Genomic DNA, 144,179 nt, shown 5'->3' with positions numbered 1-144,179 from the left:
TCCCTACCTCTCTCTCCCACACACTCTCTCCCTACCTCTCTCTCCCACACACTCTCTCCCTACCTCTCTCTCCCACACACTCTCTCCCTACCTCTCTCTCCCACACACTCTCTCCCACACACTCTCTCCCTACCTCTCTCTCCCACACACTCTCTCCCACACACTCTCTCCCTACCTCTCTCTCCCACACACTCTCTCCCTACCTCTCTCTCTCTCCCACACACTCTCTCCCTACCTCTCTCCCTACCTCTCTCTCCCACACTCTCTCCCTACCTCTCTCTCCCACACTCTCTCCCTACCTCTCTCTCCCACACTCTCTCCCTACCTCTCTCCCACACACTCTCTCCCTACCTCTCTCTCCCTACCTCTCTCCCACACACTCTCTCCCTACCTCTCTCTCCCAAAAACTCTCTCCCACACACTCTCTCCCTACCTCTCTCTCCCTACCTCTCTCTCCCACACACTCTCACCATACCTCTCTCTCCCACACACTCTCTCTTCCATACACTCCCTCCCTACCTCTCTCTCCCACACACTCTCTCTTCCATACACTCCCTCCCTACCTCTCCCACACACCCTCTCCCTACCTCTCTTTCACACACAATCTCCCTACTTCTCTTTCTCTTCCTTGCTTTCTCTGTCTTTGTTTCTCTTTTTTTCTTTGTCTCTCTCTCTGTCTATGTCACGCCCGGACCTTAGAGATCCTTTATTCTCTATTTTGGTTAAGTCGGGGTGTGACTAGGGTGGGCATTCTAGTTTCTTTATTTCTAGGTTGGCTTGGTATGGTTCCCAATCAGAGGCAGCTGTCTATCGTTGTCTCTGATTGGGGATCATATTTAGGCAGCCTTTTCCCACCTGTTTGTTGTGGGATCTTGTTTATGTATAGTTGCCTTGAGCACTGCATAGCTTCACGTTCGTTTAGTTCTTTATTGTTTTTTTGCCGGTTCACGTAATAAAGATGATGAACCCAAACCACGCTGCATTTTGGTCCGATTCATACAACAACGTTTGTGATAGTCTATCTGTCTGTCTGTCTGTCTCTCACCCTACTTCTCTCTTTCTCTATCACTCTCTCTTTCTCTTCCTTGCTTTCTCTCTCTACCTCGCTCTTTCTTTCTTTCCTTCTATAGCCCTTGTTTGCTCCCTCTCTCTCTCTCTCTCTCACACACACGCACACACACACAGAGCCAGGAAGGTGTGTGTTACCTGTAACTTTTAAAGGTTATATATGGTGATGTGTGATGCAGCAGCCAGCACAGCTCATCTTCTTGTCAATTCCCCCTTTCCTCTCCTATAACTAATGAACGGAGACCCTGCTGCTCTCAAGCTGGGGCTCCTCCATACTGAGCACATACCAAACACGTTACCCTGCAGAGTTCATAGGCTCAGTGTTGATTTATTACTAAGCACCAGACCTGGGGTGAGTTTCCTGAAAGCTTCACAGCTAATGTGGCACGTTACTTCTCTCGACGACAGCTCAGATGTAGAGTGACGAGAGCGTAAAATCGATGTACGACGGGCAATCCTGTGTGTGGATGACTTGTTTTCAAAGGAAGCACTATGAGTGGAACTGTTAGGCTGCATCTGAAATGACACCCTATCCCAGATATATTATCCGATGGGCCTTGGTCAAAAGTAGTGCACTACATAGTGAATAGGGCGTCTTTGGGGAACACACCCTTAGTGTACAGCTGTACAGTGTTTCTGATTTGGAATGTCAACATGTTATGCTGTCACAATGAGTGACCTGTGCTGCTAATCCTAGTGCAAGATACATTCAATGCTATTATACACTATAGGGCTAGTTGAAGATATGCTGCAGCTGATGCATAATGCTAGCTGGTTTCCCAGGGTCAAACCAAGAGCAATTATCTCAATCCGACATGGAATCTTACGGTTTCCACTAAACATTAGCACAGATGTGTGAGTGTACACATCTCTTCTCTACTCCTGACACAAAGACACTGCGGAACCAAGACACACACACACAGTCAGTGTGGGAACAGTGGAAGGGAAGAGAGAAAGAGGGGTTCAGGAGTGGCCAGTGAGGGGCTATTGAGGGCTCTCTTCTCTCTCCAGTCTAAACACTCATGAATTAGAGAAGGATCGGTCTCTGCATACTGAAGTATTCCTGGCTCATCCATGGATCCACTATAGGCTATCCCTTTCATACTGACATTTCCCAGCCAACTTTACCATACCACCGCCTTTTCCTTATATGTGAAAGGTATTGCCTGTAGAAAAGCCAACGCTTTTATTTCAGCCAAACGACCTAGTAGCCTAGTGCCTAAACATGTCGGTGAAGTTCTGCCTACAACTGATATGACACGTAGCCATAATGCTGAGGCGACATTGCACACACTTCCCTGTTTAACTCTTGATGGGCCTCCTGGCAGTTCTAAAGTCACTCCGTCCGTCTCTTAGCACAGCCCACCACTGAGCATGCACTGTTTTCTAAACCACAACTGGATGGATCCACAAAGAATGAATTAGTTTGTGATGAAAATATTGGAATAAAGTAGGCTAATGCAATTGTATCAAATTGTTGCTGACTGAAACTCCCCAAATCATACAACCCTTTTGATGCAATAAGACCTGCGTGTGGTCAACTAGATGATCATTTCAGCCCCATTTTGATCGGGACATCGCCATCGTGCTGCTTTGAGACAAGCTTGGGGACTAGTCTTGATAAATCAATAAATGTCTGATTTCAGTGAATCTCCGTTTGGATATTGGCTAGGCTACAATTAGGCCGGGAAAATGTTAGTTCCTGATCATCTTGTCTAGTTGGCTCATTTATTAGAATATTTTGCCATGTTATGTAGTTTAGCAATTGGATGACTTTACTCGCAGCCACTTAGTAGCCTAGGCCTCAGGACCTGACTTCACTGACTTCTCTGATAATCAATCAATGTCATTTTGTTTCACTTAATCTTCATCTGTATAGGCTATTTGGTTAAATGGTTTCTGGCTGGGCAAATAAGTGGAGGTGGTATAGCTCATCTATTTGCTTGATCATCTATGACCAATCAGAACCATTTAGCATGCCACAATGTAGCCTACAACAAGTTTAGGCCTATTATGTTGCCAGATCGCTACTCCAAAAGCCCATGGAGGTTGTGAAATATGAAGGAGAATCACGTTTTTTATATAGGATTGCTATTATTTTCTATCAGTATCATGATGAAGGTAAGACCCTATGCCTGCTCCCTAATGAAGCGGATAGACGTGTATTAGTGGATGCCAAAACATTTACCAAGAAACAAAATAATGCATCTTTCGTCTCTGTGTTTCATAAACGTCCTTCAATTCGCAAGAGGCTAAATGTATCTCACTGGAGAAAGCATCCAAGCGAAGGAAACAGCGCCCCCTGTGTCTCAGTAGCCTATGTGTAGCCCATCTATCTGATCCTGTGGTCAAAAAGAGTATGACATTGTTGCCGCCCGTAGCATTGAATGCAAGGGAAGCCAGCGAGCATTTGGCCTCCTTTGAATTTTCCCCCCCTATAATAGCCAATCAGTGTTGAGCTAAACTGAGTGAGCTCAGCTGGAAATGCTCTTGGCATACCAAAAAATAGCCTGTTTGGATTTGGCTTCACACCAATCACATTTATCAGAAGCCAAACGTCATTGAACATTTGTTGAATTTGTTGCATCTCTTGTGTCTTTGTCCTCTGGTGGCTAGCTAGCTAAAATCAACCCTCTTCTAAATTAGCCACGAACAGAGATAAGGGTTTGTACTTGTGGTTTAACTTAATTCTCTGTACTGGCCAATGATAATAATTGCGTGTCTGATCCAACCATAAATTCATACATTGTGCCCCTGGCCTGCGAGGATGGAAGTTCAACATGTAGCTAGTAGGTTAATGTTAACTAGCTGGCCTGGCGCATCATTGCCCATGAAAGGAAGTCAGGATAGCGAGCAAGCATTTTAGCCAGGTAGGCTAGAACAACTAAAAATAAAAGTGTGTACTGTATGACAGAGTCACAGACCATTTAAGAAACATGAAAGAAGAGGATAGTTTGGCATTTCTCTACAAGTAGGGTGAGTCAACATGTTTTTATACTTGCACGCACGCACGCACACACACACACACACACACACACACACACACACACACACACACACACACACACACACACACACACACACACACACACACACACACACACACACACACACACACACACACACACACACACACACACACACACACACACACACACACACACAGAATTCACTAGGCTACCATGGGCAGCTACATCATATTTAGCTTACGTTCATTGGACTAAATAGTTTTTGGTATCTTTTAGTTGTCACTATATTAGACTAAGCAGAGGTGAGGATGTTGAAATGTTGAAGTTGAAATGGTGCTGGAATAGAGCAGCGCCTGTTTTCTTTGTGGTAACTCTCTGTGGGTCTAAATCAATGGTTGTTCAGTAGTCCGAAAATGTCGGAAACATTAACTTGCTTGACCATGCTGTAGGTGATGTAACTGTTTGTGGCAGGCAATATGTTTTGTGGACTTCATCTGACACATGTTGTTCTCCGGTTTTGTGGTGAAACAAAGGTGTGGCTGAATTTATTCTGCTACTGTGTCTTCTTATTGTCTCGGCCTTGAGCCTATATATCACGGTCACAAGGCATATAAACTAACAGGTTATAGAGCCAACAATGCAATTAACACATATGGCTTTTTCCCCCTGTGATTTTACCCACACACTGCTACTGTTCCCCAGTGATTTTACCCACACCCCACTACTGTTCCCCAGTGATTTTACCCACACACTTCTACTGTTCCCCAGTGATTTTACCCACACACTGCTACTGTTCCCCAGTGATTTTACCCACACATTGCTACTGTTCCCCAGTGATTTTACCCACACACTGCTACTGTTCCCCAGTGATTTTACCCACACACTGCTACTGTTCCCCAGTGATTTTACCCACACCCCACTACTGTTCCCCAGTGATTTTACCCACACACTTCTACTGTTCCCCAGTGATTTTACCCACACACTGCTATTGTTCCCCAGTGATTTTACCCACACACTGCTACTGTTCCCCAGTGATTTTACCCACACACTGCTATTGTTCCCCAGTGATTTTACCCACACCCCACTACTGTTCCCCAGTGATTTTACCCACACACTGCTATTGTTCCCCAGTGATTTTACCCACACACTGATACTGTTCACCAGTGATTTTACCCACACACTGCTACTGTTCCTCAGTGATTTTACCCACACACTGCTATTGTTCCCCAGTGATTTTACCCACACACTGCTATTGTTCCCCAGTGATTTTACCCACACACTGCAACTGTTCCCTAGTCATTTTACCCACACACTTCTACTGTTCCCCAGTGATTTTACCCACACACTGCTACTGTTCCCCAGTGATTTTACCCACACACTGCTAATGTTCCTCAGTGATTTTACCCACACACTGCTACTGTTCCCCAGTGATTTTACCCACGCTCTGCAACTGTTCCCCAGTGATTTTACCCACACACTGCTACTGTTCCCCAGTGATTTTACCCACGCTCTGCAACTGTTCCCCAGTGATTTTACCCACACACTGCTACTGTTCCTCAGTGATTTTACCCACACACTGCAACTGTTCCCCAGTGATTTTACCCACGCTCTGCAACTGTTCCTCAGTGATTTTACCCACACACTGCTACTGTTCCCCAGTGATTTTACCCACACACTGCTACTGTTCCCCAGTGATTTTACCCACACATTGCTACTGTTCCTCAGTGATTTTACCCACACACTGCTACTGTTCCCCAGTGATTTGCCCACGCTCTGCAACTGTTCCCCAGTCATTTTACCCACACACTGCTACTGTTCCCCAGTCATTTTACCCACACACTGCTACTGTTCCCCAGTGATTTTACCCACACACTGCAACTGTTCCCCAGTCATTTTACCCACACACTTCTACTGTTCCCCAGTGATTTTACCCACACACTGCTACTGTTCCCCAGTGATTTTACCCACACACTGCTACTGTTCCTCAGTGATTTTACCCACACACTGCTACTGTTCCTCAGTGATTTTACCCACACACTGCTACTGTTCCTCAGTTATTTTACCCACACACTGCTACTGTTCCCCAGTGATTTTACCCACACACTGCTACTGTTCCCCAGTGATTTTACCCACGCTCTGCAACTGTTCCCCAGTGATTTTACCCACACACTGCTACTGTTCCCCAGTGATATTACCCACGCTCTGCAACTGTTCCCCAGTGATTTTACCCACACACTGCTACTGTTCCTCAGTGATTTTACCCACACACTGCTACTGTTCCCCAGTGATTTTACCCACACACTGCTACTGTTCCTCAGTGATTTTACCCACACACTGCTACTGTTCCCCAGTGATTTTACCCACACACTGCTACTGTTCCCCAGTGATTTTACCCACGCTCTGCAACTGTTCCCCAGTGATTTTACCCACACACTGCTACTGTTCCCCAGTGATTTTACCCACGCTCTGCAACTGTTCCCCAGTGATTTTACCCACGCTCTGCAACTGTTCCCCAGTGATTTTACCCACACACTGCTACTGTTCCTCAGTGATTTTACCCACACACTGCTACTGTTCCCCAGTGATTTTACCCACACACTGCTACTGTTCCCCAGTGATTTTACCCACGCTCTGCAACTGTTCCCCAGTGATTTTACCCACACACTGCTACTGTTCCCCAGTGATTTTACCCACACACTGCTACTGTTCACCAGTGATTTTACCCACACACTGCTACTGTTCCTCAGTGATTTTACCCACACACTGCTATTGTTCCCCAGTGATTTTACCCACACACTGCTATTGTTCCCCAGTGATTTTACCCACACACTGCAACTGTTCCCTAGTCATTTTACCCACACACTTCTACTGTTCCCCAGTGATTTTACCCACACACTGCTACTGTTCCCCAGTGATTTTACCCACACACTGCTACTGTTCCTCAGTGATTTTACCCACACACTGCTACTGTTCCCCAGTGATTTTACCCACGCTCTGCAACTGTTCCCCAGTGATTTTACCCACACACTGCTACTGTTCCCCAGTGATTTTACCCACGCTCTGCAACTGTTCCCCAGTGATTTTACCCACTCACTGCTACTGTTCCTCAGTGATTTTACCCACACACTGCAACTGTTCCCCAGTGATTTTACCCACGCTCTGCAACTGTTCCCCAGTGATTTTACCCACGCTCTGCAACTGTTCCCCAGTGATTTTACCCACACACTGCTAATGTTCCTCAGTGATTTTACCCACACACTGCTACTGTTCCCCAGTGATTTTACCCACACACTGCTACTGTTCCTCAGTGATTTTACCCACACACTGCTACTGTTCCCCAGTGATTTTACCCACACACTGCTACTGTTCCCCAGTGATTTTACCCACACACTGCTACTGTTCCCCAGTGATTTTACCACGCTCTGCAACTGTTCCCCAGTGATTTTACCCACACACTGCTACTGTTCCCCAGTGATTTTACCCACACACTGCTACTTTTCATCAGTGATTTTACCCACACACTGCTACTGTTCCTCAGTGATTTTACCCACACACTGCTATTGTTCCCCAGTGATTTTACCCACACACTGCTATTGTTCCCCAGTGATTTTACCCACACACTGCTACTGTTCCCCAGTGATTTTACCCACACACTGCTACTGTTCCCCAGTGATTTTACCCACGCTCTGCAACTGTTCCCCAGTGATTTTACCCACACACTGCTACTGTTCCCCAGTGATTTTACCCACACACTGCTACTGTTCACCAGTGATTTTACCCACACACTGCTACTGTTCCTCAGTGATTTTACCCACACACTGCTATTGTTCCCCAGTGATTTTACCCACACACTGCTATTGTTCCCCAGTGATTTTACCCACACACTGCAACTGTTCCCTAGTCATTTTACCCACACACTTCTACTGTTCCCCAGTGATTTTACCCACACACTGCTACTGTTCCCCAGTGATTTTACCCACACACTGCTACTGTTCCTCAGTGATTTTACCCACACACTGCTACTGTTCCCCAGTGATTTTACCCACGCTCTGCAACTGTTCCCCAGTGATTTTACCCACACACTGCTACTGTTCCCCAGTGATTTTACCCACGCTCTGCAACTGTTCCCCAGTGATTTTACCCACACACTGCTACTGTTCCTCAGTGATTTTACCCACACACTGCAACTGTTCCCCAGTGATTTTACCCACGCTCTGCAACTGTTCCTCAGTGATTTTACCCACACACTGCTACTGTTCCCCAGTGATTTTACCCACACACTGCTACTGTTCCCCAGTGATTTTACCCACACATTGCTACTGTTCCTCAGTGATTTTACCCACACACTGCTACTGTTCCCCAGTGATTTGCCCACGCTCTGCAACTGTTCCCCAGTCATTTTACCCACACACTGCTACTGTTCCCCAGTCATTTTACCCACACACTGCTACTGTTCCCCAGTGATTTTACCCACACACTGCAACTGTTCCCCAGTCATTTTACCCACACACTTCTACTGTTCCCCAGTGATTTTACCCACACACTGCTACTGTTCCCCAGTGATTTTATCCACACACTGCTACTGTTCCTCAGTAATTTTACCCACACACTGCTACTGTTCCCCAGTGATTTTACCCACACACTGCTACTGTTCCCCAGTGATTTTACCCACACACTGCTACTGTTCCTCAGTCATTTTACCCACACACTGCTACTGTTCCCCAGTGATTTTACCCACACACTGCAACTGTTCCCCAGTCATTTTACCCACACACTGCTACTGTTCCTCAGTGATTTTACCCACACACTGCAACTGTTCCTCAGTGATTTTACCCACACACTGCTACTGTTCCTCAGTTATTTTACCCACACACTGCTACTGTTCCCCAGTGATTTTACCCACACACTGCTACTGTTCCCCAGTGATTTTACCCACGCTCTGCAACTGTTCCCCAGTGATTTTACCCACACACTGCTACTGTTCCCCAGTGATATTACCCACGCTCTGCAACTGTTCCCCAGTGATTTTACCCACACACTGCTACTGTTCCTCAGTGATTTTACCCACACACTGCTACTGTTCCTCAGTGATTTTACCCACACACTGCTACTGTTCCTCAGTGATTTTACCCACACACTGCTACTGTTCCCCAGTGATTTTACCCACACACTGCTACTGTTCCCCAGTGATTTTACCCACGCTCTGCAACTGTTCCCCAGTGATTTTACCCACACACTGCTACTGTTCCCCAGTGATTTTACCCACGCTCTGCAACTGTTCCCCAGTGATTTTACCCACACACTGCTACTGTTCCCCAGTGATTTTACCCACACACTGCTACTGTTCCCCAGTGATTTTACCCACACATTGCTACTGTTCCTCAGTGATTTTACCCACACACTGCTACTGTTCCCCAGTGATTTGCCCACGCTCTGCAACTGTTCCCCAGTCATTTTACCCACACACTGCTACTGTTCCCCAGTCATTTTACCCACACACTGCTACTGTTCCCCAGTGATTTTACCCACACACTGCAACTGTTCCCCAGTCATTTTACCCACACACTGCTACTGTTCCCCAGTGATTTGCCCACGCTCTGCAACTGTTCCCCAGTCATTTTACCCACACACTGCTACTGTTCCCCAGTCATTTTACCCACACATTGCTACTGTTCCCCAGTGATTTTACCCACACATTGCTACTGTTCCCCAGTCATTTTACCCACACACTGCAACTGTTCCCCAGTCATTTTACCCACACACTGCAACTGTTCCCCAGTCATTTTACCCACACATTGCTACTGTTCCCCAGTCATTTTACCCACACACTGCAACTGTTCCCCAGTCATTTTACCCACACACTGCAACTGTTCCCCAGTCATTTTACCCACACACTGCAACTGTTCCCCAGTCATTTTACCCACACATTGCTACTGTTCCCCAGTCATTTTACCCACACATTGCTACTGTTCCCCAGTCATTTTACCCACACATTGCTACTGTTCCCCAGTCATTTTACCCACACATTGCTACTGTTCCCCAGTCATTTTACCCACACATTGCTACTGTTCCCCAGTCATTTTACCCACACACTGCAACTGTTCCCCAGTCATTTTACCCACACATTGCTACTGTTCCCCAGTCATTTTACCCACACATTGCTACTGTTCCCCAGTCATTTTACCCACACACTGCAACTGTTCCCCAGTCATTTTACCCACACATTGCTACTGTTCCCCAGTGATTTTACTTTTTAAATGACAGCGGTTGTGAGCAAAAAAAAATGTTGAACCATTTCCCCCAGAAAAACATAGCTGATATGGCTGACTTTTGAAATGTACAGCGACAGAATTCAGAACATGGGCCGTTCTTACAGTATTCTCCCTGTACACCAAGTCAGAACCGTAGAATAAATAAAGGGGGCATATAAGCAGACAATGAAAGCTCTTACAATATTCAATGATGACAATTCTCTAAAACAGGCTATAGGCTACATGTGCACCACCAAGTCAGAACAGTAAGCTAAGTTGAGTAGGGTCGAATATTGTAAGAGCTTTTTTTATTTAATCCCAGTCCCCGTCTCCGCAGGAGGCCTTTTGGTAGGCCGTCATTGTAAATAGGAATTTGTTCTTAACTGACTTGCCTAGTTAAATAAAGGTGAAATAAATAAATAAAATAAAAAACAGTTCTGCATAATTCTATGTCAATCCCAATCAGTGTTTTGGGACTGAGGAGATCACCAGGTCAATGGGAGTCTCAGCCATCATCCAAACTACTTGTTGTAGTATTTTGTTTGGGATGTTTCAGTAGAAAGGGGTTATTTTTGTTTTCCTGTGACTGATGGTCCGGGTTGTTTACAGAAGCGCAATTATATGAGCAACTGAGCGGCCATATTAGTCCCCAATGGCCTCTCAATAACAACCCTATGGAAGTCAACGGGGGGCTAACTAGCTAGCGAGCTAGCTGTTAACTGTGTTACTGTTCAACAACACAGGAGACCCATGGCTCTTAGTCTGACAGGTTTTCCATGTTAGAGAGCAGGAATGAAAAGAGACAGAGACATTGTTAGTTGAGGGAGAACTTGGAAAATGAGGCGATGCCGGGATGTCGGATTTCACGAGCTTTCTAGTGAGTCTCTGACATTCTCATTTACGTTCCCATTGGGGTGTGTCATTAGGGACCTTTCCCCTCCCCTTCTAGTTTAGGTATGCACAGCTCTGCCAATAGAAATGTGGACTGAAGAGGAGAGAAAGAGAGAAAGAGAGAAAGAGAGAAAGAGAGACAGACAGACAGACAGACAGACAGACAGACAGACAGACAGAAAAAAAAGAGAGACAGATGGAAAGACAGTGAAAAGACAAAAGGTAGCCAGCTGGAAAATGAAAACGCTCACTCACCATGGTAACCTACAGTGGGGAGAACAAGTATTTGATACACTGCCGATTTTGCAGGTTTTCCTACTTACAAAGCATGTAGAGGTCTGTAATTTTTATCATAGGTACACTTCAACTATGAGAGACGGAATCTAAAACAAAAATCCAGAAAATCACATTGTATGATTTTTAAGTAATTAATTTGCATTTTATTGCATGACATAAGTATTTGATCACCTACCAACCAGTAAGAATTCCGGCTCTCACAGACCTGTTAGTTTTTCTTTAAGAAGCCCTCCTGTTCTCCACTCATTACCTGTATTAACTGCACCTGTTTGAACTCGTTACCTGTATAAAAGACACCTGTCCACACACAATCAAACAGATTCCAACCTCTCCACAATGGCCAAGACCAGAGAGCTGTGTAAGGACATCAGGGATACAATTGTAGACCTGCACAAGGCTGGGATGGGCTACAGGACAATAGGCAAGCAGCTTGGTGAGAAGGAAACAACTGTTGGCGCAATTATTAGAAAATGGAAGAAGTTCAAGATGACGGTCAATCACCCTCGGTCTGGGGCTCCATGCAAGATTTCACCTCGTGGGGCATCAATGATCATGAGGAAGGTGAGGGATCAGGCCAGAACTACACGGCAGGACCTGGTCAATGACCTGAAGAGAGCTGGGACCACAGTCTCAAAGAAAACCATTAGTAACACACTACGCCGTCATGGATTAAAATCCTGCAGCGCACGCAAGGTCCCCCTGCTTAAGCCAGTGCATGTCCAGGCCTGTCTGAAGTTTGCCAATGACCATCTGGATGATCCAGAGGAGGAATGGGAGAAGGTCATGTGGTCTGATGAGACAAAAATATAGCTTTTTGGTCTAACTCCACTCGCCGTGTTTGGAGGAAGAAGAAGTATGAGTACAACCCCAAGAACACCATCCCAACCGTGAAGCATGGAGGTGGAAACATCATTCTTTGGGGATGCTTTTCTGCAAAGGGGACAGGACGACTGCACCGTATTGAGGGGAGGATGGATGGGGCCATGTATCGCGAGATCTTGGCCAACAACCTCCTTCCCTCAGTAAGAGCATTGAAGATGGGTCGTGGCTGGGTCTTCCAGCATGACAACGACACGAAGCACACAGCCATGGCAACTAAGGAGTGGCTCCGTAAGAAGCATCTCAAGGTCCTGGAGTGGCCTAGCCAGTCTCCAGACCTGAACCCAATAGAAAATCTTTGGAGGGAGCTGAAAGTCCGTATTGCCCAGCGACAGCCCCGAAACCTGAAGGATCTGGAGAAGATCTGTAGGGAGGAGTGGGCCAAAATCCCTGCTGCAGTGTGTGCAAACCTAGTCAAGAACTACAGGAAACGTATGATCTCTGTAATTGCAAACAAAGGTTTCTGTACCAAATATTAAGTTCTGCTTTTCTGATGTATCAAATACTTATGTCATGCAATAAAATGCAAATTAATTACTTAAAAATCATACAATGTGATTTTCTGGATTTTTGTTTTAGATTCCGTCTCTCATAGTTGAAGTGTACCTATGATAAAAATTACAGACCTCTACATGCTTTGTAAGTAGGAAAACCTGCAAAATCGGCAGTGTATCAAATACTTGTTCTCCCCACTGTATGTGCGAGTTCGGCCATTTCCTTTTCAATGATAATACATTTGTTTGATTGCACCTTGACTCACATTGGTTGAGTGCCCTCCACTTCTTTCCATTATCAATAGGCTATTTCTTTACAGACACTGTAGTAAACTATAGTCTAATAATATTTTATTTTATTTACTTGGAAAGACAGGATTCTCCTCCCACCTGTATTTAACCAGGTAGGCTAGTTGAGAACAAGTTCTCATTTACAACTGCGACCTGGCCAAGATAAAGCAAAGCAGCATACACATACAACAACACAGAGTTACACATGGAATAAACAAACATACAGTCAATAATACAATATAAAAAGTCAATATACAGTGTGTGCAAATGAGGTAGGATAACGGAGGTAAGGCAATAAATAGGCCATGGTGGCGAAATAATTACAATATAGCAATTGATCACTGGAGTGATAGATGTGCAGAAGATGAGTGTACAAGTAGAGATAGTGGGGTGCAAAGGAGCAAAATAAATCAAATAGATAACAGTATGGGGATGAGGTAGTTGGATGAGCTAATTACAGATGGGCTATGTACAGGTGCAGTGATCTATTAGCTGCTCTGACAGCTGGTGCTTAAAGCTAGTGAGGGAGATATGAGTCTCCAGCTTCAGTGATTTTTGCAATTCGTTCCAGTCATTGGCAGCAGAGAACTGGAAGGAAAGGCAGCCGAAGGAGGAATTGGCTTTGGGGGTGACCAGTGAAATATACCTGCTGGAGCGCGTGCTACCAGTGGGTGCTGCTATGGTGACCAGTGAGCTGAGATAAGGCGGGGCTTTACCTAGCAATGACCTGGAGCCAGTGGGTTAGGCGACGAGTATGAAGCGAGGGCCAGCCAACGAGAGCATACAGGTCACAATGGTGGGTAGTATATGGGGCTTTGGTGACAAAACAGATGGCACTGTGATAGACTGCATCCAATTTGCGGAGTAGAGTGTTGGAGGCTATTTTGTAAATGACATCGTCGAAGTCAAGGATCGGTAGGATAGTCAGTTTTACGAGGGTATGTTTGGCAGCATGAGTGAAGGATGCTTTGTTGCGAAATAAGAAGCTGATTCTAGATTTAATTTTGGATTGGAGATGCTTAATGTGAGTCTGGAAGGAGAGTTTACAGTCTAACCAGACACCTAGGTATTTGTAGTTGTCCACATATTCTAAGTCAGAACCCGTCCAGAGTAGTGATGCTGGGCGGGCGGGCAGGTGTGGGCAGCGATCGGTTGAAGAGCATTTAGATGTACAGAACTGTAATGACTACTGAGTGGTTTACTGAAGTGACCTGGATGCCAGTCTGTTTGGATAAGCTAATGTTGTTAGCAGATGGTAAAACAAATAAGCTAAATCATTTTTTTTGTCAATATACACTTTTACAGTTTACATTTGTTGTTATTTAAATTTTAAACTAACAACAATTAGGCCTCAATTGCATTGTTCGATTGCAATGCCTCTCCAAGTAATCTGAACATGAAAGAGAGAAACGGCCTGATATAAACCTACGGTTAGGGTTACTTATTATCTTCCCAGAAAAGATTTTAAAAATAGTATCGTCTCTGGTTCTATTTGTGATCGTGTAGACAATGGGAGCAGAGAGAGGGACCGTCTGAAAAATGAGGAGTCAAACCAGGGTTGGGAAGATAATTTTTGCCCTGTGTGTGTGTGTGTGAGAGTGCGTGTACGTGTATGTGTGCTCGGTCACGTGTGGATATACTCATGAATATGATCATCATATCATGATACTATATACAAAATCATTGTATACGGTATAGGATTTTGGGGTGCACTGCAGAATGTGTGTTTACGTGAGACCATTTAAAGTGTGGTGTGTGATTATGGTACAGTGTTTCAGTCCCTGCGGACAGAAGAGGAAACCGTTGTAGACCATGTTGAGTACTGAGCAGTCAGGCTGTCCAACCACATACGTTCAACTCACCTCCCTGGCTTTCACTTTTCACTGCCGGGCAATTTAGTATCCTAGACGACAGCAGCTGTTTTGTATCTGCCGGTATGTTATGCAACACTATGCTGATGTAGACATGATACCCCATTGAATAAAGTCTGCTTCGAGTTGAGTCCAGTCGGCACTCCTCGCTAGCGAGAGGAAACAGAAACAGGACCCAGCTGGTAGTGCTTGTGACCTGAGAGGCTTTTTGCTAGCAGTCGAACAGTTGAAAAGGCAGACACACACACACACGCACAGATGCACACGGGGCACACATGCATACACAAATACACACACACAGAACCCCCCCCCCAACCCCACATACACCGCTCAGAGATGGAGATGTGGTTTGTGGGCTACATTACATATCCTGACACACAGAGAGAGAGAGATACACATCCTGACACACAGAGAGAGATACATATCCTGACACAGAGAGAGAGAGAGAGAGAGAGAGAGAGAGAGAGAGAGAGAGAGATATACATCCTGACACACAGAGAGAGATACACATCCTGACACACAGAGAGAGAGAGATATACATCCTGACACACAGAGAGAGATACACATCCTGACACACAAAGAGAGAGAGATACACATCCTGACACACAGAGAGAGATACACATCCTGACACACAGAGAGAGATACACATCCTGACACAGAGAGAGAGAGAGATACACATCCTGACACACAGAGAGAGATACACATCCTGACACACAGAGAGAGATACACATCCTGACACACAGAGAGAGATACACATCCTGACACACAGAGAGAGAGAGATACACATCCTGACACACAGAGAGAGAGAGAGATACACATCCTGACACACAGAGAGAGAGAGATACACATTCTGACACATAGAGAGAGAGAGATACACATCCTGACACAGAGAGAGAGAGACTTGACGTTGAGGAACCCAAGGAAAACATTACAGTTCAGTGTTGGGCTCACGTTTCCCCCGGCTCAGTCTGGCCCAACCCAGCATGGACTAATTGAATGGCTTCCAGAACCTGCTGGATGATGACACATTATATATCTCCGACTGCCACTCTGTGGACTTCATGAACAGTGATAGTCGTGTCGCCTCCCCACATGAAAAAACACTATTGTATACATTGGTATAAATACTTTACTGTAATATTCACTGTCGTTTTTTTTTCAGACTTTAGTCCTGTAGTATTTAATCTAGTATACCGTAGTTAGTTTACAGTTAACTATAGTATAAATAATGTAGTAAAATAAATGTAGTATATACTATAGTCAGTCATGTAGTGTTTTTGCAGATTGTAATATTTACTTTAGTGTTTTTGCGGACATTACTGTATTATTTACTATAGTGTTTGTTTTTATTATCTTTGAAATAGATGTGGAGGCTTTCTCCTTGAGGAAACCTACTGGGTAAATACTCAAAGAGCACATTTTCCATAACCACTAGGTAGGACCGGGGTCTGAATGGATACTCCTTGAGGAAACCTACTGGGTAAATACTCATAGAGCACATTTTCCATAACCACTAGGTAGGACCGGGGTCTGAATGGATACTCCTTGAGGAAACCTACTGGGTAAATACTCAAAGAGCACATTTTCCATAACCTCTAGGTAGGACCGGGGTCTGAATGGATACTCCTTGAGGAAACCTACTGGGTAAATACTCAAAGAGCACATTTTCCATAACCTCTAGGTAGGACCGGGGTCTGAATGGATACTCCTTGAGGAAACCTACTGGGTAAATACACAAAGAGCACATTTTCCATAACCTCTAGGTAGGACCGGGGTCTGAATGGATACTTCAGAGGAGATTCTGCACTTTTTGATAACCTGTATGGAACACAACGTGGTCTACACTTGGCATATACGTTTTTCACTTACGGGTGGCATAAATTGGGCCATGGGGGAGAGGGGAATGGACAGGGTATATTACATTTACATTACATTACATTTAAGTCATTTAGCAGACGCTCTTATCCAGAGCGACTTACAAATTGGTGCATTCACCTTATGATATCCAGTGGAACAACCACTTTACAATAGTGCATCTAACTCTTTTAAGGGGGGGGGGGGTTAGAAGGATTACTTTATCCTATCCTAGGTATTCCTTAAAGAGGTGGGGTTTCAGGTGTCTCCGGAAGGTGGTGATTGACTCCGCTGACCTGGCGTCGTGAGGGAGTTTGTTCCACCATTGGGGTGCCAGAGCAGCGAACAGTTTTGACTGGGCTGAGCGGGAACTGTACTTCCTCAGAGGTAGGGAGGCGAGCAGGCCAGAGGTGGATGAACGCAGTGCCCTTGTTTGGGTGTAGGGCCTGATCAGAGCCTGAAGGTACGGAGGTGCCGTTCCCCTCACAGCTCCGTAGGCAAGCACCATGGTCTTGTAGCGGATGCGAGCTTCAACTGGAAGCCAGTGGAGAGAGCGGAGGAGCGGGGTGACGTGAGAGAACTTGGGAAAGTTGAACACCAGACGGGCTGCGGCGTTCTGGATGAGTTGTAGGGGTTTAATGGCACAGGCAGGGAGCCCAGCCAACAGCGAGTTGCAGTAATCCAGACGGGAGATGACAAGTGCCTGGATTAGGACCTGCGCCGCTTCCTGCGTGAGGCAGGGTCGTACTCTGCGAATGTTGTAGAGCATGAACCTACAGGAACGGGTCACCGCCTTGATGTTAGTTGAGAACGACAGGGTGTTGTCCAGGATCACGCCAAGGTTCTTAGCACTCTGGGAGGAGGACACAATGGAGTTGTCAACCGTGATGGCTGGTATATGCAAAGTAAATACTGTAGTATTTTCTATAGTTAAATGATATGATTTTGCAGACTGTGGTGTTTTTAGGAAGTTTACTATACCATTTACTACAGGGTTTATTTGGTGTTGGGGGGATAATACTGTAGTATTTATTATAGTATTCTACTTTTACATTTCAGCAGATGCTCTTTTCCAGAGCGACTTACGCTAGTGAGTGCATACATGTTATACTTTTTCATACTGGTCCCCCGTGGGAATTGAACCCACAACCCTGGTGTTGCAAGCACCATGCTCAACCTACTGAGCCACATGGCCTCCTACAACATTCTATAGTAAGTACTACACATGATCGAGGGATACTACAGTGTGTAGTACAGTATTCTACAAGTATGCTACAGTTTACTATTCTATCGTAAGTACTGTAGTATTCTATAGTAAACATAATTGTTTTCCTGTGGGGCCATAGAGATTATTATAGAGCTCTATGGGTGACAGTCTGAGGAGATAGGACCATATCCAACTCAATCATAACAGTGAGGTTATGTCATGTATTTCCTTCTCATTATCAAATGGGCTCTAAATGATGTCTTACACGACTAAAGTTATGACTGAATGTATTGTGAGCATGAAGCTTGTTTGTGTGAAGACTCTATTTGGGTTGCTTGTTCTTAACTGATCGTCTTAACTGATCTTCTTAACTTATCTTATCTACACATCTTAACAGTACCTCAGCAACTCATTTAAATGCGGACACCTGGTTGCTAGGCATTCCCAGGATGATGTGACATATTACAGACATATTACAGGTTGAAATATTCACCGCTGCTTTAAAAAAAGATATTCTCGTAAAATGTAACAATCCAGCAGAGTACTGAATGAGAGAGGAGACTAAATGATTTATGGATAACACACATACGCCATCAGTTGAACGAGTTCCAAGAATGTTAACTCGCTTCAAATCAAGGACACATGTTGTAGTAACTCTTGTCGTAGAGGAACCCTCTTTTCTTTCATAGTAACTCTTGTTGAAGAACCATCTGTATTTGTTTTGCTCCCATCTTTCTTACTGATTCTCCCAAGTCTGAAATGTTCTGCTGCATAAACTTTGAATTAGCTTTCGTATTGTTGTTTCCCTACATTTACATTTTACTAGACATGCTCAAAACATCCCAAAAACCTCCCTCACAAGTATAGTACTATAGTGTTTAAGGGGTTCTACAGAGAATCCAATTGTTGAAGAAACCACTCATCTTCTGCCATGGGCATTTCTATCGAATCCTAGGAGAGTTAATGGTTTTTTGAGGGTTGGTCGGTTTGTTGAGTGATAAACCAAAGTTTGAGTTTCATGGTACATCATCATCAGCGTTCTTTTTGATATCTGTCATATTTCTTGAAGAGCCATCCAAACCTCAGCTAATGACCCTGGCGTGCTAGTGAAAAGCTCCAGAGCCCTGCTCGCTGCAGCCTGCCAGTCTCACACTCAAGTACAGCTAAAGTACTTGAAATATTGTTAAATACTATTTGAACCCAGGTCTGCCCGTGCTCTCACACTCTCACTCTATTGGGAACCTGACAAGAATATCACGACGACACCAGACCACCAATAGGAAGGAATGGAGTCAACGTTGTAACGCTGTCATCATCGCTTGGTCGCGTTTGAAAAAGGATTGGGGATGCGAGGAACTAATTTCCCTTCGCTCGAATCCCCCCTTTTTATATGGATATTGGAATTGGAAGGAACATGCTTTAAAGTACTTGAAAGGGATAAAAGGAAGTGAGAGGAACTCAGAATTCACTTCAAATCCTTTCCAGTCACGCTAACGTTTTAGCTCGCCTACATTTGCGTGTCTGGGGTTGTGCTCGGCCATACATATTGCCCATCCATCCGGAACTACAGCATATAAAGCACTTCTACTTCCTAAACAAAAGAGACTGGGGCGAAAGGAGAGTTTCAGGCTGGAGCATGTCTTGGCTTTCTGCTAGTTCAGCCTTTCACCTTATCGGTCTTCTTGGCTGCATGTTCAACCAATTAGCTCAGGATACAGGAGAAGACAAACACTGAGTCTGAGCACCAAATGGCAGCCTATTCCCTTTATAGTGCACTTATTTTGACCAGGGCGCATGGGGCTCTGGTCAAAAGTAGTGCACTATATATATAGGGAATAGGGTGCCATTTGGGATGCATTCTAGGTCTGAGTCTGGCTTTCATTTACATTCTTGCTGATTTCTAGTTTATTTTCAACTAAAAGGGGTAAAGAGAGATGGAATTCCATGGGGCTTTAGAAAGAGAAAATACCAGGAATTACTCTCAAGCAACACAATCCTCAAGAGTTGAGATCCACAGGGGATCAGGCCTGCACAGCTGTGTGGTGTTTTATTGTGTCGTCCTCTCATTTATTTTGATTACCAGCATGTGTCATTGAAACGGCGTCCATTGGGGCTCACTGTGTCAGAAGTTTTCGACTGACACCCACACAGGTCCCATAGGGGATGAGTGTGAAATCTGGCAACTGAGAGGAATGAGCGACTCATCAGGTGTCAATCTTGGAGATTGAGTGAGATTTAATGAGATGTGTCCACAGGAGGGGGCCTGAGGTGAACACAGTCGCAGCGTGCCCTGTGGAGACCTGTCTGCCTGTCTCTATGATGTGTTACACAGTCCAGTGGAGCCGAGAGGGTTGTAATGTATCACACACAAAACCCCAACGGCCCCTGGTCTGCTTCTCATTAAGACTGTGGTCTACCAGAGCTGGGCTGACTACATCCAAACTATATCCAGACTTTCATAAGTTCTCCCATGTCACCCCGCTCATCCGTACACTCCATTGGCTTCCAGTCGAAGGTGGAATCCACTACAAGGCTTGCCTACAGAGCAGCAAGGGAACTTCCCCTCCCTACCTTCAGGCTATGCTCAAACCCTACACCCCAACCCTGAAGCAACACTGAACCATGTGTGAGAACACCAGCTGTTCTGGACGACTGTGTGAACATGCTCTCCGTAGCCAATGTGAATAAGACCTTTAATCAAGTAGTAAATCAGGTGTTAATTGAGGTGAAAAGGAGACTGGAGGAGGACTTTAAAGATGTCCCGGCTGTTTCTCTCTCTTTCTGTCCAGGGTGTGATCTCCTTGTTATCTCTGTAATTGAGCCAGTAGGAGCCATTTTCTCTGGATAATTAGGGTTAGGCCTAATTGTGATGACTCACTGCTTGCGGATTCTTTCCTGCTATCCCCACAAAATCACTCTACCAATATCAGTAGTGGAAGACAAGACACTGACCGCACCCACTTTCTCTGAACTAATTTCTTAAAGTAACTGTCCAGTGAAAATCTCACTATTAAAAGTTCATATTCTGTTAACTCAAACCCAGATAATGTTGCTGACTCATCCTTTATTCATATTTGTGGCTAAAGCATAAATTGGAGGGGAAAAAAGAAAAAAGAACACTCCAAACTTGTATCTCAAAAAGACCGTTTAAAAAATACTTGTAATTCCCTCATAGTGGACGATGTCATCCTCCTGAGGAGAAGGAGCTGGCAAATCAGCAGTCTACTCGCATTCATGTTTTTTATGGTCGATATACACCTACACCATTATTTTGCTGGGGTATCCCCACACCATTCCAACACAGAAAATATGTTTTTAACATAACTACTATAACTACATAAACTATTTAACTTATATTGTAATTAATTATAGGTCATATTTTATAGAAATCTGGAAACACTAGACAGTTACTTTAACTCATCCTGCGAAAAGCCATTGTGCTTTCTCTGCGGCCACTTCAAATGAAATTGAACCTCATAAACCGAGGCTATTGTGGAACGCCAAACTTCTGCAAGTGGGGTGGAAAATCCAAACAAACAACATAATGACAGTCTCAGGTCATGTTACCTAACTCTAAACTAAACAACATAATGACAGTCTCAGGTCATGTTACCTAACTCCAAACTAAACAACATAATGAACTAAACTAGTGAGAGATCCAATACGTAAAGAGTAAACATCACGCACAACAATGTGGGCTTCCATTGGAACCTGGAAGGAGAGAGAGAGAGAGAGAGAGAGAGAGAGAGAGAGAGAGAGAGAGAGAGAGAGAGAGAGAGAGAGAGAGAGAGAGAGAGAGAGAGAGAGAGAGAGAGAGAGAGAGAGAGAGAGAGAGAGAGAGAGAGAGAGAGAGAGAGAGAAAATGGTGGACTGCCGTGTACCTGCTGGGGACCAAAACAGACTTCAATAGTATATCACTGTAGTGAGTGTTATTAGACTCGAACATTATCTCTCCCTCTCTGTCTGCCCCCTCTCTCTCGCCATCTCTTTCCCTCTCTCTCTCAGACTCCCTCAGAGGAGACTTTTGGCTACAAGGAGTTTGTGGAGGCAGCTAAGACTGTGAAGCATATCCCTGTGGCTCTGTGCAGCGATAAGGAGGCATGGGCCAAACTCAGCATCGTGTCTGACGCTATCGCCATCTTCAGAAAGGTAAACTACTACACCACACCTTTCACTTTCAAAGGAACCTGGAAGAAGGGAGAGAGAGAGAGAGAGAGAGAGAGAGAGAGAGAGAGAGAGAGAGAGAGAGAGAGAGAGAGAGAGAGAGAGAGAGAGAGAGAGAGAGAGAGAGACATGGAAAACACTCAGATGGTAACAGTTGAGGAAGGAATGCACTCTTATCATTGGTGACCTGGTCTGGGGTCTGTTGTTAGGCCTTATCAGTGCGTAAGGATTTAAGTGTGTGCGCGTGGAGGGGCGGGGTGGGAATGGGGGGGGTGACAAGCCGATAGCCTGAAGGAATGATAACCTGGTGAGTGGTGAAGAGGGGGACTGGATTCTGATAGTCCAATTTATAAAGGCTTTTTAAATTCTTTACCAAACATGGGGAGTGCCTTATTTTTTGTATAAAGGATACTGGATAGTATTTATTTAGTATTTAGTACTTTATTAGGATCCCCAACTAGCTGCTGCCAAGTCAGCGGCCACTCTTCCTGGGATCCAAACAGGAAACAAAACACAACATAGGACTGTTGGCCAATCAGTCTCTCTAAAGACATGGGCACCTGGTGGTTGTAGGCTGTGTAGCTATAGAGCTGGTGGTTGGAGCCAATAAGGCAGAGTAGCTATAGAGCTGGTGGTTGTAACCTATAAGGCTGTGTAGCTATAGAGCTGGTGGTTGGAGCCTATAAGGCTGTGTAGCTATAGAGCTGGTGGTTGGAGCCTATAAGTCTGTGTAACAATAGAGCTGTTGGTTGGAGCCAATAAGGCAGAGTAGCTATGGAGCTGTTGGTTGGAGCCTATAAGGCTGTGTAGCTATAGAGCTGGTGGTTGGAGCCTATAAGTCTGTGTAACAATAGAGCTGTTGGTTGGAGCCAATAAGGCAGAGTAGCTATAGAGCTGTTGGTTGGAGCCTATAAGGCTGTGTAGCTATAGAGCTGGTGGTTGGAGCCTATAAGTCTGTGTAACAATAGAGCTGTTGGTTGGAGCCAATAAGGCAGAGTAGCTATAGAGCTGTTGGTTGGAGCCTATAAGGCTGTGTAGCTATAGAGCTGGTGGTTGGAGCCTATAAGTCTGTGTAACAATAGAGCTGTTGGTTGGAGCCAATAAGGCAGAGTAGCTATAGAGCTGTTGGTTGGAGCCTATAAGGCTGTGTAGCTATAGAGCTGGTGGCTGTAACCTATAAGGCTGTGTAGCTATAGAGCTGATGGCTGTAACCTATAAGGCTGTGTAGCTATAGAGCTGATGGCTATAACCTATAAGGCTGTGTAGCTATAGAGCTGGTGGTTGGAGCCTATAAGGCTGTGTAGCTATAGAGCTGGTGGCTTTAACCTATAAGGCTGTTTTCTATACATGTAGAGCTGAAGTAGTGAAATAAATGGGCCTGACGTTTTATAGTTTTATAGGCCTGATTAAATGCCATGAGAGTTAAGGATTAAATGCCATGAGAGTTAAGGATTAAATGCCATGAGAGTTAAGGATTAAATGCCATGAGAGTTAAGGATTAAATGCCATGAGAGTTAAGGATTAAATACCATGAGAGTTAAGGATTAAATACCATGAGAGTTAAGGATTAAATGCCATGAGAGTTAAGGATTAAATGCCATGAGAGTTAAGGATTAAATGCCATGAGAGTTAAGGATTAAATGCCATGAGAGTTAAGGATTAAATGCCATGAGAGTTAAGGATTAAATGCCATGAGAGTTAAGGATTAAATGCCATGAGAGTTAAGGATTAAATGCCATGAGAGTTAAGGATTTTTGAGTGAGCAGTTACCGTGCGTTTTTGTCACCACCTGACCTTAGAGAGCCTTTTTATGTATCTAGTTGGTTTGGTCAGGGTATGATTTGGGGTGGGCATTCTATGTTTTATTTTCTATGTTTCTTTATTACCTATGTTTTGGCCGGGTATGGTTCTCAATCAGGGACAGCTGTCAATCATTGTCTCTGATTGGGAATCATTCTTAGGTAGCCCTTTTTCCAGTGGCGTGCCGTGGGCCTGGGGCCTGGGCCTTCAGTGAGGTACTACACAGTCCCACCCGAATTAATCCACCTCTTATTACCATCATTATGATGCCATGGCTCTAGACACTATACATTTAGACAGCAACGCAGTATAACCAGGCGTTGCGTCACCTTGAAATTGACAAATTGACATTTTTGGGTAAACAGTGTTTACCCAAAAACATGACACAATCAATGAGTCTTTTCAATATTTCCCTTCACCTTTTCATTGTGCAGCTCCGTTGCCCTGCGCGCTTGTTCGCTGAGCTGTAGATCCACTCCGGTGTCCCCAAAAGTTTTCAAAAGCACCATTGCTTGTAAGTGCCCAGCCGTACTTTGGTGTCTCGTTGCTGCCTTGGTTAGACAACTCAAGTTTGCAAAGCCAGTGTGGCTCCAAACACCAAATCGATCACTTGCAAATAATAGGCATTCCCAGCAGTACAGTTTGCAGTGCTTCTCGGAGCCTGTGAGCCATTGATAGCGCTCGTAGTTGAAACTTTGTAAGAGGCGGGCGACCTCTCCTTACAATGTCTAACTTTTCTTGAAAAGTTCATCTTGAGAATGGCGTTATAATTATATCCTCGACCAAATCGATATCTTCTCCTCCTTCCGCCATTGTGGGTTGAAAAAACAGCTTAGTAGTAAGCAAATTAATTTGTTTATCAAATTCAGTTTCCTAGATCTGCATAGACCTGCCCATAGGACCTGCCTCTCAATATTGGTAATCCAATCAAAAGACGTGCACGCACTACGCCTGCTAGCTGGCTCCTGTGTAACACTGGAGCCAGCCAGCTGGCGTACAATAGCCAACTCTAAAGCTGATTGGTTGACACAAAATTTTCATTTCCATTCCCTATAAGCTACAAGCGCCCGCACTGTTGATTCTGAAGGCCTGAGGGCAGATTTTAGACCCCTGGCAACACATGATGGCTGAATATGATTGGATAAAAGATCTAACATAAAGACATTACATTACATTTAAGTCATTTAGCAGACGCTCTTATCCAGAGCGACCTACAAATTGGAAAGTTCATACATATTCATCCTGGTCCCCCCGTGGGGAATGAACCCACAACCCTGGCGTTGCAAGCGCCATGCTCTACCAACTGAGCCACACGGGACCAGCCCTCCAAATCTCAACCTGGGGCTGGAAGCAGTGCAACCAAGAGGAAAGCTATGAAATGAAGAGTATAACTCTTACTCTGGGGAATAATTTAATACATATTTGTGGGAAAATATATTTAAAAATATATATATTCTGATGATGTTTAGGCCAGCAGAGAAGGCCTTGCTGGCCCTGACGGCCCACCACTGCCTTTTTCCCTATTTTCAGTGTGGGTAGTTAACTTTGTTTGTGGCACTATAGCCCTGTAAGCTTCACGGTTGTTTCTTTTGTTTGTTGTTTTGTTGGCGTCATTTTAAATAAAAAGGGAAATGTACGCTCACCACGCTGCACTTTGGTCTTCTTCCAACATCGGCCGTGACAGAACTACACACCACCAAGGGACCAAGCAGCGTGGCCGGGAGGAGCAGCGCTATCTGGAGGAATGGACATGGGAGGAGATATTGGAAGGCAAGGGAGCCTGAGCACAGGCTGGTGAATATCTTCTTCCAGCATCGGCAGTGACAGCTCTCCTCTTGACAACCATCTCCCTCTACGTAGACATTAAATATCAGGGCACAAAAAGTTTAAACGCACTTCTACTAGTGAGTGAGTCAAAATGTCTGGCCACTTACCTCTGCCAGTCCAGAGAAATCATAGAAACCTCACTATGACCTCACTTCCTGGATCTCATCATCGTCATGGCGACCTCCGTGTAGGGGAGAGACTGTGGTCAACCTAGAATAATCACCTCCTTCACCTCATAACTGCCCACAACGCCAGGGCTACCAAGGCCATGGCTACATCCAAATCCCAGCTCAGAGGGAAGAGAGAAGCTTGTTCAGCTGAAAGGGATCGGCATCATCCTAGTGTGTGTGTGGGCCAAAGGGCTGGAGAACTTATTATACTAGTACATGACTTCACAGTGTTGATGTATAAAATAAATACGAGAGGAAGAGAAAGTGGGTATGGGAGGGAGATAGAGGGAGGGAGAAAGAGAAAGTGGGTATGGGAGGGAGAGAGAGAAACTGAGCTGCACTTCCTAACCTCCTGCCCAATGTATGACCATATTAGAGAGACATATTTCCCTCAGATTACACAGATCCACAAAGAATTTGAAAACAAATCCAATTTTGATAAACTCCCATATCTACTGGGTGAAACACCACAGTGTGCCATCACAGCAGCAAGATTTGTGACCTGTTGCCACAAGAAAAGGACAACCAGTGAAGAACAAACACCATTGTAAATACAACCCATATTTATGCTTATTTATTTTAACTTGTGTGCTTTAACCATTTGTACATTGTTACAACACTGTATATATATAATATAACATTTGTAATGTCTTTATTGTTTTGAAACTTCTGTATGTGTAATGTTTACTGTTAATTTGTATTGTTTATTTCACTTTTGTATAATATCTAACTCACTTGCTTTGGCAATGTTAACACATGTTTCCCATGCCAATAAAGCCCCTTGAATTGAATTGAATTGAGAGAGAGAGAGAAAGTGGGTCTGGGAGGGAGAGAGAGGGAGAGAAAGAGGGTATGGGATGGAGAGAGAGGGAGAGAAAGTGGGTATGGGAGGGAGAGAGAGGGAGAGAAAGTGGGTATGGGAGGGAGGGAGAGAGAGGGAGGGAGAGAAAGAGGGAGAGGAGGACAACCAAATGAGAGTTAGTGAATAAGATGAGAAGACTGACAGTGAGAGAGAAAAAGAGAGGGAGAGAAACAGAAAAGGAGACTGCATTTCCTCAGCCCAACACTCACCAGCCCTGCCTGTCTGTTAGATCACTCATCCGCCCCACATGAGACAGACACCATCATCCCACGGAGGCCCTATGATGTTCAAGGCCTCTGTCTGCTTTCACTCACAGGACAGGCAATCACAGGGTATTAGTCTGTAATGACCCCCTGATAGGGACACACTCCCACACCACAGCAGCACAGGAAGTAATTTGGTGGTGATGACGCAGACAGACACACAAACACTAGAGAGACACACATGGGGACACACACAAGCATGCACGTAAACATGGACACACATACACACACATGAGCCATTTCGCTGCACCTTTTTTGTGTGTGTGCATGAGTGTCTGAGCGTGCAAACACACACATACACACACAATAGCGTGCAAACACACACATACACACAATAGCGAGGAAACACGCACGCAAGCAACCAGTTTAAAATGTGGCTCAAATACAGAACTCCCTAAACCACAAAATGACACAAATTAGCTTGAGTCACCATGCTTCTGTTGATGCATGTCTTTTGTGATGGCATCGCAATGGGGGGGATTATGTCTTAATTTCCCCAAGGTCTCGGAATAAGTTTGAAACGCTTAGTGTAAGTGAGGACTGGGAGACTGTATATTCTTCAGGTTAGGTTCTACTTTATGTGTTCTCTCCGGTGTGCTGGTACACAGATGACAGACAGATTCCAGTTGAGGTGGTTTAACAACGCTGAAGATAAACAGGCACAGAACAGCACAGCACAGTGTACGCTGTATAGATGGGATAAGGCACTGAATTGTCTGGCAACTTGCTTCAACCAAAGTGTGTGTGTGTGTGTGTGTGTGTGTGTGTGTGTGTGTGTGTGTGTGTGTGTGTGTGTGTGTGTGTGTGTGTGTGTGTGTGTGTGTGTGTGTGTGTGTGTGTGTGTGTGTGTGTGTGTGCAAAGAGAGAAATAAAGATACAATAGTGAGTGACAGGGTACAATCTCCAACACACATCTCTTCAAAACAATATGCATGACTATAACATAATGCGATACAGGACCATACAGTGCAATAGAATGTGACTGTACTAATTTGAGATCAAAGGGGTGCCCTGCACGTGTACTACAAAGCATAGCACTATCATCTCCAGTACTGGGCTACAACTGCACAATGAACTGGAATACTTCTAAACAGGGAAATACAATGTAATACCCATATAAATCAAATCAAAGTTTATTTGTCACGTGCGCCGAATACAACAGGTGTAGTAGACCTTACAGTGAAATGCCCTAAACAACAGTGCGATTTTTAATAAAAAAATTGGTATTAGGTAAACAATAGATAAGTAAAGAAATAAAAACAACAGTAAACAGACAGTGAAAAATAACAGTAGCGAGGCTATATACAGTAGCGAGGCTATATACAGTAGTGAGGCTATATACAGTAGTGAGGCTATATACAGTAGCGAGGCTATATACAGTAGTGAGGCTATATACAGTAGCGAGGCTATATAAAGTAGTGAGGCTATAACAGTAGCGAGGCTGTATACAGTAGCGAGGCTATATGCAGTAGCGAGGCTATATACAGTAGCGAGGCTATATACAGTAGCGAGGCTATATACAGGCACCGGTTGGTCGGGCTAATTGAGGTAGTATGTACATGTAGGTATGGTTAAAGTAACTATGCATATATGATAAACAGAGAGTAGCAGTAGCGTAAAAGAGGGGTTGGCGGGTGGTGGGTGGCGGGACACAATGCAGATAGTCCAGGTAGCCAATGTGCGGTAGCACTGGTTGGTCGGGCTAATTGAGGTAGTATGTACATGAATGTATAGTTAAAGTGACTACACATATATGAATAACAGAGACTAGCAGCGGCGTAAAAGAGGGGTTGGGGGGGGGGTGGACAATGCAAATAGTCCGGGTAGCCATTTGAATACTTGTTCAGGAGTCTTATGGCTTGGAGGTAAAAGCTGTTGAGAAGTCTTTTGGTCCTAGAGATGGTGCTACGGTACCGCCTGCCGTGCGGTAGTAGAGAGAACATTCTATGACTGGGGTGGCTGAGGTCTTTGACAGTTTTTAGGGCCTTCCTCTGACACCGCCTGGTGTAGAGGTCCTGGATGGCAGGCAGCTTAGCCCCAGTGATGTACTGGGCCGTACGCACTACCAACTGGCAGGTGTTTCACTGACATTTTCAATGTCCCTGATTGAGTCTGTAATACCACATGTTTCAAGCAGACCACCAGTCTCTGTTCCCAAGAACACTAATGCAACCTGTCTAAATGACTACAGACCCGTAGCACTCACATCCGTAACCATGAAGTGCTTTGAAATGCTGGTAATGGCTTACATTAACACCATTATCCCAGAAACAGTAGACCCACTCCAATTTGCATACCGCCCAAATAGATCCACAGATGATGCAGTCTCTATTGCACTCCACACTGCCCTTTCCCACTTGGACAAAAGGAACGCCTACGTGAGAATGCTATTAATTTATTACAGCTCAGCGTTCAACACCATAGTACCCTCAAAGCTCATCACTAAGCTAAGGATCCTGGCACTAAACACCTCCCTCTGGAACTGGATCCTGGACTTCCTGACGGGCCGTCCCCAGGTGGTGAGGGTAGGTAGCAACACATCTGCCACGCTGATCTTCAACACTGGAGCCCCTCAGGGGTGCGTGCTCAGTCCCCTCCTGTTCTCCCTGTTCACCCACAACTGCATGGCCAGGCACGACTCCAACACCATCATTAAGTTTGCAGACGACACAACAGTGGTAGGCCTAATCACCGACAACGACGAGACAGCCTATAGGGAGGAGGTCAGAGACCTGGCCGGGTGGTGCCAGAATAACAACCTATCCCTCAACATAATCAAGACAAAGGAGATGATTGTGGACTACAGGAAAAGGAGGACCGAGCATGCCCCCATTCTCATCGACGGGGCTGTAGTGTAGCAGGTTGAGAACTTCAAGTTCCTTGGTGTCCACATCACCAACAAACTAGAATCGTCCAAACACACCAAGACAATCGTGAACAGGGCACGACAAAGCCTATTCCCCCTCAGGAAACTAAAAAGATTTGTCATGGGTCCTCAGATCCTCAAAAGGTTCAACAGCTGTGTCGTGTCTTTGGCTTTGCCGGATTAATTGCTATGACATGCTATTCTATAAAATAATTTTCTCCGTAATTAATATTACCTGATTGAACTAATCATGTAAATGTAATTAACTAGAGAGGGACACCACGAAATAATATTTATAGAGCTGTTATCTTCCGAATAAACTCTTAAAGATTTAGTAATATTTTACATCAATAGCAGTCAACATTAATCGTCATCTTATTCAGTCTCATCTGAAAGTTGTAAATCCTTGGTTATCTGCAAGAATCCTGGCTAACAAGTTGAATCAGCAATACAAAATTGGGTTTAATTATTTATTTACTAAATACCTAACTAATCACACAGAATCACACATACACAATTAAATCATAACTTGATTACAAATTGCCGTCATAAAGAAAAACGTCCCTAGCGGGCGGAACAGATATGACAGCTTGTTACACAAAGGAAAGGGGGCTGGGTTTTAGTTAAAGAGCGGGAGACTGGAACAGAGGCGAAGCTGTGCTATCGTAAATACAGTATCTTATGCATTCTAAATTACCGCCCATTTGGAAAAGGAAAATGCAATAAATATTTACTCTGAGCTGCGCTTCAGTAGGTTGGTGGTAGATGGAAGACCGTGTTGCCAAACCGAGTCCTCTGTCCTTTGAAGAATGTCTCTGGTGGTCACTGGATACGTTGTAGTAACATCGTTGTGTAGTAGACGGGATACTCTGACTGTCCTTCCTAACCTGCGTTTGTAGCAGCTGTTGCTAACTCAACGGCTAGGAGGTATCACTTCTGTAGTGAATACGAGTTCAAAGTTCATACCATTCACAACCAAAGTTCATGCTGATGTTGGCTTAGTTCTGTAGTTATTATCTGAACCATTCTGACATGGGATCGTCACCCTCATCTCCTCGGAACAGAAGGTTATATTTTTGTCAATGGCTTTATATAGTGGAGGGAGAGGGGTGTGTCTGAAAAGTTTGTAACCCATGTCTCTTCACAGGGGCGGGCCCCTGGTTGAGCAGAGGCCCAAACTTATGAAAACCCAAATCTCTCATTTGGAAGCTAAAATTACATTTCATCTCTTCACAAATAATTTAATATTCAAACATTTCAATTAAACAACAATTCCATGTGAATCAGATACCTCTGATGTTTAGACTTTCCACAGTAGAGTTTATGTCATTCTATCATTGATGAGAATGTGTCAGAGGGAAACCGAACTGACATAATATACCTTAAGTACCACCGCATATGTTCAGTTGGTCGGATTACCAGAATATAGTTCATTTCCCCCCAACTTCTGATGTTCCCAGAATCTCTATGTTAACCAAAGGGGCTTTCTAATGTCACATCAGTAGGGAAGAGGAACGGGGGAGGGGGGAAAGAGGTATTTATGACTGTCATAAACCTACCCCCAGGCCAACGTCATGACAGCTGCAACATCGAGAGCATCCTGACTGGTTGCATCACTGCCTGGTACGGAAACTGCTCGGCCTCCGTGATGTACCATACACCCATACAATTACAGGGCATATAAACAACGCACAGGGGGACATTATCCTTTACAAATACAGGGTTACATGTCCCAAATGATATGACAACCAAAACAGAGCTAGCCATCTCAAGATAGCTGGCTCGCAGTAGAAACTACTAAATAGCATAACCATAAATATTACATAAACACCTGAAAGATACGAAATATGTACTTACATATCAACAAGGACGCACACTGGCCTTGTCTAACACAATGTAAGCGAACTGGTGGGAAAACACAAGGATGGCTGGAACTTTCTCTCACTTGACTTCTCTGCAGCTGATCTTCTTCTCTGAGCTGGAGATCGCCCAGCATGCCCTGCTCCAACTTCACCGGTGGGCGGAGCTACAGCTCCAATATGATGAACTACCATTACTGACATGATTAACTGCAAATACTTCACAGTCTTTTGGACACTTAGTGTGCATCCCAAATGACACTGTTTTGGGATGTAGACCTAGTCTTTGCTGCATTTTCTGTTATTCCTTGAAGACAAGCAGACTGGCCTTTTTCATGTTGGCTCAGCCTATGATAAATGTTTACTCTGTCGATCCTCTCATGTGTGTCAGTGTGTCAACGAGCCGTCCTTAACTGACATTATCAGACTAGGAGAAATGCAAGCACTTGACCCGTCTGTCCATACATGAGTGTGCGCACACACGCTGAGAAGACAATCACATGAGAACACACGCACACACACGCGCACCCACCCACACACACACACACACACACACACACACACACACACACACACACACACACACACACACACACACACACACACACACACACACACACACACACACACACACAGGAACCAGACTTAATCCCCCTGGGAGGGTGATCAGGGTAGCTCCCAGCTAACGCTAATCCCATAAACAAACAGTAGTTTGTGAGGAGGGGAAAGGCATTGTCTCTTGGGCTCACCTGGTTATATGTACTAGACCTGGGTTCAATTAGTAGTCGTTTTCTTACAATTACTTAAGCTGTGGTTGATTGAGATTGTCTGGCGCTGTGGAACCAACGGAGTACTTGCAAAAGTGCAAACCCTGCCCATCTAGCACTTCAGACAGGCTCTGACAAACGCTGAAAGTATTTGAAAGGACACATATATTATTTGAACTCAGGTGTGTTTATGTACGCTACAGGTAGAACGTTGGAACAGGCAACAGGATTAGAGCAGGATATCCATAACACAACTGTCGACAAATAGTTGCTGGAACCTCTCATTTGAATGATATGCGGATCAACGTTCAGGTGTCACATTCACCACCCACGTTTGAGTGGGAGACTGATTTATATGGATTGTGTGTGTGTGTGTGTGTGTGTGTGTGTGTGTGTGTGTGTGTGTGTGTGTGTGTGTGTGTGTGTGTGTGTGTGTGTGTGTGTGTGTGTGTGTGTGTGTGTGTGTGTACAGTGTGTGTACATTGTGTGTGTGTACAGTGTATTTGTACATGTTTTAGTATACTGTGATTACCAAAAGTCCTTACAAGAATAGTAAACCAACAAAAATTCAGAGAAGTGAGTAAGTCCTCACTTAAGTTAGGTTTAGAGTTAAGGTTAGAATTAGGGTTAGTGGTTAGGTTTAGGGGTTAAGGTTAGAGTTAGGGTTAGTGGTTAGGTTTAGGGGTTAAGGTTAGAGTTAGGTTTAGGGGTTAAGGTTAGAGTTAGGGTTAGTGGTTAGGTTTAGGGGTTAAGGTTAGAGTTAGGTTTAGGGGTTAAGGTTAGAGTTAGGTTTAGGGGTTAGAGTTAGAGTTAGGTTTAGGGGTTAAGGTTAGAGTTAGGGTTAGGTTTAGGGGTTAAGGTTAGAGTTAGGGTTAGGTTTAGGGGTTAGGGGAAAGGGTTAGGTTTAGTGGTTAGGTTTAGGGGTTAAGGTTAGAGTTATGTTTAGGGGTTAAGGTTAGAGTTAGGGTTAGTGGTTAGGTTTAGAGTTAGGTTTAGGGGTTAAGGTTAGAGTTAGAGTTAGGTTTAGGGGTTAAGGTTAGAGTTAGGTTTAGGGGTTAAGGTTAGAGTTAGGGTTAGGTTTAGGGGTTAGGGGAAAGGGTTAGGGATGCTGGTCTCCATAAAGTCCTCACAAGTATAGTAAGACATTGCTGATTCAGATGGGTTGGGTCTCTGTGGTTCTGTAAAGAATTTCCCATTAAATTAGCAATTTTCTCATTTTCTAATGTTGGGAAATTTCCCCTCCCCCGCTCCTCTGCCCCCATCCTCCTGCTGTTGCACAAGCAGAATCTACTGACACCTAGCGGTAGTATGAGTAATAGCACACTGGTTACGTTTTAAATTGTATGTCGTCTCACGGTCAGGGAAGGGTTCAATTAGACTGTTTCTCAAGTAGGCCTACAACGCTGATGTTAGCAGCAGAACAAACTCCAATCACAGGTAAAGAGTAGTTCAATAGTTACAACAGCATAGCTAACAGTTAGTTAACTAACTAGTTGGCTGAGTTAGCCTACATCCGCTATGCTCAGCTGATAGCCCATATACTGCCCTCTCTATGAGCAGTAGCCTAGGCTAGGTAGCTTGCTGACAGTGGGATGAGTGTCTTTGAGCACCTGCCTCTCCAAAGGTATGTGCACAGCCCTGTATCCAATATATGTAAGCACCCACACACACGTGAATGATATATGCTTTAAGCCAGACATCCCAATCATGGGACATTACATTACAGTGGTTGGCCGGGCACTCTCAGTGTTAACAGACCTGGTTCAATCTGTAGCCATGTTCTGTTCCAACAGACATGGTTCAATCTGTAGCCAATGCCTGGAGCGGTTTGGCAGGTGATAACACATAGCAGGTCTGAGCATGTTACTAGCACTACTGAATCTCTGGAATTAGGCTAGTCTATAACACTACATAAACATTGGGATTTTATTTACACTTCCAGATGATGTTAACAGCGACTACTTACTATAATCAAGCCATCGAGATACAACTGTTTCCTGTGTTCTGTCTCCATGAAACAAGCACCCTAATAAATTATCAAATGAGTATTAGACTATAGAATCCAGCCATATGTTCTCTGGGTAAATTCTATGAATCCTCTTTCTCTGGCCCAAAAAATTAAACGAACCACAATACCACGAATCTTCAACAATATGCTATTCTCTTGCCCCCTCACTTTTCCCTGCCTGTACTGCTTGCTCCCTGTATTTTTAAAGTTGAATTGAGTCCAAAAACATCCATGGATAATGTGGAGAGAGAGAGAGAGAGAGAGAGAGAGAGAGAGAGAGAGAGAGAGAGAGAGATATTGGGCTAAGACCAACCCCCCTGGATGTTTCATGTTAGGTTCTGCTGCGCCGGTGTCTTGCTTGTCAGTTCTCTTTTGTGCGGTGGTTAGTGTGGATTCTCTTCAGCGCATTGATAATATCTCTCCACATAATAATCAAGGTAGGTTTATTTCATATCTGTATTCACAGATGCAATGTCGAAGTGCTGCTCTATGTTAATAGAAAGTGTTTTACCAATACGCGGTCATTGGATGCGTTGCTTTTACGCGCTCGAATTGCGTCTTTATGTCTGTTGGAAAAGATAAGGGTGTCTGCAGTGTGCTGAATCTCTTCTCAGAACATGTTTTGAATTCGGTTTCATCCAATTTCACTTTCTGTTTATTAGATTTCGTTTGACATGTATGTAGCCTATGCCACTTTGTGTGGTATGCACAGGCCGTTAACTTATTTTTGGTCTGTGGACCGTGGGAACTTTACAGACCATGCACATTCCAATGAGACGTTATTGGGGTAATCAGCGTACGGCAATTAGGCTGAATTTAGACAGGCAGTCCAATCTTTTGACCAATTAGATCAGTTCTGAAAAAGATCTGATGTGATTGGGGTAATTACCGGTCAATGGGCTGAATTGGAAATGGAGGCATATGAGCACAATACGTTGAAAATACGTCTATGAACCTATTTTGCTTAGTGGGATGTGATTCCATGGCAATGTGCAGTGAGATACAACAACTGTCATATTTTTAAGAACAGTTACAGACTTATCTATATGTATCCTATTATATCCAGGCTATATTGTGGAATTTGTGTAGGCTAGGCATTTTTTTGTTGCTTGTTTGAAACACAGAAATCCTTTTAAATGTAGTATTCTAATTCCTAGCAATTCTATAGTTTGAACCTTGAAACTTCACGTTTGTTGCCCCAATTTCATTGGCTACAGATTAGATTTGAGTTAACGTTTCCAGACGAGACCATTTTTAAAATCTTAACATATGACTCAAGGCAGGAAAAAAATCAATTCTCAAAACACAAGACTCAAAGGAATGCGACCCTTGATCACGCTTAATGGTTTTCTTACATAAACATTATCTGATCAAAGACATTCTCCACTCTGGTTTCGATTTCTTTTGACAAGACATTATTTATGAAAGTATATGCATTCCAGATTAAATTCCATACATTTTACACTGATTTCGTTCTGGAAACATGAGCAACTCAAATTTTCTCCAACCTACTGACATTTCACCCCGACTGTGCTATGACGAAGTTGGCAGGTGAAAGTGTCCGCGTGTGCCAACTTTACGCACGCACTGTTATGAAGCTGAATGTCTAATATCGTTAACATGATTAACTTACTCTTTAAACATAATTAAGGTAGTTCAGGAAAGAGCTTGAAACATTTCACATGGCCTCTTTGGGTACTCGCTAACTCAGTCAAAACTTTTACACCAAGTGGTGTTGTCACTGTGTTTTAAACTAAGCGCATGTGTCGCTATCTCAATGTCGACTCTGCTCCACACTTCCCATAAGCCCAATGTTTTAATGAAAAATGAATCACTATAGCAAACGTTTTAGGGCAACGAATTAAAGAGTGCATTCAATAGACTAATTTAATTAAAATTAAAATGTAGATAAATGTTTAGAGTTATTTTTTATTTGTTTGTTTATTTGTTTTTCATTATGTATTTGTAATTAGTCATACTGTACTGTTCTCACCCTAATGTCCTCTGTATTATTTAATTTACAGGAGTTGGACAATAAGCGGCTCAGTCAAGACCCCTCCAAACAGAGCACACGAGCACCCCCTAGTGGCAGTGACAAGCATAACACCTGTGATCAGATACGTGGGGAAATAGAACCTGGCCCAGGTGCAACGAACATCTTCTTGTCTATTGGATTATTGTTCTGTCATTCTATGGAGCGAAACTCACAGAGAGCCCCCATACCAACTGGTATTGATCGGTAACTGAAGCATGACACGTTCAACGATGCGTTAATTAATAACTAGAATAAGGTATTAAAGAGTCAACCAAAGAGTTCACTAAAGAAGGCTTAACCAACTGTAGAGAAGCATGGAGATGGAAGCCTCCCGTGCTGCCTACGCTGGGGCCTTCCCCACTGAATCTATAGACTCTCTACCCATCAACACCTCCTCTCCAAGCCTGCTCCAATTCTTCTGGGATTACCAGAACAATGACGTCATTGTGACCCACTACAACTACACAGGCAAGCTCCAGACAGACCGGTATCGTGAGGGGTTAAAACCTGAAGCCATAGCCTTCCTGGTAGTGTGTCTTCTTATCATCCTGGAGAATGCTGTGGTTCTAATAGCCATCTGGACCAATAAGAAGTTCCACCTGCCCATGTACTATCTCCTAGGTAACCGTTGTTGTTTTTGTCCTACATCCACCCCCCTTTCTTCAGAGGACAACTTTATTACTATGACTATACTTTATATAACTTTAAAAAAAAATGTTATGATACAATATAATACCAAAAAAATCCACCATATGCAAATCCATTAATTTTCTATTTTTTCTTCCTAGGTAACCTGACTCTGTCGGACCTGCTGGCCGGTGTCACCTACATGGCCAACATCATCATGTCTGGTCCTAATACACTGAGACTAACTCCAATACTCTGGTTTCTGAGGGAAGGAGGCGTCTTTATCACATTAGCCGCCTCCGTCATCAGCCTATTGGCCATCGCTATAGAACGCCACGTTACCATGGTGACAATGAAACCATACCACGGGGCAAAGAAGGGTCGGATGCTGGCTCTGATCGGGGGGAGCTGGGCGTTAGCAGGGCTGCTGGGGGTGCTCCCCGTCCTGGGCTGGAACTGTATGGGTCGTCTGGACCGCTGTTCCACGGTTCTCCCGCTCTACGCCAAGTCTTACATCCTGTGCTGCGTGTCCGTGTTCAGCGGCGTGCTCCTCGCCATCGTCGTTCTCTACGCCCGCGTCTTCCGTATCGTGCGCACTAACACCCAGCGCCAACGCCTCGGAGGAGCAAAGGGAAGTCTTCGCAAAGGCCTCGCCAGGAAATCCCAGAAGTACATGGCGCTCCTCAAGACAGTCACTATTGTACTCGGCGTCTTCATCGCTTGTTGGTTGCCGCTCTTCCTCCTCCTCGGCCTAGACTCATTCTGCCCTGCCCGCCGCTGCCGACTGCTCCTCAAGGCGGACTACTTCCTGGGCGTTGCCATGGTGAACTCGCTCCTCAACCCCATAATATACACCCTGACCAGCAAAGACATGCGTCGCGCTATTCTAAAACTGCTCTGCCGCCCGTGTCTCATGACCAAGGACGGGCGGGTGAAGAGGATGGGGATGCCGTTCCTGGAGTGTAGCTTCAGTAAGACGGAGGTGGCAGCGCAGAAGCTGGAAGGCCTGGAGACGACGATCTCCTCTGGGAACATCATCACGGCTCAGTCACCCATAAAGACTCTCTACCCCAAGCTCTTCAAGGTCTAACGAGCCTAAAGTGGATAGCTCTGTGATGGACAGGGAACTTCCTATAGAACATGGACAACATAAGTGCTCCTGAAAAGCAGGCCTGAGGAACCCTTTGGGCAGCTCTGTGTTTGAGAGAGTAAACCACAGAATTAGGGGCTTTGTCCCTTCAAGTAATTGTATTTCTATGGAGTGAACTTCATATTGAAGTGGTGGACAACAGGAGTGTTCAATATGGCCACCTGAAAACTGCATCACTTCCTGTTTGGCAACTCCACTCCGATGGCCTCCGGCAGACTAGCCTATATCTATAGCTCTCTTCTGGCCAATGAACTAAGCCTAAGAGCAAACCCTCAAAAAGACAGGTGAATGATCTATGATTGCGACAGATATAGCTACAGGTGTTTTTGATGAGAGCATCAAGTTCAGACATATCTCTTTCTTCAGCAAGTCTGTAGTGGTGCACTTGCAGCAATATCACCACATCAAAAGACTGATGTTGTAAGAATAATGACTAAACATCAAGCCAGGTGGAAGAAATGAAAATGTGAATTAAGCAACTCTTCTTGTATTCCCAAAAACCTTCCAGAACTGATTTGCACTAAGTTAACTCTGCATTGAGAGACCATTGAAAGCCGTGGATTAAGATGGGACATTCTGTTCTAGAACTAAGACTGTAAACTGGACATTCCAACCATGTTGAGTTGTTGTGGCGAGTGTGCCTCGGTTTACTTCACCCAACGTTTTCTTTGTTGTTGTTTGAAATGCCATAAAGAAGGCATAATACGGACATAATAATAATATGCCTGTGGACACCTGGACTTCGCTGGCTCGAAAGTCCATGTTGTGCCTGTCTGTGTCCCAAATGGCACCCTATTCCCTATATAGTGCGCAACTTTTGACATTTGGGATACAGTCTGAGACGCCGGTTGTGATAACCCCATACAGCTACATACAGTGTGCCCAAACAGAAGCCTATACAGGAAGTGGATGCTGTGTTGTTCACCCACCAGTTGCTCTTTAAAACACAAACACACAATGGAAACCTACGCATGCACCTAAACATTGTGGTACCTGGATGTGGAGGGAGATGCCAAACAATATTAAGATCACAGGATGCTGGTGAGGGGAGGACGGCTCATAATAATGGCTGGAATGGAATAAATGGAATGGTGTTAAAAGTCATATAAACCAAGTGTTTTATACCGTTCCATTAACTCTGTTCCAGCCATTACTATAAGCCCCTCCTCCCCAATTAAGGTGCCACCAGCCACCTGTGACTAGGATTATAATTTGAGGAGAAAATCTCCACACTGTTTTAGTGGCATTGTAGCTGTAACTGTTGTTCTGAGCTTACTCAGTCAAGTGGAAACTACCTGTTGGTTCCTGATTGGAATTCATATTTTAAATGCCATCACACACACTACAATACAGAAACACTACTATAAGAATGTCACCATGAACCCAACTACCTGCAGCTCTAGTCGGTGATGGACTTCTTCACCAAGCAAAGGACTTCATGCAGTCCTTCATGTTCCTCTTGTGTTATTGTATCGATAAGAACCATCTGTTGCACTTGGGGGTCTCTGCTTTGAAGACCGTGTTATAACCGATAAAATAACAGATCACAAGGTTACAGGTTACAATCCTAACCTGCTAGTCGTCATCATCTAGCTGCATTGGCTGTTTGGTAACGTTAGACAAGAACGTACTTGTCAGCTATAAATCAAGATCAAAGTGGGAAGATACACAGATGTATACAGTGCAATTCTAAGTTACAAACCCATTGACACATATGTTATTACTGGCTTTAGAGAGGGTTTTCCTATACAGTCTATGACCTGAATGTATATTTTTCTACATTTAAACTGGCCATGTCATCTAGCAATTCAAAAATAAAACGTGTTCTGTATTCGGGTGGATGAATGAGATGGTACACCATACTTTTGTACTGTATGTTGTGTATTGAGCAATTTATTTTTGTATTTCTAAAGGAATTTGTTAGGGCTTGTACTTTGTACTGTAAAGTATATGCTTTTTGTACTACAGGAAAAAGGTTCTACCATTATTAAAACAACTGTTTTCTGACAAATCTAATTATAAGGTTGGTGTTCACTCTCCAGGATTATGCATGCACAGGTGTACAGTGTCTTCAGAGAGTATTCAAACTCCTTGACTTTTTCCACATTTTGTTGTTACAGCCTGAATTTAAAATGGATTAAATTGAGGTTTTGTGTCACTGGCCTAAACACTGGCCTCATAATGTCAAAGTAGAATTATGTTTTACTAATTAATTCCAAATTAAAAGCTGAAATGTCTTAAGTCAATAAGTATTTTACTCCTTTGTTATGGCAAGCCTAAATAGGTTCAGGAGTAAAATTGTGCTTAACAAGTCACATAATAAGTTGCTCTCCAATAAAAGTGTTTAACATGATTTTTGAATGATGACCTTATTTCTATACCCCACACATCAAGGTCCCTCAATCCAGCAGTGAATTTCAAACACAGATTCAACCACAAAGACCATGGAGGTTTTACAATACCTCGCAAAGAAGGGCACCTACTGATAGATGGGTCAAAATAAAAAAGCAGAGGAAAACCTGGTTGTCTGCTTTCCAACAGACACTGGGAGACAAATTCACCTTTCAGCAGGACAATAACCTAAAACACAAAGCCAAATCTACACTGGAGTTGCTTACTGAGAAGACAGGGAATGTTCCTGAGTGGCCTAGTTACGGTTTTGAATTAAATCAACTTAAAAATCTACGGCAAGACTTGAAAACGGTTGTCTAGCAGTGATCAACAACCAACGTGACAGAGCTTTTAAATGTTTAAAAAAATGTTAACCTTTATTTAACTAGACAAGTCAGTTAAGAAAAAAATCTTATTTATAATAACGGCCTACACCGGCCAAACCCGGACGACGCTGGGCCAATTTTGCGCCGACCTAGGGGACTCCCAATCACAGCCGGTTGTGATACAGCCGGCCGTAAAATATTGTACTATCCAGTTATTCAAAGCTCTTAGAGACTTACCGAGAATGACTCACAGCTGTAATCACTGCCAAATGTGATTCTAACAGGGGTGTGCTTATGTAACTGAGATATTTATGTATTTAATTTTCAATAAATTTGCTAAAATGTCTGAAAACATGTTTTCACTTTGTCCTTATGGGGTGTTGTGTGTAGATGGGTGAGAAAAACAACAATTTAATACATTTTGAATTCAGGCTGTAACACAACAAATCGTGGATAAGTCAAGGGGTATGAATAATTTCTGAAGGCACTATGTGTGTGTGTGTGTGTGTGTGTGCAAACCTGCGTGTACTTGTGCATACATGCTATGGCGTGCATGTCCTCCCATTGTGGAGGAGCTGAGTGAGTGAAATAGCATTTCATAGAGAACTGTGGCAGGAAACATTCTCAGACCCCCCTCTCCACCATCTGTTAATAACATTGGTCTGGATACTGTATAGCTTCTGACATGATTCAAATATTTCCGTCGTCCAGCTCCTGTCTGACTGACTGCGAACACACAAAGAGCCTATTCTTCAAAGCCAGGCCCCTGACACATGGCCTTCCTGTCTCTCTTAACCTGTTACACCAGGGTCGTATTAATACAGCATCAAACGGGAGGAAAAAAGACTGTAACAGGAAGGGATGACTACCTGAGCTTGCCCAATAAGAAAGGCTTGTTTTCATGATCCTTGGCAAAAAGTGCGGTGCACTAATGAATACATTAGTTACATGTAGACATAATGAGGGTTGTTTCACCAGGCTGACCCATAATCCCAGCTCGTAACTCATCCAAGGTACACTAGTCTTGTTCTCTGGCTGTGCGTGTCACACTCTGACCTTAGTTATCTATGTTTTCTTTACATTTTGGTTAGGTCAGGGTGTGACAAGGGTTGGTATGCTAGTTTTTGTATTGTCTAGGGTTTTTGTAGTTCATGGGGTTTTGTAGGTCTAGGTATTTGTATGTCTATGGTGGCCTAATATGGTTCCCAATCAGAGGCTGCTGTTTATCGTTGTCTCTGATTGGGGATCATATTTAGGTAGCCATTTTCCCTTTTGTGTTTGTGGGTTCTTATTCTATGTTTAGTTGCCTGTCTGTACTATTCATATAGCTTCACGTTTCGTTCGTTTTGTCTCTCTCCCTCTCTCCAGTTGCTACTATGGCTCTTAAAACACGAGAGAAGTATTGTGTGGTTGTAACCTGTGAGTTGATCTACGAACTTGGATACATATATCAAACATATAATCTGACATACCGGTTTTCCACGATATGATGACCACATAGAAGACCAACAGCAAACATTGGTAGCGTATATACTGTAGGCCTATAGGTTTCCCCACTTGTTAGCGCCACACTTTGCCTCTACCTCCATGAACATGACCATGTTCTGAAAGATGTCAAAGGTCGGTAAACCCTTACATTGGCTTCCTTCCCGGGGCACTCACCCCTGTGCTGCAGGACTGTAAAATCGATTCCCCGCAGCTGTTCTAAGGTTTCTTATGCACAACAAAGGAGCAAGTTGTACCCAGGGTAGATGGCGAGGTAGAGACTCCCATGTATCTGTCTCAGGAATACCCAAACACTGGTCCTGGGCCACCTTTCCTTCCTGCAGTGGAATGGCAGAACGGGCAATGGATAGACTGAATTCACACAGATGAGTTGCTAGTGTCACACAAATTAAAGCTGATTTAAGAATTGTCTCCCAAGGCTCAATATGATGTTATTGGAATGAAGGTTTATTGTTCATCACTAATGAAGTGTGAACATTCATTTTCCTTCAAGCATAGACATTAACATTTGGAATTTGGACATGAATGAGTTTCAATATGGTCTCTGCTGCAAGCTGGCTCTGGGCTACTCCTGCAATATTAAGTTTATTAAAGGTCCAATGCAGCCGTTTTTATCTCAATATCAAATCATTTCTGGGTAACAATAATGTGACTGTTTTCAATTCAAATGGTCTTTAAAGAAACAAAAATAGCTTCTTAGCAAAGAGCAATTTCTCTAGCAAGAATTTTGCTGGAACTGTCTGGGAGTGGTCTGAGTGGGGAGGGGAAAACTGAAAACTAGCTGTTATTGGCAGAGAGGTTTGGAAATCTTTCTTATTGGTCTATTAACTAATTTACCCCCTGGTGATGTTACCGGGCAGGAAAAAACTCCATCCCACCAAAACAGACTTTTCAAACAGCTTTTACACTAAAAGGGCATTTTCATAATTTTTACAACTTCAGAGTATTATTCCAACCTAATATTGTTTAATTATATATAACACAGGGAAATCATGTTTTTGACTGCACTGGGCCTTTAAATACCTTCTCTGCAAATAGTGGTTTCAATCATCTTAGCTCTGTGGTGGTTATTGCCAGTTAAGATGTTCTGTCTCTGAATGATCGACAGCATTGATGTGCAATTCATGTCTAAGACATGTTTTTCTCTCATAGATCCTGTTCCTAAAGGCCCCAGGTAATTGGAGAATAGAGATATGAGATAATTGGATGTTAGGGACATATCGCAATTTACTGGGGGGAGGGGTGGTTGAAAATAGGGGTGGGTTGTCAAACTTTTTGTTTTGCTTTGGGGAGGATTGTGTGTTGTTTTTTTGGGCCGGGGAAGGGTAGTGCGTTTTCTCCCTGGTTTATATTCGCTCTTTTGCAGGTTTTACTACATCATTTCTTCCATCCTAGCCAAATTTCATAATCTGCTTGCATGCACCTCCCCTATATCAAGGTGTTTTGGTACTTCCCTTATACACTACGCTTTTCCATGTGCTAACTTTTACTATACTACAGCTAAGTATAGTCTACCAGTCTATCGGTCTATCCTGCCCTCTATCCACCATCCATAGTGAGAATAGTGGTAGGTAGATTGTTTGTCCAGATATGCAATAGGCATCAATGCTCATGAAAGAACAGTGAAAACGTAACACACAGCTCAAAAATCTTCCCTATTGATCTTGTTTAGGGACAATACAATTATCCTACCTAAACTCCTGTTAAAAAAGGTGCTATCTGGACCCTAAAAGGGTTCTTCGGCTGTCCTCATAGAAGAACCATTTGAAGAAACCTTTTTGTTCCATGTAGAACCCTTTCCACAGAGGGTTCAACATGGAACCCAAAAAGGTTCTACCGGAAACCAAAAAGGGTTGTCCTATGGGGACAGCCAAAGAACCCTTTTGGAACCCCTTTGTTCTAAGAGTGTAGACTAGCCTATAACACCACAATGAATAATTGCATTATTCTTTTCAAGTGAGTACAACATTCTAGCCTACTCTACGCTGCAGTGAAAATGTCATTTGAATAACGGCGGGAAAACAAAAGTGAATTTGATTTGGATCAGTTGTGGGTCTACTCAGTTTAAAAGGTCTAGAAAGGCACAGTAGCAGGCCAGTCTGGCTGTATTTTTACTTCTGATTCTGAATACGCTGTCTGCTGCAGATCATCATTCTCCCAAGTTGTCCTATAATAATGTGGCCACATATGCTCCCGGCAGGCCCAGTTATCAGAGAATCTTAATAAGCTCTGCCTCCTCCCCAATCCGAGCGGCTATTCCTTGCGCACCTAGAACCTAACGCTTCAATATATTGTCAAGAATAGCAGGCTAAGGCCTAGTTTTCTTTGACATTTTAGTGACAGAGGGCATGGCTAGGAGGGCCCCAATAACACACACACACACACACTCATGAAGAAGTTTCACTTGCACCCACGCACGGAGCATAAAGAAGAATGAATATTGAAAGAAAATGGACAAGATATAACTGGAGTAATAAATTAGATTGGAGTAGGATTAGCATTGAGTGAAGTTAGAAGGGAATAAGAAAGGTTCATGTTTAAAAAATAAGGTTTTAAAAGGTCATGTTAAAGTATATTAAGGGTGGAAATCCCCAGGTTAGAGCAGCCAGGGGAGGCAAGGAGGGAGGTGGGGGGACATCCTGTGGTGGCGCACCTCTTGCCTAGGCGAGGATAAGGTGGGGGCTAGTGGGTGCTGAAAAAGCACCTTTTGAGAAATGGCCACATTAAGTATCAACCACTGAACGCGTCATCGGGGCAGGTGTTAGCCACGATGAGCTAGCAGAAGATGAGGAGTATGGTATAAAACAGGCAGGATTTTAGGGAGAGGTACGACTCTCTTTGAGCTTGCTAGAAGAACCTGTTGCCTGCTGGAAGAAGATTTTTCCTGTAGCTTTTTAGTTTAAGATAGATTTTGAGGTTAAGGTTACCTAATTGATAGAAGTGTTAAGAGTGTTTTAGACACCAACTGAGGGACTGATCATCCTGAGGGGGAGACAAAAAGCTGTTTATAAGTTGTAGAAGGTAAGAACACGTTTTTCTTGTTATTGAACACTGTGCTTCTCATAATAAAAGACTAAAATATGTATTGGCACTCCAATAAGGGTTTAGTTAAGGGCGCTGGAGGCATCTATCAATTTAATCCAAGATTAATTTTCGCTTGTCATTGATTGGTGATATTAATTTGGCATTTTTATGCCTGTTTCCGGAATTTTGAATAAAAAACTAAGTTATTATGAACTTCACAGGGTGGTGAAAGTGCACAGTGACGAGGTTGGTAGCCTACACCCCCAAATGTGCGCTTCAGCATCATTCTCTCACGCCTTGCTCGCAGGTGCGCCTGCTGCTGAGGAGAGAGAGCAGCAGAGGAGCCTTGGCCTAGGCTACTGTTGATTGTCAAGATGGAGGCATTTTTCATTGAAGTAAAACAAAAGTTAGAGGGAAAAGAGTATACCTATAGTGAAAAGCCTACAAGGGGAATTGAATATACGTTTTAATATTGTAGTGGGCTAAGATGAGACTAATACAGGCTACTGCACAACTCCCTATTCAGGTAGGATGACATTTTGGAAGTCACATTATTTATAATAATTTGTTTTATCATTATTATTTTATGTCATTGTTATTATAATAAAAACCTATGAAATAACACATATGGAATCATGTAGTAACCAAAAAAGGGTTAAACAAATCTAAATATATTTGAGATTTTTCAAAGTAGCCACCCTTTGCCTTGATGACAGCTTTGCACACTCTTGGCATTCTCTCAACCAGCTTCACCTGGAATGCTTTCCAACAGTCGTGAAGGAGCTCCTACATATGCTGAGCACTTGTTGACTGCATTTCCTTCACTCAGCGGTCCAACTCATCCCAAACCATCTCAATTGGGTTGAAGTCGGGTGATTGTGGAGTCAAGGTCATCTAATGCAGCACTCCATCACTCTCCTTCTTGGTCAAATTGCCCTTACACAGCCTGGAGGTGTGTTGGGTCATTGTCCTGTTGAAAAACAAATGGTAGTCCCACTAAGCACAAATCAGATGTGATCGTGTATCGCTGCAGAATACTGTGGTAGCCATGGTGGTTAAGTGTGCCTTGAATTCTAAATAAATCACTGACAATGTCACCAGCCAAGCACCCCCACACCATCACACCTCCTCCTCCATACTTCATGGTGGGAACCACACATGCAAAGATCATCCGTTCACCTACTCTGCTTCTCACAAAGACATGGCGGTTGGAACCAAAAATCTAAAATTTTGACTCATCAGACCAAAGGACAGATTTCCACCAGTCTAATGTCCATTACTTGTGTTTCTTGGCCCAAGCAAGTCTCTTCTTCTTATTGGTGTCCTTTAGTAGGGGTTTCCTTGCAGCAATTCCACCATGAAGGCCTGATTCACGCAGTCTCCTCTGAACAGTTGATGTTGAGATGTGTCTATTACTTGAACTCTGTGAAGCATTTTTTGGGGGCAAAAATGTCTGAGGCTGGTAACTCTAATGAACAGCAACCCTACTTCCCACTGCTATGCCTACAAGGCAGGGAGGGATGTGTTTGCTGTTTGTTGAAATTGACATAGTATATTTATTGTGGTGTTGAAAACGCAAAGCATGTCAGTATGTTTTGTTTATTGGTTGAATGGTGCATTGGCACAGAAACCTGTTGGTGGAACATGTGTTACAAATACACTATTATACACAAAAGTATGTGGACACCCCTTTAAATGAGTGGATCTGGCTATTTCAGTCACAACCGTTGCTGACAGGTGAATAAAATCAAACACACAGCCATGCAATCTCCATAGACAAACATTGGCAGGTAGCCTAGTGGTTAGAGCATTGGGCCAGTAACCGAAAGGTTGCTAGATCAAATCCCCAAGCTGACAAGGTAAAAATCTGTCGTTCTGCCCCTGAACAAGGCAGTTAACCCACTGTTCCTAGACCATCATTATAAATAAGAATTTGTTCTTTTAACTGACTTGCCTGATTAAATAAAAATAAAAATAAAATAAAAAAGGCCTTACTGAATAATGGCCTTTCAATGTGGCATCGTCATAGCATGCCACCTTTCCAACAAGTCAGTTCGTCAAATTTCTGCCCTGCTAGAGCTGCCTCGGTCAACTGTAAGTGCTGTTATTGGGAAGTGGACAACAGCAACAACAGCTCAGCAGCGAAGTGATAGGGCTCAAAGAAACGGGACCGCCGAGTGCTGAAGCTTGTATTACGTAAAAATTGTCTGTCCTCAATTGCAACACTCACTAACGAGTTCCAAACTGACTCTGGAAGAAACGTCAGCCCAATAACTGTTCGTCGGGAGCTTCATGAAATGGTTTTCCATGGCCGAGCAGCCGCACACAAGCCTAAGATCAGCATACGCAATGCCAAGCGTCGGCTGGAATGGTGTGAAGCTCGCCGCCATTGGACTCTGGAGCAGTGGAAACGCGTTCTCTGGAGTGATGAATCACGCTTCACCATCAGAGTCCGACAGATGAATCTGGGTTTCACGGATGCCAGGAAAACGCTACCTGCCCGATTGCATAGTGCCAACTGTACATTTTGGTGGAGGAAGAATAATGGTCTGGGGCTGTTTTTCAAAGTTCAAGCTAGGCCCCTTAGTTCCAGTGAAGGGAAATGTTATCGCTACAGCACACAATTACATTCTAGATGATTCTGCGCTTCCAATTTTGTGGCAACAGTTTGAGGAAGGCCCTTTCCTGTTACAGCATGACAATGCCCCTGTGCAAAGAGAGGTCCATACAGAAATGGTTTGTCGAGATCAGTGTGGAAGAACTTGACTGGCCTGCACAGAGCCCTGACCTCAACCCCATCGAACACCTTAATGATGAATTAGAACGCTGACTGGCAGCCAGGCCAGTCAGTAAACGGTAAACTGGAAACCACACACCCTGAGGCTGCATTCATCGTAGCTGGGGATTTTAACAAGGCTAATCTAAAAACAAAACTCCCTAAATTCTATCAGCATATCGATTGTGCTACCAGGGCTGGAAAAACACTAGACCATTGTTATACTAATTTCCGCGACGCTTATAAGGCCCTCCCCCGCCCCCCTTTCGGAAAAGCTGACCACGACTCCATTTTGTTGATTCCAGCCTACAAACAAAAACTCAAACAACAAGCTCCCGCGCTCAGGTCTGTTCAACGCTGGTCCGACCAATCTGAATCCACGCTTCAAGACTGCTTCGATCACGCAGATTGGAATATGTTCCGCATCGCGTCCAACAACAATATTGACGAATATGCTGATTCGGTGAGCGAGTTCATTAGGAAGTGCATTGACGATGTCGTACCCACAGCAACGATAAAAACATTCCCAAACCAGAAACCGTGGATTGACGGCAGCATTCGCGTGAAACTGAAAGCGCGAACCACTGCTTTTAACCAGGGCAAGGTGACCGGAAGCATGACCGAATACAAACAGTGTAGCTATTCTCTCCGCAAGGCAATCAAACAGGCCAAGTCTCAGTACAGAGACAAAATCGAGTCGAAATTCAACAGCTCAGACACAAGAGGTATGTGGCAGGGTCTACAGTCAATCACGGATTACAAAAAGAAAATCCGCCCCGTCGAGGACCAGGATGTCTTGCTCCCAGACAGGCTAAACAACTTTTTTGCCCGCTTTGAGGACAATACAGTGCCACTGACACGGCCCCCTACCAAAACCTGCGGGCTCTCCTTCACTGCAGCCGAGGTGAGTAAAACATTTAAACGTGTTAACCCTCGCAAGGCTGCAGGCCCAGACGGCATTCCCAGCCGCGTCCTCAGAGCATGCGCAGACCAGCTGGCTGGTGTGTTTACGGACATATTCAATCAATCCTTATCCCAGTCTGCTGTTCCCACATGCTTCAAGAGGGCCACCATTGTTCCTGTTCCCAAGAAAGCTAAGGTAACTGAGCTAAACGACTACCGCCCCGTAGCACTCACTTCCGTCATCATGAAGTGCTTTGAGAGACTAGTCAAGGACCATATCACCTCCACCCTACCGGACACCCTAGACCCACTCCAATTTGCTTACCGACCCAATAGGTCCACAGACGACGCAATCGCAACCACACTGCACACTGCCCTAACCCATCTGGACAAGAGGAATACCCATGTGAGAATGCTGTTCATCGATTACAGCTCAGCATTTAACACCATAGTACCCTCCAAACTCGTCATCAAGCTCGAGACCCTGGGTCTCGACCCCGCCCTGTGCAACTGGGTCCTGGACTTCCTGACGGGCCGCCCCCAGGTGGTGAGGGTAGGTAACAACATCTCCACCCCGCTGATCCTCAACACTGGGGCCCCACAAGGGTGCGTTCTGAGCCCTCTCCTGTACTCCCTGTTCACCCACGACTGCGTGGCCATGCACGCCTCCAACTCAATCATCAAGTTTGCGGATGACACTACAGTGGTAGGCTTGATCACCAACAACGACGAGACGGCCTACAGGGAGGAGGTGAGGGCCCTCGGAGTGTGGTGCCAGGAAAATAACCTCATACTCAACGTCAACAAAACAAAGGAGATGATTGTGGACTTCAGGAAACAGCAGAGGGAGCACCCCCCTATCCACATCGACGGGTCAGTAGTGGAGAAGGTGGAAAGTTTTAAGTTCCTCGGTGTACACATCACGGACAAACTGAACTGGTCCACCCACACAGACAGCGTTGTGAAGAAGGCGCAGCAGCGCCTCTTCAACCTCAGGAGGCTGAAGAAATTCGGCTTGTCACCAAAAGCACTCACAAACTTCTACAGATGCACAATCGAGAGCATCCTGTCGGGCTGTATCACCGCCTGGTACGGCAACTGCTCCGCCCACAACCGTAAGGCTCTCCAGAGGGTAGTGAGGTCTGCAGAACGCATCACCAGGGGCAAACTACCTGCCCTCCAGGACACCTACACCACCCGATGTCACAGGAAGGCCATAAAGATCATCAAGGACAACAACCACCCAAGCCACTGCCTGTTCACCCCGCTATCATCCAGAAGGCGAGGTCAGTACAGGTGCATCAAAGCAGGGACCGAGAGACTGAAAAACAGCTTCTATCTCAAGGCCATCAGACTGTTAAACAGCCACCACTAACATTTAGCGGCCGCTGCCAACATACTGACTCAACTCCAGCCACTTTAAAAATGGGAATTGATGGAAATTATGTAAAAATGTACCACTAGCCACTTTAAGCAATGCCACTTAATACAATGTTTACATACCCTACATTACCCATCTCATATGTATATATACTGTACTCTATATCATCTACTGCATCTTGCCATCTTTATGCAATACATGTACCACTAGCCACTTTAAACTATGCCACTTTATGTTTACATACCCTACAGTACTCATCTCATATGTATATACCGTACTCTATACCATCTACTGCATCTGCCATGCCGTTCTGTACCACCACTCATCCATATATCTTTATGTACATATTCTTTATCCCTTTACACTTGTGTGTGTGTGTAAGGTAGTAGTGTGGAATTGTTAGGTTAGATTACTGTTGGTTATTACTGCATTGTCGGAACTAGAAGCACAAGCATTTCGCTACACTCGCATTAACATCTGCTAACCATGTGTATGTGACTAATAAAATTTGATTTGATTTGATTTGAGGCCTAATTGCCCAACATCAGAGCTTGACCTCACTAATGCTCTTGTGTCTGAATGGAAGCAAGTCCCGCAGCAATGTTCCAACATCTAGTGGAAAGCCTTCCCTGAAGGGTGAAGGCAGTTATAGCAGTTAAGGGGGGGACCAACTCCATATTAATGCCAATGATTTTGGAATGAGATGTTTGACAAGCAAATGTCACGGTGTCCACATACTTTTGGTAATGTAGTGTATTTTATATAATTGTAAATATGGCATCAAAATGTTGGAAATCTGATTTTCCCTAGCTGATCATTCATTGTCTGCAACTGTAGTATGAGCATGTGCTACGACGCAATTGGACAATGATTACTGCCAATAGCCAATAAGCACTAAGCACATGATGGCGAAGAGGAAGGCAACAACAACACGCATGTTGTCACTAGTTACAACAGCCAGATAGTCAAAACTGGCTATATCATAAACATTTATGAAAAAAATAAAATAAATTGGTGGCGTTAATTAGGGTTAGCTATAAGTTTAGCGGTGTAGTTAAGTTTAGGTTTAAAATTATATTTTAAGAAGAGAAATTGAAGAAATAGTCGGGGTTTATTGGTGGAGCTGTGGAGAGGATGCAGTTGTCAATATTACGTTTTCACCTTCAATTCCATCTGTAGAACACCAGGCAGGATCAATTAGGAAATGATCGTGTAATGCGAGCACCCACGTCCTGGGGTTGAGGATGCGAGGAATAAAATATTTGGGACAAGGAAATGGGGTAAGTGTAGTGTGTGCCCAGCAAAACAAACTAAGCTTTCAGTGCCACCTTGTGGCTCTGTTCTGGAATTTACAGTACTTGCTGGAATTACGTATTTTCTCGAGGCAGAACACTGCCCAGGGGAGAACAATATGTATGTATTGGTGTGTCAGCACCTTCCGCACCTGGAACAAGCAGTATATATTACGTGTCCAGTTGTACAATAATCATATCGTGAAATTGAATGGAAAATGTATCCAAAGGTTCAAATCCATGGGAATATGAAGTGAGCTATATCAGGTGAGCCATATCATAATATGTTATTATGGGGTTGTTGAATGTAACTAAATGTATATTTTCATATAGGCCTATTCAACTGAACAGCTGTCTATTTCAGAATGACGTCATTCATTCAAAGAAAAATATGCATTGTCAGTGTAAAAGCTAGCTTCATTCATTCAATCTACTGTAGTTTATTGTTATGATTCATTCAGTTTTCCCTGTGCTTTGTTTCTGTGTGAACTTGTAACTCAGTTTTATTGAAAAGTGCATAGCCAGCACTTCATTCAAAGCTGTCTTCCTTATTTCTGTAAAGTGCACACACATTTATTTAACAGATTGTACAATCTCTTCGAATACGGCTTTCTAATATATATTTTGAGAAAATTGGGCTAATTTTGTCAATATTTGATTGTCAGAAACGCGTTTAGAACGTTGCAGAACTAGTCCCGCATCCTTTATTCTAAGAACTCCTCTTCCGTAAAAGTCCCCTCCCTCCGCTCATACTTGTCTATGGAGGCCAGCAGACTCGTATTGAGGCCCACTCTTATTTTGGCAGCGAGAATCAGTTTTGTACAATGCTTAGTCATGGTGAGTTACAGCTTTCCCCCGTTCCTATGTGGCGCACAGACAGCGATGGAACTATTCAGCTATGTGAGTCTATTTTACTATTAAGAAAGCCGATCACGATTGATTTTGAAGATATATAATATTAGTGATTTTGTCGCGAGAATGTTAATGTTCATGAATGATGTTTCCGATTCCAATCGGCAACCTTTTTTCCACGAATCGAGTCGACACCAATAATGCCAGGCAGTTACTGACAGCGAAGCTAATTTTGATTGTCTGACACTGTTTTTCACAGCGTTTGCTTTTAATAGCCGTGGTGTTTTGTTGTTATAGCCTAATAGTACATCGATTGGTTGCCTAATGGTCATATCTGTTGTGAACGAGTAGTGAAGTATTAACGTTAGTGCATGCCAACACTTCAATGTGTTTAGCTATAACTGTTACATGTGTGACTCACCAAGCAAGCTAAATGTATCACTGTAGCCTATTTGTTGGGAAATCGCCATCCCTTTGTCTGAAATCTGTAGCAAAATCATATTGTGCTATATAGTTGCGCGGTAAGCACTTTCTTTATGTCCGTTTACATAAGGACTCTTGACTTCTGGGTCATGTTTTGGTACACGCAGTTCCGTAATTTGCTCCCTCATCACAGTCAGCGCTAGTTACAGTCCACGATAAGATGAGTCACTGGCGAAGGCGCACTGCCAGTCTCTATCAATCTTGTTTGAAATAAGCCTTCGTTTTTAATACAGGTGGGCATTGTTTCAGATAGTTTAGGAACGGTTAGGCTACCGGTAGACGATCAGTTTGTCTTTCGTCTAGTGTCAAAATGTGCAATGTCTTTCTCAATTAATTATTTAAGAAGCGCGAGAAAGTTATGGGCTCGAGTTACTAGTGTAACTCCGATTAAGCAACAATACAGATTTTCCCAGACAATCCAGCAATTTTGTAGTCTACTTTGTTGCAAGTGCGTATCTCTCATGTCGCACATCAAATTGAAACATATTGTCGTTCTCTGCTAAGTAACGTTATCGTATTTGGCGCAGAGAAAGTGTCCACTTTAGGCCGGGGATTGTAGGCCTGTTGAGGGATAGCTCTAGTGTAAATCCCTGTAACAGGGATATCTTCCATACAGGGTTCCAGCGTGGTCTGCCCAGAAGAGTGTAGCCTATAGACAAATTGACTACGAGGGCAGTTTCTAATTTACAAAGCTGGTCCCATGAATTGCAAAGAGTTATGGGATATTAGAACCCCTTTGTCTTAACGTGTAGGTTGAAGATTATGTTAACTAGCTGGATAGATGTTTTTAGTCTTGCATTAGCTTCAATTACAATTTTTCACCAACCTTATGATCTGTTTCAGACCGCATGCGTTCTGCCTAAGCAGCGTAGCTACTATGCTTGAGCTGGTCCCATGGTTGATTCAGAGCGGTAGACCCTCTGCATTATTGCGACTCCATTGTCTGTCTTAACCTTCCTATCTTAAACCTAAGCATGGGTACACTCAAAATGTGACAGTTAGTGGAGGCTCCTCAGAGGAGTGAATTTCATAATAATAGCGAAACATTAAAGGTAACCATTTTAGATAACACTATACTAAATATATTCACGTAAATGGATTAAAACACATTGTTTTGCAATGAAGGTCTGCAGTATCCTCAACAGCACTCTGTAGAGTAGCGCCATGGTGTAACCGGAGGACAGCTAGTTTCCGTCCTCCTCTAGGTACATTGACTTCAATACAAAACCTAGGAGACTCATGGTTCTCACCCCCTTCCATAGACTTACTGTATGTGGCTGCTATGAAAGTGAACTGTGTTTGCATGTGGTCAGGGGAGTATTCATTCCGCCGATTCTGTTGATAAACGTTTCTTAAACAGAAACAAACTAAATGGGTTTAACACATGAATTTCTCCAATAGAAACTCTCATTTGCAACTGCTGGACTAATGATTACACCCTATATTCGGTATTCAATGTGTCAATGTCTGTAACCTTGATTACTCCAAATTTTCTCTCAACTTGTGCACCTACGTTGTAAACTTTCATTCATAGGCTAGGTTGTAGCAACCTCATGATGGGTATAGGGGAAATTTGAGTATCGTGTAGTAACCGAAACCTATCAATGTTACATTGAGCTGGGTGAATGGAATGGGAATGGCAGTCATCCAATATGCTGTAATAGAAATAAGGCTATGCTCATTAAAAAGAAATCGTCCTCCCTCATATTAAATAGCACCGACAGCCACTGCTGCCAGTCCACCCATTATGACTTGAATGGGGACGCCCGTTCTATTCATTCTATTTCTATGGTACCACCACAAGTCATGGGACCGATATTAGCTTTTTCTGCGCATAATGTTCAAATCATTTATAAGTGACTTTGTTGAGCTTCACAATCAATTTGAGATATTTTCCCAAGATGTGAATGGGATTTGTGCCACAAATACTGAAACGTTAGCATGTGGAACCAGTGCCAGGGAAACTAAACCGAAGCATGAATTGCTGTCATAACTTGTCCATAGACTGCTTACAGCATATATGTCAGAGTCAAGGCCCGCGGGCCACATCCGGCCCGCGAGAAGGTTTTTTACGGCCCCTGGGATGATCTTGATTTATTATTAGAACCGGCCCGCAGACCGCAGCAAGCCGGCAGCCCGCAGATCTTTTACACGCACCAATACTACATTTCCCACAATGCAACGGTGACGCACCGAGCAGTAGGCTGCTGTGTAAATGAGATGGAGCTGCCTTGGGAAAAACTCGTGGGTTTGACAACCGACGGAGCACCTGCGATGTGTGGACACAGGAGCGGACTGGTGGCGAAGATACGGGAAAAGATGCAAGAGGAAAACGCGACAGGTGAGCTGACAGCTTATCATTGTATCATACACCAGGAAGCGTTGTGCGGTAAAGCCTTGAAAATGGAGCATGTAATGAGCATCATCACGCGCACAGTTAACTTTATCAGAGCCAAAGGTTTGAATCACCGCCAGTTCAAGGCATTTCTGACGGAGTTAGAAACGGAGCATGGTGATTTGCCTTATCACACAGAGGTGCGATGGCTAAGCCAGGGAAAGGTGCTTCAAAGATGTTTCGAGCTTCGTGAGGAGATTTGTCTGTTCTTGGACAGCAAAGGGAAAGACACAACACAACTCCGAGACGAAATGTTTCTGTGTGAAATGGCTTTTCTGTGTGACATTACGAGTCATCTGAATGCAATGAACTTGCAGCTGCAGGGTCGGGATCATGTCATCTCTGATATGTACAGTACAGTGAAGGCATTTAAAACCAAACTGACTCTGTGGGAGACGCAGATGCGGAAAGAAAATTTGAGCCACTTTCCCAGCTGCCAGACCATGAAAGAGAAGCTCTCTACCAGTGCGTTCCCGAGCGCACAGTTGGCTGATAAAATAGGTATGCTTGCCGCTGACTTTCGACGCCGATTTGCTGACTTTGAAGCACAAAAAAGCAGGTTGGAACTGCTCGGTAACCCATTTGCTGTTGACGTGGAAAGCTCACCACCAAACCTCCAAATGGAGTTGATTGACCTCCAATGCAATGATGCACTGAGGGCAAAATATGCGGCAGTGGGTGCTGCGGAGTTCGCCCGTTTCCTCCCCGACACAATGCCCCAGCTGCGCATCCAGGCTGCTCAAACGTTGTCTATGTTTGGCAGCACATACCTGTGTGAACAACTGTTTTCTTTGATGAACCTGAACAAAACATCACACAGAAGTCGACTTACTGCTGAACACCTCCACTCAATTCTGAGGATTTCCTCAGCTCAGAGCCTTACCCCGAACATTGATGAACTTGTGGAAAAGATGGGACACCACCAAGTATCACCCTCAACCTCAAACAAGTGAACATTACTGTGCAATCACATATTTAGAGTTTTTACTCAGTTCAAGTTTAAAAGTTAAAGTTTAATATTTGTTTTCACTGCATGTTACTTCTCCTTAAACAAAGTGTTGTTTTTGATTAATAGATTTTTGCACTTTATTTTATTGTATTTCAATCCAATTATATTTTAAAAATATTTCAGTTGAGTGGATGATAGAAAATTGCTATTATTGTTTTTTTCTTTGAAGTAAATTTAGCCCACTTTTGCTAAAATAGAAAATATAGGCTACTGATGGTGCCTTGAATACCGGTTTCTTTCATTTAATGTTCATGTTATGGGGATTTTTATATAAAGGAAATTTGTCTTTTGTGTCTGTTGAAAATTAAAGATTACTGACAGAGCCATAAGAAAATATTGCTTTATTTATCTGATCATATTGGAATATATTTGTTAGGTTTTCAGTAGGTTCAATTAGGTTCACTAGACTATATGCGTCATTTAAAATTTTTTCAATGAACATTCGAACAGTCCGGCCCTCGGCTTGTAGCTAAATTTTTTATTTGGCCCTCCGTCCATTTGACTTTGACACCCCTGGCTTACAGGGTAAACTTGTACCTATTGCTGCATTCTTGTGCTAGTCGGATCAAAGAAACTGACATTTTCGACTTGTTAACTGCTTGAGCGCGGCACGTGTAGAACTACAACCAGTTAGCAAGTCAGAAATTGTGGAGTTTCCTAGTTCCGACTAGCACGTGAACGCGGCATATGTTTGTCCTTTGTAACTACAGGCTTTTCTTTGGGTGCTGAAATCTGTTGTTTTTTATTTAAAAACTTTAATTTTATGTGACGTCTGTCAAATTGTAATCCAGTTTTTCAATGGAGTAGGAAGTTACGACTTCAAGCATGCACCACCACACGATACTTTTATAAATATCCATTCTTTAACGCTAACTGTGTACCTGTGCTTGTCCTGATTGTAATAGAGTTGTCAGTTGAATTTAGAATGCATATTTTGATAAAATTGCATTCTCTACGCCCGCTTCCAAAACTGAAAGTCTGTCCTGCCATGATGGGCTGCTCCTTCTCAGTTAACAAATAGCTCCCTTGACAGGGTTCATGTAAAATGCTACTTTTATCAAAAAATACAGATTTTAGTAAACAAAGAAAAGCTTGCAGCTACACAGAACAAACATAGGTTCAAGGAAAGAATTAAAGAATTGACATTTTTACAAGTATCGACTGATGGTGGCTCGATGTAGTTGGAGGTAGCCTACAGTCCACCTACACTCGTCTCAACTCCATCGAGATGTACACTGAGTGTACAAAACATTAAGAGCACCTGCTCTTTCCACGACAGATGGACCAGGTGAAAACTATGATCCCATATTGATGTTGCTTGTTAAATCCACTTCAGTCAGTGTAGATGAAGGTTAAAGACCAGAAGCATTTTTAAGCTTTGAGACAATTGAGACATGGATTGTGTATGTGTGACATTCAGAGGGTGAATGGGCAAGACCAAAAGATTTAAGTGCCTTTGAACGGGGTATGGTAGTAGGTTTGTGTCAAGAACTGCAATGCTGTTGGGTTTTTCACGCTCAACAGTTTCCCGTGTGTATTAAGAATGGTCCACCACCCAAAGGACATCCAGCCAACTTGACTCCAATGCTTCTCACAGTTTTGTCAACATGGGCCAGCATCCTGTGGAACACTTTTGACACCTTGCTTCGACAAATTATGGCTGTTCTGAGGGCAAACGGGCAAATCAATATTAAGGTGTTCTTAATGTGTTGTGCACTCAGTGTATATATCATCGTTGAGTAAACTCCGCTAGTTGAGGGGGTGAGTTCTTCCATGATGAGTACACTATGTGAGTTGTCAAGAGTCAGTGAGCAACAGGCTACTATTAAACTGTGACATTTCCTTCCCAAGGAACTGTGAGGGATAGGCCTTCCATGAGATTTCACACAACAAAGACACAATATAGGTCTACTTACCACTAGGCCTACTACTGCTGCTGTGTAGCCTGCATCTAGGTATAACTCCTACATCTCCTCGTTAAGCTACAACTCCTACATCTCCTCGTTAAGCTACAACTCCTACATCTCCTCGTTAAGCTACAACTCCTACATCTCCTCGTTAAGCTACAACTCCTACATCTCCTCGTTAAGCTACAACTCCTACATCTCCTCGTTAAGCTACAACTCCTACATCTCCTCGTTAAGCTACAACTCCTACATCTCCTCGTTAAGCTCCAACTCCTACATCTCCTCGTTAAGCTACAACTCTCACATCTCCTCGTTAAGCTATATTTCCGAGTTAAGCTACAACTCCTACATCTCCTCGTTAAGCTATAATGGGTAACTATACATTCCTACAATGCAGTGCCTTTTCTTACCCCAGGAAATATCACTTCTTCTTTAGTGTAAAATGTGGAATCCAAAAAGGATTTAAACATAAGGTCAGGTGTCCTTTTACCTTAAACACAAAAATATGCATATTAAAACTGAATTGTAATGCATTTGGAACTGTTTTCTTAGTGGATGTAGGTGTTTTGTCATGTCTCTGGGTGTTATTCGTCAACTTCCACAATAAATATAAGCCATAAAATAATTAATATTTTTTTTAAATTATTTTATAGTCTTAGTTAAATTTTCTCTCAACAATGTTTTTTTCATGATTATTTTATTAAAGATTGTCTGTGTATCCCTGATATAGTTTGTTGTAATTCTCCATTTAAGAAAACAACCCCTTAATTTATTTGGTGAGAAAACAACAGTGCAAAGCTAAATAAATATAAACACCCAGTTGGATCTATTTGTCCATGTTTCATGTTAGTCTGTATGTCCAACTCATAAATGTCCACCCTGTTAGGCTAAATTATAGAGAGAATTTACCACATTTCAAAAGCTTAAAATATATTTGATAGAGAAGTAGAAGTCATTTAAGCTCAATCTTGCTCACTCACAGTGCGATGGCTAATTTAGGCTCAACATTTCCACCCGGTTAGGTTCCACCCTGTTAGGATTATGCGCCTAACCGGTTAAAAAATGATAATAATTAAGTGCCTGAGCTTGACCAATATGTTTATCTGAAAGTCAAAAGTCCTTTTTCTGAACTTTTTTCCAAAGTTACGAGGTCCAAAAGGCACTGCATTGTAGGAATGGCCCAACTTGACTTTAGTTAGGCCTACACACTGTAATAATATATCAGTGTCCAATGTAAGCATTGTCTTCTTTACAGAGAATGGTCCAACCACATAATATTAGTCTAATCTTGGTTTCACTTCAGAGAGTTGTACAGGATTTCATGTAATATAGAGAGAAGGAGGGTAATATAATTACCTAGATAGAACTGTAGGTAGGCAGACCATACAACTAAGGCTGTGCCCAAATGGCACCCTATTCCCTACACTTTTAGAAAAAAAAGAGTTCCAAAAGGGTTATTCGGCTGTCCCCATAAGATAACCTGTTTTTGGTTCCAGGTAGAACACTTTTGGTTCCAAGTATAACCGTTTTGGGTTTCATGTAGCTCTCTTTCCACAGAGAGCAATACATGGAACCCAACATGGTTATACATGGAACCAACAAGGGTTCTTCAAAGTGTTCTCTTATGCGGACAGTCGAAGAACCCTTTTAGGTTCTAGATGGCACCTTCTTTTCTAAGAGTTTACATAGTGCACTACTACTAGAGTCCTATAAGCCCTGGTCAAAAGTAGTGCATTATATAGGGAATAGGGTGCCATTTGGGAGGCATGTAGAACAGGTAGGCCATATAACTTGTCCTCCAGCCCTTCAGTTCAGCCAGTCAGTTCTCTTATCTACTTGTACAGGTAATCATTATGTACAAAACGTAACATTGCAGTTATGTTACCCACTCAGGCCAGAGCAGCTGCAATAACACGATAACAATTGTTGCTGAGTAACTATGACTCTTTATAGTGACTTTTGTATTGGCCTAGTTGTGAATGAACAGGCTTAACACCTGTATAGCCTGTAGCTTACTTATTCGAGTGTGTGTGTGAGAGAGGCTATTTTCCTACTCTCCACTGCTGTAGCCAGATTGGTCACAGGACAGTCCAGGGAGAAAAAAACACTCAGTCACGATGACTAATTCAATTCTGTCCTAATTTAAGTCACTCACTCTGTCTTCCTCAGTACATCACTGGGATCAGACTCTCGACTAGTGGTTGGGCTATCTTACCCACTCCCCGCCAGACCTGGGATCAGACTCTCGACTAGTGGTTGGGCTATCTTACCCACTCCCCGCCAGACCTGGGATCAGACTCTCGACTAGTGGTTGGGCTATCTTACCCACTCCCCGCCAGACCTGGGATCAGACTCTCGACTAGTGGTTGGGCTATCTTACCCACTCCCCGCCAGACCTGGGATCAGACTCTCGACTAGTGGTTGGGCTATCTTACCCACTCCCCGCCAGACCTGGGATCAGACTCTCGACTAGTGGTTGGGCTATCTTACCCACTCCCCGCCAGACCTGGGATCAGACTCTCGACTAGTGGTTGGGCTATCTTACCCACTCCCCGCCAGACCTGGGATCAGACTCTCGACTAGTGGTTGGGCTATCTTACCCACTCCCCGCCAGACCTGGGATCAGACTCTCGACTAGTGGTTGGGCTATCTTACCCACTCCCCGCCAGACCTGGGATCAGACTCTCGACTAGTGGTTGGGCTATCTTACCCACTCCCCGCCAGACCTGGGATCAGACTCTCGACTAGTGGTTGGGCTATCTTACCCACTCCCCGCCAGACCTGGGATCAGACTCTCGACTAGTGGTTGGGCTATCTTACCCACTCCCCGCCAGACCTGGGATCAGACTCTCGACTAGTGGTTGGGCTATCTTACCCACTCCCCGCCAGACCTGGGTTCAGACTCTTTTACAAATCTTTCAAATACGTTGAGCATTTGCGCTAGTCTGCCTGAAGAGCCAGATGGGTGGGGTTTGCACTTTTGAGACGTCTCTATTGGTTCCATTGCAGCAGGTACGCTCAATCAAGCACAGATGCAGTATTTGAAATGATTTCTAATGGTATTTGAACCCAGGCCTGATGGGAGGGGGGGACTCTGCATTCCCTTGTGTGGAATCTGTGGAGACACCCAAGTTCTCCTAGAGCTGTGATGTTGTCTAAAAGCACGTTGGCTCTAGTCACAGTGACTAAGAGAAACTGTGACCCCTCCCAAGAGGATTTATGGGTGTGACTGTAAACTCTTTGATTACCTTAAAGGTATATCTATCTACGTTGTATATCTCTTTCTGTTCTAGGACAGTCCTTTGTTCTGACTGGAGTGATTGAGGTTGGATGGCTTCGAGATGTTATTTAGCTGAGTCATTCGCTTGTCATATAACATGCTAAATCACTCTCGAAAATGAAAGTTCTAGCTCCAGACTGCTATCTGTTTTGATCAGACATGGAAATAAGTGCTAAAAACAAATTAAAGGAAGATGGTGAGCAAGCTATGAAGGGAAAATACGGACATTTTGGTGCAGGTACAGCCAACTAGCGCAAAAATAATATTTAAATATTGTCAGTATGATAAAGTATATCCCGATATGTAAATGTATTGATTTCTTTCCCCCATCACTATTAGATAAACCCTATCCACCCTAACACCCAACTGTCCTGTCTTTTCTCTCTTCTCTTCTAGTTGCCAACGGCGCCCAGACCTTCCCAGTAAATACAACAGTGCAATTTGAGATTCCAGAGCGGGGCGACTTCTGGGAAAGCTTCTAGAGTGGAGCAACTGATCAACTAAACTGAGCCCCCCCTCATTCCTGAATCCTCAGGGCTGCTAGCTTACGCTGACGACATTTTTGGCACCTGCTCTTTTTTTCTCTCTACAGAGTTTAGGAGTTTACACCCCTCTACTACCCTATCCTTGTCCCTCTTCTACCCAACTCCGGGCAGAAGTGGAGCTAGCTCCATGAGCTAAGTCCTGATTATAATTATGACCACCATTTAAGATGCAGTAGTATATCAGTGTCTGTTTTTTGGGCCTCAGAGCGAAAAATGAATAAGCAAGTTTTGACCTGCGATCGCTTATCTTCACAGGCAAAACATTTTTCGGTTGGAAATTGATTTCCTGTGGATGCTTGAAATAACTTCACTTAAAAAAAAGACAACTTCTGAACGGAGTAGTTGGACTTGAGAGAAGATGTCAGAGTACTAGACACATCTGTCTGTTTTTCTGACTGTTGCTGACTCTCTCCTTTGTTCAGAAAGTTCCCCTTTAGGAGAAAAACATATCAACAAGCGGACGTGAATAACAGTAATTTCCCGACTGCGTCTTTTCAGACTTGCTGCATACTTCCTGCCGTAAAGACCATACATCTTGCTGTTCCTTTAATTAAAAGACAAGAGAAGAGAAGTTTACTCAAGGGCAGGTGGGAGAGAATCTAGAACACTGGTTTGAATGATGCCATAAATCGTGGTGGATTGCGATTGGCCTGGTTATAACATACATAACCATGACTGGCAGTTCATGTAGAAGTATTTTTTTTAGTTTTACAATAGCACCTGAATGTGCACTATGGCTGGGCTTGTGGAATAAGTAAGACTGTACGAAAAACTCTTATAGACACAATGGCTGGAATTGAGGAGTAAGGGCTAAGAAACCGTCTTTTGAACCTTTTCTAAGAAAGCCGATTTGGTACTCTCTGAACTCTATAGTCACAGACATACATTCAACCAGAAAAACAACAAAGACCCTAGGAAAAGGGTCCTAGCCTTCTACAATCCCTCCCTAGCTCCTCCAGTTTTCAACATTTCCCTTGTCTCCTTGCCCCTCAGTGAGCAAGGATGTCTGGCAGTAGTCACTCCCAACACTGTTCTTAGTTGTTGTCACAGCTTCAACAGAAGCACCAGGAAGGATCCTTGGTCAGTCAGGATGTCTAATGAGTGCCCGACGGAGTGCAAGGCGGTGGTGACGCCGTCGACGCGCAACGGCCACCGCGTCTTCAGCTACACTCTGGAGAGCCACACGGCGGCCGCCTTCGCCATCATGAACGAGCTGCGGCTGGACGGCCAGCTGTGCGACGTGACGCTTCGCGTGTGCTACAACGACCTGGAGGCCGTGGACTTCGTGGCACACAAGGTGTGTAGCATTGTGTCAATAACGGTTATGCTATGGATGGAGTCTGGTGTAGCGGTAATGCTCCTGACTTCGGACTACTCGTGCCCCCTTGGCGACAGGGGGGTCTGTGCCCTTCTCTTCTAGTCCTCATGCTTTGTCTATCCCCAGATTTGTTTCTAACACGTTTCTCTCTGTGAAACACCCACCAAAAATGCAGGGGAAAAAATTATGTTTGGCACTCCGATCTTTAAAGCTCCAATGCAGCTGTTTTTATCTCAAATCGTTTCTGGGTAACAATTAAGGACCTTACTGTGATTGTTTTCAATTAAAATTGTAAAAAATAAACAATAATAGCTTCCTAGCAAAGAGCAATTTCTCAAGCAAGAATTTTGATAGGACTGTCTGGGAGTAATCTGAATGGGGAGGGGAAAACTGAAAATTAGCTGTTATTTGCAGAAAGGTTTGTAACTCTCTTTCTTATTGGTCTGTTAACGTGATGTCACCAGGCAGGCCAAAACTCCATCAAACAGCTCTTACACTAAAAGGGCATTATCATCATTTTCACAATTTTATTCCAACTTCAGTGTGGAAATGTATATAAAACACAGGAAAATTATGTTTTTGACAGCACTTGACCTTAAAAAACAAACAAAATATATATAAATAAAATGGTTATGCTAGTGATTTCAGGGGACCTTTAAAACCGTCTTGTGAATGAGGAGTGCATGGTGATCTCGGGGAATCTCATAACACATTGGAAAAGTTGATTAACAGATATATTGCTTCATTGAATTGTTAGTACACGGTAGGAGCCCTACTTTTCTATGTTTGAGATATCAAGCTGACAGTTCACGTCTACAGGTGGTGCTGGCATCGTCCTCTCCGGTCTTCAGAGCCATGTTCACCAACGGCCTGAAGGAGTGTGGGATGGAGGTGGTGCCCATCGAGGGGATACACCCCCGGGTGAGTGTTACAACACATTTTATAAGACTTGCCACAGGCATGTAATAAACCTTTCTAACTGTTGGCCTAACGTATAGTGTTAACCAATTCTATTGAAACCAACTGTATTTTCATGTGAGAATCGGTGAGTAATAGTAGTGAACACTGGATAGATGAGGGAGACCTGCGTAAGTAGGAGGGTGGGAAGACCGCCTTTCATCCAGACGTGTCAGTAGAGCTAGACTTTTAGAAATCCCAGTTGTAATTATCCACGTTGCATTCAGGATAGGAAGGCAGTCACTCCACGTTTTCCTACGAGGGACCAAAGATTGACTCCATAAGAAAGACAGTTGTATTTCAGTGGTAAAAATACGCGCTCGCACGCACACACCTGCTTTTATCGCTGGCTTCTTTATTCCACCTGGTGCGTACTGAGTTAGCCCCGAGAGATCGTAATCATGCCGCTGCCTTTAGGCACGCAGACACACCAAGCTTACAGAGAGTGCCGGATTAGACATGTTGACTAATGAGGGAACTGATAAACCAGCGGCTCTCTGACTGCTCTGTCATAGGCTAACTCAGAACTGTGCCACACTGCCACGGCTTTGATAGTATGTATTGTGTTACTGTTTTTGTTTGCGATTGTCTTACTTTTTAACTCTGCATTGTTGGGAAAGGGCTCGTAAACTAAGCATTTCACAGTCAAGTCTACACCTGTTGTATTCAGCGCCTGTGACAAATACAATTTGATTCGATGGGTTTTATTTGATTGTGTAGTTCCTCAGTACTGAGGCAGATTGTGTCAGTCTGGACCCTCATGCAACAATAATGATGTAAATGAATCAACCCCTTTCTGTCTTCCTGTCTCTTCTAACTGTTCTAACTACTCTCGTCTCATCCTCTCTCACCTGCCCTCCACTCTCTTTTCCATCTGTCCCATCTCTTCTCTCCATCTCCAATCTTTTCTCTTCCTTTCTCTCTCTGCAAATCCCTCCTCTCTCTCCACACCCCTCCTTCTCTCTCTCAGGTGATGGGCAGGTTGATAGAGTTTGCCTACACGGCCAGCATCTCTGTGGGGGAGAAGTGTGTGATCCACGTCATGAACGGCGCCGTCATGTACCAGATCGACAGCGTGGTCAAGGCCTGCTGCGACTTCCTGGTTACGCAGCTGGACCCTAGCAACGCCATCGGCATAGCCAGCTTCGCCGAGCAGATCAGCTGCACGGAGCTCCATCAGAAAGCTCGGGAATATATCTACATGAACTTCAGCCAGGTATGTGGTGTAGATACTGTCTTCTGGGTTTGAGCAAATATCTACTTCCCCAGGGTCGGATGACCTCATGGATACTATTTCTATGTCTCTGCATCTAGTATGAAGGAAGTTGGAGGTAGTTTCGCAAGCCAATGCTAACAAGCATGTTATGACCTCTAATATCCTTCATACTGGACACAGAGACATACAATGGTATCCACGAGTTCATCTGACTCTGGGGATGTAGATAACAAGCTTCATCGCCAACATCCCGAAGTATCCTTTTAAAACACACACATCCAGTTAGCTTTCCCCCCTCATAACTGATTCAGGATCAGCTTTCCCTAACCTCGTTCTTTGGGTTTTGCGATTCTCCAAACCATAGAGGTAGAATCCTTTTAAACTCATGAGGGGAGTGAACAAGTACACACTTCGGAGAGAATGATAGTCTCTTTTCTCCCGGCGAGTTGGACAAGTCCAGTATCCAGAGCATGCTCACTGTTGATGGTACGAAGTGTTTCACCATGACACTTTGCTCCTTGACCTTTCGATATGTCCTATGGGTTTTCACAGGAAATAACCACGTCGCCTGACTCCGATCAGTTGAAATAATTCAAGCAGATACTGTGCTCTCCTTATCTTCATTTGATATGGATGAGTCATTCAGTCAACCTTCTCGTTAGTTTCACCGTCACCGTCAGGCCCTTCAGCTGCTATACAGATGAATGGCTTTTCTCAGATCTGTAGTCCCTTCCTGTAATTGGTGTCTTTGAAAAGCCAGAGACCGTTTCCTCAAGTGACTCGCTGTGTTTAGTTAAGGGAAACGTCAAGGCTTTGCTAGGGTGGAGCACCACCACCTGCACCACAGTGTGTCATCACTGAGCAAATAGTCTCCGCTGTTACTGTACACCATCTTCGTTTCTGTTCTGCTTTGGCCCTTGGTGAACACTCAACATGAATAATCGTACTATTGTGTGGTAGTGGGTTAGGTGAGTGTGTGTTGGGTGAGTCGTGTGGAATCAGAGCGTTGTGTGGGCGGGCTCATGGGGGTTTACCTGTATGTTCACTGTACAGGCAGTCAGTCTGCATGACTTCACAGGGAGTCAGACTGAAACTGTTACCATGGAAGAGCTGGTTGGTTGGCTGGCTGGTTAACAGGGAGAGATGTCTCATATATATTCTACAAAGATCACTATCTCTCTCTCTCTCTCTCACACTCTCTCTCTCACACACACACACACACACACACACACACACACACACACACACACACACTCCCACAACCAAAATAATGATCATGAGTCATAATAAGATGAATACCAAAGGTGTACTGTGTGATTCAGTGTACTCCATTGAATAAAAAGGTTTTCAAAATGCTTCGTTACTCCCCTTTTTAATTCTAGAAGCCTAACAATTGCCCAGGCACCATATCCAATAATTCCTGGTTATTCTCCATGACTTCATTTTAGACTGGCAACCAAGTGATGCTTTTCTTAGAACAGTCTCTTTTCCTCCTCCTCACCTGTAGGTGGCGACCCAGGAGGAGTTCTTCAACCTCTCCCAATGCCAGCTGGTCACTCTCATCAGCCGCGACGAACTCAACGTGCGCTGTGAGTCGGTGGTCTTTCAGGCTTGTGTGGCGTGGGTCCGGTACGACCGGGAGAACCGGCGGCCCTACGTCCAAGCCCTGCTCCAGGCCGTGCGGTGCCACTCCCTCACCCCACACTTCCTCCAAGCCCAGCTGCAGTCTCTGGAGTGGGACGACCAGTGTAAAGACTACCTGGCTCAGATCTTCCAGGACCTCACCCTCCACAAGCCCACCAAGGTGAGATGGTTGGTTGGTATTTTGTGTAAAATAAAATGTTTACAGTTAAAGTTCAAAAGTTCCACCCTCCATTGTTTCTGATGTGCATCAATGACCTTGCTGCTGTATCTAGCACTTAACGTCCAATACTGATGCCAAGAACCTTGATTAAATAAAGTTTTTTAAAAACTACAAAGCCGGCCTCCCGAGTGGCGCAGCGGTCTAAGGCACTGCGATGCAGTGCTTGAGGCGTCACTACAGACCCGGGTTCAATCCCAGGCTGTGTCACAACTGGCCGTGACCGGGAGTCCCATAGGACGCCGCACAATTGGCCCAGTGTCGTCCAGGTTAGGGGAGGGTTTGGCCGGGGGGGGGCTTTACTTGGCTCATTGCTCTCTCCTTGTGGCGGGCCGGGCGCCTGCAGGCTGACTTCGGTCGTAAGTTGAACAGTGTTTCCTCCGACACATTGGTGAAGCTGATTTCCGGGTGGGTGTTGTAAGCGGGCTGGTGTTAAGGAGCGTGGTTTGGTGGGTCATCGACCTTCGCCTCTCCAGAGCCCGTTGGGGAGTTGCAGCGATGAGACAAAATCGGTATTAATATTGGGAGGAAAAAAAGGGGATAAAAAAATATCAAAAATATTTCCAACGTATTTTTCTCCAAGGTAATCTCCTGATGGATCAATTGATTGATACATTTATGTGGTCCTCCTAGGTGATCTCGTGCCGCACGCCCAAAGTGCCCCAGCTCATCTACACGGCAGGGGGATACTTCCGTCAGTCCCTGTCTTATCTGGAAGCCTACAACCCCTGTACTGGGGCCTGGCTGAGGCTAGCTGACCTTCAGGTCCCCCGGAGTGGCCTGGCTGCCGTGGTCATCTCTGGGCTGTTCTACGCTGTCGGAGGAAGGAACAACGCTCCTGACGGGAATATGGACTCAAACACGTTGGATTGTTATAATCCCATGAACAACTGCTGGTTGCCTTGTGCTCCCATGAGTGTACCCAGGAACAGGATAGGAGTGGGGGTGATTGACGGGATGATCTACGCTGTCGGAGGGTCGCATGGATGTATTCATCATAACAGCGTGGAGAGGTTCGTAGAACTGAGATCTGATTGGGAGGTTTGATGAAGGGAGCGGGAGTTGCGTTTTTATGTCCTTAGGTTGGGGTTATGATTGGTTAGGTATGTAGGATTGGAACAGTGCCCTTTGCGCCATAGGACTTGGTATTTTCTGTCCGGAGAAAAGTGATGTTATACAAGGAAGTAAACTCAGCAAAAAAAGAAACGTCCCTTTTTCAGGACCCTGTCTTTCAAAGATATTTGTAAAAATCCAAATAACTTCACAGATCTTCATTGTAAAGGGTTTAAACACTGTTTCCCATGCTTGTTCAATGAACCATAAACAATTAATGAACATGCACATGTGGAACGGTCGTTAGGACTAACAGCTTACAGACGGTAGGCAATTAAGGTCACAGTTATGAAAATGTAGGACACTAAAGAGGCCTTTCTACTGACTCTGAAAAACACCAAAAGAAAGATGCCCAGGGTTCCTGCTCATCTGCGTGAATGTGCCTTAGGCATGCTGCAAAGAGGCACGAGGACTGCAGATGTGGCCAGGGCAATAAATTGCAATGTCCATACTGTGAAACGCCTAAGACAGCGCTACAGGGAGACAGGACGGACAGCTGATCATCCTCGCAGTGGCAGACCATGTGTAACAACACCTGCACAGGATCGGTACATCCGAACATCACACATGCAGGACAGGTACAGGATGGCAACAGCAACTGCCCGAGTTACACCAGGAACGCACAAGTTACACCAGGAACGCACAATCCCTCCATCAGTGCTCAGACTGTCTGCAATAGGCTGAGAGAGGCTGGACTGAGGGCTTGTAGGCCTGTTGTAAGGCAGGTCCTCACCAGACACCACCGGCAACAACGTTGCCTATGGGCACAAACCCACTGTCGCTGGACCAGACAGGACTGGCAAAAAGTGCTCTTTACTGACAAGTCACGTTTTTTGTCTCACCAGGCGTGATGGTCGGATTCGCGGTTATCGTCGAAGGAATGAGCGTTACACCAAGGCCTGTACTCTGGAGCGTGATCGATTTGGAGGTGGAGGGTCCATCATGGTTTGGGGCGGTGTGTCACAGCATCATCGGACTGCGCTTGTTGTCATTGCAGGCAGTCTCAACGCTGTGCGTTACAGGGAAGACATCCTCCTCCCTCATGTGGTACCCTTCCTGCAGGCTCATCCTGACATGACCCTCCAGCATGACAATGCCACCAGCCATACTGCTCGTTCTGTGCGTGATTTCCTGCAAGACAGGAATGTCATTGTTGACCATGGCCAACGAAGAGCCCGGATCTCAATCCCATTGAGCATGTCTGGGACCTGTTGGATCGGAGGGTGAGGGCTAGGGCCATTTCCCCCCAGAAATGTCCACGAACTTGCAGGTGCCTTGGTGGAATAGTGGGGTAACATCTCACAGCAAGAACTGGCAAATCTGGTGCAGTCCATGAGGAGGAGATGCACTGCAGTACTTAATGCAGCTGGTGGCCATACCAGATACTGACTGTAACTTTTGATTTTGACCCCCCCTTTGTTCAGGGACACATTATTCCATTTCTGTTAGTCACATGTCTGTGGAACTTGTTCAGTTTATGTCTCAGTTGTTGAATCTTGTTATGTTCATGCAAATATTTACACATGTTAAGTTTGCTGAAAACAAACGCAGTTGACAGAGAGAGGACGTTTCATTTTTTGCTGCGTTTATATACAGGACATATTTTTTTATCTCAAGGAAAGTATTTGTTGTTTGTGCCTAAAAATAAACCAGGAAGAAATGACTTTGTCACGATTTTCCAACCTCACACTAAATATAGTCCAGTTGGTTGATTTTGTGGGCGTGTATCTCTATCCTGCTCCGCAGGTTTTGTCAGTGTGTTTGACTGACAGTGTCTGTCTGTCCCCTCCTCCTCAGGTATGACCCAGACAGGGACCAGTGGCACCTGGTGGCCCCCATGTTGACGCGGCGTATCGGGGTGGGCGTGGCGGTCATCAACCGGCTGCTGTACGCGGTGGGCGGGTTCGACGGAACACACCGCCTCTCCTCCTCAGAGTGTTATAACCCAGAGAGGGATGAGTGGAAGAGCATGGCTGCCATGAACACTGTGCGCTCTGGGGCAGGTGAGGAGCAAAGGGAGCACACTGACTTTGGACAGAATTTACGGTTTGATTCTCTACCCTTCTCACGACGTGTGTACTTACACGCCCCTTAATTTATTTAAAAGGCATGGACAGGAATATGGTGGAGACTCTACAGCCATGTTTGCACAAATCCAATGTTTTCAAATTGATTTTAAATGCACTTTTCTGGGTGAAGAGTGGAGATTCAGAGTGAAACCTGTGTGTAGGCCTAAAGTCCCACCTGTGTCAAGAAGGTCCTTCTAATAATGCACTTTGACCCATCAGGTGTGTGTGCGCTGGGGAACCGTATCTACGTGTTGGGGGGCTACGACGGCACCAACCAGCTGAACACAGTGGAGCGCTACGATGTTGAGACTGACACCTGGAGCTTTGCCGCCTCCATGAGGCACCGGCGCTCTGCCCTGGGGGTCACCGCGCACCATGGGAAGATCTATGTACTGGGTGGGTATTGTAAAAGGTTCCACTGCAACAATGCTTTAGCGTAATTATGAGTCATTTGCTTCGGGGGCAAGAATTCTTTCTTTGAACACCGTAAACAAAGCCCTGGAGCCCCAAATACCCATGTTGTTTTAGCTAATACATTATGACAGAATCAACCCCCATATGATGTGCAGGATTTAGTACTACAGTGTTTAGGTCACGTTTAGTTGTCCAGTGTCGAAGTGACATAGAGAGAGCATATCTTATTGTTTTTAAGTGTTTTTATTTGTTGATTTATTTTGTTGAATTTTTATTTATTTTTGATCATTTGTTGAGAGACGTATCTGGTGGTGACTCACGGGAGGACAGGACTGATTATGGCAAGTCATTATATTTGGCAGCTAGCTCCATTTGAATGATGCAGCAGCAACACCTGGTAAACAGCATCGGCTTTTTGGCCTCCTGCTCCGGTTCCTAGAGGGAAGTGGACTGCGGTGTGAGGTGATGCAGACGCTCGCCTCGTAGGGCGCTATTCAGGACTACTGCTGAGGTGCGGTGGTCTTATTTGCGCTTTTACAGTCCCCGAAGCATGACCCAGGTGGGTGCTACATTTCAGTAGTGGATGATCCAGCCTGATCTAGAGAGGAGGAGCTGTGAGCATCGACAGACAACGAGGTACTTGATGAAGAGTTCCATGGCCTGTCTGTCAGATATCTCTACCTCCCTGCCTGGCTGTTCCATCAATGCTTCCTCCGGCCATACTACTACCTTTCTGAACTGCCCATGATGAAAGACCATCGCCCAATAACTACCAGATCCTCCTACATTTTTTATTTGTTAAATTGTTGTTGTTTTTTTAAAGCAACTTTGCGATTCAACGTGTAATGAAAAGACCTATATAAAATACATGTATTATTATTTACATTTGAGATACAATTCTCATATGTTATAAAAGTGTTATAAATCCCATCCTATGTACTAAAGAGTGCTTCTCCTCTCCGTTCTACAGGAGGTTATGACGGGAACACGTTCCTGGACAGCGTGGAGTGTTATGAACCCGAGACGGACGCGTGGTCGGAGGTGACCCGCATGATGTCGGGCCGCAGTGGCGTGGGCGTGGCCGTTACCATGGAGCCCTGCCAAAAGGACCTGGCCCAGTGTCTGAAGCATGAGAGGACGGAGGTCACTGGCGGTTGTGAGGGTGTTAGTTTGGGGTGTTCAGGGACAGGAGGGGACTCTGGATCGTACCATAACTCCAGACACGGTGCCTTCGGCAAGGGGACTTGAGTCGTACACTCTCCACCATCCCTGGCTCAGTCCTCTTCAGTCCTCAGTCTTCCATGGAAAGGCGCCCCCGCCTTGAATAGAAGACAGAAACACAGGTCTTCTGAAAAACACAAGATCTCAGAGGCCCTCCCTAGCCATGTTGGTTTCACACAACTTCAGTCATATGTGACAAGTTGTTTAATGATAAATTGTATATAGTTTATGATCTAGCACGTTGATTCACTCACTGTTCCCGCGATAACAATGCAGATGGGCAAAGTCATAGAAATAGGAGTTCTAGATTGTTTAATCTGTTCAAATCTACTTCTATGTGCTCCATCCCATACCACCACAGTAGCACTATAGCTCCCTCTTGGACCAATGTTTCCCTGGTCTACACCAAGAGGAGAAAGGGCTGTACAATGTATTTGAAAGGCTACCAACTAACCTCTGTCTACTAAATTAGTAGTCACTTTTTTTCTATTTCAAGACCAGCCTGTGCAGATAAACCAAATATTTTTGGGAGGGGAAGAAATATACAACATTGCATACCTTCAAACAACAAGAAAGTGTAAGACAAAGTACCTTTTGCTGAGAATTTTCCTGAACAGCAGTAAATGCAAACTTGTAGTGCATTCAAGGTTTAAAAAGGCTTCTAAAGTTTGAATTTTCCACTTAAAAATGTTAGATTTGATTTTGCCTAATGAAAAATGGATCAACCCTACACAAAAAATGTCCCTTATTAATTATAATCCACATAATTCACATTTTCTGTTGCTGCAGGATTATTTTCCTACTGTAGCAAACTGGCTCAAATGAAAGATCTTACATCTGTAGTACTTTTGGCAAAGTCTGTAGACAAATGGGGAATTTTAGGGTTTTCCTAATATAAGTGCCATTACTATGCCTGCTGGCATGATTACCACCATCAGTATACAGACCACTCTCTGGTGGCAAGAAAGCACGTTGGTGCTCGGGCTGAGGGTTGGAGACTTAGCCTACAGTGGTCGAAGTAGGCCTAGAGAGCCCCAAGACTGAGTCTAGATACTATCGGCTCAATAGCGTCGCAAACCAATCATAAAGAATATGTGGGACGGGAATGTACTGAAAAGTGTTTAGAGTAGGGAACTCACAAGGACCGCCCATAAGGACAAAGAAGTGTCAATTCATTTTAAACCATTACACACAAATATATCTCCAATCTCCCCCCTGCGATTGCTTTTGGGTTTTAACACTCGTACGCACATCTGGCCAAACCACGGGTCAAGTGACCATTGTTGTGCATTAAGTCACATTGATAATGTCACTAAATGGGAAGAAGAGAAGAAAAGGGCGGAGTCCCAAATGGCACCCTATTCCCAATATCGTGCACTACGTTTGACCAGAGCCCTATGGGCCCTTATCAAGAGTAGTGCACTAAATATTTCCCGATGACTCGCACTGAATTGAATTCCGCTGCTCTCTCGATGGAGAAGGAATGTCAGTGGGCCGGAGCCTGCCAAAACTAAATTGGGAATAGAGTGCTATTTAGTACAGGCTACTTAAAGAAATGTATTTGTAACAGCGGTTTAATTAAACTACAAAGGTTTTGTAAGTGATGTTTTGTACATTGATATTATATTCCAATAGAGTCTTGTACAGAAGAATTTAAGAGCTGAAGTTTTTTATTTATTAATTTTGTCCTTTTTTTCTTGTTTGCTTTGACTGACTACAACGACTTTGTATTAAAATTGGACTCTGATATTGTTTTCCTGCTAATGAGAAGCATGCATTGTATTTAGGCATGCCTGTTGAATGCCTACATTTGTAAAGAAAGGTTGCCTCTTTTGAAAGGGACTTTTTCCCCGCTTCTTAGTAGTTAAAGAAATATAATAGAATATTTAAAGAAATGCTTTGTACATTTTTCAGCAAACAAACACTGTACAAAACACATTGTATATTAAAATATGTTTATTTTAACAGTGGCATATGTTTGTCGAAATCCCAGTTCTGGGCTCGTATTCACACAGCGTCTGATTTAAAAGTGCTGATATAGGATACGTTTTTGCCTTTTCGATCAAAATGAATAGAGGGGGATCTGAGCCTAGTTTAGCAATACTCCAATTAGCTTTGAGAGAAAGGCACCTGGATCCGGTTCGTTAGAACCATCGATGAACTTGGCCTTACGATACTTTCGGGAAACCGGGCCCTGATCAGGGACGACACAAAGACGGTACAGTACGACAATGGGCAGAAACTGCTTCTCTAATTGAAATCCCAGATCACGCTAAATTCATGTGCAGAAACACGTAATCGGTTCTAACGTTCTGCGCATGTGCAGGCCGTCAAATCAAAGGCATGCCTTCGATATATCGTTGTTTTTGAAGAAAATTAGAACTTGTCAGTTTGTCACTTTCAGGAGGTTAGTCATAACATGCTCAGCTACTTAAGACATTGTCTCGAATCTCGGTTGTGCCTTTTAGATTTCGAAAACGTTTACCACCAAGGAAGATTTTTTCCACTTCTCTAATTGACTTCTCTAACGCCAAACTCCGACCTGGTCTGCTTCACAAGCGTTCCCGGAAGTCTCGCAATATTGCTCCTCTGGGTTTAGAAACTCTGTGATCTGCATCATGTTGCCACAAGATGGCGCCTAAACACAGATTTTCGTCATACCACCAGATGGCCACGATATCACAAATTATTGATGATAACATTGATGATGTGGATTATGGATTAAATTTGCAATATTAAAATAATAGTTAACATATTTTACTATTAAGGGTTTGTTTCATATTTGTTCAATATTATTTCTTATTTTATAATGTAACTACAAGCTGTAGGCTATAAACCAAGTAATTAAGTGTAAGTACTGGCCATTCATGATGACTTGACATTTCGCATTCCCTTGGTGAATCTGGCAGCGGTATGCAAAATAGGCACTGGGCTACAGTAGATTTAGATAAGTAGCCTAAACTCAACTCCATATACACTACATGACCAAAAGTATGTGGACACCTGCTCGTCGAACATCTCATTCCAAAATGATGGGAATTAATATGGAGTTTGTACACCCATTTGCTGCTACTTCAGTCTCCGCCCTTCTGGGAAGGCTTTCCTCTAGAGTCTAGATGTTGGAACATTGTTGTGGGGACTTGCTTCCATTCAGCCACAAGAGCATTAGTGAGGTTCGACACTGATGTTGGGCAATTAGGCCGGACTCGCACTCAGCGTTCCATTTCATCCCAATGGTGTTTGAACCATGAAAAACAGCCCCAGACCATTATTCCTCCTCCACCAAACTTTACAGTTAGCACTATGCATTGGGGCAGGTAGCGTTCTCCTGGCATCCGCCAAACCCAGATTCGTCAGTAGGACTGCCAGATGGTGAAGAGTGAGTCATCACTCCAGAGAACACGTTTCCACTGCTCAAGAGTCCATTGGAGGCAAGCTTTACACCACTTCAGTCGATGCTTGGGTTTGCGGATGGTTATCTGCGTTATTGTCCCTGGGTGCTGCAATCTATAGTTTTTGCAAAAAAATAGCATTTTATGTGATGCCTGTCAAATTGCGCCGCGAAATCCAATGGAGTTTGAAGTTTGCCACTTCGAGCATGCACTGCCAGTCTTATGGATAATTTTATAAAGATACATTATTTAACGCTAACTGTGTACTTGTGCTTGTCCTGATTGTTATAGAGTTGTCAGTGGGTGTTGCAATCCATAGTTTTTTTATATTAAAAAAAAATGGCATTCTATGCATCCCCTGCCAAAACTAAGCTGTTCCTTCTCAATGGCTCCCTTGGTGGAGGTTGCGTAAAATGCTTTCTTTTTTTTTTACTAATGGTTGCAGCACCCAAAGAAAATAACGCAGTTACACAGGCCAAACAGTTACAAGGTACACATTAAAGAATGGGCATTACTGCAAGTATCGACTGATACTGACTCAATGTAGTCGGAGGTACACTCTGCCGACCCTCATCGCAACTCGGCTCCATTGAAAAGTATGGAGTTGAGTTATATAAATGATTATACTGACCAAGAAAGAAACAAAAAATGCTGAATAATAATGATGATGCACTTCTCTTCATTCTAGATCAATGTCAGGGTGACATCCCTATTTAATAGCCGATGTAAGCAAAAAATGGACACATCCGTAGATTTTTTTTGCCACACTGTCACTGGGTGGGCAAGTCAAAGTAAGATTAAGCGTCGATGCGTCGTACGTATTTTAGGAGGCGGAAGGCTTGCATTACCTGTATGGACTTCGACAATCCTGTGTGGGTGGTAGGCTACTGAACGACACCTCACACTCAAACAACTATCTCAAACTTAAACTTGGGTCCATGTTGTCATCGACTAAAAGCCGAAAACAATAAGTATTTCCCCGCCTCAATAGCCTATTAACTTGCTGGCAGCGATGGGTCGGAGTTCTGATACTTTTTGTTAGGAGGGCAACTCGCGGACTACCTCCCGGTGGATCTCGCACGAGCTCAGGTAAATTGAAACAATTCATATCAGAAATATTTGAGAACTTTTTGTTCTTTAGACGTACTCTTTATCTTTCATACATTTGAACTTAAAAAATTTACTTTTATGAATTGTTTTGAAAATAGATTATGTGAAAAAGATTACAAACTACTTTTGTAAACGAAAATTGTGTCTTCAATTTTGTGTGACAGATGCTTTTCTCACAAGGTATGGCAGAGGCCATAACGAACTGTAAAATCAATTGGCTCATGTGCAATAAGCTGTGTTTTCCTGATTCATTGTGTAGTGTAATACATGTGTTATAAAAGTGTAGGATACTTTCACAAAGCATGTCGAAATGTTTATGGTTTTGGTCAATATAAGTAAGGTTTTCAGAATGAAATAGTTGCCTTCTCAGTCATTAGCTAGGCTATTTGCTTTAAATGCACTGACACGAGGGAGACAAAATTACTAAGCCTGTTGTGAAATGGTCATGTACCTCTTGAATTTAAAACACCCAAGATATGATTACCTCAACTGTATCACTTTCCTTAGAGACCTCTCTTTGTTGATCAGCCATTGTTGTCTTGTCATACATTACAGAACAAAAATATAAACACAATATGCAAACATTTCAAAGGTTTTACTGAGTTACAGTTTATATAAGGAAATCAGTAAATTGAAATAAATTCATTAGGCTCTAATCTATGGATTTCACATGACTGAGAAGGCAGATATACATCTGTTGTTCACAGATACCTTTAAAAAAGTTAGGGATGTGGATCTTGCCTAGTTAAATAAAGGTTAAATAATAAAATAAAAAATTAAATAAGAAAACCAGTCAGTATATGGTGTGACCACCATTTGCCTCATGCAGTGCGACACATCTCCTTCACATGGAGTTGATCAGTCTATTGATTGTGGCCTGTGGAATGTTGTCCCACTCCTCTTCAATGGCTGTACGAAGTTGCTGGATATTGACGGGAACTGGAACACGCTGTCGTACACGTTGATCCAGAGTTTCCCAAACATGCTCAATGGGTGAAATGTCTGGTGTGTATGCAGGCCATGGAAGAACTGGGACATTTTCAGCTTCTAGGAATTGTGTACGGCACATATTAGAATGGCCTTTTCTTGTCCCCAGCACACGGTGCACCTGTGTAATGATCATGCAGTTTAATCAGCTTCTTGATATGCCACACCTGTCAGGTGGATGGATTGTCTTGGCAAAGGAGAAATGCTCACTAACAGGGATGTAAACTAATTTGTGCACAACATGAGTAATAAGCTTTTATTGTATATGGAACATTTCTGGCATCTTTTGTTTCGGCTCATGAAACATGGGACCAACACTTTACGTGTTGCGTTTATGTTTTTGTTCAGTGTACTTTGTCCACTTTGGGCTACAGTTCCGGTTACAGGCCGGCCCCTCATTTTCCCATGCAAGGCTCATAGATACTGTAGGAGACACCTCAGGAGAAACATATTCTATTCCCTCCCCAACCCTTTTCGAAAACACAAAATAAATCTTTCTTCCTAAATTATAGGTTATTATCAGGTTCATGTATCATGTTGCTTATAATCCAGTCTTTGTGTAAGATGAGTTTTCTAAGCAGGTTGGAATTTAGTGTCATGAATCTTGCCCTGGAGGTTAGAGACCTCTCTAATGCCCAGAAAGCTCAGATTCAAACTCCCATTCACCAGCCCTGCAAGCGTCATAATGTCAAAATACACTCAGTGGCCAGTTTATTAGGCACACCAGCCTGTTCCCGAAATGGATCGCTCCTTAGTCACGGGGCTGTGGCTTGTTGTATAAAGCAGGCAGACAGGCATCGAGGCATTCAGTTACTGTTCGATTGAACGATAGAATGGGCAAAACGAGTGACCTAAGGGACTTTGAGCGTGGTATGATCGTTGGTGCCAGGCGCGCCGGATCCAGTACCTCAGAAACGTCCGCCATCCTGGCGTTTTCACGCATGACACTGTCTAGAGTTTACAGAAAATGGTGCGACAAACAAAATGGCCCCATTCTGCCTGGTATCAACGGTACAGGCTGGTGGTGGTGGTGTACTGGTGTGGGGAATTTTTTCCTGACAAATGTTAGGTCCCTTGATAGCAATTGAGCAACAATTGAATGCCATGCACTGAAAAAGTCAGGCTGTTTGGAGGCAAAGCGGGGCCCGACCCGATACTCTATAGGTGTACCTAATAAATTGGCCATGTACGTTCGTTACTCACCAAATTTTCGCTGAGCAACTATCTTAATTTACTCCCGTAACGGCCGGTATGCAATTCCAAAAAAGGTTGCTTGTAAATGTTTACTTAGACCTTATTTGAAAGTACCTACCGGCCGTAACGGGGGTAAATGAAGATAGTTGCTCAGCGAAACTCTTTGGTGAGTAACAAACATATTTTGACATTATAACGCTTTCAGAGTTGGTGAATGGGAGTTTGAATCGGAGCTTCCTGGGCGCTAGAGAGGTCTCTAACGCACAGATACTGGGGCACCCTGTAGGCAGCTCTGCAGAGTGGTCACTAGCTGGCACAGCCACAAAGACATAAAATCAGATTTTAACCCTAACCTTGACCACACTGCTAACCCTAATCCCTAACCCTAACTTTAAATACAGACCAAAAAGCTCATTTTTACAATATAGTCAATTTTGACTTTACAGCTTGCCCATATAGCGGAAATCGTTCGGTTCTGCCTCCAGGGCAAAATTCATGACAGTAAACGTCAGCCTGCATCTTCTAATGTGAGGCAGGCTTACTATAACATTAAACATGGATATTTTCTAATATAGTGATTATAACTAAATCCATACATTATGATATAGTCATATGTTGCTTATGATATGTTTATTTTTGGTTTAATCCTCAACTGGTCACTTCCTCATTCTTTCTGCATCCTCCTCTTCTTCCTCACTTTGCTACAGTGATCAGGATGATACCAGTAACTGAGTTCCGGAACTTTGCCTCATCACAGAACCCCGAGTTCCGGGTTCTAAAGCCATGGTGGGATGTGTTCTCGGAATACCTATGTATCGCCATGCTCATGATTGGAGTGTTCGGATGCACCTTACAGGTAAGACTAAACTCAAACAAACTAACCACCAATGAAGGTATACATTTTCATTGAATGATGAGTAGATTTAAGTCAAAACTGGAACATTCACTGTCTTCTTGGTAAGCAACTCCAGTGTAGAGTTGGCCTTGTGTTTTAGGTTATTGTCCTGCTGAAAGGTGAATTAATCTCTCAGTGCCTGGTGGAAAGCAGACTGAACCAGGTTTTCCTCTAGGGTTTTGCCTGTGCTTAGCTCCATTCCATTTCTTTTGTATCCTGAAAAATCCCCAGTCCTTAACAATTACAAGCATACCCATAACATGATGCAGCCACCACTATGCTTGAAAATATGGAGAGTGGTACTCAATAATGTGTTGTATTGGATTTGTCCCAAACATAACAATTTGTATTCAGGACAAAAAGTGTATTGCTTTTCCATTTTTTTTGCAGTTTTACTTTAGTGCCATGTTGCAAACAGGATGCATGTTTTGGAATATTTTTATTCTGTACAGACTTCCTTCTTGTCACTCTGTCAATAAGGTTAGTATTGTGGAGTAACTACAATGTTGTTGATCCATCCTCAGTTTTCTCCAACCACAGCCATTAAACTCTGTAACTGTTTTAAAGTCACCATTGGCCTCATGGTTTCCTTCCTCTCTGACACCTGAGTTAGGAAGGACGCCTGTATCGTTGCAGTGACTGGGTGTATTTATACACCATCCAAAGTGTCATTAATATCATCACCATGCTCAAAGAGATATTCAATGTTTGTTTCTTATTTTATTTTTACCCATCTACCAATAGGTGCCCTTCTTTGCGAGGCATTGGAAAACCTCCCTGGTCTTTGTGGTTGAATCTGTGTTTGAAATTCACTGCGCGACTGTGGGACCTTAGAGATAATTGGATGTGTGGGGCACAGAGATGAGGTAGTCATTCCAAAATCATGTTAAACACTATTATTGCACACAGAGTGAGTCCATGCAACTTATTATGTGACTTGTTCACTTAAGCAGATTTGTACTCCTGAATTTATCTAGGCTAGCCATATCAAAGGGGTTGAATACTTATTGACTCAAGACATTTCAGAAAAATAACAAAGTTCCACTTTGACATTCTGGGGTATTGTGTGTAGGCTAGTGACCAAAAAATCTGAATTCAATCCATTTTAAATTCAGGCTGACCCACCTGAGAAAGTCAAGCTTTTGTAAGGCACCGTTTGTAATCGGGGGGGGGGGGGGGGGGGGGGGTATTTTTCTTCTAATATTTGTAGGTTTTTTATTGTGATTTATCAGTGGGTGCTGCAGCACCCTCAGCACCATTACTTCTTGAGGCTATGGAGGCCGATGACATCAGTCAGAGTAATGATGGCCAACTATTGCAGTTTGCAGTTTTGTTTAAAAAAATACTATTTTGTTCAAAACATTATTTTTTACCCTTAAGTGTGTGTATATTACTGTATTTATTCTTGAGATATTGTTTTTCAACAGGAAAAATTCAAAAGATAGCTGGAGTGCGTCTTTAAAGCACATAGCAGATTAGCCCCAGGGGCATCTTTGCAACAGCTGAATGTAAGCACCTAATGGAACTGTTGGATCTAGACAGGTTTTGGCAGTGTGTAGCCTGTAGCGATAAGAATAGGTATGCCTACAGTATATGAAATAAAAATACTTGGCATTACTTACTTTATGTAAATTAAATGTAATAAATGTACCTGTTATTAGTGATATGTGAGGTCAACTTAAAAAGAGAATTAATGTACAATCATATGTAGAAAGCATTTTGCCCTGGATTATGAAAACATTTTAGATTTGATTAGTGTGTCCTGTTTGAATCTACTCCTGCCACGTAACAAAGCATTCTTATCAGTGGTGGTGACCTCCAAGTGGGAAGGGAAAAGAGAGACACATTAACTAGTGTTTCCCCTATATTATGATATATACCGCCGCTGCTAAATCGACCAATGTTTCCCCTGGAATCAGGTCACTAACTCTGTATTTAATATGTAATCTTCTCATCACACGATCCTAATCATTGGTTGATATCAGACCTGGGTTCAAGCGGTATTTGAAAGAAAACAAATACTATTTGAACCCATGGCTGTTAGATATCAATTGGAACAGGAAAGAAAAAGATCCCAAAAATATAAGCCTTATGTTATGTAGGTGGCTACTCGGCATGTTGTTCCATTACCTAATCTTTCCAATAGCACTCACTCTGCTTCTCTTTCTCTGTTTCCCTCCCTCTCTCCATCATAGCTCACTCAGGAGAAGATCTCCTGCCTTCCCAGCCATTTCTCCAGCTCAACTCCAGAGGCCATCGATTGCAACCACATCCGCGGCCACGGCGAGAACGAGACATGGGAGCACCATACCTTAGTCAAGCCCGTCAGGTAGGTAGCCTAGAGCTAGAGGTTAGAATCCCAGCTCCTAAGGTGGGAAATCTGGTGGCCAGATAAAGCAAAAAGACACATGTCTATTTGGATAGTTTGGATCTGTTGATAAGCAAATTCTTGCTAAGGTTAGGGTTAGGTTTAGAATAAGGTTTACGTTTAGAGTATAGTATTTGCGTTAGAGCGAGGTTAGTAGATAGTTAGTTGAAATGTTACTGATAGTCTGTACAGCATCTATAGATGGACTATCCAAATTCTTCTTTTACAGCCCCATCATCCGGGAGGTGTACGGACGCAAGAACAACCTTGACATCCACCAGTACATCTTCGTCAACCATTACTGCTACGAACGAGCCGTGCACTGGTACGGCAAGTACTTCCCCTACCTGGTGGTAATCCACACATTGATCTTCATGGTGGCCAGCAGCTTCTGGTTCAAGTTCCCTGGGACGTCGTCCAAGATCGAGATCTTTGTCACCATCCTGGGGAAGTGTTTCGACTCGCCATGGACCACCCGGGCACTGAGTGAGGTGTCTGAGGAGCGTGGCGAGGAAAAGATGGTGATATGGAGGAAGAACACCATGTCGAAGTCGATGGCATCGGCGTTCGCTGCCTCGCCGGACAGTGAGCCAGGGGTGGAGGAGGAGATGGTGGGACTTCTCCGGCAGTCGTCCATCAAGTCAAATCCAGAGAAGAAGAACCCGGAACTACAGCCAGCGGATTCACTCTTGGACAAGAAGGAAGGGGAGCAGGCTAAAGCACTGTTCGAGAAGGTGAAGAAGTTCAGAACGCATGTGGAGGAGGCGGATCTGCTCTACCTGATGTACGTTCTCCAGACCTCCCTCAAGGTCTTCAAGTTTGTCCTCATCACCTGTTACAGCGCTGCCTTGGTCCCCAACATTGAGATTGTAGTTCGTTGCTCAGTTCCCCCGGAGCTGACGGGCTTCGAAATCTACTGCTGCAACCACACGAAAGCCCACCTATTCTCCAAGCTGTGCTACTGTTACATCTGCTTTGTGGGAGTCTACGGACTTCTGTGCATCTACACCCTCTATTGGCTCTTCCATCGACCTCTTAAAGAGTACTCCTTTGAGCATGTTAGACTGGAGACGGGTATCAACGACATCCCAGACGTCAAGAACGACTTTGCGTTCCTCCTCCACCTCAGCGACCAGTACGATGCGCTCTACTCCAAACGCTTCGCCGTCTTCCTCTCCGAGGTCAGCGAGAGCCGTCTTCGCCAGGTCAACCTCAACCACGAGTGGTCCGGCAAGAAGCTGCGGGGACGTCTCTCCCGGAACGCCGACAACCGTCAGGAACTCCATCTCTTCATGCTCCCGGGTCTTCCCGACACCGTCTTCGATGTCCCTGAAGTGGAATCTCTCAAACTGGAGCTGCTAAACAACGTGACTATTTCCTCCAGTGTAATCCAGCTAGGTTCTCTCCAGGAGCTGTCCCTCATCCACTGCCCAGCCAAGCTCCACCTGGCTGCCCTGACCCACCTCAGAGAGAACCTCAAGGTCCTCCGGCTAGCCTTTGAAGGACTGGAGCAGGTACCAATGTGGATGTACACACTTCAGAGTCTCGAAGAGCTTCACCTGAGTGGCCCTTTGACCCACGAACTCTCCCGCAGTGCAACCTTAGACTCCCTGAGAGAACTCAAAGCTCTAAGAGTCCTGACGCTTCGCAGCCGCCTAACCAAGATCCCTCCGAGTGTTGGGGATGTGGCAGTCAACCTCCAGCGTCTCTGCATCTATAATGAGGGCCTCAAACTACAAGCCTTCAGCAGCCTAAAGAAGTTGACCAACCTGGCCTCTCTGGAGCTGACAGGATGCGAGCTGGAGCGCATCCCCAGTGCGGTCTTCAGCCTGTCAAGCCTTCAGGAACTGGACCTGAAGGAAAACAAGCTGACGACAGTAGAGGAGATCCTGAGTCTACAACATTGCCGGCGCCTGGTAACTCTTCGTCTCTGGCACAACGGCATCACCTACATCCCTGAGCACATTGCTAAGCTGAAGTCCTTAGAGACGCTGAACGTCAGTTGGAACAAGCTCCGGAAACTTCCGTCACGTCTCTTCTACTGCACCAAGCTCCGGCACTTGAACCTGTCCCACAACCAGCTCACGTCGCTACCAGCCGAGGTAGGGATACTCCAGAGTCTCCAGTTCTTCTCAGCAGCCTTTAACTCCCTGGAACAGCTGCCGGAGGAGCTGTTCTCCTGCAAGAGGCTCAAGACCCTGGTGTTGGGAAACAACTGCCTGCTCTCGCTTAGCCCCAGGGTGGCTAACTTGGCCCAGCTAGTGCGCCTGGAGCTCAAGGGGAACAGACTAGACTCTCTACCTCCGGAGATAGGGGACTGTCCCCTGTTGAAGACCAGTAATCTTGTGGTAGAGGACAACCTGCTGGATCTACTGCCGTCGGATGTACGGAGCAGGATGAAAGACAGTTGAGAGACACTTACTTTGCTTACTTTAAAGGGATTTTTACTCCTGCTGGTGCATAGGCTGCTGACAACAATTGAGAGATAGGATAAAGGGTCAGGTTTGGTGACACTTGATTGGTCAGAGCTGTCAGCTCCGTGGGAAAGGATTGGACCTCTGAGTGGGTTTGCAGTTGTGAGGACATGAGGGATTCACTTTGTTAAAGGCAAATAAGAGCCCGAAAGTACGAGAGGACAAGTAAGGTCGGAACTATGGACATACCGTAGCATATAAGGTTCAATAAAGGACTTTTTGGAGGGACATACAGTATAGCAATAGAATAATTAGCAAATATAATATATTTTGGTCAAATCCTCTTCAAATCATGTTCACCTACTTATTGCCATGACTATACTTTTTAAAATGTTTTTTAATACAAAGATGTCTATCAAATTGTCCTTGATGAAATGTCATCCTTAAAGCGTATGTCATATGATGATTCTCTTTTTTTATTTAACTTGCTGGTGGCTTGGACATCGTTGCTCATGAAGGCTGTCTTGCAGGCTTGTTAAGGGCACTATTCAATCTGTATCACTGAAGTGTATTCCACACTAGAAACACTGGTAAGGTTATTCCCGATTGAGCTGACCAATGCAAAGTTTACCGTGAATGCAGCCTCCACTAACTCTGAATTTCCATGATATGGATTGATTAGAGCCTTAAGTTTACAGAGAAAAACTGGAAAAGTGAGTTACTGTTTTATGCCATAGAAAGGATAGAGGGTGATATGAACACACATGATACAAGGTAGTGGGAGGAAAACATCTAAGTATCAGTTTCTCTCTTCTCAAAGATTATACCTCTCTTGTTCAATTTATTTACCTGCTAGATTAGTTGTGTACGACTAGAGGAATCATATATTTCTGATATCTCTAAAGAGGGAACTTCAGTTGCATCCAGCCTGAGGGTAAAAGGGATGGGGATCCTGTATCCTGTTCAACTGGTTGTTTCATACAGCACAACGGGTTCTTGTATCACTGTCATGGAGATGTGACAAACGCAGAGTGAAATCTTTTCAATGCCGGTGTCTTGGGAGTTTGACCTTTTCCCACATCAACTGAGTGACTTGGAGAGTAACTCATTGAATGAATGTTTTTCATTGTGTTTTATGCATATCAGTTGAAACTAGATGGAGGCCAATTCAACTAGCTAATCATATACAGTAATACTGTAAGCTTCATTATGATACACTGCAGTACATTCACAAAGTGAAACGTGCTATTTTACAATGTAGTGCACCACAACAACACAATGATGACACTGGTAGGCAATGCAGAAATGTATTTCACAACGTTTTTACAATGCACCTGTAATGAGTGAATGACGTTGATCCAAGTGAAATGTCCTTTTTCCTTTGTTATTGTCATCCCTTGTGGTTTTGACTACCTTTTCAGCATGTGAGTCACACAACCAATGTTAAGAAATAAATGAGGGCTGAATCTAAGGTCAGCACTATAAAGGGTTGTACACAGTACTATACTGTAGTAACACTGTAGCAGTATGAGGAGTCAGCTGACAGTACTATACTGTAGTAATACTGTAGCAGTGTGAGGAGTCAGCTGACAGTACTATACTGTAGTAATACTGTAGCAGTATGAGGAGTCAGCTGACAGTACTATACTGTAGTAACACTGTAGCAGTATGAGGAGTCAGCTGACAGTACTATACTGTAGTAATACTGTATCAGTATGAGGAGTCAGCTGACAGTACTATACTGTAGTAACACTGTAGCAGTATGAGGAGTCAGCTGACAGTACTATACTGTAGTAATACTGTAGCAGTATGAGGAGTCAGCTGACAGTACTATACTGTAGTAATACTGTACCAGTATAAGGAGTCAGCTGACAGTACTATACTGTAGTAATACTGTAGCAGTATGAGGAGTCAGCTGACAGTACTATACTGTAGTAATACTGTAGCAGTATGAGGAGTCAGCTGACAGTACTATACTGTAGTAATACTGTAGCAGTATGAGGAGTCAGCTGACAGTACTATACTGTAGTAATACTGTAGCAGTATGAGGAGTCAGCTGACAGTACTATACTGTAGTAATACTGTAGCAGTATGAGGAGTCAGCTGACAGTACTATACTGTAGTTATACTGTAGCAGTATGAGGAGTCAGCTGACAGTACTATACTGTAGTAACACTGTAGCAGTATGAGGAGTCAGCTGACAGTACTATACTGTAGTAATACTGTAGCAGTATGAGGAGTCAGCTGACAGTACTATACTGTAGTAATATTGTAGCAGTATGAGGAGTCAGCTGACAGTACTATACTGTAGTAACACTGTAGCAGTATGAGGAGTCAGCTGACAGTACTATACTGTAGTAATACTGAAGCAGTATGAGGACTCAGCTGACAGTACTATACTGTAGTAATACTGTAGCAGTATGAGGACTCAGCTGACAGTACTATACTGTAGTAATACTGTAGCAGTATGAGGAGTCAGCTGACAGTACTATATTGTAGTAATACTGTAGCAGTATGAGAACTCAGCTGACAGTACTATACTGTAGTAACACTGTAGCAGTATGAGGAGTCAGCTGACAGTACTATACTGTAGTAATACTGTAGCAGTATGAGGAGTCAGCTGACAGTACTATACTGTAGTAATACTGTAGCAGAATGAGGACTCAGCTGACAGTACTATACTGTAGTAATACTGTAGCAGTATGAGAACTCAGCTGACAGTACTATACTGTAGTAATATTGTAGCAATATAAGGAGTCAGCTGACAGTACTATACTGTAGTAATATTGTAGCAGTATAAGGAGTCAGCTGACAGTACTATACAGTAGTAATATTGTAGCAGTATGAGGAGTCAGCTGACAGTACTATACTGTAGCAGTATAAGGAGTCAGCTGACAGTACTATACTGTAGTAATACTGTAGCAGTATGAGGAGTCAGCTGACAGTACTATACTGTAGTAATACTGTAGCAGTATGAGAACTCAGCTGACAGTACTATACTGTAGTAATACTGTACCAGTATAAGGAGTCAGCTGACAGTACTATACTGTAGTAATATTGTAGCAGTATGAGAACTCAGCTGACAGTACTATACTGCAGTAATATTGTAGCAGTATAAGGAGTCAGCTGACAGTACTATACTGTAGTAATACTGTAGCAGTATGAGGAGTCCGCTGACAGTACTATACTGTAGTAATACTGTAGCAGTATGAGGAGTCCGCTGACAGTACTATACTGTAGTAATACTGTATCAGTATGAGGAGTCAGCTGACAGTACTATACTGCAGTAATACTGTAGCAGTATGAGAACTCAGCTGACAGTACTATACTGTAGTAATACTGTATCAGTATGAGGACTCAGCTGACAGTACTATACTGTAGTAATACTGTAGCAGTATGAGGAGTCCGCTGACAGTACTATACTGTAGTAATACTGTATCAGTATGAGGAGTCAGCTGACAGTACTATACTGTAGTAATACTGTATCAGTATGAGGAGTCAGCTGACAGTACTATACTGTAGTAATACTGTATCAGTATGAGGAGTCAGCTGACAGTACTATACTGCAGTAATACTGTAGCAGTATGAGGAGTCCGCTGACAGTACTATACTGTAGTAATACTGTAGCAGTATGAGGACTCAGCTCTTTCAACAGGTTGCATACTTTACGGTATTACACTATAGTGATAGTACTAGAAGGCAGGGATGTAGTCAAGTCACTAAACCTTGACTGTAAGTTCTTTATACTTAAGTCACGAGTTGAGTCACGAGTCCCATGGTAGTGCTAAAAGCTGCGGTTCAAAAAATGTTTAAATGTCAAATCTGTTAATATGTTGCACATTGTAAGGATAACTAGATAACACAGCTCTCTAACATTTGCTGTTGTAGCTAGTACAGTATGTTCAATTAGAGGTTTTCTGACAGTCACTACTGGTCGAGTCCAAGTCCAATTCCCCACTGGTTGAGTCCAAGTCGAGTCACAGTCCTAGACTGGAGTACTACAACACTGCTAGGAGGTATCAGGGGCCAGTTTAGAACACACAGACATGTACAAAAGGTATCAGGCCATTGATCTGATTATTTACAGATGCAAGTTACTGCACAATGCCTCAATGGACTGGGTCAGACACAGCCATGTTAACACACAAACACCAAAGCGTTCCTGTTGTCAGTGTGTTGTGTTTCTCCTCCTGTAGAAGGAGCCCAGTCATGCCCTGCCTTTTGTCTCCATAACAAGCGTTCATATCAGCCAAGCCAGGAACATACATACCTCAGTAATACCTAATCACACAGGCCAGCCCACACACTCACAATCACAGACAAGGCCAATGGGGGGAAACTGCACTTCCCTGTCCGTGCTGGAGCTACAGTAGGGGAGTAGGCTAGGTTAGAAGGTGGGGGAGTGGATAGAGAGATAGAGAGAGAGCAGCCAGTGGAAATTTCCAAAGGTGTGCAGACAGCACTGTTTGTCACACCAGTGTGTCCGTGGTATGCACATGCACACACACACGCGTCCCTCTCTTCTCTGCCAATCATTTCCTTTCCCTTTCAGGCAGTAGTGTCAGTTAAAGGTTGATCTGGAGTTTGGAAATGACGTCCAGGATTAGTCAGACACAACCCAGTTGAATAACCCCCGAGACAGAGCCATAGACAAGCCCTAACGGAGCCCTAACCTCTGGCCTAGACACTCCGCTAGAGCTGATAGAATTCGATAGGTGCACAAAGTATGGTAATTGCTTCTTCTGGCCTTTTAATAGGCTGGGTGGAGTTCTTACCTTATTGTTTACACCTAACAAATCACTATCAGATCTACACAGGAGGGGCTAGGGATTGTTCCTGGAAGGAGTAATAGGTTCTGTGTTGACTCTAAACTGTGCTGCTTAGCAAGTAGAGCACGAGCACAAGTCTCTGAATGCGTATCATGTTATGTTTGTTTCGGTGTGTACCAGCCAACAGGTCTGGTCATCCTAATGCAATATTTACACAACTAGGATGTTGATCTCATCTCCTCTAGGTGAAGATACTTCCTCTATTTGCCTCCCAGCAATATAATTTAATTCCAGCAAACTTGAGAAATGTGTCCCAACTGCGTGATTTAAGTTACTCAGCGTGTTGTATATCTGGGATAGCCTGGTTCCAGATATGTTTGTGCTGTGTTGTTAATGCCTATGGTCATTGGCGTGATAATGACCATAGGCGTTGGCAAGACGGCACAAACAGATCTGGGACCAGGCTATATCTGGGAGGCAGGAACTGTGTCAAATTTTCCTATCCTAACAGATGTGATAAGCTCATAATGACTCATTATATTACTTCATCATGCATGCTAAATATACAGGAATTGAACCGGTATGATGGAAAGGTCTAGCATGGGTACCAGTCTGTTTATCTAACGTTCCACTCCTTGTTCTCCGTGTCATACGGCAAAGATGTTTAGCATGACAAGGAGTGGCAAGGAGTGGAATGATAGCTAAACCTACTGGTAGCCAGACTAGGAAAGTTCATTGTTATCATAACATTATCATTATGTCACCATACTGCTTAAGCACTATTTCAGCCCCAAATACAGGTTGCTCATAGGCACAGATCTAGGATCAGATTGTTTCCCCCCATTGTCAAGAGAACAAGTGATAAGGATGTTTTGTTAGGTGAATTTTGGCTTGTGGCACATACTGTAGGAAAACAACACATCCATTGTGCCAGGCAGTGCCCTTCTATGCCTGGACTTGGGTAAACTGCCTGGACCACTCTTAACCAAACAGGGCCTTCATTCATGTGTCCGTGCGTATATGTCCAGATATCTGCCGTTACCTTTGTGTTTTCTCTGTGTAGTACATTCCATTGTGGAGTCATTAGAAATGTCCTTGTTGACTCACCTTGGAGTTAACACTCATGAGTGCAAAACAGAATACAATGGACAATGTTACCTCAGGTAAAGTACTCGATCTAGAAGTGTACTCTATCTCTGTAGCCACATTCACACTGCACTTAGCCCAGGGCTAACAGCCTCCTTAGCCCAGAGTTAAGAGAATGCCGTGTCAAAAGGCCTCATGTAAGATTTTTTAGAAATGCCAATACAATAGATTAATAACACAACTGATTGGGTTTACAATACAAAGGTATGACAGTCACGAAGAGAAGACTCTTAAGCCTTAAAATATTTTCTGTCTATAATCATATGAATTTGTGAAGGTTCTTGAAATTGCATGAAACCACCACATTGTGATCTCAAAAGTGTTATGAGGACACCTGCACCTAGTCAGGTTTGCCCGTAGAGATAGAGAAGACTCGTGGATATAACCCGTTTCAGCATGAACATTGCCATTGAGGGCTCCCACCATTTTAAAGAAGTCAACTGGGTGGGGATTCCTATGGGTTGTAGCTTCAATAGCGCTGCCACAGGTAGCCTAGTGGTTAGAGCGTTGGGCCAGTAACCGGAAGATTGTTGGATCGAATCCGCAAGCTGACAAGGTAAAAATCTGTCATTCATTAACCCACTGTTCCCCAGGCGCCGTGGATGTCGATTACACCTCTCTGATACAGAGGGGTTGGGTTAAATGCGGAAGACACATTTTAGTTGAATACATTCAGTTGGACAACGGACTAGGTACGCCCCTTTCCCTATCACAGACGCTATAATGGCACAGATCTAAAGATAAGTCCTCTATCTCCATGGGTTTGCCTCCCTTCTTGGCTCCTCAACTCTAGTTAGTGACCTCCTGTGGCCACAATAGAGAACTGCACTTGTCATCAAAATCCTTGTATATGGACTTCATGGGTGTAATAATACACTGCTCAAAAAAATAAAGGGAACACTTAAACAACACAATGTAACTCCAAGTCAATCACACTTCTGTGAAATCAAACTGTCCACTTAGGAAGCAACACTGATTGACAATAAATTTCACATGCTGTTGTGCAAATGGAATAGACAAAAGGTGGAAATTATAGGCAATTAGCAAGACACCCCCAATAAAGGAGTGATTCTGCAGGTGGTGACCACAGACCACTTCTCAGTTCCTATGCTTCCTGGCTGATGTTTTGGTCACTTTTGAATGCTGGCGGTGCTCTCACTCTAGTGGTAGCATGAGACGGAGTCTACAACCCACACAAGTGGCTCAGGTAGTGCAGCTCATCCAGGATGGCACATCAATGAGAGCTGTGGCAAGAAGGTTTGCTGTGTCTGTCAGCGTAGTGTCCAGAGCATGGAGGTGCTACCAGGAGACAGGCCAGTACATCAGGAGACGTGGAGGAGGCCATAGGAGGGCAACAACCCAGCAGCAGGACCGCTACCTCCGCCTTTGAGCAGGAGGAGCACTGCCAGAGCCCTGCAAAATGACCTCCAGCAGGCCACAAATGTGCATGTGTCAGCATATGGTCTCACAAGGGCTCTGAGGATCTCATCTCGGTACCTAATGGCAGTCAGGCTACCTCTGGCGAGCACATGGAGGGCTGTGCGGCCCCCCAAAGAAATGCCACCCCACACCATGACTGACCCACCGCCAAACCGGTCATGCTGGAGGATGTTGCAGGCAGCAGAACGTTCTCCACGACGTCTCCAGACTCTGTCACGTCTGTCACGTGCTCATGTGCTCAGTGTGAACCTGCTTTCATCTGTGAAGAGCACAGGGCGCCAGTGGCGAATTTGCCAATCTTGGTGTTCTCTGGCAAATGCCAAACGTCCTGCACGGTGTTGGGCTGTAAGCACAACCCCCACCTGTGGACGTCGGGCCCTCATACCACCCTCATGGAGTCTGTTTCTGACCGTTTGAGCAGACACATGCACATTTGTGGCCTGCTGGAGGTCATTTTGCAGGGCTCTGGCAGTGCTCCTCCTGCTCAAAGGCGGAGGTAGTGGTCCTGCTGCTGGGTTGTTGCCCTCGTACGGCCTCCTCCACGTCTCCTGATGTACTGGCCTGTCTCCTGGTAGCGCCTCCATGCTTTGGACACTACGCTGACAGACACAGCAAACCTTCTTGCCACAGCTCGCATTGATGTGCCATCCTGGATGAGCTGCACTACCTGAGCCACTTGTGTGGGTTGTAGACTCCGTCTCATGCTACCACTAGAGTGAGAGCACCGCCAGCATTCAAAAGTGACCAAAACATCAGCCAGGAAGCATAGGAACTGAGAAGTGGTCTGTGGTCAACACCTGCAGAATCACTCCTTTATTGAGGGTGTCTTGCTAATTGCCTATAATTTCCACCTTTTGTCTATTCCATTTGCACAACAGCATGTGAAATGTATTGTCAATCAGTGTTGCTTCCTAAGTGGACAGTTTGATTTCACAGAAGTGTGATTGACTTGGAGTTACATTGTGTTGTTTAAGTGTTCCCTTTATTTTTTTGAGCAGTGTATATAAGATTCTTTTGATCAAGATTCTGAATTTTAATAGTCAGACATAATTCTAAATTTATAACCTGTTATTGCTATTTTACCAACAGTAACTCTTTAGCCAAGTCCCATAGAATAGAAGCAAAAAAGAAAAAGGTCAAGTTAAACACTTTATTTGTGCTTCAGTCTTCCAAGAAGGAATGAATACTTCATTTTCAATAGTATTTGTATATAAATAACATCTCAAAAAAACAAAACCGACAATAAATGTAGCTATTTACAAAAGTTCATAAGAATATTTTCAATAAATAAATACATGTAAAATTCCCAAAAATTCAAAATATGCCTAATAAAAGACAAGTTTTCAAAGATAAACACAACTACCATGCAATGCAGTCATCATGGGGTACACCATGTCAAGTCAAAATATCAAAGTTTGAAAAAAATCACAAACAGTTCAATTTCCTTCACAATGAGGAATAATAATGCAATATAAGTCATCACAAACACTCAATAATAAAGCCATGTACAAGTGTGCACTCCTGAATCAAAGGGGGGGGAAGAGGTCAAATTTACCATCAAAAGGTGCTTTGCTCTGTGCAAAAATGGTGTCCAAATAATGTCCACCATACTTATTCTTCCATAAGCTGCCAAAACAGGACGGTAAACACAAGTCAACCTCGACCAGTTACTAAAAATCATACTTTACTTTGTAAAGTTTACATCAATGAATTTCAAGTCACCAGGTTTTGAGAGGAGAGTGTAGGTAAGGTAGGTGTAGAAGGGGAGTCTATGCACCATCCAATTTGGCATAGAGAGGGGGGTTGGTGGTAGAGTCCATCTAACTCCTAAAGAGGGAGAGGTGGGGAGTGAGAGAACACTTTAGACTCCAGCTGTCTCTCTAGAAGCTCCACCACGTCCGGTGTACATGACGATGAGGCTCGGGCGAGGTCCACCGCTGTCTCTCCACTGGCGTTGGGGTGTTTCAGGTTGGAGAGTGGTGCAAGGAACTCAATGACGTCCCGGTAGCCCTCTCGGACAGCGATGTGGATGGGTAGGGTGCCGGTGTGGTCTGGCCTGTTGACTGACGCGCCGAACTCCACCAGAGCCCGGAGTGTGTCCACGAAGCCAGTGCGTGCCGCATCATGTGCCGGTGAGACTCCTCGCCGGTCTGTGATGTTTGGGTCGGCTCCGTGCTCCAACAGTAAGCTGGCCACGTTGGAGTTGCCCATCATCATCACCTAGGGATAACAGAAGGAGACTTGATGTTAGAGGGCGTTACCAAATGTTATTCTTCACATGATGCAGTGTTTGACATAGGCCTAGTGGGAGAGAGTTCATGGGATTGTAACAATTTAATTTTATGTAGGGTAATTATAAAGGATATAGGTAGCTAGGTTAGGTACATTTGTCAGAATTGTTGTCCAACACTTTAGCTATTAATGAGCAATAGACAAGGTTGTTACTTGATGCTTCAAAGAAAATAGTTTAACTCTGGTTTTCACTGTATTTCATTCAAACAAGGTATAAGAAACCATTCTGAGGAAGCAACCATGGGCTGACAGATCTGTTGTTGTCTCCCTCTCCCACCCACACAGACTTAGTTAGCTACCTATATTACATTCAAAGCCAACAGTTTGAGTCGTAATATTACAGGCCAGGACACAATGAAAGTTCAATGAGGAAGATGGTTACCTGTAGAGCGGTCTTGCCAAATTGATTGACAGTGTCGGGGTGCACTCTGCATTCCGGCCCTAGCATCCTCCTGACCTCGTCCGTATTTCCCTTGGCTGCGGCAGCGGTCAGGCTCTTGGCCGCATCACTCTGACTCAGGACCATTGTGGACGGATTTCTATATTTTCTCCCTAAAATATGAATAGAAGAAATAGCTAGCTGAGTAGTTACCCAGTATCTAATTGTAATCAACTGTTCTAGTCTAGCTACGCTAGCCAGTTCGTCTCGTTAGCTAGCTCACTATCATTTATCCCCAACCAGCAAACGTTAGCAAGCTAGTTGCGAGTAGTTCAACCAACACATTATAGTGAGAACAAAATGCATATATATATATATATATATATATATATATATATATATATATATATATATATATATATATATTACACACACACTTCAAAGTTATTTCTTATAAATTGTGGAGCCCAATTCTAGCTAGTAGCGCAGGATAATAATGCTAGCTAGTAGCTAGCAGTCTCAAAGGGGAATCAAAACTCATATGAAAAGGTAGTTAGTTACCTTGTCTGTTTTGAAAAGATCCCGACCGTTACTGGCTCTTCTTTTCTGTCCTTTTTCCGAGATACTTTTGAAATAAATCACAGCAGGTAAATGTTGAATAACTTTGAAGGCTGCAGGACCTTTAATTTGCGCGCTGAGAACTACGCTACCGTTTACCCAACCAACATTTACAAACATTGGACAGAACGTATCTCGACCAATCAGCGCGTTGAATGGCGAGGTGGGTGGAGTAATGACTTGGTTGCCACCATACAGTCACTGGTTGCTACAGTATCACTGTGGTAACAGTTGAGTCGACCAATGAGAAGCCATAGCGTAGAAGGCGGGCAATTTTGCGGACGTTGACGTCTTCAAAGTACATTCATTCATATTTCTAAAATGTTATAGTAAATCTCCAAAGTCAGAAATTTGATAGTAAGTCTCCAAGGTCATGTAGAAAAAAAGGCGGGTTATTGAAGAAATCGTTCTCAAATGCCCGCGATTGACAGTTGTGTCTTTAAAATGCGCCAATGGGTGTGAAAAACGTTTGATATGTGATTTTATATACTTTCTGGCTAAAATAGCAGCTAGCATTTTGGATGATATAAAACAATACATTCATAGCTAAAATGTTTTGTTCATTAAATGTAATATACACAAGAAAAACACCCCATAAAGGTATTTCAAGGCTATAGTTTAATATAAACATTTAACAATCTAAGAGACAATGAGTAAAGCAATTAAAATCTCAAATTACATTGCATGAAATAAAAATACAAGTCACAAACAATTTTATACAGTAACATTATTAAGTAGAGCATTTCAATGAAATTCAAAGACATTTTCCTTTTTTTAGTGCGCAATTAAATTGAACAATGATCTCTGGAAGCAAAGGAAGAAGTTAGCCACCATGGTTTAGAAGTTACTCCGTAGTTGGTAATCTAAATGAAAGAAAATATAACAATAAAAATACTATAGGATAAATACTAGTTCTACTTTTAAAAAGTAAAATTATTTTTTTTCTTAAATTTCTCTCTATGACTAAATGATGAGTCTCTTTTTGCTATACATGAGTAAGCTATATCTAAAGAGCATGGCAGTCCTACCTCCACTCTGTGTGATGTATCTGACCCAGGGCAAGGCCTGGTAACCACTCTTCTCTATAATTTTCATGTACCGCACCTTGAGGCACACAGAGTGACAGAGGAGAGAGATCAGTGTAACTTGATATAATGGACCATTTGTTTTGCCTAACCAAATGAGGCACTTGTAGCCTATGCTAGTTTATGCTAAGTAAGTTACCACTTTGGTTCCGCATAAGCTTGTTTTCAAAGGTCAATACAGTATACTCACATGCGCGAGCACACACACAGCTCACCTGTATCCCTGACACTGTGAAGTATGGAATCTCAAAGTTGACAGTGATGGGAGGTTTGCCCTCCATCTCATCATTCTCCACACTGGGCAGGCCAAAGCTGGCCCGCATCAGAAACTCCTTACCACCCTGGAGACAGACAGAGAGAGAAAAAGAAAGAGAGAGAGAGGGGGCGGAGAGATACAGAGAGAAAAATTACAGAAAGAGTGAGATGGTTCATATAGGGCACTGAGTTTTTCGTTCTGATGATGTGTCCTGACCAGAAAAAGAGGCTGGAGTTTTTCCAGGTCAGGAGCCTTAATGTTCTAAATTCTAGGGTACATTATAGACCCATTTCCCGGCCGACGGCCACATCATGAAAAGTTGCACACAGTTCAGAATCATAAAGGGGTTTATTTACATGGGAGTGGGATACAGAATCCTCTGGCTTCAAATGCAGCTTGTGCAATTAATCAGATGGTTATCGTCTACAACATTGTCATCAGAGGATTGATTACCAAGCAAGTTAGCAAGCCAGTGAGGCAAGGTAAAATACCACAACTAGGGCTAGATAAAGCCAGGAGAATAATATACTTGTTGAACATAGCTATAGCCATCAGTCTTACGTGTTTTCATGGTCATCACTCTCTCACTGTTAAGTTTGTCAAGGTCCCGCCATCAGGGTTAGCTATCCTGCTACAGAGCTTTTTGTTGCGAAGATGCGCACGCTTCCCTCGAACGGGACGTTTGCTTGTAAACAAAAAAATGTCTCTATATATTTGGCCTCGAGTTTCGTCAACAGGGAAGAACGGCTGGAGACAGAAGTGCTGCTTGGATGAAACACTTACAGGGAAGGACTTGATAGTCCACACAGCCAGGTTCTTCTCAGGGACGTATTTAGCGTGGCCCGTACTGGTCTTAAACTTGGGGGAGTCAGCGTCACTGGGGACGGGAACCCGCACCTCCACGTTGTTGGCTACTGACTGCTTCTTGAACTGACCTTTAGCCTATGGAAATAGAGAAAGGCAACTGTAGCATAGGACAATGCATAGATTCATACACGGAGTGTTACTATATAACTCTACCTTAACCATGATCTCAACTCGACTGTGAGAGAACTTCTCGATGACAGACTCAATCCATATCAGAGGCTTCACCTGTAGGGATACAGAATGTAGTTAGTTCTACCGTCAACTAGAAAGACATTATACTACTTGATCAGTGATGTAGTGGTAGAAAAATAGGTGAATAAACGCTGATCGCCGTTCGCGGTGAGTCAAGTAACACTCGGTTTACTTTCAATGCATTTTTCCCCCAAAAAGTGGCAAAATAAAAAATGGTGCATGAAGTGTTTACCCTCCACTACACCACTGTACTTGATACAGACAGGACTTACAGCTCACTCAAGTATTGATTTCAGTACAGTACCGTAACAGTGCAATGGAAGAGTGAAACTGTATGAGGGAGGGATATAGGCTATTTAGGGAGGTCATTTACGAGGGACACGTGTACATTTTCAGAGATACAATATGAATTTATTAAGATAACTCACGTGAGTATTGATGCGGTAGGACATGAGTTCAGACTCTCCGTCAGGAGGGATGAAGGAGATGGTGCGGTCACTCTCGAAACGGGACAGACGAACACACTGGTGAAACTTAACGTCCTCCATCGTTACAGTCTTCCCCTTGTCTCCTGAACACACACACTCATTTTCATCAACATCAAAAATGCAATTGCATCTGAGAAGCAGTGACTGTGTGTGTGTGTGTGTGTTCACTGCTAGCCTGTGTGTGTATTGTACATACGGCCAGTGAGGGCGAACAGAGCTCGGTCATTGAGTCCCAGTCTCAGCTCAGGCATGCCAGACAGCATGGTCTTCAGCTTGACGGTGCCCACGATGTCACTGCTCATCACACTGCCATTGGCATTCACCTGGGGTCAACGCATGACACAGGGGTCAACCTCTGATGGAGACTTTTTATACAGTAGCTAGTTGATTTATTGAGAGAATGCTCAGTCAATTAAAGATCAAATCCACATTAGGGGAAACAGCATCAGTGTTCACTCCAGCATCTTCGGCATTGTTTTTGTTTTGTTGAGGAGATACGGTGGAGAGGAGCATCCGGCAGTAGGGGAAAACAATTGCAGTAGGCCTACATATTTCTGCTGTTCGCGCGTGCAGTGATGTCTGAGGAAAGAAACTGTGTTCCTTGTTTCCAGTAACTTCTTTGTTGTTGTATTATCACAAACAGACGTGGCAGTTCATCCAATTAAGGATTCCAGCTTTAATCAATTAAATAAATCACATTTTCAGAAAGCAAAGGTTATTGGTATTTTCAGTGATCAATATTTTCCTATGGAGATTAAAGCATTATATACACAAAACCAATTCTGACAATTATTGATATTGCCCAAACACAAGCAAATTCATTGCCGAATTGCATCAAACCCAACGTCCTTATGGTAAACCACTCACCAGTAAGTTGATGGACTCGATGACATCGATGAAGACCTCATTCTTCTTGTACTTGATGCCCTCTGACCTCCAGGACACAGCGTTGGTGACAGTGGTGGGAACCTTGGTCTTAGCCACCTCCAGCTTGGTGCCCTCCTGCGTGATGTACCTGGAGAGACAGCCAGTATGGACATCAGTAGCTTGATCCCAGATCTGTTTTGTATGACAACGAATTACAAGGACCAGGAATTGGCAAGACAGCACAAACAGATCTGGAATCAGGCTAAGTCAAGATAACATTCAATGTACCTGTAGTAGAGACAGACAGTATGGAGATCAGTCTGATTGGACTTTCAGAAGTCCCAAAACTTGTCCTTACTTTATGATGTTGGGTCTAGAACCAGTGTCTGTCTATTAAAGCTGCATCTTATAATAATAATAAATATGCCATTTAGCAGATGCTTTTATCCAAAGCGACTTTCAATCATGCGCGCATACATTTTATGTATGGGTGGTCCTGGGAATCGAACTCACTACCCTGGCGTTAGAAGCGCCATACTCAACCATTCTCAGTCCGTTCTCTCCATTTACCCAGTACACGTGTATGACTAATTGACTATATTGTAACAGGGAACATGTGTATCAGTGTGTGTTGTGATTGGCAGGCTCCCCCACAGCCTTCCTCTGCAGATCCTTTATGGTCAGCTGACGAATGGACTGAGGTCTGCCAGGGGGCAGAAGAAGCGCATCAAGGACCACAGCAAGACCTTCCTGAAGCGGAGAGCCTTGACAACCAACTGCCATACCTGGTGTCCCACCTTCCACCTGGGTGTCACACACCTCCAGGACACAATCCCAGAGAGGAGAATCGAAACGTCTTGCACAACGACACCAGCATGCAGCAGGTACACCCCTCTGAGGTGGAGAATTCACCTGCCCCTCATGTGGCAAACCACACGGGTATGGAATTGGCCTGCACAGCCACGGCACTGACGCAACTCCACACAATAACCACAATTGGGAGCAGCGTCATCATCGAAGGACAGCCATAAGCAAGTAAGTAAGTGAGCGGGTGTCACTCACTCCTGCAGGATCTTGCTGTCGGTGGTCTGGGGGAAGCCAAAGTCCATGAGCTCGTCCAGTAGCTCATAGACCACCACAAAGTTGTCCTGTATGCTCTCCTCCTCCAACTCTGTAAAGTACTCTGTGAACACCTGGAAACAACACAACATCGATTGGCAACCTCAGTAATAATATGTGAATTATGATCATGTTTGGAACATGTTATGTCAAATGGGTAGGGAGAAACCAGTAGACACATTATGCAGGTCTTTTGGTAGTGAGAAACACTTCTGACTCAGCCATTGGGGTGAAAATGACAGCAATGGAGTTGTTAAGACAGCACAGACAGACCTCTGACTCACCTCAACCACTTTATAGAGGAAGGCGTAGACCAGAGAGGCGTTGGAGTTCTTGTTGGTAGTGGCCACCACTATTAGAGCGTCAAGGTAGATAGAATAGGCCTGTGTGTTCTAAGGTCCTAGAGTAATATGTTTAAGAAGTTCATTATCATCTTTACTCTAGGGAAAAATACATATTTGTCTTCGTGTAGGTTTGACTAGCATCTCATTAGTAAAGCTAACATTATTTATACAGGCTACAAAATGGTAATGATTAACTTTTAGCTGGCTAGCGACTAAAATCATTATAAGGATACAGTACAGGTTGGTGTGCTTGATCCACAGGAAGTGAACGTTGCCGTGCGACATGATTGGACAGGTAAGCCCCTCCTCTTCCTGTGTCATGAGCAAAGGCAGGAAATGGTCAATCTCAGCCATGTCCACATCGCCCTTGTAGTTCCGACATATGAGCACCTGCAGGGTAAGAGGGGAAATTAATAGGGAAAGAAAAACAATAAACTATATGGGTCAAAGGTCACCCTTAAGGCACCTGAGTTTTTCCTAACCATGTGACGTGATTTAAAAAACTCATGGTCCTACTAGAGGTCAATGGGTGAGAGAGGTAATGAGGTAATGTAACAAAGGTCAATGGTCAGAGAGGTGATGAGGTAATGTAACGTAGAGGTCAACGGGTGAGAGAGGTGATGAGGTAATGTAACGTAGAGGTCAACGGGTGAGAGAGGTGATGAGGTAATGTAACGTAGAGGTCAACGGGTGAGAGAGGTGATGAGGTAATGTAACGTAGAGGTCAACAGGTGAGAGAGGTGATGAGGTAATGTAACGTCGAGGTCAACGGGTGAGAGAGGTGATGAGGTAACGTAGCGCAGATATGGGAACAGTAGAACTAGAGATCATCATTCCAGCAGCCTTTTGGATGTGTCAGGCGAAGAGTTCTCATAAACGTTACACAATATTTCATGTTGAGTCCTGTACATGTTCCATCGATTCCATCTCTAAGGAATGCTAAATGAAGGAAGAACATAAGGGCTTGATAACTCTCCAGAGCTACACCTGTCACTCAATCAAGATGTTGCAGTGCCAACAAAGTCTAGGTGTACAGTAGTACCATGCTACAGGCTTATAACGGTGGTTATTGTGGCTTGTCAGTTGTTGTGTCAGCCTAGGCCAGGGGTTCGGCAACAGGCGGCCCAAAACCGTCCCAAGTGATATTTCTTTAGTAAAATCAACATATAATATATCTTTTTTAGGATTTTAGTTTTTGTAAAAATAAAAAATAAAGAATACTAAAATCAACAAGAATTCAGCTAAAATTGAGTTTACTTTAATGATTGTGTCTCAATGTAATCAAGGTATGAAATTATTATTTTCAAATATGTCTTTTTGGCTTAGTTGTGGTCAATTTGCAGTGTACAAATTATTATAATTATGTTCTGGCCCCACGACCATAATCGTCCGGCTGCTGAATATAGTTGCCTAGGCCTACTAATTTGCATGTAGCCTAATACAACCTCTTGCTGTTGTGCCACCTGAAACCATGTCCTCTTTCCTCTCCCATGACTTCTAGGCCTATTGTCCTCCCATGACTTCTAGGCCTATTGTCCTCCCATGACTTCTAGGCCTATTGTCCTCCCATGACTTCTAGGCCTATTGTCCTCCCATGACTTCTAGGCCTATTGTCCTCCCATGACTTCTAGACCTATTGTCCTCCCATGACTTCTAGGCCTATTGTCCTCCCATGACTTCTAGGCCTATTGTCCTCCCATGACTTCTAGGCCTATTGTCCTCCCATGACTTCTAGGCCTATTGTCCTCCCATGACTTCTAGGCCTATTGTCCTCCCATGACTTCTAGGCCTATTGTCCTCCCATGACTTCTAGGCCCATTGTCCTCCCATGACTTCTAGGCCTATTGTCCTCCCATGACTTCTAGGCCTATTGTCCTCCCATGACTTCTAGGCCTATTGTCCTCCCATGACTTCTAGGCCTATTGTCCTCCCATGACTTCTAGGCCTATTGTCCTCCCATGACTTCTAGGCCTATTGTAGAGGGATGGAATCTTTTTATGAAATTACACCTCTAGCTGTGAGAGATTCAGGCTATACTGGTTGTGGTCAATGTTTGTTTGTGGATAAGAAACCTGAATAGAGCACTCTCTTCTGTTTACAACAGGAAGTACTGTGTTGTCCGCCCAACCAAATGTGATTTATAATGGTGTTAATCTTTGCACTATCCTTCTACAATGTACACAAGATGACAGGTGCCAGGCAACTTTGACTCACTTACTATATTCACTTTCATGTTTGGAAATGATATGTAATTATTTTGTGGTAGCTTTTTTCATAACACCTGGTATAAGAATTTGTCAAGTCTAAAAAGGATGCAGCCACTGGCCTTATGACCTGTTTCTATCCACTTGTGTCCCGGAAGTGACTTGTGCAAGGCTTGAATGGAAATGTCACATGCAACGAATTAATCTTTAACGACGTGGCTATCTATTAATGTTTAATGGCAAGAGCAAACGTTGAACAAACTCGATTTCAATCCCAAACAAAAGCGAGTTAAGGTCAAGTCAAGCTGAAACTGACATTGTTTATAACGTTATCAATGGCAACAATCAAAATGAGAAATGATCTTACCTTTCCTTTCAAGTCCAGAACGAAGACAGCGGAGGCAGACATTATCAGCACCAAATGAATCACTCCGCAAGTATTTCAACCACTACAAGCTTGTCCGCTTAAATTCAAGTTAACCTTTTAAGCGTTTCCTTTCGCCAGTAAAGTAGTCTAAATGGGTATAAATATACTCATGGCTTCCACGGTTCCTCTTCTTGAAGGGACACGTCAGATCTGACGTCACGGGCCTCCAGGTAAAACATTAACAGCATCGCACTCACCTGTATGGAAAAAAAGAGGCCTGGACGCACTGCTCGATTATTTCGCGAGATGGCGCAAGAGATCCAGAAATGCAAGAATGAACTTTTAGCGCAATACTCACGACTTCCACAAGAGGGCAGACGTACATTAGAAAAGTAACGATTACAAAAAAACACCTATCGATTCTGTACCATACAGCACAGGAGGCTGGTGGCACCTTAATTGGGAAGGACAGGCACGAGGTAATGGTTGGAGTTGTATAAGTGGAATGGTATCAAATACATCAAACACATGGTTTCCATCTGTTTGATGCCATTCCATTCGCTCCGTTCAAGACATTATAATGAGCCGTCCTCCCCTCAGCAGCCTCCACTGCCATACAGTCTATAGACTCTATGGTCTGTAGGCCTGGCCTGCTGATAACAGTTTCATGTGATCTTGAAATATTTTTTATTTTCTTCTTCACATATCTAGAATATACTTTAGATGGCTGGAGCTTTTCCCAACTAGATTTATTTTGACCTGGTGACCTTGACTTTTAACAGGCATTATGTCTGTCAAGATGTTTTGTAAGTTAATGCAGTGATATTTATTGCTCTGACGTCACTTTTGGAATCTTGCAAAGAACTGGCTAACAACAAACTCACGTTTCTCCTCAAAGTCAAACCCACCCAAAATGATCTGACACTTTACTATTTCATTACAAAACCCCAGGCCTTTCAGCGTTTACTGGTCTCTTTATCTTGACATCTTTACAAAGGCCTATAAGGAGTTGTCTGGACCTGGGTTCAAATAGTATTCATCTTTATATATATATATAAATGTGTGTGTGTGTGTGTACTTTGATTGTGCCTGCATAAAGTGTGTGAGTGTTTGATTGTGCCTGCATAAAGATGACAGATGGTCAGAATTAGTTTGGACTTTTGGGACTATTCCATTGGATCCATTCACTGTGCCAGTCAAGCTCAATCAAGCCCAGCTAAAGTAATTGAATACTACTTGAACCCAGGTCTGGATTTGTCTTGTGCAATCCCTTTTTCAGCTTCTTAATCTGTTATAACCCTTACTTTACATGTATGGTGCCGCTCAGTCCCTCTGTAGGCGGCTTTGTGCCCTACATCTCCCTTTCTCTCTCTTCCTCTCCTCTCTGTACATTCCTCTTGCTTTTATCACGCTATAGGAAAGCTGTGTGTGTGTGTGTGTTTAGGCTATAGGAAGGCCATGGCCATCAACAGACTTCCATGTAGGAGTTATGTATGTTATGGGAGGGTTGGGACATGTGTCAATCTTAGTCAATTTATTGCTCATTTTGTCCAAAAGCTTTGTTTGCACCAGCTAGAAGTAGCCATTTCCAACCCACCGATAGGAGAATTTGTAGACCTATTTGAGCTGTAAACTAGACAGCAACGCCTTAGTGAAACACACATGCTACATTCACAAAGGCTGTGGCCTATCTATAAAATAATAAGGGGTCAGATGTGGGCCAGTGGGTGACATGCAAACTAAGGAATGCTTTGTGTACCTTTCAGACACACACATTGTTTGTTTTAGTCAGTTAGTGCAGGCCTACTGCCTTCTTTTCTAGTCACCCTTAACTTGACCTGTTTTTGGACAAAATGTGTCTAAACCAGGTAACGTTAAGGGTGACTAGTAAAGATGGCAGTTTATCCAAATCAAAGTTTAGCATCCTTCACCAATGTTTGATTTTAAACTTTAAAAACTCACCCCCACACTCCAAATCAATTATGGGCTACAGGAAGAGAGGGAGAGCTGTGAAAAATGTAAACATCAACATTAACAGACACCCCTGTTTTTCCTAGCCACCGTGCTTCTACACCTGCATTACTAGCTGTTTGGGGTTTTAGGCTGGGTGTCTGTACAGCACTTCGAGATATTAGCTGATGTACGAAGGGCTATATAAAATAAAATTGATTGATTGATTGATTGATTGATTAAATCCCACTATTCTTAGTCGGACCTCTTCTTCCTCCCCTGTTGTGGTGGCCTGGATGTGTCTCAAATGGCACCCTATTCCGTACATTGTGCACTACTTGTCAAAAGTAGTGCACTATATAGGGAATAGGGTGCCATTTGAGATGCAGGCTTGACTGACTGCAGTAGCCTTCCCATATCCCCCATATGGGGTACTTGGAGGTCCAACAATAACATATGGAAGCGCTTTGTAGGTCAGACAGACTCCAAGGGAAACACATGACTTGTAGGTCAGACAGACTCCAAGGGAAACACATGACTTGTAGGTCAGACAGACTCCAAGGGAAACACATGACTTGTAGGTCAGACAGACTCCAAGGGAAACAAATGACTTGTAGGTCAGACAGACTCCAAAGGAAACAAATTACTTGTAGGTCAGACAGACTCCAAAGGAAACAAATGACTTGTAGGTCAGACAGACTCCAAGGGAAACAAATGACTTGTAGGTCAGACAGACTCCAAGGGAAACAAATGACTTGTAGGTCAGACAGACTCCAAAGGAAACAAATGACTTGTAGGTCAGACAGACTCCAAGGGAAACACATGACTTGTAGGTCAGACAGACTCCAAGGGAAACAAATGGCTTGTAGGTCAGACAGACTCCAAGGGAAACACATGACTTGTAGATCAGACAACAAATGACTTGTAGGTCAGACAGACTCCAAGGGAAACAAATGACTTGTAGGTCAGACAGACTCCAAAGGAAACAAATTACTTTTCCTCTCCCTCTCTAGGTTTTACTATGCAGTAGGTCAACAAGTTAAACTGTTCAACAGTAGCTTCTTGCTACTATCTATCCCAGGGGTTCTTAAACTTTATCAGCTCAAGACCCAAATGAGAAAATTGACCGTGACCCAAATTGCCCTTTAACGACTGATTTTAAATCTGATTTTAAACCTAACCTTAACCACACTGCTAACCTTATGCCTAACCCTTACCTTAAATTAAGATAAAAAAGCAAAAACAAATCCATATATTTTTACGACTTTGCAGCTTGGCCATCTAGTGGGTCGATATGACTGTACATTCTATTGTTCATTCAGTGCACTGCTGAGTACCATAAAGAGGTAGACATACACAACAGACGACACACTGACGCAGCTGCTATTGTCATGACCTAGTTAAGAACACCTGTACCAGTCAAATCATCTCCCCTTCACATGATGGGTCAAACCATCACAAGCTCAGTTCATTTAACCCTCAGACTTCACCATGGTATGTACAGGCCTGACCGGGGCATATGGAGAAATGTAATGGACCAGCTAAGTGGTGATGCTCTTGACCAGTCTTACTCTCACTCCTACCAATTTTCAACAGTGTAGAGCCACCACTGAACATATCGATGGTAGAACTACTAGTGACTAGTTGGCCTACGACTAGTTGGCCTACGACTAGTTGGCCTACATGTGTTTGGGTGTGTTTGATTGAGTGCAGCAGTGTGTGTCAAAGTGTATCCTCCCCTGCAGCCTGAGAGGAAAGCCACTGCTCTGGGTAGTGGCTGGAGTCTTTGGGTCTCTGAGACAGAGAGTATTGTTATTGCTAATCACCAGACCAGTACAGCCAGTACCACTCTGTTCTGTTTAGTAAACTGGCTAGTGACCTGTTGTTCCTGTTCCTGAAGTGACTTCCTGTTCGCATGTCACAAGACACTCCCCCTCGTAGACTGTCACAGTGGTGTGATGTTCTGACCCCGCCCCTTTGTGACATCGCTGGCCAATGGGAGATGGCGGAATGGCAATATGTAAATAGTCAGGTGAGGTGACGATACAGGAGATCGTGTCTATGAGCCTATCCCCTGGGGACAAACATTGTTTGTCACCTGTGTTTCAGTGTGTATCTTAAAGCCATAGGGGTCTAGCACACTGTGGATCTAGACTAGTTTGAATGGCTATAAAGGGCGATAGCTTTGTGCATCTGTCAACAGAGATGCTGATGGAGTGTATGTGGATACAGACCCTGTATAATTTCCATTGCTCTGCACTTTCACATGTTTTACCTGCAGGTGTCACTTTACCCATCATAACACTATTATAGCTTAGCTTCAATACAACATACTGCATCTAACGAAGGGGAGTGAAGGTTAGGCCAAAAAAACAAGCCCAGAATTGCACCACCAGCTTTGTATTGCAGTTATATCTTTAATTGAAAGATTTATCAGAAGACTGTTGATCTACAGTAAAACTGTACTGAATGTCCCGCTGGGGCCTCCCGGGGCCTCCTGGGGCCACCAGTACAAAAATGTATGCAATCAGTTGTTATAAGCCACTTTAAGTAAAGGTGTCTGCTAAATGGCATACATTATTATAAATGTTGGCAAACTTTTTGCACATGCATAGGTACCGCTCAAAAACCTGACAGAAATATCACGAGGATGACAAGGTGATCCTATGTATTCTCTATCCATCGGATGTTCCTGGCTGTCTAGGTAGACTCCACGTGTAGACCACTCCTACTAAGGAATGTGGTTGCTAGTTCCTGTCAGATGTTATTCATTGATAGAGAACAGGTCTGTCCTTGAGGAGTGGATAACGACATCACAGCTCATAGACTAATCTACTCATTCACTTCTTGCATAGCTCACCTATATATACTTTATATAAGTAAGCTAAATACCATTCAAATCAAATGTAAACTTTGTAAACAACAGGTGTAGACTAACGGTGAAATGCGTACTCACGAGCCCTTCCCAAAAATGCAGAGAGAGAAATAATAGACAAATAATAACACAAGGAATAAATACACAATGAGTAACGATGACTTGTCTATATACACGGGGTACCAGTACAGAGTCCATGTCTAGGGGTACAAAGTCATTTAGGTAGATAGAGTGCCTTCAAAAAGTATTCACAGCCCTTGACTTTTACCACATTTTGTTGTGTTACAGCCTGAATTTAAAATGGATTAAATAGTGATTTTTGTGTCACTGGCCTACACGCAACACCACATATTTTAAATGTGGAATTGTTTTCTTTTAAAAAAAATTGACAAATGAATAAATAATGAAAAGCTGAAATGTCTTGAGTCATTATGTATTCAACCTCTTTGTTTTGGTAAGCCTAGATAACTTTAGGAGTAAACATTAGCTTTTTATGTCACATAATAAGTTGCATGGACTGTGCAATAATAGTGTTGAACATGATTTTTGTATGACTACCTCATCTCTGTACACCACACATATAATTATCTGTAAGGTCCCTCAGTCGAGCAGTGAATTTCATACACAGATTCAACCACAAAGAATAGAGGTTTTCTAATCCCCGCAAAGAAGGGCACCTGTTGGTAGATGGGTAAAAAAACAAAACAGACATTGAATATCTCTTTGAGCATGGTGAAGTTATTAATGACACTTTGGATGGTGTATCAATACACCCAGTCACTACAAATATACAGGCGTCCTTCCGAACTCAGTTGCCACAGAGGAAGGAAACCGCTCAAACTCCAGCCATTACCACGAGCCCATCAACCCCAATTAAGATCCCACCAACCTCCTGTGCATTACAGCATTTTGTGTAGATTGTTAATTTTAAAAATTACAATGAAATTAATTTGAATCCCATTTTGTAACACAAAGTGTGAAGAAATCCAAGGGGTCTGAATACTTTTGCAAGGCACTGTATATAGTCAAATGTGATATAATAGCCACACCTTGATGACTTAAAATGGATCATATTGACATACATGTGTCGTATCTTTTGACTATAGTGAGAGGAAACATTGCAACATTGCTATCAGTCAGGGTTAGTACTAGGAGGTACCATGCAGACAAGATTGTGTTAGGGAGTGAGAGAGAGTATTGGGTCAAATGAAACAAATCTCCATCATTTTGACTGCCGTAGTGGGATCCAAGCCCTTGGCTTTATCTACAGTACACAGATGCATTCTCTCTTGTGTCTAGGAAGGAGATAAGGGGCTGTATGTACAATGTATCAAATGTCTCAGAGCAGGAGTGCTGTGAATCAATAAGATGGACGGGGGGACCGGTGCCAGTATTCACAAAGAGTCTCAGAGCAGGAGAGCTGATCAAGGATGAGTTTAGCCTTGTAGAGATGTAATAGGATTAAACTGACAAGAGGGGACCTGATCCTAGAACACCACTCCTACTCTGAGATGCTTGACACATTCGGCCTGGAGTGTTAGAGTTGGGAGTTGATTGATAGACGGTGGTGTCTATTTGAAGGACTGGTATAACTGGACTCTTAAGTATCACCTAGCTATGACCAGCCCCTAAAAGGAACATTCTTGTCAAGTACTCTTAATTGTGTGACTTTTGCTTGTCACTCTTGTCAATGGCACTGTCACTGAGTGGTGTGCAGTAACGGTTTGTGGGCAAAATAACTGGGGAAGCCAGAAAAAAGACATATCACACCCTAAGTGTTGTGATAATTGTGTTGTTTGCTCTATAACCTGTTAGTTCATATGCCTTGCGACCATGATATATAGGCCTAAAGGCCGAGACAATAAGAAGACACGGTGGCAGAATAAATTCGCAGGTTAATGAGAAGGGTGTGCCTGAAACGATGCACATAACTCTGCAATGTTGGGTCGTATTGGAGAGAGTCTCAGTCTTAAATCATTTCCCACACACAATCTGTGCCTGTATTTAGTTTTCATACTAGTGAGGGCCGAGAATCCACTCTCACATAGGTATGTGGTTGCAAAGGGCATCAGTGTCTTAACAGCGCGATTTGCCACGGCAAGAAACTCTGAGCGCAGCCCTATCCAGAAATCTAGCAGTGGCTTCTGATTCAATTAAATTTTCACAGAACCGCTTGTTGCAATTTCGATGAGGTTCTCTTGTTCAGTTATCGGTAGGTGGACTGGAGGCAGGGCATGAAAGGAATAACGAATCCAGTTGCTTGTGTCATCCGTTTCGGGAAAGTACCTGCGTAATTGCACACCCAGCTCACTCAGGTGCTTCGCTATATCACATTTGACATTGTCCGTAAGCTTGAGTTCATTTGCACACAAAAAAATCATACAATGATGGAAAGACCTGTGTGTTGTCCTTGTTAATGCAGACAGAAAAGAGCTCCAACTTCTAAATCATAGCCTCAATTTTGCGGAGAGTCCCTGTAATCCTAGATTCAGGTCATTCAGGCGAGAAAAAAACATCACCCAGATAGGCCAGTCGTGTGAGAAACTCGTCATCATGCAAGCGGTCAGACAAGTGAAAATGATGGTCAATAAAGAAAACTTTAAGCTTATCTCTCCAAAAAACGTGTCAATACTTTGCCCCTTGATAACCAACACACTTCTTGTATGTTGTAAAAGCGTTACATTGTCGCTGTCCATATCATTGCATAATGCAGAAAATACACGAGAGTTCAGGGGCCTTGCTTTAACAAAGTTAACCATTTTCACTGTAATGTCCAAAACGTCTTTCAAGCTGTCAGGCATTCCCTTGGCAGCAAGAGCCTCTCGGTGGATGCTGCAGTGTACCCAAGTGGCATCGGGAGCAACTGCTCGGACGCGCGTTACCACTCCACTATGTCTCTCTGTCATGGCCTTTGCACCACCAGTACAGATACCAACACATCTTGACCACCAAAGTCCATTTGATGTCACAAAGCTGTCCAGTACTTAAAAAATATCCTCTCATGTTGTCCTGGTTTCCAGTGGTTTGCAGAAGAGGATGTCTTCCTCTCTAAACGAAACGGACATATACCAAGAGCTGTGCCAGGCCCGCCACGTCTGTTGACTCATCCAGCTGTAACGCATAGAATTAACTGGCTTGTATGTGAAGCAGTAATTGTTTCAAAACATCTCCTGCCATGTAACTGATGCGTCGTGAAACAGTGTTGTTTGATGAAGACATTGTCTGTATAGTTTTTTTGGCCTTTTCCATCAGCATTGTCCCAGCCATATCCACGGCAGCAGACAAAATGAAGTCCTCCACAATAGTATGGGGCTTGCCTGTCCTAGCCACTCGGTAGCTCAACATATAAGATGCTTCTAGCCCTTTCTTATTAACAGTATCTGTTGCTTTTATACATGTCTTACTACTTGAAAGTCATCTTTATTCTCACTCAAAAAACTCCTGTGGCTTATTTTTCAAATGTTCATGTTTCGTTTCTAAATGTCTGTGCAAGAGTGAAGGTTTCCCGCGAGAGCGTAACGGTTAATGTGATTGGATGCTAATTATTTGACTAGGCTACCTGTATTTGACATTGTGTTGTTATTTTGCTGAACACTAGATGGTTTAATTGTATTTTTGGCAGTGAAACGAGGCTACTCAGGCGAGACAAAAACCTTACCCAAATGTATAGCCCCGTTGGAAAATATAAATGCACTGTTTGAAAATGTGACGAAAAATAAATTAATAATAATTTTCAAGCAAGTTCATGTTTCCGACATTTTCGGAACACTAAACAACTATTGATTTAGAACCACGGAGAGTTTACCGTAAGTCGCTAAGAAAACAGGTGCTGCCTCCACTATTCCAGCACCATTTCAATTTCAATATACCAAAAACATTTAGTCCAATCAATGTAAGCTACAGTAAATATGATGTGGCTGTCCATGGTTCTGATTTCTGTGTGTGTGTGTGTGTGTGTGTGTGTGTGTGTGTGTGTGTGTGTGTGTGTGTGTGTGTGTGTGTGTGTGTGTGTGTGTGTGTGTGTGTGTGTGTGTGTGTGTGTGTGTGTGTGTGTGTGTGTGTGTGTGTGTGTGTTCGTGCAAGTATACTTTTTTTTGACTCACCCTACTTGTAGACAAACGCCAATGCTATCCTCCTCTCTTTCATGTTGACGAAACGGTCTATCACTCTGTCATACAGTACACATATATTTTGTTGTCCTAGCCTACCTAGCTAAAATGCTTGCTCGCTAGCCTAACTTCCTTTCATGGGCAATGATGCGCCAGGCCAGCTAGTTAACATTAATCTACTAGCTACATGTTGAACTTCCATCCTCTCAGGCCAGGGGCACAATGTATGAATTTATGGTGGGATCAGAATCGCAATTATAATAATTTGCCAGTACAGAGAATTAAGTATCCCTATCTCCATCCATGGCTAATTTAGGAAACAGACAATTCTAGCTAGCTAGCCACCGGAGGACAACAACACAACGAGACGCAACAATTCAAGTTGTTTCTGTCAATGACGTATACTCCCGATGAATTTGATGAGTGATGCCAAATCCAAACTGGCTTCCCTTGACACTTTTTGGGGGTCAAGGGAGGCCAACTGCTCACTGGCTTCCCTTGCATTCAATGCTACAGGCGGCAATAATGTCATACCCTTTTGGACCAGACAGCATCAGATAGATGGCCTACACATACAGAGACAGAGGGGCGCTGTTTTGCTCGCTCAGGTGCTTTCTCCGGTGAGATACATTCAGCCTCTTGCGAATTGAAGGAAAATTATGAAACACAGAGAGACGAAAGAAATAATTTGAAAATAAATAAATAACCTGTATACACGGATACACGCCGCTGGTGGTGTGATCTTTGTTTGTTCAATCCCAGCTCCCTCTCTGGTTTAGTTTCCAAGCAAAAGTCTCCAGCTGTTAAAGCAATCTTGAACCAAAGACTGTAATGTTGCAGAGTTCTCTTCTGACTTCAATAGAGTGCTATAAGTGTAGATTCTCTTCCCACAACTTCCCACAACTCACTATTGGTGGTTGATTCCACATCTTAATTCCCCTGTTCCGGAACTCTCTCCCTGTTCCATTATGCAAGTAGAGTGCTGATTTGAGTCTCTGGTGTATAGAGAGAGGAGTGGGAGGATAGAGGGAAGATCCATCATTATGGATGAATTATGGATGCTGTTAAATGATGACAGGATGTTGTCTGTAGTTTGAGACCATCTGCACTACAGACAGTTCTACAGTTAGATTCTAGAACTCCCATGTGTGTAATTCCATGTTCGGGGGAAATGTATGGGTAGTCTCACAGCCAGATCAATCCAAGTTTTTTGGTTGTCTGATCTCCACAACTTTGTTGTGGGGAAAAAAAGCATTTCGCTACACTTGCATTAACATCTGCTAACCATGTGTATGTGACAAATAAAATTTGATTTGATTTGACTTTGTATTACATTATGCATTTTATTATCTGAAGTCTGGATGGAAATACACTTAGATTTGTAGGTCTACTGGCAATTCCTCACAAAACCTGCGTTAAAAGAAACACCTTTATACACACCGTTTATACACCCTTGAATACATCCTTACCTATCACATTTTCCATTGCAAAGACAAGTGATGACTCAGGGAAACCAATGTACTGTAACTTGAATCAAACCATCATTGCAGAGTCATGATGTTTCCCTTTGAACAGCTCTAAAGTGAAGACCAACTGTACACTTTGGGTGGTTCCCAATGAGCCACTTTAAAAGAGAACATGAAACGCGACAATGTGCACATTCATCAATCTCTCTACACTGTAATTGTCCTAAATAACCCATTTCAGTGAGGTTACTGAAATACCCTGTAATACTGCAGAGAGTATAATATGAGTTTATCCCTAGCAATCCAGTTTTAGGCTTTCAGGACCATGATATTACACGTACAGTACAGTTGAGTCATTCTTGACTGGAGGGTTCTTTCTGAGGGCCTTATGACTTTCCAAAATGTGCTAGTTTCCTTGTTACAAATACATAGGAACTCTATTGTATAATGAAAATGACTGGATAATTGTAAAGGAGAATTTGGGTCGCAAGGACTTCATTGTAAACGTCCTTGTCACAAGTCAGCAACTTCATTGTTCACAGGGAATGACTGGATTATCATAGAATAGAATTGGGTGACCTTGACATATTGGGGCAGGAAATGTTAGACCAAAGTTCTAGGCTGTTCTCAACACTGCATTACTCCCACAATGGTAATCCAAGTGGAATATTCTCTAAGTGAGAATAAAAACATGTTTAAATTAGCTTAGAACACACAGCCTGCACATTGCATTCCTTATTAGTAGTCAAGTGTGATCAAACTGACATGTTTCATCAGTAAGAATTTTTTCTTAACGGACTTTCCTAGTTAAGTAAATGTTAATAAATAAATAGGTTGGGTGCAGGGCTGAAAACAGAACCGGCACACTCAGAAGCTTCACCTATTTATTTATGAACCTTTATTTAACTAGGTAAGTCAGTTAAGAACAAATTCTTATTTACAATGACGGCCAATCGGGGAACAACGTTCAGTTGTTTGTTCGGGGGCAGAACGACAGATGTTTACCTCGTTAGCTCGGGGATCCGATCCAGAAACCTTTCGGTTACTGGCCCAACGCTCTAACCACAACGTTTAGTTCCTGCAAGGATCTTCATCAGGTCCTGATGAAACATTGTTTGTTTATGAATACAGGTGCGTGGTGGAGTTTGAGTGTGCCGGCTCTATTTATTTTATACCTTGCTGTATCTTCACCTTGACACGTGATAACAAAAGCTGCACTTACACTGGTGGTAAAAGGCTTTGTAAAACACACACACTGACGGGAAGGAGATGTCAGTGAGAGACTGAATACAATACTGCGCATAACTTTAGGAAACATTAACAACTGACTGAGAACAAAAATAAGTTGTAGCTTAGGCCTTCGTCCCGAAAAAACGGTAAAACTGAAAGCCTACATCAAAAAGCCTTATTAGATTGGCTTCCCACCGTTATCAGGAACGGGTTGAGTAATACAGTATGTTCAGTGGCTAGAACGTTAAGTACAAGTTCTGTATTTTTTGGGTTCTAACGATGACACAGCCATACAAGGAAGACACTATCTGTGCAGTGGGATGAAAGAGACGTGACAGATAAACCTTGATCATTATTTTTTATTTTATTTAACAAAATAATCAAACACAAACAAAACAATGGTCACTGAGATTGGATTCTCTGAACAGGAAAATTAAGAATCAACAAGAAGAACAATTTGCATGTAACAGGCAAGCTGCAGTTGGTGCTCTGTCCTGTGGACTCGTACATCTTAGGGTGATACACAACATTGTGCTTTACACACCATAAAACACTGCACAACGGGGGCAATTTAGTCTATAAAATGTAAAATCTTCCATCAGCTTTGAATGAAAATATAACCTTATAACAGAACAAACATTAACTTCACCAGAACCATAGATATATGGATCTGAACTTTACACTGTTGTTCAGACCCAGCAGTGTCATTCACACAACCAAGATAATGATTCAATGGATAATGAATCAAGATAATGAACATTGGTTGGTTGGTTATGATGATGGGACAATATTAACAACTGTGTAACCATTCACACAACCAAGATAATGATTCAATGGATAATGAATCAAGATAATGAACATTGGTTGGTTGGTTATGATGATGGGACAATATTAACAACTGTGTAACCATTCACACAACCAAGATAATGATTCAATGGATAATGAATCAAGATAATGAACATTGGTTGGTTGGTTATGATGGGACAATATTAACAACTGTGTAACCATTCACAGTAGACACAAGAGCTTGGGAAAAGAAAACATCCAATCAAGATATTTATATATGCATATATATAAATAAATAAAACAAATCTGTAATATGTACAACATTTTTCACGTTTTAAAATGTACAAAATGAACAGGGTGATACCACAGCGAACTGAGGATGTAGTATTTACAGAAACATAGAAACTATATACATATTCTCAAAAATAATAATTAGTATTGTCATGTCATACCAGGATGTCATTCACCATCATTCACCATGTCAGCTTTCCACCTCAATAAAAAAATCAAACGGAGGGTGTTTTCTTCATGGCTTAACTCTTTAGAACAGTGAGCAGCATACAGACAAAAACCAGTGGCCTTCAGTTAGCCTTCAACTACTGGCCGTCAACTAGCATTCAGCTGCTGGCCTTCAACTAGCATTCAGCTGCTGGCCTTCAACTAGCATTCAGCTGCTGGCCTTCAACTAGCATTCAGCTGCTGGCCTTCAACTAGCATTCAGCTGCTGGCCTTCAACTAGCATTCAGCTGCTGGCCTTCAACTAGCATTCAGCTGCTGGCCTTCAACTAGCATTCAGCTGCTGGCCTTCAACTAGCATTCAGCTGCTGGCCTTCAACTAGCCTTCAGCTGCTGGCCTTCAACTAGCCTTCAGCTGCTGGTCTTCAAGTAGCCTTCAGCTGCTGGCCTTCAACTAGCATTCAGCTGCTGGCCTTCAACTAGCATTCAGCTGCTGGCCTTCAACTAGCATTCAGCTGCTGGCCTTCAACTAGCCTTCAGCTGCTGGCCTTCAACTAGCCTTCAGCTGCTGGTCTTCAAGTAGCCTTCAGCTGCTGGCCTTCAACTAGCATTCAGCTGCTGGCCTTCAACTAGCCTTCAGCTGCTGGCCTTCAACTAGCCTTCAGCTGCTGGCCTTCAAGTAGCCTTCAGCTGCTGGCCTTCAAGTAGAATTCATAGCCTTCAGCTACAGGCATTCAGCTATCTTTAAAATTGTCCACAAAACAAACAATGCTCATCGATTTATTGATTTGGATGTAACTTGCTGATGCACAAATTGGAATATATCGAAAATGCACAAGGCGTGTAAAGCCATAACCAGATAGAAAGCAACAACTCAACTCACAAACTTGTGTAAGGCAAAAGTTGACAGGGGCTATAAGATCATATTTACCAAGAGACAGGATGTCTGCTGCACGTGCAAAGGCAAGAGAACCATCATGGCAGCTATAGTTGACTATAGTGAAAGGAGGTCATAAGGCATTTGGGTTCTTCTAAACACTGTATACCACATACCGTAAGAACATGTACGTCACTAGACATTACACACATTGCTGGAGGGAGTATAGAAATGCTTGCATTGATGATGGCAAAGGCACAAATATGTAAAGAGACCAATGACAGCTCACATGTTTCAGCTTTGAGTAGTGCCGACAACTCACACGTTTCAGCTCTGAGCAGGGCCGACAACTCACACGTTTCAGCTCAGAGTAGTGCCGACAACTCACACGTTTCAGCTCTGATTAGGGCCGACAACTCACACGTTTCAGCTCAGCGTAGTGTCACACCATAGTTCAATGTCCCCCCTGGGAAAGTCTCCACTTTAAGATGTGATGATGTTTGGTGCTAAGTGACTAGGCACGTGCATGTGTCAATGTCAGATGGTAAGGCCATCCAGAGGTCTCAATGTCCATTGTTAAGTACACCATAAACATACAAACTAGGTACCGTTTTTGACAAGACCGCTTCTTGACTGCAGCCTGTTTTAAACTCACAATCTTCAACACATTCTTCATATTGTGCTAATTGTGTTTTCTAGTGCTTTTGTCAGGCTGACAAGGGAAGTGGGATCAAACTGAACTCAAGAATCAAATGGGTTGGAAGTGTAGGACGTCTTCTGTACAGTGCTATGCACAATCTTATGCAACATTAGAACAAAAGTTTGCCTATTTTACAGTAAGGAGCCAAATGTACACTCATTTACAAAAGAGCTGCTAAGTGATATGTAACAAAAACAAACAAAGTTGAAGCTGTGTTAGATGGTTGTCATTTTGAACTTCCATGTGTCAAAGAGCCAAGGTCCAGGACCTAGCCTGGTACCAAATCTGTACATTATGTGCTTAGACAATTATTCTTCTCTCTGACGAGGAGTTAGCCGAAAATATATACATTTGGGACCAGGTCACCTAGGTAAGAGCTCTTACATTATGAAAGAACGGACGACTACAGTCCAACTGTGCATTTACTGTGTCTTTCATTTTCAAGTCCTTCCGATGTTTGGCAAAATGGCTTCCAGATGTTTTTTTCTCCTCAGGGTTGTGTTCGAGACCACAACGCTACCAAGTCATTTTTTGTCTGATTCCGTTTGTATGTTTCTTCTTCTTCCATTCCTTTTTTTGGGGGTGGTTTCCACGGCAACCAAGTTGTTCTTCTTTTGAGTTTCTTTTTTCCCTTCTTCTTCGTCTTGGATGGCAGCACAGTGTTGAGGTCGGAATCTTCGGAACAGGAAGCCAGGAACTTAGGTCATCGAGATGAGGTCATCATCATAGGATTGGAAAGGACGTTTCAGTAGCATTAGGGTTAAAATGACCTTCATCGTTTTTTGTTTGTCACTTTTCCAAACAAAAATCTCTCTCTCTTTAAATACAATTCTTCATATCCACTTCTTCTTCTACTAGTCATGCCAGGTCTTCTTCCAGGCTCACCATCTGTCTCTGTGAAGGGAGACAGAAAATAACGATAAACACAAAGTCACACAACACTGAAAACCGCTACATGCAGTATTTCATAGGCTATATCCATAATCAACGGTCACATGCTATCTGTTAGCCACTGCAGAACACCTGCAGGATTGGGGTCAATTCCATTTAAACTCAGTTCAGGAAATTAAGTGGATTGCAACTCCACATAGGAAAACGATGGGCAAATCATCCCATTATTTTACTTAATCGAAATGGAATTGATCTTAACACAGTATGATAATTTAAATGGAATGAACTCTAACCCTGGTGACACGTGTAGTCTACATAAGTAATATGACAGTGACTGGGTTGCTTGGTGGGTTGCTAGGTGACAGTGACAGTACCTGTGGGTAGGTGTATCCGTCCTGGCTGTGGTTTCTACAGATGTGCAACTCGTCCTCTGTGGTCTTCTGGTACACGGGGTTGTCAAAGTGGATGGTGTTGGTGTTCTTCAGCCTCCAGTGTCTCCATAGCAACACTGCACCAAACAGCACCAGGCACATCATCACTGGAGAGAGGAGATAGGGGGTCAAAGGTCAGTTCTTGTTGTTGTAATTGTTGTTGTTGATAAAGTATGGTAGGTAAAGCCAGTTTAACTTTTACAATGATAAGTGTTTTACTGAGTGTACAAAACATTAGAAACACCTTCCTAATATTGAGTAACACCCCCTTTTGCCCTCAGAACAGCCTCAATTCGTCAGGGCATTGACCCTACAAGGTGTCGAAAGCGTTCCACAGGGAGGCTGGCCCATGTTGACTCTAATGCTTCCCACAGTTGTGTCAAGTTGGCTGGATGTCCTTTGGTTGGTGGACCATTTTTGATACACACAGGAAACTGTTGAGAGTCAAAAACCCAGCCACGTTGCAGTTTTGACACACTCAAACCGGTGCACCTGGCACCTACTACCATACCCCGTTCAAAGGCACTTAAACTTTTGTCTTGCCCATTCACCCTCTGAATGGCACACGTACACAATCCATATCTCAAATGTCTCAAGGCTTGTCTCCTCCCCTTCATCTACACTGATTGAAGTGGATTTAACACGTAACATAAATAATGGATCATAGCTTTCACCTGGTCAGTCTGTCATGGAAAGAGCAGGTGTTCCTAATGTTTTGTACACTCAGTGTATATCAACACGTAAGTCAACACATAAACAGAGAGTAGGTTACTACAGTACTACTGTATTTATCAGTGCACTAGACATTATGCTGATACTACAAGGTAAAATACTCACTGATAGGTAAGACAATGTAGAGCACAGTATGGTGTGATGCCTCAGCTACTTTGGGCATGGCAACATAGCCACTTTGACCTGTGACCGCAGGTTCCTGTGGACTGTGAGTGGTCGAGGACCTTTCAGGGTCCTGAGGCTGGGCCCGGCGGGCAGAGGAGGTAGTTGTAGTTGAAGTGGGACCAGCTGGCTGTTTGGTTGGGGCCCTGGTAGGGATGGGGGCTGCAGTTTTGGGAGTGGTGGGGGGAGCGGTAGTTGAAGTGGGACCAGCTGGCTGTTTGGTTGGGGCCCTGGTAGGGATGGGGACTGCAGTTTTGGGAGTGGTGGGGGGAGCGGTAGTTGTTGGAGCTGTTGAGATAAGAGACGGGGGTAAAGGTCACCGAAGGTTAAAGCTTAGACACACAAGAACGTGTCAGTTAGTTTGAGAAAAGGTTCAATGACCATGAACAGTGAGTATGAGGATAAACACTAACACTTTGACATCCATTGGCTTTTGAACTAGCTTTTAACTACAAAATATTTGGTCTTAAACGGATTTTAATGATGATTAATAATGAAAATATAACATATATAACATTCCACCCATGAGGTGGGCGATCTGATCATTTAACTGCAGGAAAGGGGTCTACAGTGCAAGAGTTGCACCCTTCTTCTCTAAAGTTCCATAGGGTTCGACAGAGGAAAACACATACCTGCCACACACTTCCTCATGTCCAGGCCGAGGGTCATGTGATCAGGACAGGCACAGGTGTATTTGGGGGAGTGTTGGTTGATCTGGGGAGCAGGCAGACATAGGAACTCACAACCTCCATTCACAAAGGTTTTCTCTGTGCACCAGTTCTTTCCTATAAGAGAGAGATAGAGTGAGTGTTAGACCACCTGATTCAGCTTTTAAAGTTAATTACAGTTATTCATATGAGATTTGTTATGTTTTTAAAAAGTGTGCATTGCCATACCGATGGGCTGCCTGAGGTTGTGGTATACAATGATGTCCTCTGGCTGCATCAGGTCTTCCGCCAGTACAGTGATGTCATTTCCTGTCAGGCGGTTGGCGCTCATGACCGCTCTGTCGCCCATGTCGGTCCAGAATACTTTCTCCTGTGAAACAAATGAGAGAAACCAGAAAAAAGAGAGACAGGAAGAAAAACTAGGTTACCCAAAGTTAACCAACAGTCCATAGTCAGTACATACAGTACTTACAAAGTTAACCAACTGTCCATAGTCAGTACATACAGTACTTACAAAGTTAAACAACTGTACATAGTTAGTACATACAGTACTTACAAAGTTAACCAACTGTCCATAGTCAATACATACATACAGTACTTACAAAGTTAACCAACAGTCCATACAGTACTTACAAAGTTAACCAACAGTCCATAGTCAGTACATACAGTACTTACAAAGTTAACCAACTGTCCATAGTTAGTACATACAGTACTTACAAAGTTAACCAACTGTACATAGTCAGTGCATATCATAGTCAGTACATAGCGTACTTACAAATCCATACACAAACAAAGACTTCATGTATCTGTCCTAATTTAAATGGGGGAAACCAACAGTTTCAGATATGGGGCTTATTAACCTCCTATGGCCTGGATACTGTAAGATCAGTTTGGTCTCCATTCAGCAGCTACATGGATGGATTTCTGTAATACAGCTAAAGCTGGCTAGCTGCATGGCTGAACTCATTAACCAGGCTGGTGTATAAGACTCTGAACCTGAAAATCCCCTTTAATTAAAGCTACCACAGCCAGGTTGGTGTGGGCTGGAGGGGGGAGACCATGGTGCTCGACCCAGGGACCTAGAGGTGGTTCTGGTGCCACAGCCAGGGTAGAGGGGGAAGACCATGGTGCTCGACCCAGGGACCTAGAGGAGGTTCTGAGGTTGGATTGTAACCATTGCCCTCATGGACTGGACTCTACTGGTTCAGTTAAGTCTCCCTTTCCCGTCCTACAGTTCCTCTAGGACCTGTCCATAACTATACTCCAGATAGAACTCCAGTTAGGGAGACCTTAACATTCTATCACCATTTACCTCGAAGACGGCGACAGAGAGGGGGTGAGCCAGCTTGTCCTCGTTGTAGATGAGTGTGTGTCGTCCTTCCCCGTTTACGCCGATGCTGGAGAGGGTGTGCATCTTAGAGTCCACCCAGTACAGACGCTGGTTAACCATGTCTGTTCGAGAGGCACAGAGCGTTAGAGAAATCCAACTGTATAATCATTAACTTATAAACAATGCCTCCACGCATGATAACGAGGCAGATTATTTGAATGTATTTAAATAATGTACACCGACAGTATGATAGAACTTCCAACAATAACACAACACAAAATCTCAACTGTTCTGTATACGAGTATAAGAATCATGTGAGACAGCAAACACCAATGTGTCCAATCACACATCACTATATTGCAGTGTCCAATCAGTGGACTCTTCTTACCAAGCGTGATGCCGTTGGGCCACATGATGTTGTCCGTTACCAAGGCGACGCGGTCGGCACCGTTCAGCCCACTCTTCTCGATCTTGGCCTCGTTGCCCCAGTCAGTCCAGTACATGAAGCTGGAAACAGACAGTACCGTCAGTCAAAACTCCTACCTCGAACACACTTCAGCACAACGTCTGGAGGTCTTTAGAGAAAATCACACACACACTGACACGTTGAGCTTCTGCCGTGTTTCTTGTTGCGAAAGAGATCCTCACTCATTCAATTATTCCAATATGTTCGACAACAAAAGCATCCTGTCGAAGATTTATCTATTTGGTTTTCATGGCAGTCAACGCCCTATTGAGCATGATACTAATGAATTCAGATCAATAGCCTATGACCCAAACAAGGTTAATAAAATCAATCAAAACCAAAGTTTCTTACTTATTGGCTGGGTCCACCACGATGCTTCTTGGTTTCCCCAGTCCTTCGCTGATCAGTGTCTTTCGCCGTGTTCCGTCCGTGGTTGCCACGGAGATGGTCTGGAGCACGCTGTCCGTCCAATAGATGTTACCGTGAATCCAGTCGACGGCCAGACACTCCGGCGCCTCCATCTGGCTGTCAATCACCACGTTGTGGTGGGAGGAGTCCCCTGCCAAGTTCATGTCGGCGCTGGGGAAGGGGCGGGACAAAATAGATGTTTGTTAACGAACAAATACTGTATATTGTCTGTTTGCAGATATATATATATATATATATATACACAAACACACACACACTCCCCTTCCCCCAGTAGGTCCTCACCTGTAGATCTTCCTGTGGTACAGGTCAGACCAGAAGATCTTGTGTCCAGGCATGTCCATGTCCAGGGCCACCACGTTCTTCAGTCTGGGGATGAGAGGGACGTACTCTCTACGGTCCACAGTCATCTTCCGCACCTCGTGGCGGTTGGTGAACAACAGGTAGGGGACAGTACCTGGAAGACATACCATTATATTTAGAAAGTTTTAGATTTCGACCTCAAGTCTGCCACTTTACTTAACTATATTTACATCACATTTAGAAAGTTGTCGTTTAATAATGAGGCCTCAGAGAAACTACCTAAACCTCTTCTTTGCTTTGATTTGTTCAGACTACACCAGAATTCCTCCCAAGGCTCTGTTCATATATCCACACTAGCAAGCAATCTATCAAGCATCCATTCTAAGTGGTATGCTGGGGTGGCTGTTGGAATGTAGCTTAGCTAGTGTGTCCCTCCATCTCACACGTACCTGTGGCAGCCTTGCAGGTCTTGGTCTTGGGGTCCAGTTCGTAGCCCTCCTCACAATCACACTTGTAACTTCCCAGGATGTTCACACAGATCTGGGTACAGGTGTCTGGGTCAGCACACTCATCAATGTCTACAGCAGGAGGAAAACAGGGTTAGAGGTCAGAACATAGGGTCAGGGGTCAGTTGTGGCAATTCATAGTATGATTTGATCCAAATCCAATGTCCTGCGATCTTATCTGGCACTTGTCACTATAGTGACTTAGAGCTCAGTCATTACAATCTTCTGTGCTGAGTTCAGAGTCTTAGAAAAGTGTCGTATAAATGTTTATTTCCGCACACCTTCACATTTCTTGTTGTCCTTCCCCAGACTGTACCCAGCAGGACAGGAGCAATTGAAGCCAATCTTCAGGTCGGTACAGGTGTGAGAGCAACCGCCGTTATTGGTCAAACACTCGTTGTTGCCTGCAGAATCAGACCGGAAATCAGTTAGAAGAAGTATATCTATCTAGAAATCGATAAGAAACAACCATCATCCTCAATGTCCATGATGACAGCCTTTTTCCTTAGGCAAGACTAAACCAGTCACCTCACTCTTTACAACCACTAACTAGTTTGGCCAGACCAGACTGGCCTGAACCACTTGGCTAGCTGTCTCCATCATATTTTCCTAGCTGGGATGTGGTCTCTCTCCTCTGTTTTCCACTGAATGGTATGTGGGTGTGAAGGGAGTTCCCTATGGGCCCAGGGTCAAAAGTAGTGGCCCAAACAGGGACTAGGGTGCCATTTGGGACGCAGCATATGTCCACGGTTCCAACTCACCACACTCCCTGATAGGTTCGTCGGACATGTCTCGGCAGTCTTTCTGCCCGTTGCACACCTTGTCCACGGTGACGCACTCCCCACTCTTACACCTGAAGTTATTCGGACCCTCACACACATCCACTGGGGGGAGAATAAGAAAGAGGAGAATATTATTAGACATATAGTACAGCTATAGGGAGTGTGTGTGTGTGTGTGTGTGTGTGTGTGTGTGTGTGTGTGTGTGTGTGTGTGTGTGTGTGTGTGTGTGTGTGTGTGTGTGTGTGTGTGTGTGTGTGTCCATTAGGGCTGAGCCTCACCGCTCTTGCAGTCCATCTCATCGCTCAGATCCTTGCAGTCAAACTGGTGGTCACACTGACGGCTACCATGGACACAGGAGCCATCGTTACACTGAAACTCATCTGGCTGGCAAGTGGGCCGACCTACCGAGAGAGAGAGAGGTTAGATAAACAATACAACAAGACAGATGGACAGAAAAAGAGCGATGGGGATTTTCTCTTAAGAGTCCCTTAGTTTAGTATCTGTTCATACAGTATATCTTGGAAGGTGAACATTTGTTTTTGTAAACACTTAACTAAATAAGCATATTTCTGTCTTTGGGAGAAAAAAAATGTTTCAGAGAGAAAGGACAGAAGCAGAGTAGAATATTGTCAAAAAACCTTCCACTCACTGCAGTTGGTTTCATCTGAATTATCCTCACAGTCCTTGCCTCCATCGCAGCTCCAACTCCTATGGATACACTCCCCACTCCCACAGTGGAATTCATGTGGCCCACAGGGCTTTGTTGTCGGTTTGGTGTCCCTCCCGCCACAGTTCTGGGGCCACTCGTCTGAACCGTCGGCACAATCGGCGTCGCCGTCGCAGGCCCAGAGACGCGGTACACACACAGTGTTGTTACACTGGAAGGCGTTGGTACCGCAGGTGACGGCGGGACAGGAAATCTCGTCAGAACCATCGGAACAGTCGTTGTCCTTGTCGCACACGAAGGAGACGGCGATGCACTGACCGTTGGCACAGCGGAACTCGTCGTCCGTGCAGTTCTTTGCGGCTGGAGGGAGGAAGGGAGATGGAGGGAGGAAGGGTGATGGAGGGATGAAGGGTTAGGAATATGGAAGGTTTGGGACTGGGTGATACAGTATTTGTACTCGTGTCTTTAGGATGTTATTATATCTATAAATAATATTATTGTCACTAAAAGAACGAGAGGTTTTTGTCTAAGGGTTCAATGGGCAAAGAGTAGACACAAGGACCATAGTCATGTGGTGATAGTACCAGTTAGTGATTACAAACTGAAGTCTTAACACATCATCATGCACTAACTAAAGAGGTAATCAGAGATGAACAGAACAGTTTGTCCTCAGTATGGTGATGACTACAGTCTATCAGGCATGACGACGATAGAAGAGTTGGCTACACTATTGGACTAGACTAGTGAATGCAAATATGTAGGATTTTAATTTGAGACAGTTTGCTTCAGAAGGAAAATAATCCTGCAGCAACCGGAAATGTGAATTATTACGTGGATTATAATTAATGGACATTTCTGTAGAGGTTGATACATTTTTCGTAAGGAAAAATCGAGTCAAATGTCAAAGTGAAGTACTTCATAAGCCTTCTTAAACTTCAAATACACTACAAATGTTAGATGTCCTGCATTGCAGGAAAGTTCTCCTGCAACAGAGTGATCAAATTAAGATCCTACATCCGTACTGTTATCTTACCACAGCTCTTCTCATCAGCTCCATTGTCACAGTCATCTTTGCCATCACAGTGCCACGTTCCGGAGATACACTTGTTCAGTGGGCCTCCACAGCTGAACTCAGTGGGCAGGCAGGTCTTAGCCTCTGGAGACACAGAGAGACAGATAGAGACATTAGAGTCTGTGTGACACATCTTAGCAGCTATATCTTATCTGAAGAGGAGGAGGAGGACGACGAGAGGAGGAGGAGAACAGAGGAAGGAGAGTATGAAAAGAAAGAGGAGAGAGAAGAAGAGTAAAAGAGGAGGAAGAGTCAGTTACTCACCACAGGCGGCTGGCAGCTCGTCAGTTGCGTCACCACAGTCATCACCTCCGTCACACACCCACCGGCTGGTGATACATTTCCCGTTGCCACACCTGAACTGACTTGTCCCACATGTATACGCAGCATCTAGGGGAGGAAAAACCCAGGATAACTGTAAATGATTGGCAAACAGGACACAAGGTAGTACAAATATAATATACAAGGTAGACATTTTAACAGAGTGTATTTGATACTGACTCAGAGAGTTTTTACAATATAGGGCAATAATTCATTATACATATTTTCTGTCATGTGACACTAGTACCACATAACATTAGGCTCACGCAGAGGATAGAAAAGGTCTGTAGTAGTGACGGATGGTAACTAACATTTAACTAAGTAACTTCCCTCGGTTAGTTCATGTTCAACAACGCTCGCTGACAACAGAGGGCAGTCATCTGGCGGCCATTAAGATTGGGATTATATCTTGTTGTTGGTGAGAAGAACACATCCTCTACAATGTTTTGTAGTGTCCCTCTGGGACCAGCAATTATGTGTGATAAGAGCTATAGTAGTGAGAGTCCAAAGATAAAGGAACAGGATATGACGTAAAAAGAGCATTTCTAAACAGGAAGTGAAGGAGTTTCCCATGGGAGAGACCTCGTTGAACTCATCTGACAAATCAAAGTGAAGATGTCTTCAACAAGGAAGTGAGAGCTATCAGGTAGAGCTAGCATGGAGCCTTCAATATTCTGCAAGGTCTCGGTCACTAAGTCAGTTTCTCCCTCCACTGTGCCTGAGGCAACAGAGTATGAGTCAGAGCCCAAGGCTGTCTCTTTAAGACAATGGAAGGGGGGAGGAGTCATAATCACACCACCAGCTGCTGATTGGCCCTCGAGGGACATTCCTCAAAATACTCATAACAAGAGCACTAGTGAGAGCAACAGGGGGAGGTGGGGCACAACCGGTCACAACACCAGGAATTCTCTGAACTCAAGCTGTCGGATGTTGACACTTGTAATAGTAACCGCGGCTACACAGGCATGACTCAAGTCGTAAAGTCGGTTGCTACACAGAGAGTTAGTGAAGTAGACTCAGAAGATAGAGGGTGCTTGCTCCATCTATTGGCATGTGACGTCACCAATGCTCACACCTTCCTGTTAAGATGTGGGACTATAATATCATAAGACGATCTTGTATTGAGAAATGTTGAACTGACTTGATCAATCAGGGCTTTTCATGGGACAAAACGACTGTTGAAACCTGCTGAACCATTATGATACCCAGGCACTGTAACCGCCAGGACTGTGTCTGTGTTTCCAGTGAACCCAACACACACACACACACACACACACACACACACACACACACACACACACACACACACACACACACACACACACACACACACACACACACACACACACACACACACACACACACACACACACACACACACACACACACACACACACACACAGATGTGGAAGTTCCAGGAATAGTTTCCCCCCCATCCTATTCCAGCTGTTCTTGGAGAGAGTGGTGATACATTTACGAGGCCGGCCAACTGTTAGCTCGCCCTGAGACTTATACAGTCTCTCAAGTGAAAACGGAGACGTTACTTGGCCCCGACACGCACTCTGCCTCTCTCTCTTTCCATGATCCTCTCTGTCTTCCCTCCCCCTTTCTCTCTCTCTGTCTGTCTCTCTCCTCTCATCTTTCCCCTATTTCTCTGTCTGTGTTTTCATTTTCTCTCCTGCTAATCTTCTGTCCCATCATCTACAAATGTACAAGCCTCTCAAGCTGCATACTGTGTTCTCTCTACCATTCTCTCTCTAGGTCACAAGACGCTCAACCTCCAGCAGCATAGCCCACTGTACTCTCTCAACAGGCATCTGTGTGTACAGTATGTTAGACTGTACGTCACAACTATGTCTACCATTCTCTCTCTGGGTCACAAATCTCCATTCCCAAGCATACTGTACTGCACTCTCTCTTTGTAGCCTATACAATTAGATAAACATTGGGTAATAGAGGACTTGTACTGTATTCAGTCTCTAATTGAAATGCAGTGGGTGAGAGTTATTTTCCCAGGATGTTGTAAGTCATTTATCTTTTAAAAAAGCCCAGCCAGTGTGAATGGAAACCTCTTTCCATTGACTTGCTTTGGATGTGAGACGTTATCAACGACAGAGGGCAAGTTTAGCTTACGTTTGAACCCAAAACCATCTGGCTGGAAAGGTTGGGCCACGCCATAGCAATACATACCCCTCTCTCCCAGTGTGGGTGTGTCGTGACGTCAGAGTGTATTTGTGTGCGTGTCGTGCATATCATTGATCGATAACTAAGCCATGCACTTGGCGTAGTAACCAAGCACAGAAGACGGAGGAAGTTTGTTTGTGGTACACTGTTCAGGTTACAGTTAATTATTATTAAACAATCATAAAATAGAAGTTTGGTTCCTGTCTACTTAACTTCCTTATGGGCCACTTAATGCAGTCCACCTACTGTCTGTACGCTTACTGTATGTACAGTGAGTCACCATATGGGCATTTTATTTGTCTTTGAGGTTGTGACTAAACTAAATCAAGATAACAAATATGGGGTGATTTCTCTGTCGCGTTTCCTTGAGGGATAATAGTTGTATTGTATTGCATTGGTTTTCTTCACAATTACTCCAGAAAATAATTGTCTTGGGGAATCGACTTCAAAGTGAGTGGGAAAATCCTGTTGTATTTCGAGTGGAACGTTACTTTAACAAATCTACACAGTTCTACCAGCAGGGTACTTTCCATTAGTTACAACAAATCACATTCAAACTAGCTCTGCATGCAGCCTGTAAACTATTGCACAATGATCTCAGATTCTAAGAACCAAAAAGCCATTAAGCAACCTTCCTTATTCACCAATCAGCACATTCTTAGGTGTCTCTCTGCCCGCCCGCCTGCCTGCCCGCCTGCATGTCTGTCTTGCAAATGGAATTACCGGCAAGTCACCTGATTCGCATTCTCCTTCCTATGCCTGACGCCATCCCCACACAATTTGACCCACGGGGGAGGAGAGGCAGAGACAAATAGACAGAGCGAGGCAGACAGACAGAGCGAGGCAGAGACAAATAGACAGAGCGAGGCAGAGACAAATAGACAGAGCGAGGCAGAGACAAATAGACAGAGCGAGGCAGAGACAAATAGACAGAGCGAGGCAGAGACAAATAGACAGAGCGAGGCAGAGACAAATAGACAGAGCGAGGCAGAGACAAATAGACAGAGCGAGGCAGGGACAAATAGACAGAGCGAGGCAGAGACAAATAGACAGAGCGAGGCAGAGACAAATAGACAGAGCGAGGCAGAGACAAATAGACAGAGCGAGGCAGAGACAAATAGACAGAGCGGGGCAGAGACAAATAGACAGAGCGAGGCAGAGACTAGTGATGAGGAGGTTGACTTATAACCTGCAGTCCCAGCAGTTATATCCGCGGGGCGGACGGGTTCATGGTCATTAAATATTGGCGGATGTGTGTGGCAGGCAGGTTAAATAAAGAGAAACAATACCTTCAAAACATCCATCAATGTATAATTCTAGTGCAATTTCTATCAACAGGCTACATTGGGCTTCTTATTTTATTATTGTAGGCTATCTGGCATTAGTGCAGAAGACTAAGCTTTACGGCCTAGCTGCCCTCCAAATAGCCTACACAGCCAATCGCCAAATGCTTTCGGGAAACAGGCAGAAAAAGTTAAGGACATGGTTGAAATTTCATTCAATAAGACAAAAGCTGCAAAAGGAGAGTTGAAAATAAGGAGAAGGGAGGGCCTGAAAATAAATGTTTGGGAAAGATTTGGTGAAGTAGTGAAAGAGGAGGATAGCAGTGCTGCTATGTGATTGTGAGACACTATACAAATTTGACAGTCACAAGACGGGACTTAAAATAGGCCTATGTCAAGGGAACTGTAGCCTACTGTTCAGAAGGGTTAAATGTAAACTGAGATCTGGACACTGACTGTAGGTCTATAACCTCTCACAGAGCCTTAATAATAACTCCTGCAGAACTAAGCCTTTCTTGCAGGTAAATTATAAAGCAGATGTAGGCTGAATTTGGACTTGGAAACAGGAGTGGAGAAATAGGATTTCTTTCTGCATCTTGAGAGAATGCATTGCTCAGTTAGATACCGTCTGTAGAGGTGCTGTCTTCATCATACAATCTGATAGTATTTCAACCTTTGACTCCTGAACAGGAACAGGACAGGACTATTTGCATTGTGTGCCCGCCTCCCACCCCTCTTTTACGCTGCTGCTACTCTCTGTTTACCATATATGCACAGTCACTTTAACTATACATTCATGTACATATGTACATACTACCTCAATTGGCCCGACCAACCAGTGCTCCCGCACATTGGCTAACCGGGCTATCTGCATTGTGTCCCGCCACCCACCATCCACCAACCCGTTTTTATGCTACTGCTACTCTCTGTTCATCATATATGCAGTCACTTTAACCATATCTACATACTACCTCAATCAGCCTGACTAACCGGTGTCTGTATGTAGCCTCGCTACTGTTTTCACTGTCTTTTTACTGTTGTTTTTACTTCTCTACTTACCTATAGTTCACCTAATACCTTTTTTGCACTATTGGTTAGAGCCTGTAAGTAAGCATTTCACTGTAAGGTCTACTACACCTGTTGTATTCGGCGCACGTGACAAATACACTTAGATTTCATTTGAGCCACATAAAATGTGCATCGAAGCCCAACTGAAATCTGATCAGAAACACGTTGGGTCGTTTTCACAGCTTTCTTTTTCTTACAACTGGTCAAACTGATGTCAAAAAATATTCTGCCGTCTTTGACTGTAGCCTGTAGCGCATGTTCTATATTTGTGGGTTGGGTGTGGGCCTCAGATTTACACTTGATCTGGCGGTTGTGGATGGCTTATTAGCAATTGCGGGCGGGTGTTGGTGAATAAACAGCTGACCCGTGCACCTTTAGCAGAGACACACAGCTGACCCGTGCACCTTTAGCAGAGACACACAGCTGACCCGTGCACCTTTAGCAGAGACACACAGCTGACCCGTGCACCTTTAGCAGAGACACACAGCTGACCACAGCTGCCATCCGGACAGGGCCTTAATGTAGTTAGGTGCTTGTTGGATGCGGCCAATTTACTGTAAAGGCCTATCCACTGCTGCCGGCTCACAGTTAAATAGAGGAAGCTCTATTTGCAGACAGACAGTGCTCACTTCTTGTAATGTACGCCTACTGTCTTCAAAGGTTAGTATCATGACCAAGTTACATCATGACCTGAATAGACCTTCATATGACTGCCAACATACAACGGAAATCACTTTGATTTAGCCGTGCTGATGAGCGAGGAGAGACAGAGCGAGAGAGATAGAAAGAGACATTGAAGGAGAGAGAAAAAGAGAGAGAAAGTTAGAGAGGGACAGAAAGAGAGAGCGGGAGAGAGGGAGACAAAAAGAGAGAGAGAGAGAGAAACATTTTATAGAGAGAGTCCCCACCTCCCAATCTTCATCAGGTTCTATTAATAAACACTGCCTGCCTGCTTGATGACAACTTGACCATGTAAGGTCATTCAACGTTGGTGTTTTTGCTACGGATGGAAGAGAAGAACATGCTCACTAAAAACCAGACCCTAGTCTGCAATAGACTTTCCAATAGCCCCAAATGTCATCCATGTAACCTTTTATATATTTGAACTGGAAAGCTGCAGCCCGCCTGGTGTTCAACCTTCTCAAGTTCTCCCATGTCACCCCGCTCCTCCGCACACTCCACACTGGCTTCCAGTCGAAGATCACATCCACTACAAGACCATGGTACTTTCCTACGTAGCTGCAAGAGGAACTGCCCCTCCCTACCTTCAGGCTATGCGCAAACCCTACACCCCAACCCGAGTACTCCGTTCTGCCGCCTCTGGTCTCTTGGCCCTCCCACCCCTACGGGAGGGCAGCTCCCGCTCAGCCCTGTCAAAGCTCTTCTCTATCCTGGCACCCCAATGGTGGAACCATCTTCCCCCTGAAGCTAGGACAGCAGAGTCCTGCCCATCTTCAGAGAACATCTGAAACCCTACCTCTTCAAACAGTATCTTAAGTAATCCAACAACACTAGCACGCGACTCCTCCCCCTTACTAGCTCTGACTTTGCTGATAGCTCCTTTTATTGAGGAAAAACGTACTTACTACGACTGAGATGGGTGGTTGTCCCACCTAGCTATCTTAAGATGAATGAATCCAACTGTGAGTCACTCTGGACAAGAGCGTCTGCTAAATGACTAAAATGTCAATGTAAAACTACAGCTGAAAAGACTATATTGTTTAGCAGGAAAACCAACAGTCTCTGCAGCTTTAGTTGATGTGTATGAAAGGCTACACTAGATGACAACAGGAGGACGGTCCATATAGGTCAAAGGCGGGGCTAATATTGGAGTCCTCATCAACGCCCTTGTCATTGTGTGTGACAGGCTTGTTTCTTTAAGTTAGTTTGCCTATGCATTTCTGCTTGTTTTGGCACGTGGGCAGTGGCACACACAAACACACACACACCCACACACACACGGCGAGAAAAGTGTTTGTATGTATACACAAATCTTGCCAAAGGTCAGGGCTTGGTCTTTCCATAGCCACAGATTAATTTAGAACTAGGTGACACGTGCACTGATGGTCGTCTGTCAAGACGCTAAACCAACAGAACTCAGTCTGAACTAGTTCAGCTAACTGCATTTTTGGTTAAAACTCATTCATCCAACTGCATTCGGTTTATACTAGTTAATCTAACTGCACTTGGTTTATACTAGTTCATCCAATTCCACTTGGACCTTCATTGTGAGGTTATTAAGGGTGTTTTGCATGCCACTGGTGACTGATTGAGAGATCTGGTGTGTTAGGAGAATGTACATCATGCTATGCCTATCAGATGCTCTTGGGGCTGCATGATTCATATGGGGATTATTCTAGAATCTATTCTATTCTAGAACCACTGATGCAACTCTACAGGGATTTTCCCATTATTCTCCATGGTGTCAACTAATACAGCCCCTTGGGGCTCCACACATACAGTAACAGCAGACCTACTGTTGGGATCCCACATATACAGTAACAGCAGACCTACTGTTGGGATCCCACATATACAGTAACAGCAGACCTACTGTTGGGATCCCACATATACAGTAACAGCAGACCTACAGTACTGTTGGGATCCCACATATACAGTAACAGCAGACCTACTGTTGGGATCCCACATATACAGTAACAGCAGACCTACTGTTGGGATCCCACATATACAGTAACAGCAGACCTACAGTACTGTTGGGATCCCACATATACAGTAACAGCAGACCTACTGTTGGGATCCCACATATACAGTAACAGCAGACCTACTGTTGGGATCCCACATATACAGTAACAGCAGACCTACAGTACTGTTGGGATCCCACATATACAGTAACAGCAGACCTACTGTTGGGACCCCACATATACAGTAACAGCACACCTACAGTACTGCTGGGGCCCCACACATACAGTAACAGCAGACCTACAGTACTGCTGGGGCCCCACACATACAGTAACAGCAGACCTACAGTACTGCTGGGGCCCCACACATACAGTAACAGCAGACCTACTGTTGGGGCCCCACACATACAGTAACAGCAGACCTACAGTACTGCTGGGGCCCCACACATACAGTAACAGCAGACCTACAGTACTGCTAAGGCCCCACACATACAGTAACAGCAGACCTACAGTACTGCTGGGGCCCCACACATACAGTAACAGCAGACCTACAGTACTGCTGGGCCCCACACATACAGTAACAGCAGACCTACTGTTGGGGCCCCACACATACAGTAACAGCTGACCTACTGTTGGGGCCCCACACATACACACACACACATACACTCATGGACATACACACTCTGCACATGTCAGCAGCAGATTTAATCGCTACATTAATGTATACCTTGAACTATAAACATTGGATGGAAGTTCTAATCTTCAAATCCCTGGAAGCAGGAGCTAGTCTGCATCGCAAATGGCATAGTCCCATAGGGCTCTGGTCAAAGGTAGTGCACTTTAAAGGAAATATGTTGCCATTTGGGATGCAACCTTAAAGATTGAGGGATTACAGTAGAACGGGGTGGCAGAATGGAGCCACAACTAGACTAATACACACTATTAACCTAGAGGCCGGTAAGTTCACCCTTAGCCTACCTACTGAAACCAATAAGGAATTTGCCTCGACTGCTGTTAATGCATTGCAATACAATGTAATACATTGTAATAATGTTAGCAAATAAGTTAATGGACATGTGAGTTGTATGATAGTGTGTTTAGTTCCTACTGTGGGTTGCCACAGAAGTAAAGGTGAAGGAAGTTGGTGGGTTTTTATCATATCAAGACATCTAAAGGAAGCAGACTTTGCTTGAGGTGATAAACATATCCTAATAACATGCATCTATTAATACGCCTATTACATTTCATTGTTGATGACAAAAGCTATGATTTTAAATGCCAATTGAGAATGTATTTTGACATAAGCTACATCTAACCTATAAATGCATAAAATGAGTGATCTGGAAGGTCTGCAACAATCAGAATTTTGCAAAATAGGCCATCCAAAGGTGTAATATAAAACCATTCCTGTAAAAATCGAAGTTGTTCTATTTCCTCCATACATGGCACAGAAGCTGGGATAAATAACCTCTTGCCACACGGTATAGATGCTGGGCTAGACGCCCTTTTGCCGCGCCCTTTCTCGTTGACAACCGTCTTTTTCCTCCAACACATCAAGCCCACAGGTAAAACCAGACAGCCTTGACATGTAGGTCTACCGGATGTGACGAGCCTATTTCTCATTCGGATTGGCTCGCGGCTACATACTATTTGAAGAACAGCCAATCGACTTCCCGAGCGTAGCTTCCGTTCATACGGACGAAATAGATACATTTTAACTTTTATAGATAAACATATTGTCAACGAAAATTATAGCTTAAGTTAATCTTTAATCGGCTTTGAAAGGGAAGATGTCTTGAAAAGCTGTTAGCTAGCGCTTGACTCTCAATGTCAAGAACATGCCCCTTTCCTGCGCACTAAACCCACTATTACAAGTTCAGCCTAGGACACGAGGGTATAAACATTGGTTTAATTTAACATTCGACTGGTATTAAATCACCAAAATAGAAATTAATTCAGAAAATGTAAATTTAGCCATTTATTCTATGTGAGCAGCACGGTTGCATTTGCAATTCCATGTCAGACATAAAATAAAAAGCTGACTGAAATATAGGCAATTGACAACTATGTCATGTTATAAGTAATTTAAAGATGTAATATTTCATGTCAGATCGTTTAGACTAGAGAACCCCCAAGGGCAAAACACGCTCTGCACTCAGCCGGAGTCAGCCCCAAAAATACGCATCATAAGCATCTTGCATAATACAATTGACTTCACATCCTTACCTGTAGGAGCAAAACATTGGGAAAGCAACACCAGGCAACATGCCGTCAGCCCGGTGATTCCCACACGAGTCGGTAGCATCTTTTCTCCTTTGGGCTTCCACGCAATTCGAAGTGTTTCTTCTTGGTCTAATATCGACCACCCGGCACGCAAAATGTTTGACAGCTAGCCTACTGAACAGCACTATTTCAACTCAACTGAGAGATGCTTCTATATCTTTGTGGATGTTGTAGTCACAGCTAAAACAAACTGGGATAAACGAATGACTGTTGTTTGGGTATATAGAGAAGACTTACTGTGCGCCTGTGTCTAGGACTAGTGCCAGGGAGAAATATTAGATTTTTTGAGTCACTTCTGACTATTTCTATGTGGTCCTACAAGTGGGCGGGATCAGCAGAGTGGTGTGATACTTGAAATTCGACATCAGCACCGCAGGGGTGGAGCTACAGCAGTCACTGACAGAGAGTAAGAGAAAGAGAGTCACCCAACCACAATGTTACTGTTATCATTATCTGGCTTCCCTGTCTTGCCTAGCCTGGCCCCACCTTCAATTTCAATTTAAGGGCTTTATTGTCATGGGAAATATATATTAACATTGCCAAAGCAAGTGAAGTAGATAAAAGTGAAATCAACTCAACTCAACAAAAAAAGAAACGTCCCTTTTTCAGGACCCTGTTTTTCAAAGATCATTCGTAAAAATCCAAATAACTTCACAGATCTTCATTGTAAAGGGTTTAAACACTGTTTCTCATGCTTGTTCAATGAACCATAAACAATTCATGAACATGCACCTGTGGAACGGTCGTTAAGACACTAACAGCTTACAGACGGTAGGCAATTAAGGTCACAGTTATGAAAACGTAGGACACTAAAGAGGCCTTTCTACTGACTCTGAAAAACACCAAAAGAAAGATGCCCAGAGTCCCTGCTCATCTGCGTGAATGTGCCTTAGGCATGCTGCAGGGAGGCATGAGGACTGCAGATGTGGCCAAGGCAATACATTGCAATGTCCATACTGTGAGATGCCTAAGACAGCACTACAGGGAGACAGGACGGACAGCTGATCGTCCTCACAGTGGCAGACCACGTGTAACAACACCTGCACAGGATCGGTACATCCGAACATCACACATGCGAGACAGGTACAGGATGGCAACAACAACTGCCTGAGTTACACCAGGAACGCACAATCCCTCCATCAGTGCTCAGACTGTCCGCAATAGGCTGAGAGAGGCTGGACTGAGGGCTTGTAGGCCTGTTGTAAGGCAGGTCCTCATCAGACATCACCGGCAATAACGGGCACAAACACTATGGGCACAAACCCACCGTTGCTGGACCAGTCAGGACTGGCAAAAAGTGTTCTTCACTGACGAGTCACGGTTTTGTGCCCATAGTCTTGTGGCTGGCACATGTACACAAATCATGTGCAAAAGAAAAGCTTGTGTTTTTCTGTTGTGTTCATGATGAAGAAGAATTAAAAACAAGATATTAAACATTTAATAAAGTTAAACAGGATGAATTCAAGATATAGAATTTACCACCTGGGTAAAGTTTTGTGGAGGTAAAATCACATTTAATTTTTGTACGTGTTATACAATAACAACAATAAGCTATTTTACTGTTCATGTAGGAATGTATCTTTTTTGTTGAATCACTACATGAAGCCTATTGTAAGTATTACATAAGAAAATTGCCTATTCAGTAGTGAAATCATTGCCAAATGCTTTGCAGAGAATTTGCAAGATAGTTTCAAGAAGTTCAATATTACGAAACTCACTAGAAGCCTTCAGCAGCTGAGTCAATCTAAGCTTCAATGGTATGTTCTTGGCCATTGAAAAGTATTTCAAAACGGTTACACAATACAATTTCAATGTTACTCCCAGGAACAAAGTGCCATTTACACAAGATTACAGTTATGATGTAAGCTGTCACATTCTATTCCATATCAAAACCGGTCTGAGAATCCAATAACCATTCTCTTGCACAGTAATCCATTTGAATAGAAATAATAGCAGCTCCTCCATGAATCGAAGGCTCTTTCTCACAGCAGAAAGTTCAACTTCACCTAGACAGACTTTTGTTTTGGAAAATGTAGTGATTGAATGGAACATTTAAAACATCTAAATCAACTAGACACTACTTTACATACTGTCAAGTCTATCCTGAGCCAATGGCAGCATGCTATCTGTATTCAAATGTTCATCATTTCCACCACATCCTGTATGTACCCTAGTTTCTCTAAGTCAGCAACGTGGGCAGATTTGCAAAACAAATGTATGGCATAATAAATATTGCAAAACATAAGTCTTGTGGATCATAAATGATTTGCTGTATGTGAAGTATGACTAGAGTGAACAGGCTACTCCTTATAGGAGTCCTATTGGCTGATGTAACTGAGGTATTTGGGTAGTTGAGCAAGATGCCGGGACTCCCAAGGGTGTGACAGACAGTTCAAAACAGATTTAGTAACTTGCGTTACGACCTGACTCGTAGTTCGTAACAACAAAGGGAGACCACACATGACTTAAATGTAAAAAGGAATACATTTATTCAACTAAATAATAAGAAACATACTGTGGACGTCTGTAGGATCAGTAGTGTATGCAGTGTGTGGATGAGTGGAGATGGTGTTGTATGGTGAAAACAAACTAAAGGTGGTGGAAGCCAGCCTGCCAGTCAGGGAAGACCGAGAGTTGGCTGATGTGACAACCCTTTATAGCCTACAGGCCAAGCCTGCCCAGGTGTGCCACATCAGCTGACGATCTTCCCAACTCTGCCCACTGGCCTCCAGCAACACGCAGACTGCCAAACAGGAGATCCCAGCAGGGAGGGATGTCACACTTAGAAGATACCTTTAAATCACATTAGCCATCATATCCATCTATGTATATACACTGTATATTCAATATCTATTCTCCACATTGTTGTCACTCTTCTATTTAGTGAGTATTTATATATAAATCTGGTATTACACAGATTCAGTAACTGGAAGGACAAAATAAATGAAAATCATTGATACAATCGTTCTATGTTATTATGTTTATGTTATGTTTCCTGCCATCATGTTGTCCCCTCCATTCAGCTTGTATTGATACACAAGGTTGGTGTACAATCATCGGTTGGAGGCTGGTTGGGGATTCCCGAAATAAGACTAGGGAGGATGATGGAAATCCTGCCCCCCTTCTCTCTCTCCTAGACTACCGCTCCTCCTCTCCTCGATCCAGCCCCTCTAGTTGTTTACAGTTCATCTTGGAAAGTCATACATTTTCCTAGAACCTATTAAATGGAACTCTGGGAACTCTCTACTGTAAAATCACTAGGAATTCAAACACAAAAAAACATGACATGTCCCACACACCCCTAGTGGATAAAGGAAAGACCGAGAGGTTGTCTGTGAGCAAGCCCATTGGAATGGAGAGAGATTCTAAGAGTGTGGGGTGGATCTAATGTTTATAGAATGTGTGTGTCAGAGCAAATCTTTCCATGAGGTGATTGTGTGTGTGTGTGTGTGTGTGTGTGTGTGTGTGTGTGTGTGTGTGTGTGTGTGTGTGTGTGTGTGTGTGTGTGTGTGTGTGTGTGTGTGTGTGTGTGTGTGTGTGTGTGTGTGTGTGTGTGTGTGTAATCGGGGGAAGCCTTGTTAATATTTATAGAATAGAGGAAATCTTTCCATGGGGTGATATGTGTGTTTGTGTTTCAGTAGGAGGAGGGGTTAATTAGTTATCAGTTATAAGATAAGATACTACTTTATTCATCCTCCAGGAGGGGAAATGTACAGTTCACTTCTGGTCGGCCCCTGTTAGCTGGCTCCTGCTTGGGAGGTGTGTATCTGCCTGTCTGTGTGTGCGGATGGGGTAGGATAGTTAATAATCAGAGGAAGTATTTCAATTGGGTGATGTGTGTGTTTTCAATGGGGGGAGGGGCTAGTAAGTTACTAGTTGAGACCCAGCTCCTGGTAGTGAAGGTAGCAGGATGGTATTCCTGGTAGTGAAGGTAGCAGGATGGTATTCCTGGTAGTGAAGGTAGCAGGATGGTATTCCTGGTAGGGAAGGTAGCAGGATGGTATTCCTGGTAGGGAAGGTAGCAGGATGGTATTCCTGGTAGTGAAGGTAGAAGGCTGGTACTCCTGGTAGTGAAAGTAGAAGGCTGGTATTCCCGGTAGTGAAGGTAGAAGGCTGGTACTCCTGGTAGTGAAGGTATCAGGCTGGTACTCCTGGTAGTGAAGGTAGAAGGCTGGTACTCCTGGTAGTGAAGGTAGCAGGCTGGTATTCCTGGTAGTGAAGGTAGCAGGCTGGTACTCCTGGTAGTGAAGGTATCAGGCTGGTACTCCTGGTAGTGAAGGTAGCAGGCTGGTACTCCTGGTAGTGAAGGTAGCAGGCTGGTACTCCTGGTAGTGAAGGTAGCAGGCTGGTACTCCTGGTAGTGAAGGTAGCAGGCTGGTACTCCTGGTAGTGAAGGTAGCAGGCTGGTACTCCTGGTAGTGAAGGTAGCAGGCTGGTACTCCTGGTAGTGAAGGTAGCAGGCTGGTACTCCTGGTAGTGAAGGTAGCAGGCTGGTACTCCTGGTAGTGAAGGTAGCAGGCTGGTACTCCTGGTAGTGAAGGTAGCAGGCTGGTACTCCTGGTAGTGAAGGTAGCAGGCTGGTACTCCTGTAATGCTGAAATGGCTGCTGGATGACATATTTCAGAAAGCCAACAATGACTCAACATATGCACACACACACAAACACACGCACACGCACACACACACACACACAAACACACCCTCAGGGACCGTCACAAAGGGACGAGTGTGTGTTAGTTTTCTTTATAATCGTTTTGGTACCATTTTCCCGAGTATGTGGGGAATTAGCACAAAACTCCAAACCAGGTGTTCATAATGTTTTGTACACTCAGGGTATACGTTTACTGTGAGATATGAGTACATTGGTTTAATCACCAAAACACAGCATAATGAGTTTGTGATTTTAGTAAAGCAGTGTGACCCCCGATCTAAAAGACCACAGCATAATGAGTTTGTGATTTTAGTAAAGCAGTGTGACCCCCGATCTAAAAGACCACAGCATAATGAGTTTGTGATTTTAGTAAAGCAGTGTGACCCCCGATCTAAAAGACCACAGCATAATGAGTTTGTGATTTTAGTAAAGCAGTGTGACCCCCGATCTAAAAGACCACAGCATAATGAGTTTGTGACTTTAGTAAAGCAGTGTGACCCCCGATCTAAAAGACCACAGCATAATGAGTTTGTGACATTAGTAAAGCAGTGTGACCCCCGATCTAAAAGACCACAGCATAATGAGTTTGTGACTTTAGTAAAGCAGTGTGACCCCCGATCTAAAAGACCCCAGCAACTTCATTTTGGTCACGCACCCACATGAACAGATGTTACAGCAGGTGCAGTGAAATGCTTGTGTTTCTAGCTTCTACAGTGCAATAATACAATATTAATACAATACGCAAATAATCCAGAAAGTCCAAAACAAGAAAGAAATGCATCCCTTTACTAAAATTGCATTGGCCAATACAGTACTGTAATACTGTAATATATGCCATTTACGTAGCAGACACTTTGATATAAAGTGACAACAGTCTACACATTTTGGTATGTGACCCCAGTGGGAATCGAACCCACAACTCTAGTGCCATGCTCTTATGAACTGAGCCACGTACAGGACCACAACAATACATAAGTACAGTAAAATAGAATACATGATTACAATACAGGTGGAAGATGTACAATTGCCATCCCCATGAGCGTACCAACCTCCTTCAGGCCATGGATGAAGCATGCAATGATTTCAATCCAGACCTACATTAGCAGTGGCTTAATAACTGTATATAACCATATATATAGTAGTAGTTTAATAACTGTATATAACCATATATATAGTAGTGGTTTAATAACTGTATATCACCATAGATATAGTAGTGGTTTAATAACTGTATATCACCATAGATATAGTAGTAGTTTAATAACTGTATATCACCATAGATATAGTAGTGGTTTAATAACTGTATATCACCATAGATATAGTAGTGGTTTAATAACTGTATATCACCATAGATATAGTAGTGGTTTAATAACTGTATATAACCATATATATAGTAGTGGTTTAATAACTGTATATCACCATAGATATAGTAGTGGTTTAATAACTGTATATCACCATAGATATAGTAGTGGTTTAATAACTGTATATCACCATAGATATAGTAGTGGCTTAATAACTGTATATAACCATATATATAGTAGTGGTTTAATAACTGTATATCACCATAGATATAGTAGTGGTTTAATAACTGTATATCACCATAGATATAGTAGTGGTTTAATAACTGTATATCACCATAGATATAGTAGTGGTTTAATAACTGTATATCACCATAAATATAGTAGTGGCTTAATAACTGTATATAACCATAGATATAGTAGTAGTTTAATAACTGTATATAACCATAGATATAGTAGTGGTTTAATAACTGTATATAACCATAGATATAGTAGTAGTTTAATAACTGTATATCACCATAGATATAGTAGTGTTTTAATAACTGTATATAACCATATATATAGTAGTGGTTTAATAACGGTATATCACCATAGATATAGTAGTGGTTTAATAACTGTATATCACCATAGATATAGTAGTGTTTTAATAACTGTATATCACCATAGATATAGTAGTGTTTTAATAACTGTATATCACCATAGATATAGTAGTGTTTTAATAACTGTATATCACCATAGATATAGTAGTGTTTTAATAACTGTATATCACCATAGATATAGTAGTGGTTTAATAACTGTATATCACCATAGATATAGTAGTGGCTTAATAACTGTATATAACCATAGATATAGTAGTGGTTTAATAACTGTATATAACCATAGATATAGTAGTGGTTTAATAACTGTTTATCACCATAGATATAGTAGTGGTTTAATAACTGTATATCACCATAGATATAGTAGTGGTTTAATAACTGTATATAACCATATATATAGTAGTGGTTTAATAACTGTATATCACCATAGATATAGTAGTGGTTTAATAACTGTATATCACCATAGATATAGTAGTGGTTTAATAACTGTATATCACCATAGATATAGTAGTGTTTTAATAACTGTATATCACCATAGATATAGTAGTGGTTTAATAGCTGTATATCACCATAGATATAGTAGTGGGTTGCCAACAGAGCCCAGCCATAGTCTTAACCTATTTTACTCTTCTCATGTGTAGCTCCTCCTGCAACATCCGACATACTGTACGTTGAAAGACTGACATGCTCCTCCTTCTATACCTACAAACACAGACAGATTGACATAAAATCATATCAAATGTTTTGTCACATGCGCCGAATACAACCTTAGTGAATTGCTTACTTGCAAGCCCTTAACCAACAATGCAGTTTTGAAAATGTTTACTAAATGAAAGTTTAAGAAAGTAACAATAAAACATCAATAACGAGGCTATATACAAGGGGTACCGGTACCAAGTCAATGTGCGGGGGTACAGGTTAGTCAAGGTAATTGAGGTAATATATACATGTAGGTAGGGGTAAAGTGACTCTGCATAAATAACAAACAGCGAGTTGCAGCAGCGTAAAAAAAGCCCAGCCAATGCAAATAGTCTGTGTAGCCATTTTATGAACTGTTCAGCAGTCTTATGGCTTGGGGGTAGAAGCTGTTAAGGAGCCTTCCTCTGACACTGCCTGGTATAGAGGTCCTGGATGGCAGGAAGCTTGGCCCCAGTGATGTACTGGGCCTTACGCACTACCCTCTGTAGCGCCATGTGGTCAGATGCCAAGCAGTTGCCATACCAGGCGGTGGGTGATGCAACCAGTCAAGATGCTCTCGATGGTGCCACTGTAGACATTTTTGAGTATCTGAGGACCCATGCCAAATCTTTTCAGTCTCCCGAGGGGGAATAGGCATTGTCATGCCCTCTTCGCGACTGTCATGATAGTTTGTTGGTGATGTAGACACCAAGGAACTTGAAGCTCTAGACCTGCTCCACTACAGCCCTCGTCGATGAGAATGGGGGCGAGCTCGGCCCTCCTTTTCCTATAGTCCA

The 144,179-nt window shown here is 43.5% G+C and overlaps 6 protein-coding genes across 6 annotated transcripts; 3 read left to right on the top strand and 3 right to left on the bottom strand.

Annotated features, from left to right (window-relative positions):
* Positions 1–35,011: 35,011 nt before the first annotated feature.
* On the top strand, positions 35,012–38,420 carry LOC129842653 (sphingosine 1-phosphate receptor 1-like). The gene is made up of 3 exons (XM_055911278.1): positions 35,012–35,095; positions 36,683–37,314; positions 37,482–38,420. The coding sequence occupies exons 2-3, from the start codon at positions 37,008–37,010 to the stop codon at positions 38,408–38,410; spliced, it is 1,236 nt and encodes a 411-aa protein (XP_055767253.1). The 5' UTR covers positions 35,012–35,095; positions 36,683–37,007; the 3' UTR covers positions 38,411–38,420.
* Positions 38,421–52,855: 14,435 nt separating this feature from the next.
* On the top strand, positions 52,856–74,679 carry LOC129842652 (kelch-like ECH-associated protein 1B). The gene is made up of 9 exons (XM_055911276.1): positions 52,856–52,969; positions 62,392–63,837; positions 64,678–64,779; positions 65,786–66,031; positions 67,539–67,835; positions 68,526–68,905; positions 70,803–71,008; positions 71,294–71,470; positions 72,459–74,679. The coding sequence occupies exons 2-9, from the start codon at positions 63,631–63,633 to the stop codon at positions 72,734–72,736; spliced, it is 1,893 nt and encodes a 630-aa protein (XP_055767251.1). The 5' UTR covers positions 52,856–52,969; positions 62,392–63,630; the 3' UTR covers positions 72,737–74,679.
* Positions 74,680–76,858: 2,179 nt separating this feature from the next.
* On the top strand, positions 76,859–85,532 carry LOC129842673 (volume-regulated anion channel subunit LRRC8C-like). The gene is made up of 4 exons (XM_055911301.1): positions 76,859–77,190; positions 80,100–80,248; positions 82,483–82,616; positions 82,885–85,532. The coding sequence occupies exons 2-4, from the start codon at positions 80,108–80,110 to the stop codon at positions 85,064–85,066; spliced, it is 2,457 nt and encodes an 818-aa protein (XP_055767276.1). The 5' UTR covers positions 76,859–77,190; positions 80,100–80,107; the 3' UTR covers positions 85,067–85,532.
* An 8,055-nt stretch (positions 85,533–93,587) lies between these two features.
* Positions 93,588–95,976, bottom strand: LOC129842663 (cyclin-dependent kinase 4 inhibitor D-like). The gene is made up of 3 exons (XM_055911289.1): positions 95,657–95,976; positions 95,099–95,268; positions 93,588–94,644 (listed from the first exon to the last, which is right to left on the bottom strand). Exons 2-3 carry the CDS (start codon positions 95,240–95,242, stop codon positions 94,252–94,254), a joined length of 537 nt encoding a protein of 178 aa, XP_055767264.1. The 5' UTR covers positions 95,243–95,268; positions 95,657–95,976; the 3' UTR covers positions 93,588–94,251.
* Positions 95,977–96,308: 332 nt separating this feature from the next.
* Positions 96,309–103,697, bottom strand: LOC129842650 (AP-1 complex subunit mu-2). Its single transcript, XM_055911274.1, has 12 exons — positions 103,503–103,697; positions 101,165–101,321; positions 100,872–100,939; positions 100,531–100,661; positions 99,469–99,616; positions 98,798–98,924; positions 98,542–98,684; positions 98,075–98,146; positions 97,838–97,996; positions 97,014–97,139; positions 96,742–96,817; positions 96,309–96,576 (listed from the first exon to the last, which is right to left on the bottom strand). Exons 1-12 carry the CDS (start codon positions 103,542–103,544, stop codon positions 96,551–96,553), a joined length of 1,275 nt encoding a protein of 424 aa, XP_055767249.1. The 5' UTR covers positions 103,545–103,697; the 3' UTR covers positions 96,309–96,550.
* Positions 103,698–117,646: 13,949 nt separating this feature from the next.
* Positions 117,647–136,473, bottom strand: LOC129842662 (low-density lipoprotein receptor-like). The gene is made up of 17 exons (XM_055911288.1): positions 136,106–136,473; positions 126,652–126,777; positions 126,349–126,471; positions 125,298–125,675; positions 124,927–125,049; positions 124,628–124,750; positions 124,148–124,270; positions 123,810–123,938; positions 123,343–123,514; positions 122,983–123,210; positions 122,554–122,672; positions 122,148–122,287; positions 121,064–121,205; positions 120,800–120,952; positions 120,111–120,455; positions 119,217–119,380; positions 117,647–118,845 (listed from the first exon to the last, which is right to left on the bottom strand). The coding sequence occupies exons 1-17, from the start codon at positions 136,182–136,184 to the stop codon at positions 118,810–118,812; spliced, it is 2,703 nt and encodes a 900-aa protein (XP_055767263.1). The 5' UTR covers positions 136,185–136,473; the 3' UTR covers positions 117,647–118,809.
* Positions 136,474–144,179: the final 7,706 nt, after the last annotated feature.

This window comes from Salvelinus fontinalis, unplaced genomic scaffold (genome assembly GCF_029448725.1).
Source record: "Salvelinus fontinalis isolate EN_2023a unplaced genomic scaffold, ASM2944872v1 scaffold_0059, whole genome shotgun sequence".
NCBI lineage: Eukaryota > Metazoa > Chordata > Actinopteri > Salmoniformes > Salmonidae > Salvelinus > Salvelinus fontinalis.
Note: the sequence above shows the minus strand (reverse complement) of the source record. Positions and strands in the feature narration are given on the sequence as shown.

What these genes read in the sequence shown, in the direction of transcription:
- LOC129842653 (XM_055911278.1), top strand. Translation starts at nt 37,008, where the DNA reads ATGGAGATGGAAGCCTCCCGTGCTGCCTACGCTGGGGCCTTCCCCACT. An exon ending in GCCCATGTACTATCTCCTAG is followed by an intron (nt 37,315 to 37,481) that starts GTAACCGTTGTT and finishes TTTTCTTCCTAG; the next exon opens with GTAACCTGACTCTGTCGGAC.
- LOC129842652 (XM_055911276.1), top strand. Translation starts at nt 63,631, where the DNA reads ATGTCTAATGAGTGCCCGACGGAGTGCAAGGCGGTGGTGACGCCGTCG. An exon ending in TCGAGGGGATACACCCCCGG is followed by an intron (nt 64,780 to 65,785) that starts GTGAGTGTTACA and finishes TCTCTCTCTCAG; the next exon opens with GTGATGGGCAGGTTGATAGA. An exon ending in TGGGAAGATCTATGTACTGG is followed by an intron (nt 71,471 to 72,458) that starts GTGGGTATTGTA and finishes TCCGTTCTACAG; the next exon opens with GAGGTTATGACGGGAACACG.
- LOC129842673 (XM_055911301.1), top strand. Translation starts at nt 80,108, where the DNA reads ATGATACCAGTAACTGAGTTCCGGAACTTTGCCTCATCACAGAACCCC. An exon ending in TGTTCGGATGCACCTTACAG is followed by an intron (nt 80,249 to 82,482) that starts GTAAGACTAAAC and finishes TCTCCATCATAG; the next exon opens with CTCACTCAGGAGAAGATCTC. An exon ending in ACCTTAGTCAAGCCCGTCAG is followed by an intron (nt 82,617 to 82,884) that starts GTAGGTAGCCTA and finishes CTTCTTTTACAG; the next exon opens with CCCCATCATCCGGGAGGTGT.
- LOC129842663 (XM_055911289.1), bottom strand. Translation starts at nt 95,242, where the DNA reads ATGGTCCTGAGTCAGAGTGATGCGGCCAAGAGCCTGACCGCTGCCGCA. An exon ending in TTGGCAAGACCGCTCTACAG is followed by an intron (nt 94,645 to 95,098) that starts GTAACCATCTTC and finishes TGTTATCCCTAG; the next exon opens with GTGATGATGATGGGCAACTC.
- LOC129842650 (XM_055911274.1), bottom strand. Translation starts at nt 103,544, where the DNA reads ATGTCTGCCTCCGCTGTCTTCGTTCTGGACTTGAAAGGAAAG. An exon ending in TCCTCTATAAAGTGGTTGAG is followed by an intron (nt 100,662 to 100,871) that starts GTGAGTCAGAGG and finishes TGTTGTTTCCAG; the next exon opens with GTGTTCACAGAGTACTTTAC. An exon ending in GAGTTGAGATCATGGTTAAG is followed by an intron (nt 97,997 to 98,074) that starts GTAGAGTTATAT and finishes CTATTTCCATAG; the next exon opens with GCTAAAGGTCAGTTCAAGAA.
- LOC129842662 (XM_055911288.1), bottom strand. Translation starts at nt 136,184, where the DNA reads ATGCTACCGACTCGTGTGGGAATCACCGGGCTGACGGCATGTTGCCTG. An exon ending in CAACCTCAGGCAGCCCATCG is followed by an intron (nt 120,953 to 121,063) that starts GTATGGCAATGC and finishes TCTCTCTTATAG; the next exon opens with GAAAGAACTGGTGCACAGAG. An exon ending in CTACATTGTCTTACCTATCA is followed by an intron (nt 119,381 to 120,110) that starts GTGAGTATTTTA and finishes TCCTCTCTCCAG; the next exon opens with TGATGATGTGCCTGGTGCTG.